Source organism: Schistocerca americana, chromosome 6 (assembly GCF_021461395.2).
Source record: "Schistocerca americana isolate TAMUIC-IGC-003095 chromosome 6, iqSchAmer2.1, whole genome shotgun sequence".
NCBI classification, from domain to species: Eukaryota; Metazoa; Arthropoda; class Insecta; order Orthoptera; family Acrididae; genus Schistocerca; species Schistocerca americana.
Genome location: NC_060124.1, coordinates 329,672,634 through 329,816,812, shown reverse-complemented (window position 1 = coordinate 329,816,812; position 144,179 = coordinate 329,672,634).

The following is a 144,179-nucleotide window of genomic DNA, read 5'->3' as shown; positions in this document are numbered from 1 at the left end:
GGCACAACTTGACTAGTAGAAGGGATCGGTTGGTAGGACATGTCCTGAGGCATCAAGGGATCACCAATTTAGTATTTGAGGGCAGCGTGGAGGGTAAAGATCGTAGAGGGAGACCAAGAGATGAATACACTAAGCAGATTCAGAAGGATGTAGGTTGCAGTAGGTACTGGGAGATGAAGAAGTTTGGACAGGATAGATTAGCATGGAGAGCTGCATCAAACTAGTCTCAGGACTGAAGACCACAACAACAGCAACAACAACAAAACATGTGTATTCCAATTGTACAGTAAAAGTGTTATCAAGATAGCATAGTTTATTCGCACAATCATTTCATGTTCATTATTCCGTGACGCTCTGAGAATCCTGCATCAAGAGGATCGAAGCTAACAAGAAGAATTCGTGTGAGCAGAGGAGGAGTGATCCGGAACCAGTATTGTCATACCAGTCTCCATGCACAGTAGCGGTTACAAAAACGGATGTACGTAAATTTACGAATGTTAGATACCGAATATATGTATTCAGTATTGAAGGTCTGTTTATATTAGTGCCAGTTAAAGTTCATCCAGAATGTTAGTACTTTCCAATGCTTTTTTAATAATTCTTTCAAAATTTTCTTTTTAATTATTTAAGTAGCAAGAGCATTGTCGACTGAAGATGAGATTCCGGTTTTTTTAATTTCTTATATCTGTCATCATACAGCTACCAGCAGTCTGTTCTAATTCAGTACTGTAGCCACATTCATTCCCTGCTCTTGACTGACCTTACTGTCTTTCCGCGTTCAAACTGTTTTGTACCTAGACACTCCTTATTTTCTCTTTCTAATCGACACATATCATTGTCTATGCCCGATTTTCGACGGATGATTGTACTAAACCACCGCCTACATCTCAAGGTAACTATCCTGCATGTTATATACACCTGCCTAATATTGTGTAGGACCCCCGCGAGCACGCAAAACTGCAGCAGTACGACCTGGCATGGACTCGATTAATTTCTGACGTAGTGCTGGAGGGAACTGGCACCATGAATCCTGCAGGGCTGCCCATAAATCCGTAAGAGTGCGGGGGCGTGGAGATCTCTTCTGAACAGCTCGTTGCAAGGCATCCCAAACATTCTCAATAATATATATAAAGACAGTAACTGTTCTTGGAATAACAGATACTGTTGATGACTGTGCAGCTTTTCCCTGGAATAAATGATGACTAACGGAAACCCTCAGCTGCTGACAGGTGTTGTTGATATACCTCGATGTGGACAGCTGAAAATGTGTGCCCCGACCGGGACTCGAAACCAGGATCTCCTGCTTACCTGGCAGACGCTCTATCCATCTGAGCCACCGAGGACACAGATGAATAGCGCGACTGCAGGGACTTATCCCTTGCGAATGCGCACAGGTTGCCCAAACTCTTACGGGAATCGCCAAAGCGTGCGCGAGTAATGAGTAGATGGGCAAATGTCTATAAGGTACTTTACATATGTAGACTTGTGGACAGTTGGGAATGTGAGTCTCACGTGAAGCGTGCAAGGGGTTAAGTCCCTGCAGTCGCGCTATTCATCTGTGTCCTCGGTGGCTCAGATGGATAGAGCGTCTGCCATGTAAGCAGGAGATCCCGGGTTCGAGTCGCGGTCAGGCCACACATTTTCAGCTGTCCACGTCGAGGTATGTCAACAACACCTGTCGGCAGCTGAGGGTTTCCGTTAGTCATCATTTATGCTCAATAATGTTCATATCTGGGGAGTTTGGTGGCAAGCGAAGTGTTTAAACTCAGAAGAGTGTTCCTGGAGCCACTCTGTGGCAATTCTCGACGCGTGGGGTGTCGCATTGTCCTGTTGGAATTGCCCAAGTCCGCCGGAATGCACAATGGACATGAATGGATGCAGGTGATCACGCCCACACCAGCGTGAACAGTCGCCTGGTGATATTCAGGTTACATGGATTCATGAGTTTGTCTCCATACCCGTACACCTCCATCTGTTCAATACAATGTGAAACGAGACTCTTCCGACCAGGCGACATGTTTCCAGTCATCAACAATCCAATGTCGGTGTTGACAGGCCCAAACGAGGAGTAAAGCTTTGTGTCGTGCAGTTATCAAGGGCACATGAGTGGGACTCCGAAAGCCCATATCGACGATGTTTCGTTGAATGGTTCGCACTCTGACATTTGTTGATGGCCCAGCATTAAAATCGCGCAGCAATTTGCGGAAGGGCTGCACTTCTGTCACATTGAACGATTCTCTTCAGTTGTCGTTCGTCCCATTCTTGCAGGATTTTTTTCCGGCTACAGCGATGTCGGAGATTTGACGTTTTACTGGATTCCTGACATTCGCAGTACACTCGTGAAGTGGTCATAGGGGAAAATCCCCACATCATCGCTACATCAGAAACGGTGTGTCCCATCGCTCGCTTGCCAGCTATAGCACCACGTTCGAACTCACTTAAATCTCGATAACCTGCATTGTAGCAACAGTGACCGATCTAATAAGTTTGCCAGACACTTGTTGTGCCGCCCGCATCGCCGTATTCTGCCTGTTTTCATATCTCCGTCTTTGAATACGCATGTCTATACCAGTTTCTTTGGCGCTTCAGTATAGACATACAATGAAGACTGTGAACCATCATTTGACACTCAAGGATTTTTTATTAAACTAAATTACGACCCTGTAGACTTCAAAAGGGTGATGGAATAGTGACACTGTAATTTAATTTTGTGACATGGTGAGAATACGTATGTAATGAAAGTCAAAGTTAGCGCAAGTTCTACTGTTTATTATAAATTCTCACACAAATCGAGTTCAATAGTTGCACGGAAGTATAACACGAAAATTCTTAAGAACATCCTATTCACTGACAAATTACCACAAAAACATGGAATAGGTATGAATAAGTAAGGTTGGCGGCGATTCAGGACAATGAACCAATAAATAAGTTACTACATTATTAGCACACTGCTCCGTTTCCGCGATCTGACGACAGTGATTGCCAAATTCGAGTTAAGTTGTGGATGCTGGGAAGGGCTTCTTCCTCCTACTCATTAACACTATATACACTCCTGGAAATGGAAAACAGAACACATTGACACCGGTGTGTCAGACCCACCATACTTGCTCCGGACACTGCGAGAGGGCTGTACAAGCAATGATCACACGCACGGCACAGCGGACGCACCAGGAACCGCGGTGTTGGCCGTCGAATGGCGCTAGCTGCGCAGCATTTGTGCACCGCCGCCGTCAGTGTCAGCCAGTTTGCCGTGGCATACGGAGCTCCATCGCAGTCTTTAACACTGGTAGCATGCCGCGACAGCGTGGACGTGAACTGTATGTGCAGTTGACGGACTTTGAGCGAGGGCGTATAGTGGGCATGCTGGAGGCCGGGTGGACGTACCGCCGAATTGCTCAACACGTGGGGCGTGAGGTCTCCACAGTACATCGATGTTGTCGCCAGTGGTCTGCGGAAGGTGCACGTGCCCGTCGACCTGGGACCGGACCGCAGCGACGCACGGATGCACGCCAAGACCGTAGGATCCTACGCAGTGCCGTAGGGGACCGCACCGCCACTTCCCAGCAAATTAGGGACACTGTTGCTCCTGGGGTATCGACGAGGACCATTCGCAACCGTCTCCATGAAGCTGGGCTACGGTCCCGCACACCGTTAGGCCGTCTTCCGCTCACGCCCCAACATCGTGCAGCCCGCCTCCAGTGGTGTCGCGACAGGTGTGAATGGAGGGACGAATGGAGACGTGTCGTCTTCAGCGATGAGAGTCGCTTCTGCCTTGGTGCCAATGATGGTCGTATGCGTGTTTGGCGCCGTGCAGGTGAGCGCCACAATCAGGACTGCATACGACCGAGGCACACAGGGCCAACACCCGGCATCATGGTGTGGGGAGTGATCTCCTACACTGGCCGTACACCACTGGTGATCGTCGAGGGGACACTGAATAGTTCACGGTACATCCAAACCGTCATCGAACCCATCGTTCTACCATTCCTAGACCGGCAAGGGAACTTGCTGTTCCAACAGGACAATGCACGTCCGCATGTATCCCGTGCCACCCAACGTGCTCTAGAAGGTGTAAGTCAACTACCCTGGCCAGCAAGATCTCCGGATCTGTCCCCCATTGAGCATGTTTGGGACTGGATGAAGCGTCGTCTCACGCGGTCTGCACGTCCAGCACGAACGCTGGTCCAACTGAGGCGCCAGGTGGAAATGGCATGGCAAGCCGTTCCACAGGACTACATCCAGCATCTCTACGATCGTCTCCATGGGAGAATAGCAGCCTGCATTGCTGCGAAAGGTGGATATACACTGTACTAGTGCCGACATTGTGCATGCTCTGTTGCCTGTGTCCATGTGCCTGTGGTTCTGTCAGTGTGATCATGTGATGTATCTGACCCCAGGAATGTGTCAATAAAGTTTCCCCTTCCTGGGACAATGAATTCACGGTGTTCTTATTTCAATTTCCAGGAGTGTAGTTTACGCAGATTTACACTGAAGCCGATTGCAGATCTTACCACCTTTTTGAAATGTGTCATTGTGTTGTTTGCCAGTGCTGCTGTCATTGGCCGCTTTGTCGGACGATGCCTGTGAATCCTGAAAAGCTACCTCACGAAAACTTTACATCATGCTCCAGCTGGAGATGCGAAGTGCAATGACTACTTCGAGCAGAATTCGAAGTGATTTTCTCACTGGCAGCGGGTTCCGGAGGGGGTGAGTGGGCGGGACTTGTTCCGGGCGAAATCCTGCGCAAACGATTCCTGCGTCCAGTGTCACCTTTACAACCTGCGCGAAGTTAATTGTGCCCATCGGCCCGCTTTGATCTGCTGTCTGTCTATGAAACTGTTAGCCCAGCCAAACGTGTAATAAAACGCCTACAAGTACTTCATATATTGGCAATCACTATCGGCTAATCTTTAATACAAATAAAGAAATAAGCTATTTTCAAATCAGATTAATTCGATCTACGTATCACTCTATATAATTTGCATCTCAGATATCGATAATGTGAAAGTCGATGAAACCGCCGTTCTTCATATTTTCACAGTACCTCTGTTTCATCGCCATGTAAGGTAACACTCCACACCAGGCACTTCACCAAGCTGTTCCTCAGCTGGTTATCGAAGGGTCCACTGAAAATTTCCTTCTTTTGTTAAAGGTTTCCGTTACGATGACATCTTTGTTTTCATTTCTTATCATATCGGTACTTATTCTACATCGTAAATATGTAGGGACTTCAAAAAGTAAGTTATACGTTTCGTCCCACGATACGACCATTGCGCAACAAGGGGGCGCTTTTTCGGAGAAGAGGTATGTTTTGGATTTCCTGCAGAGACAATCCAGACAGTATTATATTGCAGTACGTGTAACAGGTGCATCACCGTGTGCGAACGAAATGGCGGGACAACTGGAAACGTACTCTAAAATTGAAGTACCAGGGTCAGTACGATTCTTGTGGGCGACATGTCTAAATTGCACACAGATTCACCGGCAATTGGTGGCAGCGTATGAACCAAATGCAATGTCGCATCCAGCTGTTCTACAATGGTGCCAACAATTAGACCAAGGCTGCACAGGCGTGGGTAATGTTAATTTTGAAGTCCAGATCGCGCAACACGTCATTTTCGACATTTGGACAAGCTGCAAGAACATCTAGGGGAAAGAGATTTTCCATTGACGAGAACGTTCATGCAGAGGTTCTTGAATGGCTCCGTCACCAAGAAGCGGATTTCTATCATCGAGGAATTGAACGACTGGAGAACGTTCCGATCATTGTTTGCAGCGACTTATATTGTATTGTATTGTATTGAACCGGGGATCTGAAAACAACGGAGAGGCTTCATTCCTGCCGTAGCCCTCAGAGGTTCACAACCCCACAACCGGCTAAAGCAGTCCACTCACCCCCCGCCGCCCCACACCGAACCCAGGGTGAACGTCTCACACTAGACGAGTGTAACCACAAATATTTGCGTGGTTGAGTAATGGTGGTGTACGCGCACGTAGAGACAGTGTTTGCACAGCAATCGCCGACACAGTGTAACTGAGGCGGAATAGGTAGAACCAGCCAACATTCGCCGAGGCAGATGGAAAACGGCCTTAAAAACCATCCTCAAACTGGCCAGCACACCGCACGTCGACACATCCGCCGAGCCGATTCGTGCCGGGGACCGGTACGCCTTCCCGCCCGGAAAGCAGTGCGTTAGACCGCACTGCTAACCGGGCGGGCTTTGCAGAGACTTAGTGACTATGCTGAAAAATATGTCATGTACAGGGTGTTAATTATTGAACTATATGAAAAGAAAACATAAATTACTTACGAACTACGGCGTGCACACACTTCATTTGACATGTAAACGTCACTACAGATATTCGGATTTAGGTTATGACATTTTCGATACGCGTGCCATCATTGGCGATGATGTGGCGCAGACGAATAGCGAAATTCTGCATGCCCCGTTGAAGTGTCGGAACATCCATGCTGTCACCGATCTCGTGAATGGCTGTTTTCACCTCAGCAGTGGTTTTGGGATTATTGCTGTACACCTTGTCGTTAATATAGCCCCACAAAAAGGAGTCGTATGTGTTCAGGTGAGGAGAATATGGCGGACAATCGAGGCCTATGCCAATGGACCAGATTGCTGTTCCCAAAGTGCTTCTCCAGGATATCAAATACTCTCTTGCTTCGATGGGTCGGGCTCCGTCTTGCATGAACCACATATTGTCGAAATCAGGGTCACTTTGTATAATGGGGACGCCATCATCTTCTAAAACCTTCTCATACCGCTCGGTACTCACCGTGCCACCAAGGAATATCACACCGATTATTCCGTGTCTGGACATTGCACACCACACAGTTCCCCCAATGCGCCAATTTTGCTTATTGACGAAGCCATCCAAATGAAACTTGTCTTCGTCGCTAAACCAAACCATACTAATTCCCAACATGCCCTGCGGTCAACCGTGCAGTTTGAACTTCCTAACTCAAACCGTTCAGAAGTTATCACGATTTTATTTCATATACACTACTGGCCATTAAAATTGCTACACCAAGAAGAAATGCAGATGATAAACGGGTATTCATTGGACAAATATATTATACTAGAACTGACATGTGATTACATTTTCAAGCAATTTGGGTGCATGGATCCTGAGAAATCAGTACCCAGAACAACCACCTCTGGCCGTAATAACGGCTTTGATACGCCTGGGCATTGAGTCAAACAGAGATTGGATGGCGTCACACTTCATCAAGAGTAAGCGACTGGCGTATTGTGACGAGCCAGTTGCTAGGTCACCATTGACCAGACGTTTTCAATTGGTGAGAGATCTGGAGAATGTGCTGGCCAGGGCAGCAGTCGAACATTTTCTGTATCCAGAAAGGGCCGTACAGGACCTGCAACATGCGGTCGTGCAGTATCCTGCGGAAATGTAAGGTTTTGCAGGTATCGAATAAAGGGTAGAGCCACGGGTCGTAACACATCTGAAATGTAACGTCCACTGTTGAAAGTGCCGTCAATGCGAACAAGAGGTGACCGAGACGTGTAACCAATGGCACCCCATACCATCACGCCGGGTGATACGCCAGTATGGCGCTGACGAATACACGCTTCCAATGTGCGTTCACCGCGATGTCGGCAAACACGGATTTGACCATCATGATGCTGTAAACAGAACCTGGATTCATCCGAAAAAATGACGTTTTGCTATTCGTGCACCCAGGTTCGTCGTTGAGTACACCATTGCTGGCGCTCCTGTCTGTGATGCAGCGTCAACGGTAACCGCAGCCATGGTCTCCGAGCTGATAGTCCATGCTGCTGCAAACGTCGTCGAACTGTTCGTGCAGATGGTTGTTGTCTTACAGACGTCCCCATCTGTTGTCTCAGGGATCGAGACGTGGCTGCACGATCCGTTACAGCCATGCGGTTAAGGTGCCTGTCGTCTCGGCTGCTAGTGTTACGAGGCCGTTGGGATCCAGCACGGCGTTCCGTATTACCCTCCTGAATCCACTGATTCCATATTCTGCTAACAGTCATTGGATCTCGACCAACGTGAGCAGCAATGTCGTGATACGATAAACACCAATCGCGATAGGCTGCAATCCAACCTTTATCAAAGTCGGAAACGTGATGGTACGCATTTTCCTCCTTACACGAGGCATCACAACAACGTACAACCAGGCAAGGCCGGTCAACTGCTGTTTGTGTATGAGAAATATGTTGGAAACTTTCCTCATGTCAGCACGTTGTAGGTGTCGCCACAGGCGTCAACCTTGTGTGAATGCTCTGAAAAGCTAATCATTTGCATATCACAGCGTCTTCTTCCTCTCAATTAAATTTCGCGTCATCTTCGTGGTGTAGCAATTTTAATGACCAGGAGTGTATGTTTTCAAATTTCGGGCCGCTAAGAGGTTTCAAGCCAGGTTTGCTTTAGATACACACTGTAATGTTCGTGAGCGTTAGTTACCTTTGAAATTGGATGTGGTAAGTTGATGTTAGTCAAGAATGCCTTTAAGGCGACAAAGACGCCATTACCAACACCCCCACTGAGTTTGAATGTGACATGTAACAGGGCTACGAGAAGCTGAATGTTTCTTCTGTGATACAGCAGGGAGACTTGGGAGGAATGTAGCGAATATACATGATTGCTGGCCGTGGTGGTCAGGAGAAAGATGGTCGCAAGATCTAGCTCTAGACGGCAACGTGGCGCTACCGAGAGGGAAGACCATCGTGTTCGGCATACGGCTCTGGCGCATCGTACTGCATCTGCAGCAGCAGTATGAGCAGTAGTTGGCACCACGGTGACACGACGAACTGTTAATAACCGTTTACTTCAAGGACGGCTCCGAGCCATTCGCCCTGTAGCGTGCATCCCACTGACCCCAAACCACTACCATTCGCGAGTTCAGTGGTGTCAAGTGAGAGCTCACTGGAAGGCAGGGTGTGTTTTCCGAAGAAATCATGTTCTTTCTCGGTGTCTGCGATGGCCATGTGCCGTGTGCCGTGTGCTGTGTTAGACACACTGGTCTGGGGTGCAGTATCATATGACAGCAGCAGCACTCACGTGGTTATCTCACGCACCCTCATTACAGATTTGTACGTCAGTCTGGTAATTGGACCTACTGTGCTGCTATTCATGTACAGTGTTCCAGGGAGTGTTTTCCAACAGGATAACGCTCGTCCATATTGCTGTTGTAACCCAAAGTTCTCTGCAGAGTGTAGAATGTTTCCTTGGTCTGTTCGATCACTAGATCTGTTTCGAATCGAGAATATATCGGTCATCATCGGACGAAAACTCCGACGCCATCCACGACCAGCATTAACCGTCCCTGTATTGACCGATCAAGTGCAGCAGGCAAGCAACTCCACCCCACAAACTGATATCCGGCTCATGTACAATACAATGAATGCACGTTTGTGTGCTTACATTCAACATTCTGGCGGTTAGACCGGTTGTTTATGTACCAGCATTTCAGATTTGCAATGGCTTATGTTGCGCTTTCATCAAGATGCGATCTTGCAATATTAATCACTTATATATGTTACCTAGACAAATGTATGACTGAAATTTCAGTACTTTATATTAATTAGATTTTGGTACTGTAATTTTTTTCGTCTGTGTATGATTGTCATGACCTGCCAAGTTTGAACGGAAAATACAACCTGTAATTTGAAATGCTGTGAACAGCATGTAGACTACTTATGAGAGCTCTAAATCACCGTGTGGCTAATTCACCGAAGAGTTCAAAAAAGGTAATTACAGCTGTATGTATACACTCCTGGAAATGGAAAAAAGAACACATTGACACCGGTGTGTCAGACCCACCATACTTGCTCCGGACACTGCGAGAGGGCTGTACAAGCAGTGATCACACGCACGGCACAGCGGACACACCAGGAACCGCGGTGTTGGCCGTCGAATGGCGCTAGCTGCGCAGCACTTGTGCACCGCCGCCGTCAGTGTCAGCCAGTTTGCCGTGGCATACGGAGCTCCATCGCAGTCTTTAACACTGGTAGCATGCCGCGACAGCGTGGACGTGAACCGTATGTGCAGTTGACGGACTTTGAGCGAGGGCGTATAGTGGGCATGCGGGAGGCCGGGTGGACGTACCGCCGAATTGCTCAACACGTGGGGCGTGAGGTCTCCACAGTACATCGATGTTGTCGCCAGTGGTCGGCGGAAGGTGCACGTGCCCGTCGACCTGGGACCGGACCGCAGCGACGCACGGATGCACGCCAAGACCGTAGGATCCTACGCAGTGCCGTAGGGGACCGCACCGCCACTTCCCAGCAAATTAGGGACACTGTTGCTCCTGGGGTATCGGCGAGGACCATTCGCAACCGTCTCCATGAAGCTGGGCTACGGTCCCGCACACCGTTAGGCCGTCTTCCGCTCACGCCCCAACATCGTGCAGCCCGCCTCCAGTGGTGTCGCGACAGGCGTGAATGGAGGGACGAATGGAGACGTGTCGTCTTCAGCGATGAGAGTCGCTTCTGCCTTGGTGCCAATGATGGTCGTATGCGTGTTTGGCGTCGTGCAGGTGAGCGCCACAATCAGGACTGCATACGACCGAGGCACACAGGGCCAACACCCGGCATCATGGTGTGGGGAGCGATCTCCTACACTGGCCGTACACCACTGGTGATCGTCGAGGGGACACTGAATAGTGCACGGTACATCCAAACCGTCATCGAACCCATCGTTCTACCATTCCTAGACCGGCAAGGGAACTTGCTGTTCCAACAGGACAATGCACGTCCGCATGTATCCCGTGCCACCCAACGTGTTCTAGAAGGTGTAAGTCAACTACCCTGGCCAGCAAGATCTCCGGATCTGTCCCCCATTGAGCATGTTTGGGACTGGATGAAGCGTCGTCTCACGCGGTCTGCAAGTCCAGCACGAACGCTGGTCCAACTGAGGCGCCAGGTGGAAATGGCATGGCAAGCCGTTCCACAGGACTACATCCAGCATCTCTACGATCGTCTCCATGGGAGAATAGCAGCCTGCATTGCTGAGAAAGGTGGATATACACTGTACTAGTGCCGACATTGTGCATGCTCTGTTGCCTGTGTCTATGTGCCTGTGGTTCTGTCAGTGTGATCATGTGATGTATCTGACCCCAGGAATGTGTCAATAAAGTTTCCCCTTCCTGGGACAATGAATTCACGGTGTTCTTATTTCAATTTCCAGGAGTGTAATTATGCAAGAATATATATACAGACGATTTGTTGAGCTGTCCGATGTATAATAACGGCGGTTAGATGATACCGAACGTAATAACATGTAGAATCTAGGAGTTTCACGCAAGTAACAAAATATATGATTCGTTTCCAGCACTTATAATCGATTCGAAGAAGCAGCATGTCCACTTTCTTAATTACGGATACACAACTCCTTATAGTAGGTTTATTCGCATACAGATGAGCGACACAAAACGCCGGTCGGTTTGTATTCAGTGTCTTCACAGCATTCGATCCGTTCCATTAAGCAATCTTGCATCAAAGACAAAAGGATTCTTCTTTCATATCACTTGAATATCGATCCTCAGTGACTCGACGTGCAAAATGTTATGCAAAATGCTTCATCAATATGCTATGGAGAACATATGTTATATTCATTAGTTTGACGATAGACGATAAATTCTCGAACCACGTCATGACTCGAGGAGGGAGGAAACTAGTTAAAAATCTTTTACTTGTACGAAGGTAAACTTCACAGGAATAAAAAACGGGTTTCGATCTTCGTTTCAGGTACTGATTTACGACGGCGGCTTTGTAGTGTCCCATAGAACGCTGGTATAATGTATTTTGAATTACGTAATACATTGATTTTAAATCTGGCTTAGGAAGATAACGATTAACTGTAAAACGTATAGGAGTAATGAAACAGAGGAACCAGAAATTTTGCGTAGTTTAAGTGTTGTGAAACTGGAACATTCTGAATGAAAACGTTTTTCTACTCACGTAATTTGCGTAATTTGGTATATCAGAAAAAAGTGAGGAATCTGAGCTCCAAAATCTTATGCTTTAACGTGGCGTCCCCCTACATGCATTGGACAAAAATATTGAACCTCCGCCAGAAATGTATACTTGAACATAAATGCAGATGTTAGTCAAGCTTGTAGGTTGCACTGTTGCAGTCGATTATGAACGGAATTTGCTCAATGTCCTCTGCACATTGTAAGTGTCATTCGTGCTCAAAACAGTGTTCCGTGTAGTTGTGAGTGCATTATGTCGGTGCTAACTGAATTCGAACATGGGCAAGTTGGTATGGGGCGTGCCTCCGTAACCAAGGCAGACGAGGTGTTAGGTGTTTCAAGAGAAACGGCTCCGAAGATTTATATCACATACAGTGGAAATGGAAAAACATCATCCTCTAACTCACAACGCGGGCGGAAGTGTGTGCAGAGTGATCGTAAAGGACTGTCATTGAAACGGATTGCGGCGACTAATGAGCGGGCGACCGCCGTAAAACTAGTTGTGGCACTGAATGTCACATTCTATCTTAGAAGCTAGATTAAGGAAAGGCAAACCTACGTTTCTAGCATTTGTAGACTTAGAGAAAGCTTTTGACAATGTTGACTGGAATACTCTCTTTCAAATTCTAAAGATGGCAGGGGTAAAATACAGGGAACGAAAGGCTATTTACAATTTGTACAGAAATCAGATGGCAGTTATAAGAGTCGAGGGGCATTAAAGGGAGGCAGCAGTTGGGAAGGGAGTGAGGCAGGGTTGTAGCCTATGCTTGTTGCTATTCAATCTGAATATTGCGCAAGCAGTAAAGAAAACAAAAGAAAAATTCGGAGTAGGAATTAAAATCCACGGAGAAGAAATAAAAACTTCGAGGTTCGCCGCTGACATTGTAATTCTGTCAGAGACAGCTAAGGACTTGGAAGAGCAGCTGAACGGAATTGACAGTGTCTTGAAAGGAGGGTATAAGATGAACATCAACAAAAGCAAAACGAGGATAATGGAATGTAGTCGAATGAAGTCGGGTGATGCTGAGAGAATTAGATTAGGAAATGAGACACTTAAAGTAGTGAAGGAATTTTGCTATTTGGGGAGCAAAATAACTGACGATGGTCGAAGTAGAGAGGATATAAAATGTAGACTGGCAATGACAAGGAAAGCGTTTCTGAAGAAGATAAATTTGTTAACATCGAGTATAGATTTAAGTGTCAGGAAGTCGTTTCTGAAAGTATTTGTATGGAGTGTAGCCATGTATCGTAGTGAAACATGGGCGATAAATAGTTTGGACAAGAAGAGAATAGAAGCTTTCGAAATGTGGTGCTACAGAAGAATGTTGAAGTTTAGATGGGTAGATCACATGACTAATGAGGAGGTACTGAATAGGATTGAGGAGAAGAGAAGTTTGTGGCACAACTTGACTAGAAGAAGGGATCGGTTGGTAGGACATGTTCTGAGGCATCAAGGGATTACCAATTTGGTATTGGAGGGCAGCGTGGAGGGTAAAAATTGTAGAGGGAGACCAAGAGATGAGTACACGAAGCAGATTCAGAAGGATGTAGGTTGCAGTTGGTACTGGGAGATGAAGAAGCTTGCACAGGATAGAGTAGCATGGAGAGCTGCATCAAACCAGTCTCAGGACTGAAGACCACAACAACAACAACATGTCACATTCGTGAACCTAGTCAGCACCAAAACAACGCAAATGGAACTCCATAAGTGGGAACTTGCAGGCCGAGCTTGAATTCCAAAATCAGTCATCGGTGTTGCAAATTTCCGTAACGGGACAACGCGGTTCTAACGCTTCAGAACCTGGACTGTGAGGCAGAGGAAGAATATTAGTTGGTCGGATGAGTCTTGTTTCAAGTATTTTCAAACATATGGCGTAGTTTGTGTCTCAAGAGTGAGACATAGTGGCAGTTCGGTGATTATTTTGGCAACCATATCTAGTGGTATGCCGTGGACTCCATGGTTACTTTGCAAGGTCGCTTCCTGCTAGGGACTATGTGACCGTTTTGGCTGATCACGTGTGTCCTGTGGTATAATGTTTGTTGCCTTATGGTGATACAGAGTTCCAAGACGACAGAGCCCCTGTTCATACAGCTCGCATCGTCCAGGGCTGGTTTTGTAAGCACGAGGATGATTTGTCACATCTCCCCTGGCCACCAGTCACCAGATTTCACTATTATTGAGACTTTGTGGTCTGATTTGGAGAGAGAGGTGCATGATCGCTATCTACCTCCATCATTGGTATCTGTCCGCCCCGATAGCTGAATGGACAGCGTGACGGACTGCCATACTAAGGGGCGCGGGTTCGATTCTCGGCTGATTCGGGGATTTTCTTCGCTCACGGACTGGGTGTTGTGTTGTCTTCATCATTATTTCATCCCCATCCGGCGTGCAGGTTGCCCAATGTGGCGTCGAATGTAGTAAGACCTGCACCAAGGCGGCCGGGCCTGCCCGTAAGGGGCCTCCCGGCCAATGACGCCAAATGCTCATTTCCATTTCGATTGGTACCTGAGCTTGCCACAATTTTGCAGGAAGAATGGTGTAAGATTCCCTTGATAAACATACAGGACATGTACTTATCCATTTCGAGACGACTGGAACCATTTTTGAATGTCAATTGTTTCCTCACACCGTATGAGGCATGGTAATGTCTTGTATTTGCTGTTCCCGTATTTTTGTCCACCCCGTGTATATCCGCGATGTTCAAGACAGGATCATGCATCGGTGGGTATAGCAGTGACGGACAATAAGCTGCGGCTGTTAAAAGCAAGCAATCGTCTTTAACGTATCCGCTTCCTGGCACTGAAACGAAATGAAATCCTTTTCTGTATGAACTGTAATGTCAAAGGGCACACAGTCTTGGGCGATTCAGCAACAGATTGAGGCACACCTTGGTTTCATAACCCTGCGCTCACTAAAAAAGAAGTTGTAGTTGAAGTTGTAATTATTAACAGACTTAGAGCTTATTACGTGAACACTAGTAAAACGAACCTTACTTACACTTACAGGATTAGGCTATTAGCCTGCTCCTGCTGTTCATGGATCGACCGACGCGTTTTATTCCAGTTGGATGGTATATAATGCAAGCTTCGGAATTTTATTGTCCCCTATGCTAAAATTGTGGTTTTCACGTAAATATACTTAATTAATGCCTTGCCTTTACATTGCGTTTTTTGTCTTTTAGCGAGTATCCTATCATTAATGAGCAACCGCATTTCAGACGACTGTATTTTGTTTTGATGATTTGTTTTATTCACTTGTGACTCGCAGACATACATCATTGTTAGCACAGCCATACTCCTATAAAATTAGAGTCTCTTCTCTCACTTTACTCTTATATCCGCCGAATTGTTCCACACACATATAGTTAAACTGATGAATCAGAGATTGAAAATACTTCTTCAGTTGTAAATTTCTTTTATTATGACGACCGGTTTCGGGCTCTCATAGGCCCATCCTCAGGTGTCACACTCACAATAGAAAGAGAAATATTTTTCACACGCCGCAACACAAATAAAAAACAAAAAAATCATAAAAATGTTTTAAAAAATGTTTAAAAAATATTTCGAAGCCGCCGGTAGGGCTAGGTGCTGTGAAACCTATGTCAATGCGAAAGCGACACCAGACAGCACTACGGACGACTGCCTGGGTAGGGAGATACACGAATAGTAGCGGGACACTTAACACTGTGCTGTGGCCCCCGAGTGCCGGGGTGGACCTTTACTAGGTGCGGTTTACTGCCTATGAGCGCAGAACAGGGAGTAGCGAATGCGAACGAGGTAGCAAATTCGTAAACCAGAGTGGGAAAAGTGCCGCCATCTATTAACGGAGAGAAGAACGCGGGGCCATTAGCCCGGCCGTTCACAATTTGAATTAGTAGTTTGCATTTAAAATGAAGAAAAAAACAAAAAATTACATAAAAAATTCACGAAATAAGTTACAAGTGCATTATGCGTAATAAAGGAGCATATAGAACAGATCGGTGCAGAACTGTGGTAAAACTGAGAGGAAGCTGCGATATAAGATTATTACATAAACCGTAAAGCGCAATGAAACTTTTCTTATACATGAGTGGCAACAAGTTTTAAATTTAGAGAGGATATATAAGTGGCAACGTGGAACAACGCGCCACAGTCATCAGTTAAAAAACATACACATGTGCGACTCCTATTTACAAGCTCTCGCTACTGATCAATGGGGAAAGCAGCGAAATCTTGCAGTCTATGCTGTCAGAAAGTAATATGCCAATTAATTGCTCGCAGCAATAGCACTAAAACGACACGCTGAAAGTGGGGTAAATTTAAGACCTGCTAACCAACAGTCGACAACTAATCGAGGCTTACACGAGATAAGACCTGAGACGCAGTTTACATCACGAAAGACAGGTAATTTTTTTTGGATTAGTGAGGGCACAGACAATGCCACAGTACCGTAATGCGCCATAGTCATAGGATAAAATGAAAAACATGCAAACTTTTATTAAGAGAGGTCAATTTTATAGCTATGTAAAATGAACTTGGTGGACCTTGCGGAACTTGATGAACCTTGTTTTTTCACTTTGTCATCATCACTGAAAGATAAATGACAGACAAGACAAGTGAAGCTCGAGACTTGTTCTACTGGTTAATCGTCAATTATTATCTTGGCTCTAATTGAGTATTTTCCTTACCATGCCTTAACTATGGTTTTCGTCCTAGATGTATCAAAATTATAATTCGAAATAAATTCGCTGAATGCGAATATCTTGGCATCAGCTGCAGATATACTACATATTAGGGACATACGAAAATTTATGCCAGATTGGGATTCAAACCCAGATTTCACACTTCCCGTTTCTTTTCTGTGCAAAAGAGGAAAACAGATGGCTCAAATGACACCTCTCTATTACAAAAGACATAAAAAGTCTCCTGCAGAAACACTTTAGCTAAACATGAGAAGATCTTCAGTCACTGCAGCTTTATAAAACAATAACACACTTGATTATTTGCGGACCGTTTTTCTTTTTATTGTGTGAATATCTAAGTGAACTTTAACTTTCAGTGGGGGATATACCATTTTGTATCCTGCTCAGTTTTCTGATGTTCTTCTTGATATTTTATAATCCAACTTACGTTGAAATGCTTTCTTTTACATCTATAAAGAAAAGTAATTACAGCGACACTTTATTTTTATTTAATTCCTTTTTTCACAAGGTTTAGAAATTTAGAAAGAGTACGCTTTTACAAAAAAGCGCAAAATTATACAAAAATGCAACAAAAAAAGTCAATCACAAAGTAACAAAAAATGATTCATTATGACTCAGTTTTTACAAAACATGGAACGTAAGCATTAAACCTATAAGCAAGTGACTATGAAAGACAAACGTTTGTGACCATCATTGTTTTCTTTCTAGATGTTTTTCATCAGTATTGAAAAATACGCTTTCAGTGTCTTGGCTGGTTTCGATTCAAGATACATCAGTTTTTGAATTTTCCGCCACTTGAAACTTAGGATTCTGCACAGTTTTCATAGTTAGGAAAAATAATGTGACTATCACGCAGGCTGGACCAGTATCCCACGGTCCACCATCTTGGATTCTCTACTTAGCACAAGTTATCTGACAACCATTAAGGCTGGCCGAGTATCCTCTGTCGCCATCTTGAATTGCTATCTTGGACTGTGATGTCAAACTGATTGGCCCAGTGTCACAGGGTTCCCCATCTTTAATGATCAACCAATAGGATAATTGCCAATCTTTTGTTTTTGAATTTACAGCCATTTTACAGCTAGGTCAGGTGGCATACTTCCATAGTAAAGTCTTAGGAGTTTTTTTTAAATTTTCTTCCAATTTTTTGAATTTCCAACCATTTTATACATATGGCGATTAGCCTTTGTGAGAGGCGTGGGGGCGTTGGAGAAATGTGACAACAATGCATGACATCATCGATGACATGACATGGGGAGGGGTGGAAATCTGGCAGTAATGCAGAATTGTCCTCGACACCGCTGCCTATATTACTTGCTCTCAACCCATGAGATACTGCAGAAAGGTTTGGAATTCAATTAAAAAAAACGGCATTTATTCTGATGATAAAGAACCTTACACCACAACCTCTCCTGCCCTTGCTGGGTACATACATATTGATGGTGAAAACTATCTTCCAACCATGAGGATTCGGGCCGGCCACTGTGGTAGAGCGGTTCTAGGCGCTTCAGTCCGGAACCACGCGGCTGCTACGGTCACAGGTTCGAATCCTGCCTCGGGCATGGATGTGTGTGATGTCCTTAGGTTAGTAGGTAAGTAGTTCTAAGTCTAGGGGACTGATGACCTCAGATGTTAAGCCCCATAGTGCTTAGGGCCATTTGAACCATAAGGATTCGAATATGTTATCTCTGAGCCAAGCGCTACTGATCACACCTTCGTCCCACCAAACATGCAACTCCAAGCTTAGGAAGAATGTATGTGCATGCCTGCACAAATCTCCTTAGTCTTCTCACAGTTTAAGCATGCTTGTGCAAGTATCAGTTTGTGCTTCGAAGACGTGGAGGTCGGACGAGACGATTAGCTCGTTTTGGCCGGCTTTGCTTTTATCACTGTGTGCTTATAGAGTATCGCTTCAGCTGTGCGACTGGATTCGTGATTTCATGTCATATAGGTCGCTGTTCATAGTAACGACGGGAGGTCGTCGAGTGAAATAGAACTTATGTCTAGGGCTCTCCAAGGAAATGTTGTAGTTTATCTGTTGTTCTTCGTCTAAGGTCTGATTCTGTAATGATGTTACAAATTTTCATGGACGATGAAGAATGGTAAATGTATGAATTTGAGGCAATAGCCGCCGCCGCGGAGACGATAGAACCGAAAGTTATAAGAGGAAATCATTCTGATACCTCTGACAGTGGCATACATGTACCAGTACTGTTGTTGCTAAGATTCTAGAGCAGGCAACTTTCAGAGGTGGCAACATGGAACCAATATACATCATCTCCAAAATGCGTACCCTGAGCTACGTGCACTTGCTCAAGAGATGTGTCTCACTGTAGCGAAGATGAACAAGTGATCATGCTCTTAAGATATGCGTTTCAGAGTCCATGTTTACAAATTTTTTTTCTTTCCTTGTTTGGGTCCATACTGCCACCTCTTATAGTTCACCACACTATAGTCTTAGCAACTGGTACATGTACTCCACTTTCAGAGGCATCATAATGATTTTCGCTTATAACTCTCGACTCTGTTGTTCCCGCAGCAGAGTCCCTTACCTCAAATTGATACATTTACCCTCCTCCATCATCCCGGAAAGTCTGTAACAAAATCAAGGAATCACCCTGTATCCTCTACTTGGGCCTAAAGTCTTTTTAATTTCGCTTACACGATAAATAATATAAATCTCATGGTTGTCGATTCAACTAAATACCGGATTTACAGTTAGGAACAGCTTAAATCTTAAATAGGAACCATCCCATGGAAAGCTTTGTGGGAAGGCGAATCAAAGACTGCATTTTAATGGCAGGCCGTTTAGAAGACGCGCTGTGTAATCCTTAGCAGGTAGGATTGAGGACATTGGAAAAATTCAAAGAAGGGCAGCTCGTTTTGTAATTTCGCGAAATAGGGGAGAGAGTGTCACGGAAATGATACGCGAGTTGGGGCGGCAGTCATTAAAAAAAGGCGTTTTTCGTCGCCAACTTTCTCCTTTAACGTGAAAATATTTTGTTGACTTCCACTACAGAGGAAGAAATGACCATCGTGATAAAATAGGAGTCAGAACTCGAGCGGATATATGTAGGCGTTATTTTTTCCCACGTGCTCTCCCAGAGTGTAATGGTAGAGAAATAGTCTGAAAGTCGTTCTGTGAACCCTTTGCCAAGCAGCTAAGTGTGAACTGCATAGTAGTGAAGTAGATGTCGATGGAGATGTGAAGTGAAAAACAGAGGAAACGTGTTATGTGGCGTAAGCATAGTAACTGATGAAAGGAAAAAAAACCTCACTGTTAAGTTGCTCAGTGAGTTCAAGATACATCTACTTCACTGATATAATTATTAGAATGAAGAAATATATGTAAACCACCTACTACTCACAACACCTTTGATTACGAAGAATACGAACAAGAGAAAAGATATGGACGCCACAAGCATCTGTGATGTGATATGCGCTGATGATACACGAGTATAAATTTGTATTTCGTCATCGTTTCCCATTCCAAATTAATAAACACCTTCCTTTTTTAATTTTCCTTGCTTTATTTCGTACTGGGAGCATGTATCTTTACAATAACTACGTGTTGGTCTGTGACAGATCATTTGTTTTGCATTTTTTTAACAATATAACATACGCAAATATCTCTTTGCTATACCGTGATAGGCTTTCAATTTGAGACTCACGAAACTAGGTTAATTTTTGTGGTGTCACCGCCAGACACCACACTTGCTAGGTGGTAGCCTTTAAATCGACCGCGGTCCGTTAGTATACGTCGGACCCGCGTGTCGCCACTATCAGGGATTGCAGACCGAGCGCCGCCACACGGCAGGTCTAGTCTAGAGAGACTCCCTAGCACTCGCCCCAGTTGTACAGCCGACTTTGCTAGCGATGGTTCACTGTCTACATATGCTCTCATTTGCAGAGACGACTGTTTAGCATAGCCTTCAGCTACGTAGTTTGCTACGACCCAGCAAGGCGCCATATTCAGTTACTATAATAATATTGCGAATTATGTACCGTCAAGAGCGACATTCATCATTAATGGATTAAAGTTAAGTATCAAACTAATTATGTCCGCTTTCTGAATTCTCATTCCTTGTCATGTTGCAGACCTCACGTCAGTATAGTTCTTCCCTCCACACGCCAGCCTGCGTGAGCTAAAACTCGTGCATTTCGGCCTCCATTCGTAACGCGGTGTTGGCTCTTCTGCTAACACAAATATTTTCATATACATGAATAAACTTTTTCACCAGTTTGAGATTGATTTCCGTTAGACCGCTAGATATGATGTTGCGAAGAAGATTGCCTCATAAGTGCTTATACGACGGGACTTCAAAAAGTATGCTGCACGTTATCATGGCAGGCCAAGCCACTGTTGTTTAAATGCTCCACTACACTGTAAAGCGACACAGATGTCTAACACTATTTTTCAAAATAATGACCAAGTCTCTGCAAACAGCGGTCGAAACATTCTACCAATCGTTCAGTTACTCATCGATAGAATCACGCTACTTGGTTGGGGAGCTGTTAGAGAATAGCTTTATGAAGACCTCATCGTCGGGAAATCTCTCCCCCCTTCAAATGTTCTCTCAGCTTGCCGTGAGGAAGTAAATCGCATGGTACAAGATCTGCTGGGTATGGCCTTATCTGTGCGGCCTTCGGCAAATTGTTGGTACCATCTCAGTTCGGCTGGACGCGACGTTATGATTGGTCCATTACACCGCCAGGATTTCACGACGGATCTACACACAGTTTAGTCTTTTTTTCCGCAAGAGTCGTACCGTCCTGCGTACTGAAACTATAGAGTACGTTCCCAGTTGCTGCGATGCGCCTGCTATCTGTACTTCATCAGAACCCTGTGTGCAGGAAGGTGAACATACGCTCTCTTCTCACAATCCGCCAGTCTCGTTGCGCAATGGTCTTAGCGTGGGACATGTGTAACTCCCTATGTAGAAGCCTGCACATCGTCGGCACACACTCTCAAGCACGTAGAACTTGGTATACTTGTACAAGCTTGAATAACTGAAAGTGGAAAAAGTCTCGAGCAGGTTGAAGAATACGAATGCTTGGGTGAAATTACGATACAGACGGTCAAGCATTCTGGCACAAAGTGCCTGATAATATTTACTTGTCGAGCTGGGTGCGTGCCATCCCTTAGCGACCTCTGCTATGGCGGCGAGTGGAGCGACCAGTTACGCAGCGGTGCCCTCAGTTGTCGGTCTGTTTAAAGCAAGGTGCGCTCCGTGTGTTGCCCTTCCTGTCAGCTGCGGCTTCAGGCTGGGGTACCGCTGCGCCGCCAGGAAGTCCGAAACCAAACACGGCCGGGCTAAGAGCGCACTGCCCGCTTTGGCTTACAACACCGCTACGTGCGGTCAGTGTCTACGTACTGCAACGCCCTTGAAATGTCGCACGGCAGAATGACGTGAACTACTAACACCCAACTAGGGTTACCATATTTCCAAATGAGGTATTACAAACAATCATTATATGAACGGCAACGGTTTACTTTTTTACAAACACGTATTTCTTAATTCCTCGAACCATCTTAACTCTTTCTTGGATTTGACGTTATCATAGTATTGAGAACAAGTACGATCTATATAGTTATAACTGACGAGCAACAAATTCTGTACACATTGTGCAGGAAGTCTATTTCTTTCATCAGTCAAATGTATATTTGATAAGGAAAACATCGTTCAGACAGCTGATCTGTGGGCTAGGATCACAAAAAATTATAGCACTGTTTTCAAAAGTTCTGAATATCCTCCTCCAGAACTATTGTTCATGAAATCAAACTACGGATCAGATATAGTTTTCTCTAATAATGTTCATCGTGTTTCCGACCTGTCGGCCTTTGTGGCGGAGCGGTTCTAGGCGCTTCAGTCCGGAACCGCGCTGTTGCTACGGTCGCAGGTTCGAAACCTGCCTCGGGCAGGATGTCCTTAGCTTAGTTAGGTTTAAGTGGTTCTAAGTCTAGGGGACTGATGGCCTCAGATGTTAAGTCCCATAGTGCTTAGAACCATGACAGCTCAGATCGGAAACAAAAAAATGGTTCAAATCGCTCTAAGCACTAATGGACTTAACAACTGAGGTCATCAGTCCCTTAGAACTACTTAAACCTAACTAACCTAAGGACATCACACACATCTATGCCCGAGGCAGGATTCGAACCTGCGATCGTAGCAGCAGCGCAGTTCCAGACTGAAGCGCCTAGAGCCGCTTGGCCACAGCGGGCAGCTACAGAACTATTGTTAATGAAATCAAACTATGGATCAGATATAGTTTCTCTAATGATGTTGATTGTGTTTCTGATCTGAGCTGTTCACTTTGGCACATTTTATGCGAATTACTTCATCAGTCTTAAGATACGAGTATATTAGAAACTTTTCTACAATCACAGCAGCAAATATAAATTACAACGCCACGACCACAACCGACTCGATGCGCTGTACGCTACTCTAGAGAAGCGAAGCTGAAAACAGGACAGTCGGCAATCACCTGAAGTGTTGCTAGCCTGCTTTTATCCCTCTCATTTTATGCCCAATTTCAATTAAAGTCCGCCTGATCGCACTTGTCATCACAGACCAACAGCTTGATGTGGAAGTGCTAACACGTTCTTTTTACCAGGTTCTAGCCAAAAGTGTTTGCTTAACATACTCGTAGACTACGAGTCTGTGTTAATTTCAATAAAATGCTTGGTGTGTGTACGTATCTCGTTGGTTTCGACGACTTTTCTCCATTCATTCGAAGTTGATTGAGATGCATAACATTAATCGCTTCACTGCAGAAGTCCAGGACTCAATGTGAAAAGCCGATGATATTAACGAAATTACACCAACATATAGTCTGTATTTGTGTTAATGTTTGCATTGTTCCAGAATATTCGCACTGCTTCCACTCTACTGTCACCGTACTGCCACCACCCGAGCTCTTAGGGTCGCTGTTTACATAGTCTGTTAACACTACAACTTCTTTGAAATCATTCTTCAATAAAGTCACATTAATTGAGTTACAGCTAATATCAGTTGTTTCATAAGAAACTGGAGCTACAGTTTTGAAGATAATAAATGACTGATTATAACAAATGTGATTTCTAAAATTGCTTTTCAGATTTAGTATCGAAATTCTCCTTGAGAAATGTGATTAACAATACTTGATACAAAATAATCAATATCGAGGTCATTACAATAGGAATTCTGATGTTAACATATTGTGGCGTACTTTACATAAATAGATTCTGAGGTTCAAATTTTATATAATAATCTCGTTTTGAGCAAGTGATCGAAATAATAGTTTGTTTATGATAGAGAGTTGTAGAACGCGTAATTACAGAAGTAATTACAGCGCATCTGATTTGAGTTTTTATAGAAACATAATCTCTTGAGAGCGAACATAACTTTCAGTGCATCAGTTAGCCAGAAATCTACCCAAAACATTAATTTTCACATTTTATGATATAATAGAATTTTGCAGTTAATTTCCCATTTAATGACTAAACTGTTTTTGATGTTGCTGAGCAACATTCATACAATAATTTTTAAATGAACAGAGTGCCATTTGACTGTATTGTCGTTTATTTAATTACGATCTAGGTTGCGGTCTTTTATGCCATTTTCAAGAGATCAAGTTTATGTCATTAACACACATTGCAGGACATCAGGCTCAAAATTGTCCACAATTTAAGAAAAATATTGGTTCCCAGGAAATGCCATTTCGTAAAATATGATGATTTTACGTATGGCATTTCATGGGGAGCCAATATTTTTCTTAAATTATGGACAATTTTGAGCTTCAAGTCCTGCAATATATGTTAATGACGTAAACTCAATCACTTTAAAATGAGAAAAAGGCAGAAACCTTGGTCGTAATTAAAGAACAACAATACAGTTAAATGGCGATGTCTTCATTTAAAAAAAAATGAATAAACTCATTGTAATGCTGATTGCCTGATAGTTACACAAATGAAATAGTTTTCCAGTAAATTTCGTAAAACTGATGATTACAATAAGATACTTTTCCGCTAATCAGAGATTCCTGTTAATTGTATTTAAATGAGATTTACTTGACTAAATGGGTGTGTTTCATTTTATATATTTCGTATACAACGCTACTTGATACAATACAGAGCACCAAAGTTGTATTTTAATATTTGCTATATTGTGAAATGTGTATCGTATAGTTCGTAAGAATATGGTAGCGAATAATTCATGTAAGAGTCACCATAGTATGTCCTATCACAAAGTTCAAAAATCTTTTTTCTTTGCTGTTATATAAATTTGCAACTGGGGTTGAAATAGAACATCAAAAATAGGGTGAAATCCGGACAAACCAGGTGATCTGTTAACCGTACCCCAGCGGATGCCCGACGATGTCGGCGTTCAGGACACTGAGCACTGAATTTGCTGAGTTGAAATTAGTGACATCCATACTAACTCGATGGAGAACACCGGTGTTGGAATATGGAACTTACGCGTGTCTGCATCGTATGCCATGCTGAGGTTCTGCAAAAAGTTTAGATCAGTTTCTGATGAAGCTATTTACTTACTCCTGGTTATAAACGTTGAGTTATTGACTGAGACTATCTGGAGCACGAAAGTGTCAGATCACCACATTACTTCATAAGAAGACGCCCACATAACCAGAGTCGTTCTTTTCCTTCGCATAAGCTATAAACTTAACAATCTCGCTTGTGCTTCTGGCCCTGAAAATTGTAACAGGAAATTAAATGCTCTAGAAACATTTTGTGCGCTTGTGGACATCCCATAGGAAATTGACACACACTGACAACGCTGTTCTCAAAATCCATTGTTTGTCACCTTGTACATGTATCTCTGCTACGTAGTACCTAGAAGTGCAGATAATATTCCTGAACACCTGATCTATATCACTAAACTGCTAAACTCGTCCACGGCACCTGGTCATCGTTGCAGCTTGGCTGTCTAACGGAGCCCAGCACAACAAAAGGTTGGCTATCAGTATTTCACATAATGATGGAGTGAAATTAAAAAATTAAAATACTGTCATAATCTACTCATTAAAAGCTATAATTTTATGTTAAGTAGTTAAAACGATAAGACATGAATTATAGTTAGCAACTGTGTTTATATCTTGAGATAGCATAGTCGCCACACTCAAATACATAAACTTTATCGTCTAGTACTTGAGAACGAGAGCATTTAGCGACTTTCAACAAATTATACACATAATTTTAAGGAACGTTTCCCCGCTAACACCTCCCACAAAATATTGAAAGGAAGAAAGTTTATCGCTTACTACATTTTCGTTTTTCATGCAGTAAAAATTCAGTATCAGTAACTGCGTTTTACATTATTACTTCTTTACTGCTATCTCTATACGCAACAGATTTTTCAGACAGTATCCACATACACCATTGAATGTACCTGCAAAATTATATCATTGTGCAATACATTGTTAGGGAAATATGACATCATAAGCACCGAGGTGTATAGAACACAAGCTTTGTTTAAAATGCAGCGCATATTACGCAGACCATACTGATCCAGTCTTTGATGATGAGAGAACTTAGCGATTTCCAACAAACATCACATCGTTCCTAAACTTTCTCTTTTTTACATGCTTGACATCAAACATTTGACACATTATTCCATTTGTAAAATAACCAGAAGTTTGAAGCCGTTTTATGCAAGAAAGTTCGAGTTTTTAAAGAAAAAATGAAAAGATCGTATGGCATTGCTGGTCGGGAGGCCCCATCGGGGAAATTCGGCCGCCAAGTGCGAGTCTTGTTTCAGTCGACACCACATTGGGGGACTCGCGAGCCAGTGATGAGGATGGAATAATGATGAGGACAACACAACACCCAGTCCACGAGCGGAGAAAATCTCCAACCCGGCCGGGAATCGAACCCGGGCCCGCTGCAGGGGAAGCAAGCACGTTACCATCCAGTTAAGCAGGCGGACAGTTTTTTAAGGAATTTGGGATTTACTGGTATTTAATATTGTACTGGGAGAAATACATTGTTTATTTTACAGTACATATCTCTGTGACACTAACCGGGAACGTAAATGCCACTTCTTAATATAAATTTATTTTTAGTGAAAATGTGACCTGAATAATATATTCACGGCATTCTTGAATTCCGCCTTGCCCAGCATTTCACGACAACGCGAACTGTGCGCTCCTGTCGCGCCAGAGTCTATGGATGTAAGGCAGCTGGAAGTACCAATATGGAACTGGAGCGGCAACTTGGAACCATCGCTAGGCCACTGTGCGCAGCGGCTGACAAGTCTTGGTGCCTCATCACAACCTTGGATGGAGTGCTAATGTGTCTTTTTCTGCATCGTCTTAGCTGGCCCCAGGAGCTGCCACTGTGAATACATTTCGGAGTACGAAGATTCTGATTTCTGGGATGAGATTGGCCTCATCTTCTGATAGCTAGTGCTAGGCGATCGTGCGAGGCAGCTGACAAGTTGTGGGGCGTCATCATATTGTATCTCCCGGCGACACAGTTACCCACCCGACAGTAGAGTATCTCATTTTGCCACAGCTTCGGCCCCCCAAAGACACTTGTTCTGGAGGTCAAACGAAGACAATCGGCAGCAACACGCAAATACGACGGGTTGTTAACAACCGAGCCTCCAGCAGGTGGCTCAGTACCGTGTGGCGCAAGTCTCGCCGCAGCACTACCTCGCTTCCGTGAGTCACATGCCTTCGACAGTATCCTTCTGCCTGCCGCATTTTAAGTGCCCACCTGTCCGCTCTGCAGTTTAGTTCCGACTTTACGCCAAACGCGCCTAATTATTCTTAAATCAGAGTTCTTCCGCCGTGTGGACTCAATGCTCCAGGCTCTAATCCGGCCACACCTAGCGGCCCATCGCTGACCACACCTAGCGATCAATCGATCGGAATCCACTGTAGCTCATCACTTTCCGGGACTTCGTCTTTGACTTACATCCGAGCTCACTGACTCATGGGACACTATCACCATGGATTTGATCCACCTACACTCATGATCATAAATTAAGGATAACTGCAGAATGTGTAGCATAGGCACATGGACACGACACAGATCTGTAAGTCCACGGTATTGGTGATAAGTTGAGAAAACTGCCCCGAAACACATGTGCTACAAAACGCCACTGTTTCCTGCGCATGTACTCCGACATCAATATGGGATATGATCACCATGCAAACGTACACAGGCCGCACAACGGGTTGGCATATTCTGGATCAAGTGGTCGAGTAGCTGCTGGGATATAGCTTCCCATTCTTGCACCAGTGCCTGTCGGAGCTCCTGAAGTGTCGTAGGGGTTTGAAGACGTGCAGCGATACATCGACCGAGAGCATCCCAGACGTGCTCGATGGGGTTTAGGTCTGGAGAACAGGCAGGCCACTCCATTCGCCCGATATCTTCTGTTTCAAGGTACTCCTCCACGATGGCAGCTCGGTGGCGCTGTGCGTTATCATCCATCAGGAGGAAGGTGGGATCCACTGCACCCCTGAAAAGGCGGACATACTGGTGCAAAATGACGTCCCGATACACCTGACCTGTTACAGTTCCTCTGTCAAAGGCATGCAGGAGTGTACGTGCACTAATCATAATCCCACCCCACACTATCAAACCACGACCTCCACACAGGTCCCTTTCAAGGACATTAAGGGGTTGGTATGTGGTTCCTGGTTCACGCCAGATGAAAACCCGGAGAGAATCACTGTTCAGACTATACCTGGACTCGTCAGTGAATATAACCTGGTACCACTGTTCCAATGACCATGTACTATGTTCTCGACACCACGCTTTAAGCCTCTCCTGTGACCAACGGTCAGTGGAATGCACCTTCCAGGTCTCCGGGCGAATAAACCAAGTCTGTTCAGTCGTCTGTAGACTGTGTGTCTGGAGACAACTGTTCCAGTGGCTGCGGTAAGGTCCTGAGCAAGGTTACCTGCAGTACTCCGTGTCCGTCTGCGGGCACTGATGGTGAGATATCGGTCTTCTTGTGGTGTTGTACACTGCGAACGTTCCCTACTGTAGCGCCTGGACACGTTTCCTGTCTACTGGAATCGTTGCCATAATCTTGAGGTCACACGGAGGGCCCGTGCTACGACCTGCTGTGTTTGACCGGCCTCCAGTCGCCCTAGTATTCTACCCCTCATAACGTCATCAATATGTGTTCTTTGAGTCATTTTCAGCACACAGTCACCATTACCACGTCTGAAAACATCTGCACACTTACTCGCTGCACCGTACTCTGACGTGCATCAACACGCCTCTGCGTATGTGGACTGCTGCCAGCGCCACCGTGCGACGACCGCAGGTCAAATGCACCGCATCGTCATTCCCCAAGGTGATTTAAATACGCAAATCACGCACAAGAGTGTTGTTTCACCATGTATTAGCATTATCCCTAATTTATGAGCATGAGTGTATAAACAATCCCATGCAATGTCAGTGACAGTCTACTTGGACATTCCAATGCAACGTCAGCTGTTAGCTATGACATTCCAGTGTTTCAGTGATTAAGTAGCAGAGTGAACTGAGTAGTGCAGCCTCACGCTCCAAGAAACAATATTTTGTTGCCTAGGATCAATAGAATTCCGTTGTCATTGTCTACCTGGGCACATCAGTCGTAGAGTGTTGTTTCCCTTGGTCTCGAACACCTACTCGCTAGGACCATGCTTTGACGTGAATGGTGAACTTGTGTGGCATCGGTAGGACCGGCCCCGGGAGTGTGGGTTCTGTACTATTCGCTGAGATGGAGGACGGATGGCTCTGTCACGAACAGCTATGAGCTACGGCTACGGGTGGCGAAAGCTAACACGCCCCAGGAGGAATCTCAGGAATGCTACCCGTAGTCAGAGGTGATAGTGTGGCAGTGTAGTGGGGCAGTGTGGCTGAAGGTGATCAACACTGGATGTGGTTTGCTGTTAATGTGAGGCATCGTTTGGCTGGAACAGCAGACAGCGTTTGCCCTCGTACGTCCAGAGGATAGGGCAGCTGGTAGCCACGAAGTATTAGCTGAAGAGAGGTTCCCCATTACGACGGTTGGAAGGCCGTGTGTAGAAGTGACTTGCGCGTTTTTTGTGATAACTGTTGAGTCTGTGTTGACATTCGTGAACTGTCAAGGTTGAGTTGATGAAACACGGCAATGTTGCTGTTGAGCCTGTAACTTGTGGAGCTGTGCCTTGTATAATTGTACTTTCGTAAAACATGACGAAGGAGCTTTGACGCCTGAATATTGTGAAGCATTGAGTTATCTGAGGAACTGTATCTTAGTGATAAGCTTTTAATGACTGAAGTTGCCTTTCTGTGTCACTTGGTATCTGATGTATGTTTGGTTTATGTGTCATTGTAGACTGTGTATGTGTGTCTACGCTGTCTGTCTAGTGTTCCCTTAAGGTGTTGGTCATATATTGCTACGCTGTGATATCTTGTTGACAAGTGTGTGTCTTGTAGGCCCACTTTTGTGAAATTGATCTCAGTGGGGTGAAATATCTACATTGAATGGTATGTATTAGGTTAAGGTTCTATGATTGCGTATTCATTGGTGCCCCCTTAAAGGTGTCATTGTTATCGCGGAGCGAGATTTTATTTTACTGACTTTTATCTTATTATATCAGGTATGTGAGTAATGTAAGTAACTAAGCGCTAATTCCTCAGTTGTGCTTTATTATGCATGCGCTCTGATTACTGTATGGTGCTTATTGTTAATAAAAATAAGCGTCGCTTGCACTACCCTCATTCCCACCGAAATCCTGCGCCAGGAGTATTTGGTCACTTGTTTTGTAACATGTATCATCGGTACAAACATGTCTCACTAACTATGTAAATTTTGTTTAAGTTACGTCGGCAGTGGTGACGATATTTCGTTTTACGAATTCCACACATTCAAATGTGTGTCTAATAGAACTTAATTTATTGATTTCTGCTGTATTTCACTGCATTGTTTAGCGCTACAACGGAATATATGGGCAAAGCACAAATGAAAGAAAGCAGAATCAGTTTTCTGCTCAATCTAGCAATCTGCAGATAACACTTGAGTTCTTAAATGATACAACAGAACTGTGACTAGTTTTGAAACGGTACATTTTTGTCTTCTCCATAAATCCGAATCATCGAATGTGACAAGGCTCATCTGGGCGCAGAATCGGTAACTAATGCATTTGCGTTCGACTGACGATATTTCGCGACCGCCATGCTGTAGTTCCACCGAAAGAAAGACAGAGAATTTTTGTCTGGCACGCTCAGAGAGCTGCAGCTCGATATCCGTATAGGTAGAATCACTAGTTGAATTTGAAAAATGGTCCAACTGAGTCTGAGCACTATGGGATTTAACATCTGAGGTCATCAGTCCCCTAGAACTTAGAACTACTTAAACCTAACTAACCTAAGGACATCACACAATGCATGCCCGAGGCAGGATTCGAACCTGCGATCGTAGCGGTCGCGCTGTTCCAGACTGAAGCAACTAGAACCACTCGGTCACATCAGCCGGCCTGTTGAATTTGAAGCACTGAAATGGAATGAATGCATCAGTGGAGGTTAAATCATTGAAGGCTTAGGAACATGAAATTAACCATTCAGAAATGCTGAACCTGTGGTGTTATGAGTGTGTTCTGACAAATGAGAATGTGTGCCCAGCCCGGAGTCGAAACCGGATTTCCTGCATTGCATGAGCAGTCGCCTTCATCCTTTTTCTTCTATGTCCTCACAGCTATGTTCCATTAATCCACAAAACAACAGTGGCCGACATGACAATTTCCGTACAGAAATATTAAGTTCTGTAACCATAAAAACAAAAAACATTTAAAGACGAGTAAAAAAAAATTAAAGATGAAACACGAAGAAAATAGTAATTGCTGCGGAAGTTGACTTATGGAGACACATAATATCTGTTGCTCTGGATGTGTTCATATTAAGAATGGATTAGGAATTTATTTCTTGCCCAAGAAATTTCTTGGAGTGTTATAAAAATTCTTCTCCTTCAGAATTGAAGAGGCGCAAAAGAAATTTAGGTAGTAGATTCGTCTTCCTGACGTGACTTAAATTGCTCGACTGTGTTTTTTTTTTATCACCTTAAAGAAGTGCCTCAAGACGGGTCCCAAAACCTTCCTTAGGTTTTAGTTGTTAGAGCTACTTATCTAACCTTCAACATTATTCTGTAGTACAACATTTCAGAAGTTGCTATTATCTTCTTGTCTGAAATGTTAATCGTCCACGTTTCACTGCCGGACAAGGCTACACTCCAGAAAAATGCCTTCAGAAAAGACTTCCTAATACTTAAATTTGTGTTAGATCTTAACGAATTCATCGTTTTCAGAAATGCTTTTTCTTGCTATTCACAGTTGGCGTTTTATGTCCTTTCTACTTTGGTCACCGTAAGTTGGTTAGCTGCCCGGATAGCAAAACACATGACTACTTTCTAATCACGAATCCCCTCAGTATCGCCCTGATTTAATTCGATTACATTCCATTACAAATGTTTTACTTTCGGTGATAGAATATATCCTCCCTTCAAGACATTATTCATTCCGTTCAACTACTCCTACTGGTCCTTTGTCTTCACTGTAAAACCACAATGGCACCAACAAACCTCAAAATTTTTATTTGTTCTCTCTGAACTTTAAATCCTTTTCCAAATTTCTCCTACTGAATCTTGTTTATGGAAACTTTTATTCTGCGCACGAAATTTTGAAGTAGTTGACGTAAGGCTTGTCTTTCACGTGTTATATATGCTGAGTCTCCATTGATCTTTAAATGTTTCCCTTTCACCTCTGAATCAACAAAATGGCAACGAAATGACGAACACGATTTTTAGGTTCCAAGAGCCACATCTCACAGTAACTAAGATGGAATGGGGCGAAGATTATGGCGAAAAGAACGCAATACAGTAATACCTAGTAATGTACCTAAAAAAAGTTGTCAGAATCTATGAGGGTAAAAAAACAAGAGTCTGACTTTACAATGAAAGTGTAACAGCAGTTATTACCTGAAGTATTGCACCCAAAACAAACGGCCACAAGGAAGAATTGCGATCACTTTAAGACTAGTGACACTACTGCACAACAGAGCGTAACCTCTTTCGGCGAAGGTCAGTACCAAACGAAACCGAGACTCTCTAGCAACAATTTCGCACGAGAGAAGCCAGTAGCAACACTTTTCACCAACACTGGTCACTGCTGAAGGAGACAGTTTATTTGAGTTACTTGACCTGAGAAATTGCTCACTCTTTTGGGATAGTACAAGGAAAAAAACAAAAATAAGTGGGATTTTTGAGATGTGTCTGGCTACTGCTGCAGACTTCTCAGCATGTGCGTGGACTGCTGCAATTTGATCTCTGCTGGTAGCCTACAACGCAGGGGACTGCCGACTCGATCACATTTAGCGCTGTATTTCTGCAGGTAAAACAGAGGAAAGATTACGATCTAGTTCTCATTGATGGAGAGGTCATTAGTATGAAAGTGGAATCACGGAGCGGATAATCGAAACTGGATATTCCTTTGATATAGGGAAACCACGGGCTACGTACTCTGTTGAAGTCTCGTGTGTCCTAACCATTATACCACCTCGCTCGATCGTATAGCAGAGATTTGTGTATTCTGTGTCTATTTTCCTGGAAGCATTTCTTGTGATTCATTATGTTAAATCCAGCCTAGTCGTCAAATGCTGGGTGTCTAGGAAACCTCCTTTCTCGGATAGCTGGGCAACATTCAAACAAATCGTATTAATGAATTTCATTACAAAATGAAAAAATACAATACTTAACTATGTGCTACACAGATGTGTCGCAAGCAAAGGGCGACAACCAAAATAAGAAATCTCTTCAGTACAATAATTTACAAGTCCGTGTCACATTGACATTAGAAGCAAGTGATTAGAGTTGACGCTTCTATCCGTGTTGCTAATCTTGAAGCTGCTGTAGAACTGAGCGCGTATGTCCTCTTCGTCTAGGGACCACTGCTGTCGCGTTGTCGTCCTGAAGAGGGGTCGGTCAGTGTGCTATTGCCTGACCTCTTCTCACAGCCATCTCTTCTCCATCGTTCCCGATTGGTGTGTCGGCGCTTGACTTTACGCCGTAACACGTTACATCTTCTGACAATCGAAAACCGTCTCTTTCTGTAATTATTAACGCTAGGACGTTAGAGGCCTGAGATGTTTATTTCGTGTTATTGTAATCTACTTAAAAACTCAGGGGTTTACACTATGTGATCCGAAGTATCCGGACATCTATTAGTAGACATAAATATAGGTGTTTCCTCCCTTCGCTTCTAAGACGACTTGAACACCGTTGGAGACACTATCAATGAGGTGTCTGAATGTCTATGGAGGAATGGCAACCCATTCGTCCTCAAACAATGTAGTGATGTTGGCCGCTGGGGTCTGGAGCAAAGCCGACGTTCCAACCCATCCCAAAGGCGTTCCACTGGATTCGGGTTGGGACTCTATGCGGTATGTGTATTTCGTAAACGCTATTGTTTACAAACCATTGCCTCACAGATGCTGCTTCATGACATGATACTTTATCATACTGGTACAAACGATCATTACATCCGAATTGTGTGTGAGGCGTCTTGTCACGGTCCGTGAGGCTCCCCCCGTCGGAGGTTCGAGTCCTCCCTTGGGCATGGATGTGTGTGTTGTCCATAGCGTAAGTTGGTTGAAGTTAGATTAAGTAGTGTGTAGGCTTAGAGACCGATGACCTCAGCAGTTTGGTCCCATAAGACCTTAACACAAATTTTCAAATTTCCGAAGCGTTCCTCTTCCCTATTTAGAACACAAATCTATAAAATGTGTTCATGTCCTTCCGCTTTTAATGTTGTCTTAAGCGCAGTAAAGAGGCCATATTCTAATCAAGAAAAACATCTCCATACTGTAACACCACTTCCTCCGTACTTCACTGTTGACACTATACATTGTGATAGGTAATGTTCGCCAAACTCAAACCTTCCATCGGACTGCACAGGGCACAGGGTTAGTCATCACTCGAAAGCACTCGTTTCCAATCATACACTGTTAGTGGTGTTGCTCTTCACAGCGCCTCAAGCGTCACTTAGTACTGACTGCAGAAATTTTTGGCTTATGACAAGCCGCTCGACCTTTGTACCCCATTATTTCTAACTCTACACGCGCAACCATTGTACTAGATGGAGTACAAGTAGCACTTTGGCGCTCACTTGTGGTTCCTAGCGCTGATTTCAAGCGATTTTTACAACTACCCTCTGCAATGCTTGTCGGTCCCTGTTCATCAATAAATGAGATAATATTGGTCTTGGATTAGTTGTGGTTTGTTCCTTTGCGTTACCACTTTACGATCACATTGCAAACAGTCAGCTTTAGCAAGGTTGCAACGATCCAGAATGAAATTTCCACTCTGCAGCGGTGTGTGCGCTGATACGAATCTTCCTGACAGATTGAAACTGTGTCCCGGGCCGAAAGTCGAACTCGGCACCTTTGTCTTTCACGGGCAAGTGCTCTACCAACTGAGCTACCCAAGCACGACTCACGCCCCGTCCTCACAGCTTTAATTCCGCCAGTACCTCGTCTCCTACCTTCCAAACTTCACAGAAGCTCTCCTGCGAACCTTTCAGAACTAGCACTCCTGGAAGAAAGGATATTACGGAAACGTGGCTTTGCCACAGACTGGGGGATGTTTCCAGAATGAAATATTCACTCTGCAGCGGAGTATGCGCTGATATGAAACTTCCTGGCAGATTAAAACTGTGTGCCGGATCGAGATTCGAACTCGGGACCTTTACCTTTCGCCGGCAAGTGCTCTACCAGCTGGTGGAATTAGAACTGTGGGGACGGGTCGTGTGTCGTGTTTGGGTAGCTCAGTTGGTAGAGCACTTGCTGACGAAAGGCAAAGGTCCCGAGTTCGAGTCTCGGTCCGGCACACAGTTTTAATCTGCCAGGATATTTCACGTTGAAATGATGTTGACGGATTTGCTACACGGGTAATATGCAATGACATGTCAATGTTCTAAGGTACTGAGCTCGCCTGACGAATCCATTCTGCCGTTACTGCTTCCTTAACACAATACTCCCCGTCTCCTTTTACACAGACTGGTGCGCTTCTATTGACATCTAGAAGTTAATTCAGCATTACATAGTAGTGATTTTGATCAGATTAGGTACAGCAAAGCTTGTCAAGTGTGAATCTATTGTCAATTTTTCGCTGATTGTACATTAACTCTTGAGAAATTTTGGGACAAGGTACAATAAGCTGCATAGAATGAAATTATCGGAGGGGTCAATTTGCTCGTTTACATTTCCACGTCCTGACATGTTATCGGTACTGTATTCTTGCAAAGTTGTTTTTATTAGATGTCAATTAATTTAACCCTTCAGAATCCGAATTTTTTTCAGGGTGAAAGAAATTTTTCTTTATGCAGTAACGCTCTTAGGTGATTTTTAAATGACTTTAGATGCAAGATTTATACCAAATTATGTACCCATTTTCAAAACATACTTTATACACTTGGTTTCATTTTATGGACTAAATTTACTAATTAGGAAATATTCTCTATTGTTTTAAATAATAAAATGGTCATTGAATAATCACTGTGCAAATAAAAATAACAATATTCATTTATACACTGGAATCTAGCGAATCAACAACATCCGTGAATTCCGGTGGTCACGAGCTGTTACACACTGTAATTTGCCTTGATGATACTTTCATAGTGATGCCAAACAGCTGGCAGCACTTGCACGTGATGGAGAGGTTGAACATACACAAATGTGTACCTCAGTTTTCCACTGAGAAGAAAAGCTTGTGTTCAAATGGTTCAAATGGCTCTGAGCACTATGGGACTCAACTGCTGTGGTCATAAGTCCCCTAGAACTTAGAACTACTTAAACCTAACTAACCTAAGGACAGCACACAACACCCAGCCATCACGAGGCAGGGAAAATCCCTGACCCCGCCGGGAATCGAACCCGGGAACCCGGGAGTGGGAAGCGAGAACGCTACCGCACGACCACGAGATGCGGGCCAAAAGCTTGTGTTGCAGCTAAGATATAGTAGTAGAAGTTGTAGCCAGGGAGTATGAAAGGATTAAGTAAGTAAGTTACTTGGTTCCAAAGGAAGAGCACTGGTAAACACAAACAATTTAAAAATTTATCTTGTGTGATTTTGGTATCGTCGCCCTCTTCCTCACGAGTAACTGCCCCCACTGCTGCAGCACGGTCGCTCACACCGTGCGCAGTAATTTGTTTATACTTCACCAGATATTATAAAAAGTTACAGACACCGGGATACGTTTTATCCAAGTCGTCTCCATAGGGTGGATATTAAGGACGGTGCGTATTGCAGCGGTAAAGCTTTCCGAATAACAGACCTCAGTCACATCAGTCTGGTATGTAAAAAGTACCAGAGGGAGTAATAAGACTTATACGTTATCTCCGTATTTCAAATTTTATTATTACACATGGAAAGGTGTATAATATATCGACTGTTATATGATGCCTTCACTACTAGTTTGACTTTTCTTTTTGTTTCCTCTTGTGAAGTAGTGGATCTGATAGGCTACTAGAGAGTGATGATGATGTACTGATTTGTATAAGAAAACCATCGACGATGAAATCGGTATACACAAAATTTGAGACCTGTATTGTAACATTGCAACTGTAATTAACCCACTCTGATTGCAAAATTAATATATACTACTAAGCTATGGGATATGACTCTGTAGTATGAAACGGTACAGAAATACTGTTATTCTCTCATTTGTTAATAGTAGGAAATATAGCAATCGTTTTTCGAAGTCAAATTTTTAAATCAGAAGTTATGTAATTATTGCACTGAAATTCAATTATTCTCATGCAAAGAACCATGATGCCAATATAGTTCGTCAAACTATTAATTTAGAAGAATAAATTCGCAAAAATTAATGTAAATGTAAGAAAACTGAGTAATTATAAAGTACTACTTGTAAAATAAAAATAAAATTTTACGTATCAGCGTTGCAATCCATCACTGAAGTGTATTTTCTTTTTTTTTACGTTTTGGCACTAACTCTTATAAGCTGCGAGTCCCTAGAAAGCAGTTCTAGTGGCTCGTAATGTAAATAGCGAAAAGACGTAAAGATTTTTTTCATAGAAACTATAGCGTGAACATCGTAGTGTGCAGCTGGAAGATAGTGAAGAGGCTAACGAGCAGAATGGTAAGAATGTATTGAGAAGAATGCAAACAAAACGTAAATTTGAAGAAAATTAAACAAGTGATGATATTTTCTAATTATTCTCAAAGATTCTGAAAATTTAATTTACTTACGCCCAAGGAAATCCAGCGAACCTTAAGTTGCTGTACATGTATCAACTACGACAACTGTTGGAGAGAAGATACAGTAAGAGAAAATCAAATGTATTGCTTGTTCTCGAGCATTTTGTAGTGAGTGTTCGAATACTCAATACCATCTGAATAAAATGCAAATATAAATTTTAAGTTTAATTGTTAGGCCAGGTCAACTACACTCCAAGACAGAAAACGACGCACCACGAAGGAATTATACGAATGAGTCGGAAATCGGTGGATGTGATGGATATGTACAGACAAGCAAATGATTACAGTTTGAGAAAAATTGGATGATTTATTCAGGAGAAAGAGTTTCACAATTTCACCAAGCAGTTATTCGGCTTGGCGTTGATTGATAGAATTGTTGGATGTCCTCCTGAGGAATATCGTGCCAAACCGTGTCCAACCGGCACGCTACATCGTCAAAATCCCGAGATGGTTGGAGGGCTCTGGGTAGTGACCCGGCGAAGTCATTGCCCAAGACAGCATTTTTAAAAGCAAGAAGACAAGCAGTGAAAATCCTCGCCGCGCGAGGACAGGCATTATCTTGCTGAAATGTAAGCCCAGGATGGCTTGCCATAAAGGGCAACAAAACGGGGCGCAGAATATCGTCGATGTACCGTTGTCCTGCTATGAAAGGAAACGAAACCCAAGTTCACCACTCCTTTTTGTCGGGCCATATGGCGGGCAACAATTAGTTTCGTATCCCGCCATTGTCCGGAGATCTGCAGACACGTCTTCTTCCTGGAATCTCATTGACTGGAGCAGATTTGACTTCAATGATGAGTCCCGCTTCTAATAGGGCCGCGATGACAGCGAAGCGGTGTCTGGAGCCACCATGGACAGTGGTGCGATACCGATCTGACTATCCTTCGCCATACGATCCAACAACCTGAAATTATGGTCATGAGTACCATTTCTTTTTCATAGGAGGATCCATTTGGTTGTCATCGATGGCATCCCTACAAGACAGCGGTACTTCAACTATAGTATACGCAACTTTTTGTTGTCTTTTACGGTAAGTATCCTGGGGTTATAGTTCAGAAAGATAATGCCCCCTCGCGCACTGTGAGAGTATCTACTTGTTTTTGCTTGTCTTCGTGCTTACCAAACCCAAACTTAGCCAGAATGGTCGCATGATCTCTCCCCACCTAAGAACGTTTGAAGTATTATGAGCAGGGTCCTCCAACTAGCTCGCCAATTGGACCGAATTTGGCACGATACCCCTCAGGAGGATATCGAACAGCTCTGTCAATCAATGCCAAGCGGAATAACTGCTTGCGTAAAGGCTAGAGGTGGGCCGACGCTTAATTGACTTGCTCAGTTTGCTCTTTCATCATCCAGTTTTTCTGAAATTGTAATAATCTTTTTTCTGTGCACGTATATCACATCTACCGATATCCAACCCATTGGATGATTCCTTCGTAGTGAGTCTCTTTTTTTTTTTTTTTTTTTTTTTTTTTTTTTTTTTTTACAGTGTAAATTAAGCACTCCATTCTATCTGCCAACCAAGAGGCAGTTCTTCTTAAGAACATCATGCACCGAATGTGTCATAGTCTAGCAAGGTTGGGGCACAGGGTGCTTAGCTTATCAGAACATCAAAGAGCGACGCCATCGGCGTGGGAGCTTCCTGGCCGTGTCCTTGCTCCTTTGCGCCGGCTGTAGACTTCACGCAGGTTTCGCAACGCAGAGCCCGCCGTTCCTGCACCAGCAGCGGCTGTCCAACAAGGCTGCGCCGCTTACTCTCCTTTCCCTGCACCCGCCGCTATGTCTCACCTGACGTCATCGTACCACCACAATAACAAAGCTCCACACGACCAACGCTTCTGGCTGTAATGCTCACAAATTTGCGTTGCAGCTAATATCTGGATACTACACTGCTGGCCATGAAACTTATGAAACGTCCCCTTAGAAAAATTAATGAATTACTGTGTTGATAAACCTCTTACGTTATTTGATTTCCAAAAACAGCTGAGCACAACTGAACGTACTCAGAAATTTCTCTCTTTACTTACTCTGATCAACACTAAACTGACACACAATATTTTTAGCGCAACGCAGTCTGACTTTCAATAATCCCTACAAAAGAATGGCCCTGACTAACAATAGCCTATACCTGTCATGGTTCACTTGCCTCAAAAAATCTTCGTTACTCGAACTACTGCAATACAGCGAGCGCCAATACTGCCAGCTAAATAAAAGATTCAAACTACTGAGGGCACTAACTACTGATAGGCATAGTTAGCAAATGAAAGATTTTGATACAGAACAAACAATGTATTTACCTTAATAGTGTTCAAAAGTCAGTTCATCATATCCAATATTACAAATTTACTCTTTCTGATGGACACACGTACAGAACGTCCCCTCTCAAAATTCTGCCATCTCTCTCCCCACATCCGCCACTGCTGGCGGCTCACCTCCAACTGCACAACGCTACGCGCTGTTCACATCCAACTGCCCAACACTACAATAGCGAATATTTCAATAATGCCAACCAGCCACAGACTGCACACAGCACAGTCACTGATTTTCATACAGAGCGCTACGTGGCGTTACCAACATAAAAACCTAAACAGCCTACTTAGACTTACAGTAGAAAAAATTTCAAATAGTGAAATTTTAAGTATTGCGCGTCTGTAGTGCAGTAGGAAGAAAGGTGATTTTTGTGATATACAGGGTAGGACTGTTGATAATCTTTTTAAAAAAATCGAGAATCCATTTAAAAAAGTATCGTTATTGGCCCGCGATGCATCGAAACGTTTTTTCAAATTTTCGACGCAAAAATATCGACGTACTGACCAAAATAAATAAATAAATAAATAAATAATAATATCGGCTGCATATTGTAAATACGCTACCAGTTTTAGAGCTGTAATTTAAGTATTGATACATTATTAGATATTCTGTAAAACAACAAGCTGGCAGCCTGCTTATCTCCCTTAGAGCAAGAACTGATAGGCAAACGATGCACATTCACGTTTGGTGACAGCCACTTTGCTGACAATGGTAACCGCACGTAAGTGGCACGGTAGAAGGTGTCCCACGGGTCCGTCGTTCGGTTTCGACGCTTATCGGATTTGTCGTAGTTTCAAAATTGCTTGGTTAAATTGAAGGCTACAGTTTCTTTTGGTGGCGCCGAATGCCGATTACGTCAGCATTTCCCCTCACATGTCTCCTCCCACCGCAAAGACCAATCTTGTCATTTAGATTTTTGTTCGTCAGTTTCAGCAACTGTTCTTCATGAGCCGCGTGGGTTTAGCCGAGCGGTCGAAGGCGCTGCAGCATGGACTGTGCGACTAGTTCCGGCGGAGAATCGAGTCCTCCCTCGGGCATTGGTGTGCGTATTTGTCCTTAGGATAATTTAGGTTAAGTAGTGTGTAAGCTTAGGGATTGATGACCTTAGCAGTTAAGTCCCATAAAATTTCACACACATTTGAACATTTTTTGTTTTTCAAGAATGCCGATGTGAAGAAACAGCACATGAGTTGCGCTAAAAAAAATTTTTTTTAACGCAACTGGTGTGATATTTCTTCACATCGGATATCTTGTTATTCCATTCTCGCCGTCACCCCCGCCCCTCTCCTCCAGAGCAATCAGACATCTTCTTTGTGGCCGGCCGCAGTGGCCGAACGGTTCTAGGCGCTTCAGTCTGAAACCGCGTGACCGCTACGGTCGCAGGTTCGAATCCTGCCTCGGGCATGGATGTGTGTGATGTCCTTAGGTTAGTTAGGTTTAAGTACACTCCTGGAAATTGAAATAAGAACACCGTGAATTCATTGTCCCAGGAAGGGGAAACTTTATTGACACAATCCTGGGGTCAGATACATCACATGATCACACTGACAGAACCACAGGCACATAGACACAGGCAACAGAGCATGCACAATGTCGGCACTAGTACAGTGTATATCCACCTCTCGCAGCAATGCAGACTGCTATTCTCCCATGGAGACGATCGTAGAGATGCTGGATGTAGTCCTGTGGAACGGCTTGCCATGCCATTTCCACCTGGCGCCTCAGTTGGACCAGCGTTCGTGCTGGACGTGCAGACCGCGTGAGACGACGCTTCATCCAGTCCCAAACATGCTCAATGGGGGACAGATACGGAGATCTTGCTGGCCAGGGTAGTTGACTTACACCTTCTAGAGCACGTTGGGTGGCACGGGATACATGCGGACGTGCATTGTCCTGTTGGAACAGGAAGTTCCCTTGCCGGTCTAGGAATGGTAGAACGATGGGTTCGATGACGGTTTGGATGTACCGTGCACTATTCAGTGTCCCCTCGACGATCACCAGTGGTCTACGGCCAGTGTAGGAGATCGCTCCCCACACCATGATGCCGGGTGTTGGCCCTGTGTGCCTCAGTCGTATGCAGTCCTGATTGTGGCGCTCACCTGCACGGCGCCAAACACGCATACGACCATCATTGGCTCCAAGGCAGAAGCGACTCTCATCGCTGAAGACGACACGTCTCCATTCGTCCCTCCATTCACGCCTGTCGCGACACCACTGGAGGCGGGCTGCACGATGTTGGGGCGTGAGCGGAAGTCGGCCTAACGGTGTGCGGGACCGTAGCCCAGCTTCATGGAGACGGTTGCGAATGGTCCTCGCCGATACCCCAGGAGCAACAGTGTCCCTAATTTGCTGGGAAGTGGCGGTGCGGTCCCCTACGGCACTGCGTAGGATCCTACGGTCTTGGTGTGCATCCGTGCGTCGCTGCGGTCCGGTCCCAGGTCGACGGGCACGTGCACCTTCCGCCGACCACTGGCGACAACATCGATGTACTGTGGAGACCTCACGCCCCACGTGTTGAGCAATTCGGCGGTACGTCCACCCGACCTCCCGCGTGCCCACTATACGCCCTCGCTCAAAGTCCGTCAACTGCACATACGGTTCACGTCCACGCTGTCGCGGCATGCTACCAGTGTTAAAGACTGCGATGGAGCTCCGTATGCCACGGCAAACTGGCTGACACTGACGGCGGCGGTGCTCAAATGCTGCGCAGCTAGCGCCATTCGACGGCCAACACCGCGCTTCCTGGTGTGTCCGCTGTGCCGTGCGTGTGATCATTGCTTGTACAGCCCTCTCGCAGTGTCCGGAGCAAGTATGGTGGGTCTGACACACCGGTGTCAATGTGTTCTTTTTTCCATTTTCAGGAGTGTAGTTCTAAGTTCTAGGGGACTGATGACCTCAGATGTTAAGTCCCATAGTGCTCAGAGCTATTTGAACCATTTTTGAACCATCTTCTTTGTGCCATCTATAGTTCCTTCACACAATCTAAAAGAAAGACTGGACGTGATGACTGCTCAAAAAATACTAAAACGTCTTCACACAGTGAAAATAAAATTATGTTCTCATACAATTTCAAAAGAACAACTTCAAATATTTATCGAAATTGGGAAAAAACTATAATATAAAATAAAAATTGTCGGCACTCGACAGACGAGTAATTCATTCCATGCTAATTTAAGTCAAAGCCAGAATTTATCAATTGTAGTGGCTGGTGAGTAGTGATGTGGCAGCCTGTCGACAAAAGATGACAAGATGTTTTCAGAGGCTGTGAAATGTGAAGAGCGTGCTGGGCTAAGCAGCAGCCGAAGACTCTTCTTGCTGAAGTAGGTCAGCACAGTAAGGGCAACATGTGTTCTTGCACCGACCAATAACCTCATGGAGACCTCGAAGGCACAGGCTTAACCCTTAACTGACCAGAAATGTAACACCTGCTGCCCAAATTTCCGACTTCGTGTTGTGTATCCAGCGGCACCCCACACCATCACGGCAAGTGGTGGACCCGTACGACGACGACGAAAGCAGTCTGGCCATGTTGCCTTGGTAGCCTCTACAACAGATATCCTGATTCTGTACGCAGAACGAGAAGAATCTGACAAGTCGATTTGGCCCCATTTCCTGACTAAGATCCGTGACATGGCTGTACGGTCTTGCACGGCCTTTGAACAATACGCCTGTCCTCTTGGGCGCTAGATGCGTGGGGCTGTGTAGATCCTGTGCAGTAATGTAAAAGGCCACGATCTCGCCGCTGTCGAAATCCGACGCGGGCTGGTAAAACTTTGTCTTCCTTACACGACACATAACACTGTCTTCTCACTAACGACTAATGCTCTGACGGGGGAAACATCGCAACACCGAAAAGGAGTTGTGCGATATAAACGAAAGTTGAAGGATTGTTTCTAGATCTGAAAGGTCTATTCCTATCTCGCCCCAGTCGCATAAGAGTAGCCGTAGCAGCGTCACTGTGAGGATGCAAATCAGGTGTGCTTTAAATACACGCTGTAACGGCCGTGAGCGTTAGTTACCTTTGAAATTGGACGTGGTGAGTTGATGTTAGAGAAGAATGCCCTTAAGGTGACAAAGGCGCCATATCAACAGCCCACTGATTTGAACGAAGTCGTGTAATAGGTCTACGAGAAGAGGAGCTGGATGTTTCTTCTGTGATATTGCACAATAACTTGCTGGATGTTTCTTCTGTGATACTGCAGAAAAACTTGGTAGGAATGTAGCCAATGTACATGATTGCTGGCCGTTGTGGTCCCGAAAACGATGGTGGCAAGAAAACCGGGCTCTAGACGACAACGTGGCACTACCGAGGGGAAGCCGATCGTGTTCGTAGTACGCCTCTGGTGCATCGTACTGCATCTGGAGCAGCAATTTGCGTAGCAGCTGGCACCACACTGACACAACAATCTGTTACAAATCGGTTAGGCCGGCTGGTGTGGCCGTGCGGTTCTAGGCGCTTCAGTTTGGAACCGCGTGACCGCTACGGTCGCAGGTTCGATTCCTGCCTCGGGCATGGATGTGTGTGGTGTCCTTAGGTTAGTTAAGTTTAAGTACTTCTAAGTTCTAGGTGACTGATGACCACAGATGTTAAGTCCCATAGTGCTCAGAGCCATTTGAACCATTTGAACAAATCGGTTACCTCAAGGACAGCTCCGCGCCAGAGGCCTTATCGCGTGGATTCCACCGACCTCAAACCACCGCCTTGTGCGACTTCAGTGGTGTCTAGCGAGAGCTCACTGGAGGGCAGGGTAGAGGTCTGTTGGGTTTTCTGATGAAAGCAGGCTGTACCTCGGTGTTAGCGATGGCCGTGTGCTGGTTAGAAGGAAGCCAGTTGAGGGCTTGCAACCAACCTGTCTCCGTGCTAGGCACACTGCACCTACACTACTGGCCATTAAAATTGCTACACCACGAAGATGACGTGCTACAGGGAATACAGGGAAGTCGACATGAAGCGTTCCAGACAAATCCGATATGTGAGGAAACCGAACGACGGACTCCTTCTTTTGTGCCACTTACGTGCAGTTACCATTGTCGCCAAACGTGAATGTGCGTCGTTTTCCTCCAATTCTTCCTCTAAGGCTTCTAGCTTGATGATGTACAGAATATATAACAATACACTACTGGCCATTAAAATTTCTACACCACGAAGATGACGTGCTACAGACGCGAAATTTAACCGTCAGAAAGAAGATGCTGTGATATGCAACTGATTAGCTTTTCAGAGCATTCACACAAGGTTGGCGCTGGTGGGACACCTACAACGTGCTGACATGAGGAAAGTTTCCAACCGATTTCTCATTCACAAACAGCAGTTGACCGGTTTTGCCTGGTGAAACGTTGTTGTGATGCCTCGTGTAAGGAGGAGAAATGCGTAGCATAACGTTTCCGACTTTGATAAAGGTCGGATTGTCGCCTATCGCGATTGCGGTTTATCGTATCGCGACATTGCTGCTCGCATTGGTCGAGATCCTATGACTGTTAGCAGAATATGGAATCGATGGGTTCAGGAGGGTAATACGGAACGCCGTGCTGGATCCCAACGGCCTCGTATCACTAGCAATCGAGATGGCAGGCACCTTATCCGCATGGCTGTAACGGATCGTGCAGTCACGTCTCGATCCCTGAGTCGAAAGATGGGGACGTTTGCAAGACAACAACCATCTGCACAAACAGTTCGACGACGTTTGCAGCAGCATGGACTATCAGCCCGGAGACCATGGCTGCGGTTACCATTGTCGCTGCATCACAGACAGGAGTGCCTGCGATGGTGTACTCAACGACGAACCGGGCTGCACGAATGGCAAAACGTCATTGTTTCGGATGAATCCAAGTTCTGTTTACAGCATTATGATGGTCGCATCCGTGTTTGGCGACATCGCGGTTAACGCACATTGGAAGCGTGTATTCGTTATCACCATACTGCCGTATCACCCGGCGTGATGGTATGGGGTGCCATTGGTTACACGTCTCGCTCACCTCTTGTTCGCATTGACGGCACTTTGAACAGTGGACGTTACATTTCAGATGTGTTACGACCCGTGGCTCTACCCTTCATTCGATCCCTGCGAAACTCTACATTTCAGCAGGATAATGCACGACCGCATGTTGCAGGTCCTGTACGGGCCTTTCTGGATACAGAAAATGTTCGACTGCTTCCCTGGCCAGCACATTCTCCAGATCTCTCACCAATTGAAAACGTCTGGTCAATGGTGGCCGAACAACTGTCTCGTCACAGTACGCCAGTCACTACTCTTGATGAACTGTGGTATCGTGTTGAAGCTGCATGGGCAGCTGTACCTGTACACGCCATCCAGGCTCCGTTTGATTCATTGTCCAGGCGTATCAAGGCCGTTATTACGGCCAGAGGTGGTTGTTCTGGGTACTGATTTCTCAGGATCTATACGCCCAAACTGCGTGAAAATGTAATCACATGTCAGTTACAGTATAATATATTTGTCCAATGAATACACGTTTATCATCTGCATTTCTTCTTGGCGTAGCAATTTTAATGACCAGTAGTGCACATCTGGTGTTATTTTGTGGGATGTGGCTTCGCATGACGTCAGGAGCACTCTCGTGCTTATCCCACGAACGCTGATTGCAAATTTGTACGTAAATCTGATGGTTCGACGTGATGAGCTGCCGTTCATAAACAGCATTTCACGGAGTGTTTTCAAACAACATATCGCTCGCCCGTGTACCACTGTAGTAACCCAGCATGTTGTATAGTGTCGACATGTTTCCTTGGCCTGTTCGGTCACCAGATCTGTCTCCAGTTGAGCCATATGGGACAGCATCGGACGGCAACTCCAGCGTCATGCACAGACAGCATTAACCGTCCCTGCATTGACCCAACAAGTGCAACAGGCATGGGACTCCATCCCACAAACTGACATTCCGCACCTGTGCAACACGTTTGCAACTCTGCCAGCTTGAATTCAACATTCTGGCGGCAACACCGGTTATTAATGTACGAGCGTTTCACATTTTCAATAGCTTATTTCGCTCTTACATTAACTTGTGATCTTGCTGTGTTAATCACTTAAATAAGAGTGTACCCCTGGTAGCTGAGTGGTCAGCGCGACGGACTGTCATACCAAACAGCCCGGGTTCGATTCCCGGCTGTGTCGGAGATTTTCTCCTCTCAGGCTCTGGATCTTATGTTGTCCTTATCATCATCATTTCATCCCTATCGACACCCAAGTCGCCGAAGTGGCGTCAGTTCGAAAGATTTGCACCAGGCGAACGGTCTACTCGACGGGAGGCCCTAGCCACACGGCATTTTTACTACTTAAATAAGTTACCTGGACAAATGTATTCGTGAAATTTCATTACTCTGCATTAAGAATTTTTTGGTGTTGCGTTCTTTACCGTCAGTGTATTCAAATGCGATTTCTGAATCAGAATATTTCCTCATATACGGAATGCAGATGGCGTCATTTTTGTCCACTCTTTTCTGTGGTGCTGAAACGCTTTTGTGCAGGATGTCCCAGAATTTTGAGGCAAACTTCGAGGGGTTGTGGAGGGTGTCTTGAGGAACAAATCGAGAACAGAAACTCGTGTGTGGATACGTCGTTCAATGACGCTACAGAGCGTCAAAGTTATAGGCGCCGGTGCCTGCCACAAGGACACGCCGTCGGCAGCAAACGTGACCTTGTACGGTGACGGTCTATGGGCACAACGTCTCACAATGTTGTTTGTCATTCAGTTATCACGATTGAATGCCACGATCGTTAGTGGAGAAGATGGAGCTAGCTGCTGGTTACGATACACTGTTGCCTAAGGGGATGACAGTTTCGGATACTGGTTTCTATCTGCATTTTATTTTTCTCCTGTGAATTGAAAAACATTGGACATCTTAGAAGGTTTCAGGAGTAAAATAGACTGCAGATGGAAACGTGTGTCCGAAACTGTCGTATTCTGAGGCAACGGAGCGTCACGCTCATAGGTGACAAGGCCTTCCTATGCAGCATATAGCTCCATCGTCTCCAATTACGATCGTGGCAATCAGTCGAGATCGCCGAATAACAAGCAGAATTGCGAGACGTTCCGCCTATAGTCCGTCAGAATACAAAGTCACTTCAGCTGCCGAAGGGGTGGTCTGTGGAAGGCGCTGGTTCGCCTATAACTTCGACGCTCCGTAAAGTCATTGGACGACGTTTTCGGACACGGGTTCCTATGCTCGATTTGTTTGTCAAAGCACCCTCTACAACCACACAAAGTTTGTCGATATATTTTTGAGACACCCTATATATCCATGCGTGTAATCATGCCAATTTGACGTTCTTGCATGCCACCTTCAAGGTGTTGGAAATTTGTGGTAAATCCCTTTGGGACCAAACTGCTAAGGTCATCAGTCCCTAGGCTTATACACTACTTAATCTAACTTGAACTAACTTAGGCTAAGGACAACACACACACACTCAAACCTCCGACGGGGGTAGCCGAGCGAACCGTGGCAAGGCGCCCTAGAACTTACGGCTACCCCGCGCGGAAAGGTGTGTTTGTGTGTGTGAGTGTGAGTGTGTGTGTGTGTGTGTGTGTGTGTGTGTGTTTGTGTGACATAATGAAGAGCGAACTTACTGATCTCACTGATGTTTCTATTGAGTTGCAGTGACAATGGTGTAATTCCAAGCTTTGCTAAAATTGTTTGTTTTGTTTATACCGACTATCCATATAACGTTGACGCATGTAAGGGAAAGAATTCGTTTAGTAGGCGTTAACTGGATTCTCCTTCCACGTAAATTTATTATCTGATTTTTAGAAGAAACAGCGGCGCAACAGACTGCAAGGCTTAATCGACTCTCGGACACCAGAGACACGGGAAGTTTCAACTCGACCATCCGTTCTCAATTTGCCGAGAAGCTGACTGCGTCCGTGCTAGAAAAAAAATCTTGAATTTGCTTCTGCACCTGTTTCTGTTAAACCGGGGTACTTTTTCATCGATTAGGCCTTTCACCCTCTTACACCAGATGCAACACAAGAAATTTGTCGATACGCTTACTGAATGTTGATGCATTACCGAAGAATAATCTTTCACCTACAGAGAGGAAATTTAGTAATAGCAAGATCAGAACCGACGGCTAATTTTAAAATCAGTGCTCATTTAATGGAAATTTTCTGTTGTTATCGTTACAGAAAACCATAGGCCCACCTTTTTCTTCGCAGTCCTACTTTTCTTCTTCCTTCAGACTGGTACGTAAAGGTTAATTTTATAGAAGGATACTGCTTCATTTGTGACGTAAATGACTCCAACGTTCTCTATTTTCATCCCTAACTTGTTGTATCTCTGTTATAAGAATAATTTGCACATAGATGGTGCTAAAATCAGCACAAAAATATGTTAAACTAAAATCAAATAACGAAACTAAATACACAAAGACTAGAGATATTGGAAACAATAAATATTAGCCCTGCTCACGCTCTTACGATTCAGAAAAATGTGGGGAAACCTCAATCTGGATGCCCAGAATGGATTTTGAGCCACTGTCCTCTTGGATATGAGTCCTGTGGCTTATAACAGGCCTGTCGCTGTGACCGAGCTGTTCTGGGCCTTTCAGTCAGGAACCGCGCTGCTGCTACGGTCGCAGGTTCGAATCCTGCCTCAAGCATGGATGTGTGTGATGTTTAAGTAGTTCTAAGTCTAGGGGACTGATGACCTCAGATGTTAAGCCCCATAGTGCTTAGAGCCATTTGAACCATTTTGAGCTTACAACTGCACCAGCTCGCTCTCACTTTTAGGAACGAAGCAAACAGTAATGGTCCACTTGTTTTAAAAGTTTCATAATGACAGCTGTAAGATTATTTCGAGTAAATGAAGTCTCCATGTCATTTATAATATTGCTCGGGTTTGAACTTAAAATTTGCTGCACACTTTGTATCCCTCTGTGGTCGCAGCAGCTGTCCACAGAACGTTCAGTACATACATTCACATACGCCAGCTGCCAAGAGAAGCCTATTTGGATACCGAAAATGAGAGTACAGGTGGAGGTATAAAACTGACTTTCTTTGTCTCCCTGGAAGGGCAAGAAATTTATAAAATACTAAGTGTACGATGGAGTACCCACAGTAGAAACTATAGTAAAAAAAGCGAAATTAAAATTTCGATGTTATACTTTAAACAAGGAGTTGAATGTAGGACTTGCATGGCGAATCATTACTGAATACCGAAATACGCACACTTACGCTAGACGCAATTGAGACACGTATAGCGCTTGTGGCGCGGTGCAGGACAGCTCGCATTTTAGTAACTGCACAGGCTCAACTTAGACCGTGCGAACTGGAACGCGACGCGATGGGGATGCGACACGCACCTGCGCCAGATCGCGCGGCGTTGTGGTTGTGGCACAGTTTCTCGTGCCGTGTGCCACGTTAGTAGTACACGAGGGGTGAGGCGGGGAACGGGAAAGCAGACCTGCCATGTGCTCACTTCGACATTGCGCATCTGGGCAATTGTAGTATTGGCCATCCGGAAAGTATAGCCTTACTGTATACTAAAGTTTATTGTCATTGAGTAGTGTTTCGTTTCTCGCCATGTAAACACTCCATATTTTTCGTTTGTATTTCATATTTTTCATTTGTTTCTATCTGTATAGTTTTTTTGTTTTGTTTTTTCTTTTGTCAAGAACAATGCACAGTTAAATAACTGGTGAGCTATTAGCCTCTGGGATTACATCTTCTGCTTCCACAGTGTTTTCAAATCGCAGGAAGAGACGATTCATCGTCAGGGTAGTGAATAAAGAAGTAAGAAATATTATGAAATCATATGATCAAGAAAAAAGGCAGGAAAGTAAAACAAGGTTATCTATATGCTGTACGATCCGTTAAAACATTCGAAATGGGGTAATTTCCACAGGTGTGACCCCTTTGTGTTCCTGGTAAAAAGTGTCCAAGTCCTGAAGCATTTAGTTTCATTGTGATTACTTGGATGTGGATATAATAAGAGGCATTATACCACATACATGCGGAAATAACATTTCCGTTGCAAGCTAGAAACAATGGAGAAACTCCCACGAATGACAACATTTTAATTGGCTCGTGGTGAAGAATTTGTGCAGAGTCGAGCATTAGACGGATAGTCTACAGATCCTTTTGGATTCCTGCCACCGGCTGTCTCAACTTTTCTACTTTGTGTCGATGCTGACTCCCACAGTAGTTGACACAACATACCATATTTCCGCAGCACCTACCACAGCGCTTGATATTTCAACGAATCGAAGGCTTTTTCAGAATCAGTGAATGCCAGGCATATTGTAGCCTGGAATTCTTTTCTTTGCTCTAAGATGAACCTGAGAGTACAAGTAAGATCAATAGCAATGCGTTGTGCTCGGAAATTTGTCTGTTATTTGGAAATTGATTTTCCAAGTGAATCTTTAATCTCACTTTAGGCGATTATAATGGAAAGCAATGCTAGTGACTCCCAGAGGTGAAATAAGCAACAAATGGCAGAAATAAGTCCTAGAGCCAACTGAGGATTGAGAATCCGACCTTTCGATTGCTCTCCAGAACTAACCCATCTCGCAACCCATCGAGCCATTCTTATCGATCTTGTAGGTTGCTAAATGCAGTGTATCTGTTTATATCCAGAGAGCTAATGCTCTGTCATTAGTGACGTCACCGAACGAGAAAACAGAGTCTTAGGACATTGTACTCGCATTTGGGAAGAAAGCGCTTCAATTCTCTGTTTGGGTATTCAGGTTTAGGCTTTCCATGATTTCACAAAAATGATTAAGGCAAATGTCGGGATCTTTCCTTTGAAAAGGACACAGCTGGTCTCTATCTACATCGTCTCCTAATCCCGGCCTCTACTTCATTTCTAATGACGTCGTCGTCGAGGGGCGTTAAATCTTAACCTCGCTACCTTCTTGTAGTGACATCATGTACGCAACATTAAACTAATCACGCTCATCCCGAGACGGCGAATTTTGTCGCAATGCAGCAATTTGTCTACATTACTAGCCTATTAGGCAACAAACAAGTACGCTAACTACTTCACTTCTGTTTAGGTGGGTGGCGATAGAGTACGACTCTGAAACGACAAAGAAAAAAGCTGAACCGTGTTCTGATTCCTCCTTTTCTTTAGGTGTCGGGTCACGAGTTCGTTACCTCCACTTTCCGTTCGGCAGTAGCCCATTATTTATTTTTACGAACCGCAGAAACCGTGGAAGATGCGGCCACTAGCTGCACGTGTTCTAATTGGCAGGGTCTCGCTTTGAGCGTCTGCGGAAACGCTGCTGTAACAAGCGTTGTAACGCTCTGTATCCGTTCCCTGTCTCTCACGTAGCTGGCTGCTGCGGACACCTGTTGAAGCACTCATCTTCTCACCCTTCCTTATTTTTTTTTTAACTTTGGTATCGCTGCCCTACGTAAGTTATTCTTTTGTTTTTATCTTACTCTTAGTGTCTTCAGTTGTTTCGCTTACCATTTTAGTTGTGTCTTATCACATCCCGTCGAAGCAATTAAGAACACTTTTTTTCTTAATATCGTCAACTTCACCCTTTCAGCTTTTCATTTTGCTTTCTTTTACCTGCAACATCTTTCGCTGATAGATTAACTAATATTGTTAAATAAATGCACCCTTCATTTCTATATATATAGCTTTCATTTTTAAGATGCTGAACTTATTACTTAATTTAATCTGGTAAACTGAGCATCATAATCTACATTTGTGAATTCCGATCTAATGGTTCTTTTCTTTACTGCTTTGTATCTATTTTTACTCTGAATCTTATTTGTCTATGATTACTTCGGGACCTCGATATAAATAATCCAGTCCATTTTGAAAGGAACAATGATGTACGTAAATACAAGCCAGGAGAAAAAAATAATATTCATTACTGCACATTAAGGTTGTCTTTAGCACAAAAACGGGTGCGCAATGCTGCAACTAAAATATTTGATGGGTTACCCAGAGATATAAAATATCTGACTGACAGCAAAATGAAATTTGAAAGCAAACAGAAAAAGTCTCTCTTTGACAACTCCTTGCATTCCGTAGAAGAATTTCTGTTACTGTAATGTATAAATGGTGCTGAGCAGGAGTTACTAACTCATATTTGCATACGAAAAACAATAATAATAATAATTTAAAAAGCTTATTAATGTTAAGCATGTAGTAGCCATATTTACAAATTAATTTGTGATGCGAATGAAAAATGACTCGTTCCACATCATTACGATTTATCTCGCAAATGATCCGTGGACGCGGACACTAAGTAACTAAAGCTACTGATTTAGGACTAGCACGTCTTGCACAATTTCTTTGTTGTTTGATAAATATCGTCATTTTTATTTTTAGACTCATTCCATTTCTCTTCTACTCCATTTCGTATTTTTTTTCTTCTTGCAGATTTTATTAAGGACAAAAGTCTTGTTCTTCTCTGCAAATTTCGTTGAGATGGTCTCCGCCATACCTCCCAGTAGTATTATGTAGTGGTATTTGGTGTTATTAATCAGCTTCTGTAACTCTTCCCAGAGGTCTTCTACCTTCTCATCAGAATATGAGTACACTGGGGTGTAGATTTGAAATCATGTCCGTAGATAACATTTGTTTATTTTGTAAACAATTCTTGCTAATTTGCCTGATACTTCAAAAATGAATAGCTCTGGTTTGATTTTCTTGTTTATAGTAAAGTCTGAGCGAGGGTATATCCCCACTCTGTTGTGAAATGAACATTCCGATTTTGATTTTCTTTGGTCTTCACTTTTTCGCCGCTCTTCACTTGAACATGCTACATCCCATTTGATCTCGCTTAGTTCCTCCCCCCATGAACCATGGACCTTGCCGTTGGTGGGGAGGCTTGCGTGCCTCAGCGATACAGATGGCCGTACCGTAGGTGCAACCACAACGGAGGGGTATCTGTTGAGAGGCCAGACAAACGTGTGGTTCCTAAGAGGGGCAGCAGCCTTTTCAGTAGTTGCAGGGGCGACAGTCTGGATGATTGACTGATCTGGCCTTGTAACATTAACCAAAACGGCCTTGCTGTGCTGGTACTGCGAACGGCTGAAAGCAAGGGGAAACTACAGCCGTAATTTTTCACGAGGACATGCAGCTTTACTGTATGATTAAATGATGATGGCGTCCTCTTGGGTAAAATATTCCGGAGGTAAAATAGTCCCCCATTCGGATCTCCGGGCGGGGACTACTGAAGAGGACGTCGTTATCAGGAGAAAGAAAACTGGCATTCTACGGATCGGAGCGTGGAATGTCAGATCCCTTAATCGGGTAGGTAGGTTAGAAAATTTAAAAAGGGAAATGGATAGGTTACAGTTAGATATAGTGGGAATTAGTGAAGTTCGTTGGAAGGAGGAACAAGACTTCTGGTCAGGTGATTACAGGGTTATAAATACAAAATCAAATAGGGGTAAAGCAGGAGTAGGTTTAATAATGAATAAAAATAGGAGTGCGGGTTAGCTACTACAAGCAGCATAGTGAACGCATTATTGTGGCCAAGATAGACACAAAGCCCAAGCCTACTACAGTAGTACAAGTTTATATGCCAACTAGCTCTGCAGATGATGAAGAAGTTGATGAAATGTATGACGAGATAAAAGAAATTATTCAGGTAGTGAAGGGAGACGAAAATTTAATAGTCATGGGTGACTGGAATTCGTCAGTAGGAAAAGGGAGAGAAGGAAACATAGTAGGTGAATATGGATTGGGGGAAGAAATGAAAGAGGAAGCCGCCTTGTAGAATTTTGCACAGAGCATAACTTAATCATAGCTAACACTTGGTTCAACAATCATGAAAGAAGGTTGTATACCTGGAAGAATCCTGGAGATACTAAAAGGTATCAGATAGATTACATAATGGTAAGACAGAGATTTAGGAACCAGGTTTTAAATTGTAAGACATTTCCAGGGGCAGATGTGGATTCTGACCACAATCTATTGGTTATGAACTGCAGATTGAAACTGAAGAAACTGCAAAAAGGCGGGAATTTAAGGAGATGGGACCTGGATAAATTGAAAGAACCAGAGGTCGTAGAGTGTTTCAGGGAGAGCATAAGGGAACAATTGACAGGAATGGGGGAAAGAAATACAGTAGAAGAAGAATGGGTAGCTCTGAGGGATGAAGTAGTGAAGGCAGCAGAGGATCAAGTAGGTAAAAAGACGAGGGCTAATAGAAATCCTTGGGTAACACAAGAAATATTGAATTTAATTGATGAAAGGAGAAAATATAAAAATGCAGTAAATGAAGCAGGCAAAAAGGAATACAAACGTCTCAAAAATGAGATCGATAGGAAGTGCAAAATGGCTAAGCAGGGATGGCTAGAGGACAAATGTAAGGATGTAGAGCCTTGTCTCACTAGGGGTAAGATAGATACTGCCTACGGGAAAATTAAAGAGACCTTTGGAGAGAAGAGAACCACTTGTATGAATATCAAGAGCTCAGATGGCAACCCAGTTCTAAGCAAAGAAGGGAATGCAGAAAGATGGATGGAGTATATAGAGGGTTTATACAAGGGCGATGTACTTGAGGACAATATAATGGAAACGGAAGAGGATGTAGATGAAGATGAAATGGGAGATAAGATACTGCGTGAAGAGTTTGACAGAGCACTGAAAGACCTGAGTCGAAACAAGGCCCCGGGAGTAGACAACATTCCATTAGAACTACTGATGGCCTTGGGAGAGCCAGTCATGACAAACTCTACCATCTGGTGAGCAAGATGTATGAGACAGGCGAAATACCCTCAGACTTCAAGAAGAATATAATAATTCCAATCCCAAAGAAAGCAGGTGTTGACAGATGTGAAAATTACCGAACTATCAGTTTAATAAGTCACAGCTGAAAAATACTAACGCGAATTCTTTACAGACGAATGGAAAAACTGGTAGAAGCCGACCTCGGCGAAGATCAGTTTGGATTCCGTAGAAATGTTGGAACACGTGAGGCAATACTAACCTTACGACTTATCTTAGAAGAAAGATTAAGAAAAGGCAAACCTACGTTTCTAGCATTTGTAGACTTAGAGAAAGCTTTTGACAACGTTAACTGGAATACTCTCTTTCAAATTCTGAAGGTGGCAGGGGTAAAATACAGGGAGCGAGAGGCTATTTACGATTTGTACGGAAGCCAGATGGCAGTTATAAGAGTCGAGGGGCATGAAAGGGAAGCAGTGGTTGGGAAAGGAGTGAGACAGGGTTGTAGCCTGTCCCCGATGTTATTCAATCTGTATATTGAGCAAGCAGTAAAGGAAACAAAAGAAAAATTCGGAGTAGGTATTAAAATTCATGGAGAAGAAATAAAAACTTTGAGGTTCGCCGATGACGTTGTAATTCTGTCAGAGACAGCAAAGGACTGGAAGAGCAGTTGAACGCAATGGACAGTGTCTTGAAAGGAGGATATAAGATGAACATCAACAAAAGCAAAACGAGGATAATGGAATGTAGTCAAATTAAATCGGGTGATGCTGAGGGGATTAGATTAGGAAATGAGACACTTAAAATAGTAAAGGAGTTTTGCTATTTAGGGAGTAAAATAACTGATGATGGTCGAAGTAGAGAGGATATAAAATGTAGACTGGCAATGGCAAGGAAAGCGTTTCTGAAGAAGAGAAATTTGTTAACCTCGAGTATAGATTTAAGTGTCAGGAAGTCGTTTCTGAAAGTATTTGTATGGAGTGTAGCCATGTATGGAAGTGAAACATGGACGATAACCAGTTTGGACAAGAAGAGAATAGGAGAATTCGAAATGTAGTGCTACAGAAGAATGCTGAAGATAAGGTGGATAGATCACGTAACTAATGAGGAGGTACTGAATAGGATTGGGGAGAAGAGAAGTTTGTGGCACAACTTGACAAGAAGAAGGGATCGGTTGGTAGGACATGTTTTGAGGCATCAAGGGATCACAAATTTAGCATTGGAGGGCAGCATGGAGGGTAAAAATCGTAGAGGGAGACCAAGAGATGAATACACTAAGCAGATTCAGAAGGATGTAGGTTGCAGTAGGTACTGGGAGATGAAGAAGCTTGCACAGGATAGAGTAGCATGGAGAGCTGCATCAAACCAGTCTCAGGACTGAAGACCACAACATCAACAACAGTTCCTCTTACAACTGCAGAAACCTAATTTCGAATGCGAGACCCACAATATATTAGCTCTAAACACAGAGCATCAGAAGCAGAACAGTTTCTAAGGTTTATGTTGTTATCTGTTCAGTAAACCTTCTACGGGCAGGGAAGCAGCTGAGCATGCCTCATTACCTGACACCGTTGTCTGAGTTACTGAAACCCACTGCTCTCAACAGTCTTTCACCCATACTGGAATACCAATGTCATAGTTGTCTTGTGGGGTCCGAAGAACTTGTAAAGACACGGGGATAGTACTGAAACTCGGCAGACCTACACTCACTGTAGTCTCGTCCCAACCGAAATGCCTCAGCTCGAAAGACTAAAAAAGAATAAAAATGGTTCAAAGTACAGGAATGTGTTTGTCCTACCACCCGTCAAAGTAATTTATCTGCAAACCTCTGCCTTTATGTACAAAGGGTGTTTCAAGTAGAGCTGTCATCAACCATGTTCCGGCGTAAAGTCAAGCTCCGGAACGCCAATCGGGAACGATAGAGCGGAGAAGGCTGTGAAGAAGGGGTCAGCCAAATGCACACTGACCTTCGACCATAGATACTAGTAGACTGGCCTTGCTGTGCAGAAGCTATAGGGCTGGTGTGGCTCCAACATAAACCACGTGACTGTTGGAAAAACGCCGCGGGATTTCAAATCAGCGGTCTGCCATCCTCTGTTTGTATCGTATTTTACCCACATTTCTCAATTGACTGCCAAACGCTTCCAACAAAAATTACTTTTTTATTTGCGAAAAATTATGTCACAACTACATTTGACCTGGGTTTGTTCACAGTACCATTTATAAAATCTAACAAATACATCGAGCGGCCCTCTGGTGGGCAGCGGGTCGGAATTACTATAAACTATCAATTAAAGTAAAATGTCGTTAAAATTCTTTTAAACAGTAATAGTGGTCTCGTATCAAAACTTTAAACATTGGATTCACCGCGTTTTGAGCTATAGTCACTTATAAACAAAAATGGGATATGGGAATTATGTCAACTATAGGTGCCAAGATTATCGACTTTAGAAGCAGGTCCATTTTAGAGTATCAATTTTAGGTGCACATCAAAGGTTCAGTTCCTATTATTTTTACAAACGTTTAAACTATCAGTTAAAAAATGATATTTTAGATGAAAGGTGAGACTTTGAAGTTTCAGAAACTAATTATGGAGCCTACATTTATTTAATAGTATTAGAAAGTAGAAAAAAATTCTCTTCATGTGTCGACTATAGGTGCTCTTACCTTATTATAATCTCACTTGTATATACAAAAAGGCGCGTATGTGCAGATGGCTTAAAGTTCTTCCGTTTCAGGGCCTGTATCCAAAGCTGCCTTCAGTTTTCATCCTTAGGGAACCTATGAGTAGGAACGAGAAACAGTTATACTTACTTCTGTAACCGAATTATCACAGATACTTTCCAAAATGTAATATGAGTCTGAATTTATAGGCATCACGTGATACTCTATTTCAAATGCATAAAACATATAAAAGTCACTTCAGCAGATTTCAATAAACGCATCTGCACTACATAGAAACACCTACACGTGAAATGTAATGCCATTTCCCCCGACAAACCGCTGAGTACAGCCATAAGCGCAACACGAAACAACCATGTTTTGCCAACTTTCACGTGACTTTAGCCCAGAGATGTTGGAGCCACGAAAATGACGTCAGGGCCAGTCTATTATATTTATGGTCGAAGACACTCACCGATCCCTCTCCAGTCCGCCGCTCGTGGTCTAGCGGTAGCGTTCTCGCTTCCCGAGCACGGGGTCCCGGGTTCGATTCCCGGCGGGGTCAGGGATTTTCACCTGCCTCGAGATGACTGGGTGTTTGTGTTGTCCTCATCATTTCATCATCATCCAGGAAAGTGGCGAAATTGGACTGAGCAACGATTGGATAATTGTGCGGGCGCTGATAACCACGCAGTTGAGCGCCCCACAAACCAAACATCATCATCATCATCATCACGATCCCTCTCCAGGACGACAACGCGATGGCAGCGCCCTCTACGTGAAGATGACATAAACACCGCGCCAACTGGTTGTGGCCCAGTTCTACGAATTCTGCAGAAGCGTCAGGATAGAAGCATCCACTGGATTACTTCACTTGTGCCGGAATCGTTATACTGAACGACATTGAGTATATTGTCTGTCGCCCATTGCTTGCGACACATCCATGTGCGAGGATTGGAACTTTTTAAATAGTGGTAGTATTTATTCACAACCGATACAAAAGAGTTGCATATTTGCACCTGTTACTGTCCTTCGAAGCAGTCACCAGCGTTGTGCAGAACCCGTTGCCAGCGATGTGGAAGGCGTAGTATACCGTTAGAAGAGCCTCAGAAAATTTCATTTTACCCCTCACGAGGTAGTTACCTGCAGGTTGGGAACAACTGTCCTAGCCCCATCCCTGATGTGAAACTTTCCTCGTCTCGCAATATTGAGCAGTATACACTCCTGGAAATTGAAATAAGAACACCGTGAATTCATTGTCCCAGGAAGGGGAAACTTTATTGACACATTCCTGGGGTCAGATACATCACATGATCACACTGACAGAACCACGGACACATAGACACAGGCAACAGAGCATGCACAATGTCGGCACTAGTACAGTGTATATCTACCTTTCGCAGCAATGCAGGCTGCTATTCTCCCATGGAGAGGATCGTAGAGATGCTGGATGTAGTCCTGTGGAACGGCTTGCCATGCCATTTCCACCTGGCGCCTCAGTTGGACCAGCGTTCGTGCTGGACGTGCAGACCGCGTGAGACGACGCTTCATCCAGTTCCAAACATGTTCAATGGGGGACAGATCCGGAGATCTTGCTGGCCAGGGTAGTTGACTTACACCTTCTAGAGCACGTTGGGTGGCACGGGATACATGCGGACGTGCATTGTCCTGTTGGAACAGCAAGTTCCCTTGCCGGTCTAGGAATGGTAGAACGATGGGTTCGATGACGGTTTGGATGTACCGTGCACTATTCAGTGTCCCCTCGACGATCACCAGTGGTGTACGGCCAGTGTAGGAGATCGCTCCCCACACCATGATGCCGGGTGTTGGCCCTGTGCGCCTCGGTCGTATGCAGTCCTGATTGTGGCGCTCACCTGCACGGCGCCAAACACGCATACGACCATCATTGGCACCAAGGCAGAAGCGACTCTCATCGCTGAAGACGACACGTCTCCATTCGTCCCTCCATTCACGCCTGTCGCGACGCCACTGGAGGCGGGCTGCACGATGTTGGGGCGTGAGCGGAAGACGGCCTAACGGTGTGCGGGACCGCAGTCCAGCTTCATGGAGACGGTTGCGAATGGTCCTCGCCGATACACCAGGAGCAACAGTGTCCCTAATTTGCTGGGAAGTGGCGGTGCGGTCCCCTACGGCACTACGTAGGATCCTACGGTCTTGGCGTGCATCCGTGCGTCGCTGCGGTCCGGTCCCAGGTCGACGGGCACGTGCACCTTCCGCCGACCACTGGCGACAACATCGATGTACTGTGGAGACCTCACGCCCCACGTGTTGAGCAATTCGGCGGTACGTCCACCCGGCCTCCCGCATGCCCACTATACGCCCTCGCTCAAAGTCCGTCAACTGCACATACGGTTCACGTCCACGCTGTCGCGGCATGCTACCAGTGTTAAAGACTGCGATGGAGCTCCGTATGCCACGGCAAACTGGCTGACACTGACGGCGGCGGTGCACAAATGCTGCGCAGCTAGCGCCATTCGACGGCCAACACCGCGGTTCCTGGTGTGTCCGCTGTGCCGTGCGTGTGATCATTGCTTGTACAGCCCTCTCGCAGTGTCCGGAGCAAGTATGGTGGGTCTGACACACCGGTGTCAATGTGTTCTTTTTTCCGTTTCCAGGAGTGTATTACAACATTTGACAAAACGATATGTTAATTGGGAAGCTACGTAAAATCACTATTCTACATTTTATTTATTGAATTCGAGCTACATAACAATATGTAAATTTGAAAAAAATATCAAACAAGTCAATTTGAATAGAAATAGAAATGGCGTCCTAATATGAAGCAGTCAGAGGAAACACTAAATATCGACCAATATACAGGGTAACAATTACTTAACTATATGAAAAAAGATAAATTACTTACAAACTGCGGCGTGCACACACTTTACTCAACATGTAAACGTCACTACAGATATTCGGATTTAGGTTATGACCTGTTCAATTTGCATGCCATTATTGGCAATGACGTGGCGCAGACGAACAGCGAAGTTCTGCCTGACCTGCTGGAGACTCGGAACATCGATGCTGACGATGACCTCACGAATGGCTGTTTTCAGCTCAGCAATGATCTTTGGGTTATTGCTGTACACCTTGTCTTTAATATAGCTCCGCAAAATGGAGTTGCATGTCTTCAGATCCGGACAATATAGAAGCCAATCGGGGCCCAAGCTGGTGGCCTCTAGATACCCCAGAGCCAGAACGCCGTCCCCAAACAGTGCTCCTTCAGGACATCACTCTCCTGCTTCGATGGGGTCGAGCTCTGTCTTTCATGAACCGTATCTTGTCGAAGTCAGGGTCACTTTGGACAACAGGGATGAAATCATCTTCCAAAACCTTCATGCACCGTTCGGTAGACACAGTGCCATCAAGGAATATCGCACCGATTATTTCGTGACTAGCCATTGCACACCACTCATCCACTCGTAGATGCTGAGGAGACTTCTAAATGCGGATTCTCAGCCCCCCAAATGAGCCAATTTTGATTACTGACGAACCCATCCAAATGAAAGAGGGCTCTGTCGCAAAACCATACCATAATGCGCATATTAATTCCCATCATGCCCCGCGGCCAACCGTGGAGTTTGAACGCCCTAACGCAGACCGTTAAAAAGTTGAGTCGATTTTATTTCATGTAGTTCAATAATTGTCACCCTGTAAGAGCAGGTAAACCCTAAAATAATAATTTTCTCATGATGATGCTCGAAGTAGAGAGGATATAAAATGTACACTGGCAATGGCAAGGAAAGCGTTTCTGAAGAAGAGAAATTTGTTAACATCGAGTATAGATTTAAATGTCAGGAAGTCGTTTCTGAAAGTATTTGTATGGAGTGTAGCCATGTATGGAAGTGAAACATGGACGATAAATAGTTTGGACAAGAAGAGAAAAGAAGCTTTCGAAATGTGGTGCTACAGAAGAATGCTGAAGATTAGATGGGTAGATCACATAACTAAGGAGGAGGTGTTAAATAGGATTGGGGAGAAGAGGAGTTTGTGGCACAACTTGACTAGAAGAAGGGATCGGTTGGTAGGACATGTTCTGAGGCATCAAGTGATCACCAATTTAGTATTGGAGGGCAGCGTGGAGGGTAAAAATCGTAGAGGGAGACCAAGATTCAGAAGGATGTAGGTTGCAGTAGGTACTGGGAGATGAAGAAGTTTGCACAGGATAGAGTAGCATGGAGAGCTGCATCAAACCAGTCTCAGGACTGAAGACCACAACAACAACAACCTTACTGCTTCTCCACATTTTTTGCGTTTATTGTTCAAAAGAAGTGCAGTGGGGAACGTAAATGCTCTTTTTTCAAGTTAACTTTCTTCGGAAGCCCAAGGATATCATTGCATGCACTGTGCCATTTTGCTACGTCCTCAGAGAAACGACCACAGCAGAATTTGCATTCAGTTTCTTCTTCTTCTTCAGATTGTACGTCTGAAGCATTGTCCTCAGTTAAATCTGTATCAGCTTACGAACGATTGGAATGTTGTTTTCTGCATTTTTCTCTTTCCCTTTTTCAAGAACAAATCTTTCACTTCTGTCTCCTTTTATTCAATTACATCTTTCATCCCTTTGAATTTTATCAAATGATCTCTGTGTGCGAGCGATGTTAACTGCTTAAAAGATTCGGAACGTGGTGATTTTACTACATCAGGTAGCTCTTGATGTGGTTTGCAGATTTTTGGAGCGCACCGTATACCAAAACACAATTTTCAAACTCCAGAAAAGAGCCATAAGAATAACCAAAATTACTAGTCGAGCTCATTGTATGGATCTGTTCAAAACATTGGGGATTTTAACTGCTCCAAGTAAATATATTTACCAGTCAGTTATACGCATCAGAAATAAAATTAGTAATTACTGCACAAACAGCTCTGTCCATGACCGTGCAACAAGAGATAGACTCAACTTACATTTGCCAAGAAAAAATTAACACAAAACTCAAAACAGCATTTTCTACCAAGGAATAAAATTGTACAATAAATTAAGAAAGGAGATTAAAGAAACTGCAAAAATACACTTATTTAAAAAGGCAGCTAAGAAGTACCTGTTATGCAATATATTTTATACATTGAAGGATTACTTAGATAAAACAGAGTAGGGATTTGATAAAGAATGTTATACAAATAAATAACAATAAAAATGATTATAAAACATCCAGCATTCCACATAACACCTTCACTTTATGTTTTTTCTTCTTTTTTCGTTTCTAGAAATACTTACCCCCCAAGCTATGCATAGCACAATACTAACACCTCTTCCTCTTTCTGAGCTCAACATCTCACTCATTATGGAGGGATGCTGACTCAGTTTTTCAGGATAACAAATGGGAAGTTGCGGTACAGAAATTGACCCAGAGATCAACAATGTGTGTTTGTGGGTGTAGTGAGTGAAGTGTTATGAAACAGTCTTTTTATAGTGTGTGCAGTGACTCATAGTGAGATTTGAGTGAACGGTGTGGCATTACATTATTTAATGAGTTATTTGTAAAAAAATTGTTGTATACCAAGAGTAAATCTAATGATTGTGTCTAACTAGAGGTCTGTAAATATATGGGTATACGAATTAGCTTATTTTAAATTGGTCTAAACTTGTAAATACTTTGACATGTCCTATATCCTTGTAAAAAGAGATCTACGGATGAATAAAGCTACTACTACTAGATGGACTCAGATTTGTTCTGTTGTTTCACCTTGCACGTCAAACTCGTGGTGTATTGCAAAGTGTCTCTAAGTGTCCGCCTGCTTAGCTGCGTGGTAACGTGTTTGCCTAATACGCAGGGGGCCTGGGTTTGATTCCCGGCGTGGATGGAGATTTTCTCCGCTCGTGGAGTGGATATTGTGTTGTCATCATCATCCTTTCATCATCATCACCGACACGCAAGTCACCCAATGTGGCGTCTCCTGAAATAAGACTTGCAACCCGGGGGCCGATCTTCCCCGCATGCCGCCTCCCGGACTACAATGCTACACTCTCATTTCCTTGTCTCCAAATATATGCCTGTTACGTGGCAAGAGTCCCGTTTCCCAGAGGCCCTTTCGACCATTTTCCATTGTTATTGGTCTCAACCAGGAAGCTCCAAATAAACTTGTAGTCAAAAATTAGGTTGCTGCTTGGTCGGGGTTATTTGCCCACTACGTCTCTATTTTTTTTTTGGGGGGGGGGGGGGGGTACTGCGTTTAAAACAGTCCCATGAATTTCAAGCAAGACGCTGAATATTATGCGTTAAAGAGGGTGATAAACAGATGATTTGGACACCGTTTTTTCTTGCCTTGTCTATCACACAAATGTGATATGATGCTCATCATATATTGGCAAAACAGCGTCATTACTAGATGCCTTCGCAATGTTCACAGAATTGTCAGATCGCTTAGTGAAAATATGAGTCTGAATCCAGTTACTATGGTGGCAAGATGAAGTTACCATAATATGAGGTACTGCGTCCTAATATGCAGTATTGTCGCTTATTACGATACGCATAGTATCACATAGTTTGAATAAGTCATCTTACGCTAGCTTCATATTTACGCTGCTCGATTTTGAAGAACAACTCATATAGCTAATGAAAGGGTATTTTGGGAGCAATATAATGATATGAATACTACTCAACATAAGATATTTGCCCTAAAAGCACAAATACTCAAAAAACTTGAAATTCAACACTTTTAAAATATTCACGTCCTTAATGGTCTTATCGTCGCTACTCTTCGCCTCAGGCTCTTTGAGAACCAAGTTCTAATAACTGCTAACAGAGCTGAGCACTTACTTTTGTCAGAATCTAGCTTTCTCATATTAGCGAACGCTCTCGTCTGTATTCAAAATCATTTTCAGTAATGACAGTATCCTTTGCATAAATTATAAATTTCAAATCAGAACACAAATATTTATTTTCTCAAATTAAATTGTAATTGCAGTAGGCCGAAGATTGGTGCATTGCGTCATCTGGCCACTGTAGTGTTATACTCGCAGACTTTACACATTACTAAGTTCTACTTTCCTAGAAAATAACTGGGAAACAAACCATACTTCTTTGTTGGAAACTTATGGTCTACGCTTGTCTTCTCAATTCGAACATCAAGCAGTTTCGTATATGCTTAACTCTTTTTGATCATTACACACATCCAACCGCATTTTAATAAGTATTGTATGACAGTATTTAAACGTCTTACTCAGATCCATTACACTGAATAGTTGAACTTATTTGTCCCAGCATACTTGTAATGCACTTTGAGACCAAACTTTTATGAGCCTTTCACCAAATAGTTATTCTCTCAGTGTCATCTTAATGATTTTATCTGCGACGTCTACTTTCACGATGTGCCTGATAATTCTGTGACTATTTTTATGCATACAGAGAAATCTTTCTCTTTGGCAACTTCATTTGGATCTGATTGATTACTAAACTAAGAGCGATAGTGCATTTTAGTATTCCCGCAAAAAGTGGAACAGGATTTCTGTTGAGCTTGACACATTTGGGTGCGTAATCTGGTAAAAAGCATATCACTGTCATTTCATTCGCACCAGCGAATTGAATAATTATTCAATTAGTTACGCTCTCATCACTTACTCCTCAACATAATAAGAATTTCTCACTCCTTTAAAACGAATTTCCTTAAAATAACTTGGATGAATTTTGTTTATAATTTTGTGAGTTTTGTCATATCCATAGTTTTTCTTAGCTCGTACTGCAACACTTCTGTTGCAGACTTCAGACAATATACACCAATGTTTTACTCTTGAAGAGAAGAGAAGCTACGTCGCCACAGGAGACTGTTGCCATCCACCACGAAGGAGAAATAAAAGGGACATAAAAAAATATTGACCTGATGGCAGAACCGAACGCTGGTTCAACGCGGCACGAACAGGCACTTTGACCAGGAGCTACTTGCACAACGAAAGCGAAACCTCCTTCAGGCCGCGTCTAATGTTGCCGGTCAAATCACTACAAATTTCGCGATCACTGTCGATATCTTATACTTCCTTATATAATGGTTAATGTTTCATTCTTATTAATTTCCAGCGTCGTGTATAGTATGTCTCGTTGGTATGATAATATGTTGCCGCTATAACGCAATATGGGCATTAAGGGGCCATAAGTGTTGCCACAAACTTTCACGACGCTGTATGCGCTGAGAATAACCGAAGTGGAACTTTGTCATTTTCCGTTCGAACGGTTTCGTTTTGTCGACTGTACAAGAAGCACGAGGGAACAATAAGACCGGAAGTCCAAGAATAAAGTACTTTGATAAAAAGGTCGTAAGACAGGGATACAGACTTTCGCCCCTACTGTTCAAACTATACATCGAAGAAGCAATGAATGAAATAAAAAAAGGTTCAAGAGCGGGATTAAAATTCAGGGTGAAGGGATATCAGTGATAAGATTCACTAATGATATTGCTATCCTGAGTGAAAGTGAAGAAGAATTACAAGATCTGTCTAGTGGAATCAAGAGTCTAATGAGTACACGATATGGACTGAGAGTAAACCGGAAAAAGACAAAAGTAATAAGAAGTAGCAGACATGAAAATAGCGAGAAACTGAACATCAGAAGTAGACGAAAGTAAAGAATTCTGCTACCATCGAAGCAAAATAATACACGACGCAAGGAGGAGTGTAATACTCATGCTTATACCATGCGGTTAGAAACTGTCCGAAAAGCTTGCAAGGATGTTGCAGGGTAGGAAGCGCTGAGAAATAATTGTTAAGAAAAAAAGTCTATACTTTGCGCCTTTTCAGAGTTAATTATCATTGAAGTTAGCCAATCAGGCCGTTGCCCACACAAATTCAAGTGGCCCGCCAGAGACGATGTCGCCAAACGTGTTGTGCTTTCGGTTTGCTAAAACAAGAGAGCGATACAAAAAATTGGACGTGGGACAGTGGTAAGGATCGAATCGTAGGTAAACGCTGTGCAGTCCCGTGCGCTATCATCTACGCTATGAAAACGATTGACACTGACTGCGTCTGGCACACCGCTTGAATTATGTGCGCAACTGCTTCATTGGCTAACGTCAATGCTAATTAACTCTGAAACGGTACAGCGTATCGATTTTTTTATTAACAGTTATTGCACAACACAGCCTACCCTGAAACACCCAAGGAGCTTTTCAGACTGTTTCTAACCACGCTATGTGGAGAGTCAAGTAGGTGCCCCAGCAGCGAGGAAGCTTATGAAAGCATATCAGATGTATGACTTAGGCATATAAAACGAAAGTTATACACCGGATAAAAGGGCTCAATCGCCCTTCAAGAGTCAATATAATTTTGTATTCAAAGAAGCTAACGAAGGGCTGGAATAGAATTTTGTTTCTTAAAAGTTGATGGTGGCGCAGTGTGCCTATGGTTTAGCGACAGTTCACTGTACTTCCCAGTACCCAGGAGACGAAGCCATTTGCTGAGAAAATGACACCTACGAATCAAGTCATAAACGCGTTATTTGATTCGTTCTTCATCTTTGAAGTCTCTCCTTCATGGTAGGTTTCTTGGTTCAAAATGGTTCAAATGGCTCTGACAAGGGAACCTCCCCATCGCACCTCCCTCAGATTCAGTAATAAGTTGGCACAGTGGACAGGCCTTGAAAAACTGAACACAGATCAATCGAGAAAACAGGAAGAAGCTGCGTGGAACTGTGAAAAAAATAAGCAAAATATACAAACTGAGTAGTCTATGTGGAAGATAGGCAACATCAAGAAAAGTGTGAGCTCAGGAGCCCCGTGGTTCCGTGGTTAGCGTGAGCAGCTGCGGAACGAGAGGTCCTTGGTTCAAGTCTTCCCTCGAGTGAAAAGTTCACTTTATTTTCGCAAAGTTATGATCTGTCCTTTCGTTCATTGACGCCTCTGTTCACTGTAATAAGTTTAGTGTCTGTGTTTTGCGACCGCACCGCAAAACCGTGCAATTAGTAGACGAAAGGACGTGCCTCTCCAATGGGAACCGAAAACATTTGATTGCAATGTCATAGGTCAACCGATTCCTCCACAGGAAAACACGTCTGATATATTCTGTACGACACTGGTGACGGCATGTGCGTCACGTGACAGGAATATGTTGTCGACCCAACTAACTTGTACACTTGGCGAATGGGTAAAAAGGTTCTTCTACCTTGCCCGATTTAGATTTTCTTGTGGATACATACTACGGCGCAGTTACCTCGTATCGGACGGACGGACGGGCAGATAATAATTGTCTGAAAAAATTAAACTTTTCACTCGAGGAAAGGCTTGAATCAAGGAGGACCTCCCGTGCCGCAGTTCCTCACGCTAACCACGCGACCACGGCGCTCCTGAGCTCACAATATCCTTGATGTTGCCTATCTTGCACGGGGATTACTCAGTTTGTATATTTTGCTTATTTTTTCGTAGTTCCACACAACTTCTTCCTGTTTTCTCGATTGATCTGTTTTCAGTTTTTCAAGGCCTATCCACTGTGCCAACTTATAACTAAATCTGAGGGGGGTGCGATGGGAAGGTTCCCTTGTGAGCACTAAACTTCTGAGGTCATCAGTCCCCTAGAACTTAGAACTATTCAAACCTAACTAACCTAAGGACATCACACACATCCATGCCTGAGGCAGGATTCGAACCTGCAACCGTAGCCGTCGCGCGGTTCCAGACTGTAGCGCCTAGAACCGCTCGGCCACTCCGGCCGGCTAGGTTTCTTGGAACCGATTTGTGAACAAGTATGAGTGAATGAATTGCCGAGTCTTTAGGGTACACCAGAGGATGTCGTTGAAACCGAGCACCTGAAAATAAAGAGCGGAGGCTTGGTCGAAATATTGCAATGGAAGTCTGAGCAATAAAATTAAATTTCTCCGAGACCACAGTTAGCACTGCGAATAACAGGCTTCCCTTTCTTCTCTAGAAGCCTGATTGAGAGCCAGGTGGTGCACGTAGTTAGTATCTACACAGCGAGTTTCATCCCTGCTATTTAAAGGCCTACTTGTTTTATAGCGGAGTGTAAATTAGCGCAGGAGAGCGAACAGCGGCAGTGTGGAGATGCCGACGGCCCAGATGCCGGCGGGGTGTGAAGCAGATACACGCCTGTCGACCGGAACGACAAAGAAAATGAGAAGCTGGCAACCAGGCACTTCCTGGCACAGGTGTCTGCCGAGCAGCCATCTGTGACTGCCGAGCGGAATCTCTTCTGTTAAGTAGTTCCCGTCGCCACGTACCGGGAAAGTAACGGCTTCACCTAAAATTATGGGTTATTAATGGAACGGAGCTAGCTAGCTCCCCGTCTCCACACAGAGGTAGCACAGAATCATAGGAGCAAATGGTACGAACACATCATTTTCGGAACTTCATTTTTGACTTATCACTACAGATGTCTGTTATTTTTTTCCTTGTACTATGTACGACCATGTGATTATTCTGCATCTCACACGTAATTCTTCGGCAGAGATTGCATAGTACTGCTTTCAGGTTATTTCTCTACCGCTCCACTCTCGAATAGGGGAAATCAGTACCTAAATATTTTCGTCCGAGCTCTGATTTCTTTTTACCGAGATAATATTTCTCCCAATAGAGGTGGCAGTCAAAAAGTATTTTGGCATTCGGGACAGAATTTGACTGACTGTTTGTGGAAAGATGTCATCTTTGTTTTGATGGTTGCCACGCCAACTCGCTAATCATATCCGTGATTCTCTCTCCCCTTTTTTCTTCACTTGCTTGAGAAATGTTTCCGTGTACCAAGCAGGCGACCATCCAGAGTTCGTCACAATGAATTGTGAAAGGCGTTGGTCGGAAATTAATTTATTGACGCGTTTCGATACATCGTCACCACACACAGTATTAAGTTCAACAGAAACCACACCAAAGAGGGAACGTAAGGTACTGAAAGTATAGTTCTCGTATATGTGGAGCCAGCCACCTTATGTGCCCACTTTGGTGTGGTTTGTTGTTGTACTTCATTGTATGTCTGGTGATGTATCGAAACAAGTTAATACACTACTGGCCATTAAAATTGCTACACCACGAAGATGACGTGCTACAGACGCGAAATTTAACCGACAGGAAGAAGATGCTGTGATATGCAAATGATTAGCTTTTCAGAGCATTCACACAAGGTTGGCGCCGGTGGTGACACCTACAACGTGCTGACATGAGGAACGTTTGCAACCGATTTCTCATACACAAACAGCAGTTGCCGGCGTTGTTGTGATGCCTCGCGTAAGGAGGAGAAATGCGTACCATCACGTTTCCGACTTTGATAAAGGTGGGATTGTAGCCTATCGCGATTGCGGTTTATCGTGTCGCGGCATTGCTGCACGCGTTGGTCGAGATCCAATGACTGTTAGCAGAATATGGAATCGGTGGGTTCAGGAGGGTAATACGGAACGCCGTGCTGGATCCCAACGGACTCGTATAACTAGCAGTCGAGATGGCAGGCACCTTATCCGCATGGCTGTAACAGATCGTACAGCCACGTCTCGATCCCTGAGTCAACAGATGGGGACGTTTGCAAGACAACAGCCATCTGCACGAACAGTTCGATGACGTTTGCAGCAGCATGGACTATCAGCTCGGAGACCATGGCTTCGGTTACCCTTGACGCTGCATCACAGACAGGAGCGCCTGCGATGGTGTTCAAATGGTTCAAATGGCTCTGAGCAATATGAGACTTAACATCTATGGTCATCAGTCCCCTAGAACTTAGAACTACCTAAACCTAACCAACCTAAGGACAGCACACAACACCCAGCCATGACGAGGCAGAGAAAATCCCTGACCCCGACGGGAATCGAACCCGCGAACACGGGCGTGGGAAGCGAGAACGCTACCGCACGACCACGAGATGCGGGCTGCGATGGTGTACTCAACGACGAACCTGTGTGCACGAATGTCAAAACGTCGTTTTTTCGGATGAATCCAGGTTCTGTTTACAGCATCATGTTGGTCGCATCCATGTTTAGCGACATTGCGGTGAACGCACATTGGAAGCGTGTATTCGCCATCGCCATACTGGCCTATCACCCGGCGTGATGGTATGCGGTGCTACTAGTTAAACATCTCGGTCACCTCTTGTTCGCATCGACGGCACTTTGAACAGTAGACGTTACATTTCAGATGTGTTACGACCCGTGGCTCTACCCTTCATTCGATCCCTGCGAAACCCTACATTTCAGCAGGATAATACACGACCGCATGTTGCAGGTCCTGTACGGGCCTTTATGGATACAGAAAATGATCGACTTGCTTCCCTGGCCAGCACATTCTCAGATATCTCACCAATTGAAAACGTCTGGTCAATGGTGGCCGAGCAACTGGCTCGTCACAATACGCCAGTCACTACTCTTGATGAACTGTGGTATCGTGTTAAAGCTGCATGGGCAGCTGTACCTGTACACGCCATCCAAGCTCTGTTTGACACAATGCCCAGGCGTATCGAGGCCGTTATTACGGCCAGATGTGGTTGTTCTGGGTACTGATTTCTCAGGATCTATGCAGCCAAATTGCGTGAAAAAGTAATCACATGTCAGTTCTAGTATAATATATTTGTCCAATTAATACCCGTATGTCATCTGCATTTCTTCTTGGTGTAGCAATTTTAATGGCCAGTAGTGTAAATTAACGCGATAAAGACTTTCCACATTTCATTGTGTACGATCTCTCTAAACAGTTCGTGATATGATAAATCCAGTTGCGCTTCTTTGAACATTTTCGATGACCTTCGTAAATCCTATCTGGCAAAGATCCCATGCGGCTTAGCAATACTCCAAAAAAGAATAAGCGTACTGTAGGCAGTCCCTTTGGTAGATTTCTTCCACTCTGCATTGCCGCCATACACCCTCCCACCCCCCCCAACCGTCCCCCCCCCCCCCCCCCCAAAAAAAAAAAAAAACGCAGTCTTTGCTTCGCCTTCCCTCGACATTTCTGTGTGTTAGTTCGAATTCACAGGTTGTTCGTAATTGTAATCCACAGGTATTAAGTCGAATCGGCAAGAATTAAAGTTGTTGTGTGATATGTGGTTTAATCAAAATTTACCGGTATTTTTTGTTACCCATGTGGAGTATTTAAATTTTTTATTGTGCATGGTCGATTGATGTTATTTTCACCATGCAGATATCTTTTCTAAATAATATTGTAAATCGTTTCGGTCTTATGAGGTCTTTACTAGATGTACGCTGGCATCCTCTGCAAACAGTCTAAGAGGGGGCAAATCATTTACATGGATTAACCACAGGCGTCTATAACGCTTTCTTGGAGAACACCAGGTATAACTTTGGTTTCTTTGGATGACGCCTCATTAATTACTATGAACTACGTGACCTTTCTGACAGGAAATGACGAATTCATTAACGCAGCAGAGGCGATACTCTATGCTGTTGTTAATGTGATCTTCAGTCCGAAGACTGGTTTGATGCGGCTCTCAGCATTAGAATTTTTCCCCGCACACTTACCTACAGTACCAAACTGACGCCGGCTGGTGTGGCCGAGCGGTTCTATGCGCTTCAGTCTGGAACCGCACGACCGCTACGGTCGCAGGTTCGAATCCTGCCTCGGGCATGGATGTGTGTGATGTCTTTAGGTTAGTTGGGTTTAAGTAGTTCTAAGTTGTAGGGGACTGATGACTTCAGATGTTAAGTCCCATAGTGCTCAGAGCCATTTTTTGAACCAAACTGACGATTCGTTAATGCCTTAAGATCTGTCCTGTCAGTTAACCTCCTCTTTTAGTCAAGTTGTGCCAAAATTTTTCCCCCAGTTGGATTCAGTACCCCTCCCATAGTTATTCGACCTACACATCTAATCTTCAGCATTATTCAGTAGCACCACATTTCCAGAGCTTCTATTATTTTCTTGTCTGAACTGTTTATCGTCAAAGTTTCACTTCCTTACAGGGCTACACCCTGGGCAAATATCTTCAGAAAAGACTGAACAAATTCTTCGTTTCCAAAAATGATTTGTTTTTTTCTGTCGACGGTCCTGGTTTTATATCCTCTCTATTTCGGCCATCATCATTAATTCTGCTACCTAGTTAGCAAAACTAATCTACTAATTTTAGCGCCTCGTTTCTTTCCCTCAGCATTGCCTGATTTAATTTGGATTCATTCCATTATTTTTGTTTTAATTTTGTTGCTCTTAGTCTTATAACTTCCAAGACGCTTTGCATTTTATTCAACTGCTCCCCTTAGTTTTTTTTCGCCTCTAACAGAATTGCTATGTCGTCCGCAAATCACAAAGTTTTTATTTTTTCTCGCTGAACTTTAATCCTCTTCCCAAATTTCTTCTTGGTTTAATATACTGTTTGGTCAATATTCTGATTGAATAACATCGAGGATAGGCTAGACACCTGTCCCACTTCCTTCTCAAGCACTGCTTCCCTTTCATGTCCTTCGAATTTTATAACTGCAGTCTGGTTTCTCTACAAGTTGAAAATTACCGTTCGTTCCCTGTATTTCATCCCTGCCACCTTTGTAATTTCAAAAAGTGTTCTTCAAAATGGCTCTGAGAACTATGGGACTTAACTCCTGAGGTCATCAGTCCCCTACAACTTAGAACTACTTAAACCTAACTAACCTAAGGACATCACACACATCCATGCTCGAGGCAGGATTCGAACCTGCGACCGTAGGGTCACGCGGTTTCAAACTGAAGCGGTTAGAACCGCACGGCCACACCGGCCGGCAAAAGTGTTCTTCAACCAACATTGTCAAAAGCTTCCTCTAAGTCTCCAAATACTATAAAGATACTTTTGCCTTTCGTTAATCTATTTTCTAAGATAAGTCGTAAGGTAAGTGTTGTCTTCGTGCTCCTACATTTCTCAGAAGCTGAAACTGATCTTCCGCGAGGTTTGTTCTATTAGTTTTTTCATTCTTCTGTAAGTAACTCGTGTCAGTATTCTGCAGCCATGACTTATTAAACTGATCGTTTGGTGACAGTCAAATCTGTCAGCACCTGCCTTCTTTGGAAATGGGATTATTACATTCTCATTGAAAGTCTGAGGGTATATCGCCTGTATCATATTTTACGAACCAGGTCGAATAGTTCTGTCATAGTTGGCTCTCCAAAGGCCCTCAGTAATTGTGAAGGAGCTTCGTCTACACCATGGGCCTTGTATCGATATATGTGTTTCAGTGCTCTGTCAAAATCTTCTCGCTGCATCATGTCTCCCACCGCATCTTCATTTATTTCCTCTTCCGTGTTTATGACATTACCTCTAAGTTAATCCCCCTTGTATAGGCCTTGCATACGCTGATCTAAAATGCGAGTAATTTTCCTGTGACGATCCATGTTTTCCAGCACCCGTTCCAAAGCCTTCTGAAAGTGCTGACGCGAAGCCGCACTTTACAAAAGCGCTGTAAGCGGGAAATGGTTAACGAAAATTCGTACACTGCTCTCCTCATTATGACTGGCTGGGAGGCCTAAATATTAAATAATTTCCTTGTGTTAGCCGTTTTCGCAGCAGATGTATATAAATTGCAATAGTTCACAAGAAAAACCTCTTTTGCAGGCTACATATTTATTTTTTATCTTATTTATGCTCCCAGACGAGTTTCGCCTTCGCAACAACTCTCTTGCTGTGGGTGTCCTGGAATACTGCATGATTTTTTTACTTGTCACAAATTGGTTATAGATTTCAAACTGCTCATAGAATTTTTTTTGTAATAAAACTGAAACGTACTTACAGATCAGCGTCTAATTCATCATCTGAAAACCAAGCAGCTTGCCCTCATTTGGAAAACCACTTGAAAGTCTCTGATTTTTGGTGTAGTCACTGTTTTTTTCGTAACACGACAGTTTAATTCCTTTTGCCTGTGTTAGGAGAGTTATTTGTTTCGTAAGTGTTGACACCTTCCCCATTTTTTGCTTTCATTTGTTCTTTCTTTGATATGTGTGTGTGTGTGTGTGTGTGTGTGTGTGTGTGTGTGTGTGTGTGTGTGTGTGCAGAATTTTTTATAAAATTGCGCAACGAATGTAGTCAAAACCCAGAACAAACATCCACACAAAAAGCAGACACAGTGACAGAACGACAACGACACAAGAATACGTGGCAACAAGAAAGAAGAGTCATGATGGCGCGCAATGAAATACAACCACAAACTCGCACATAAAATGACATACATTTTCGAAAGACAAGGCAAAAACATAGCATTCAAGACAGACAATTTTGTCCAAAAGTACATTTCAAAAACAACAAAAGACACAGTCAATTGTCGAAAGGCAGAAATATACACTCTAAGACAAAAAAGAAGACTCAACACGAATGAATTATCCAAATTGGACAGAAATGGGCAGACGTGATGAACATGTACAAACAAACAAATGAGAGCGGTTTCAGAAACTTTGGATGATTTATTCCAGAGAAAGACCGTCACATATTGAGCAAGTCAATATCGTGTTGGTCGACCTGTGACCCTTATCCAACCAGTTATTCGGTTTGGAATTGATTGGTAGAACAGTTATGTCTTCTTGAGGGATATAGTGCCAAAGTCTGTCCAAATTCCGCGTTATCTACATCTACATCTACATGGATACTGTGCCTGGCAGAGGGTTCATCGAATCACGTTCACAATTCTTTATTATTCCAATCTAGTATAGCGTGCGGAAAGAATGAACACCTATATCTTTCCGTACGAGCTCCGATTTCCCTTATTTTATCGTGGTGATCGTTCCGCCCTATGTAGGTCGGTGTCGACAAAATATTTTCGCATTCTAGGGAGAAAGTTGGTGGTTGGAATTTCGTGAGAAGATTCCGTCGCAACGAAAAACGCCTTTCTTTTAATGATTTGCAGCCCAAATCCTGTATCATTTCTGTGACACTCTCTCCCATATTTCGCGGTAATACAAAACGTGCTGCCTTTTTTTGAACTTTTTCGATGTAGTCCGTCAGTCCTACCTGGTAAGGATCCCACACCGCACAGCAGTATTCTAAGAGAGGACGGACAAGCGTAGTGTAGGCAGTCTCCTTAATAGATCTGTTACATTTTCTAAGTGTCCTGCCAATAAAACGCAGCCTTTGGTTAGCCTTCCCCACAACATTTTCTATGCTTTTCAATATAATTTGTTCGTAATTGTAATACCTGGGTATTTACTTGAATTCAAACTTTTAGATTAGACTGATTTATGGTGTAGCCGAAGTTTAACGAGTTCCTTTTAGTACTCATGCGGATGACCTCAAACTTTACGTTATTTAGAGTCAACTGCCACTTTTCGCAAAATTCAGATATTTTTTCTAAATCATTTTGCAGTTTGTTTTGATCTTCTGATGACTTTATTAGTCGATAAACGACAGCGTCATCTGCAAACAACCGAAGACGGCTGCTTAGATTGTCTCCCAAATCGTTTATATAGATAAGGAACAGCAAAGAGCCTATAACACTACCTTGGGGAACACCTGAAATCACTTCTGTTTTACTCGATGACTTTCCGTCAATTACTACGAACTGTGACCTCTCTGACAGGAAATCACAAATCCAGTCACATAACAGACGATATTCCATAAGCACGCAACTTTACTACGAGCGACTTGTGTGGTACAGTGTCAAAAGCCTTCCGGAATTCCAGGAATACGGAATCGATCTGAAATCCCTTGTCAATAGAACTCAGCACTTCATGTGAATAAAGAGCTAGTTGTGTTTCACAGGAACGATGTTTTCTAAACCCGTGTTGACTATGTGTCAATAGACCGTTTCCTTCGAGGTAATTCATAATGTTCGAACACAATATATGTTCTAAAATGTTGCTGCAGTCGACGTTAACGATATAGGCCTGTAATTTAGTAGATTACTCCTACTACCTTTCTTGAATATTGGTGTGACTTGTGCAGCTTTCCAGTCTTTGGGTACGAATGTTTCGTCGAGCGAACGGTTGTATATGATTGTTAAGTATGGAGCTAATGCATCAGCATACTCCGAGAGGAACCTAACTGATATACAGTCTGGACCAGAAGACTTGTTTTTATTAAGTGATTTCAGTTGCTTCACTACTCCGAGGATATTTACTTCTACGTTACTCATGTTGGCAGTTGTTCTCGATTCGAATTCTGAAATATTTACTTCGTCCTCTTTTGTGAAGGCATTTCGGAAGGCTGTGCTTAGTAAATCTGCTTTGGCAGCACTGTCTTCGATAGTATCTCCATTGTTATCGCGAAGAGAAGGCATTGATTGTTTCTTGCCGCTAACATACTTCACATACGACCAGAATCTCTTTGGATTTTCTGCCAGGTTCTTCGCAAACATTTGGGTTGTGCTTATATCCGGCTTTAGCCAGTTTTCAGTGCCTATAACGATTTGAGCATCAGTGCTTTCTATTAGCGCCGGCCGGGATGGCCGAGCGGTTCTAAGCGCTACAGTCTGGAACCGCGCGACCGCTACGGTCGCAGGTTCGAATCCTGCCTCGGGAATGGATGTGTGTGATCCTTAGGTAAGTTCTAGGGTACTGATGACCTTAGAAGTTAAGTCCCATAGTGCTCAGAGCCTTTTGAACCATTTGAACTTTCTATTAGCGCTTGGAGCTCTGGTACTTTCCCAACATAGCTACGACAATTTACAACTGTTATACCAATGGTTCCTGTATCTATGTTCTTCCTGTGTTCAGCCTGCACCCTTTGTGACTGAAGCCCATCTTACGTTTTCCCGAGATCCTCTAACCTAAAAAAACCACCCAGTCCACGCCACACAGCCCCTGCTATCCGTGTAGCCGCCTCCTGTGTATAGTGGACACCTGACCTATTCAGCGGAACCCGAAATCCAACCACCCTTTGGCGCAAGTCGCGGAATCTGAAGCCTACACGGTCGCAGAACCGTCTGAGCCTCTGATTCAGACCCGCAACTGGGCTCTGTACCAGAGGTCTGCAATCGGTCCTGTCGACTATGCTGCAAATGGTCTTGAAACCAAGACTGGCAGCCTTTACCACTTCTGTTAGCAGCTCGAGACCAGAAAGAATCTCTTCTGATCCAAAGCGACACACTTCATTGGTACCGACGTGAGCAACCACCTGCAGTTGGCTGCACCCTGTGCTCTTTATGGCGCCCTTGAGGACCCTTTCCACATCTGGAATGACTCCACCCGGTATGCACACGGAGTGCACATTTGTTTTCTTTCCCTTCTTATCAGCCAAATCCCTAAGTGGCCCCATGACGCGCCCAACGCTAGAGGTCCCAACTACCAATTATCCCACGCCCTGTGGCTGCCCGGATCTTGCTGGCTGAGTGGTTTCCTCTGAAACAGGACAGGCGACAGCGTCCGGCTCAGCGACAGTGTCAGCCACAGACAGCACCTTGAACTTGTTTGTCAGACAAACCGGGGAGGCCTTAGGTGCGGCCGCCTGGGAAGTCTGTCGCCGCCTGCTTCACCCCGGGGCGACCTCCCACTCGACCACGCGTGAGGGGTCAGCCTCAGTGCGAGCAGTAACCGGTGAGGACCGATCGGATGACTCTGACGTCGCTGGACGCTCGTTGGATCACCACGGCCAACCCACAACAGTGGTGCCCATCCACTGCAGCCTCAAGCTGTGTAACCGAAGCCATCACAGCCTGAAGCTGAGAGCGAAGTGTCACCAACTCGGCTCGCAACCGCACACAACGCTCATCAGTATGGGATCCGTAACAGGTCGGGTTGACGGAGGAGATAAAGAAGATCCAAAGAACGGCGCGATTCGTCACAGGGTTATTTGGTAAGCGTGATAGCGTTACGGAGACTCTGCAAGAGAGGCGCTCTACATCGCGGTGTAGCTTGCTGTCAAGGTTTCGAGAGGGTGCTTTTCTGGATGAGGTATCGAATATATTGCTTCCCCCTACTTATACCTCCCGAGGAGATCACGAATGTAAAATTAGAAAGATTCGAGGGCGCACGGAGGCTTTCCGGCAGTAGTTCTTCCCGCGAACCATACGCGACTGGAACAGGAAAGGGAGGTAATGACAATGGCACGTAAAGTGTCCTTCGCCACATACCGTTGGGTGGCTTGCGGAGTATAAATGTAGCTGTAGATGTAGAATCGCAGTCCCTGTCCATACCTAAGACCGTGGTAAACTAAACTATGCAGATAAACGGACTATCGGCACGCGCTGCGCAACTCTAATGTAGACCCTGACGAAAACGCACGAACTGTGTCTCGTAATACGCAGATATTCAAGAACCTAACTACCTAAGCTCTCAGGTGAAACTAAATAATTTGCCCTTGATAAATAACTTGTAATATATTACAGAATCGCTTTACTTTCTGACGCTAACGAAAACGCGAGAACTGTGGCTACTAGATTTTAAATTTACACTCAGAAACTAATTTATTGAAGCACACAGATGATATAATAAAATTCACTTCTGGTTAGGAACTCGTAAATGTCACAAAAGCGGTTTATTTTTCTGTTGCTGCGTCTGTCGAAGTCCGCTACTAGTGTCAAAGTTCCAAGATAAAGGGCCCTACACATAACGCTCCAAAATTTCTCAATTGGGGAGAGATCAGGCGTCTTTGTTGCCAAGGTGGGGTTGGAAAGTACGAAGACAAGCAGTAGAAACTCTCATCCTGTGGGGGCATTCGCAGTGGCCGAGCGGTTCTAGGCCCTTCAGCCTGGAACCGCGCAACCGCTACGGTCGCAGGTTCGAATCCTGTCTCGGGCATGGATGTGTGTGATGTCCTTAGGTTAGTTAGGTTTAAGTAGTTCTCAGTTCTAGGGGACTGATGGCCTCAGATGTTAAATCGCATAGTGCTCAGAGCCATTTGAACCATTTGCGGGCATTGCCTTGCTGAAACGTAACCTCAGGATGGCTAGCCATGAAGGGCAGCAAAACGGGGCGTAGAATATAGTCGATGTTCCGCCGTGCTGTAAGGATGCCGCGGATGACAACAAAAGGGGTCCTGCTATGAAATAAAATGGCGCCCCAGACCGTCACTCCTTGTTGTCGAGCCATATACCGGGGGACAGTCCGGTTGGTATCCAGTTACTGTCCACGGCGTCCCCAGACACGTCTTCGCTGGTCATCGGGCCCCGTTCGAAACGGGTCTCATCACTGAAGACAATGCTACTCCAGTCGATGAGATCCCATCCCGAATGTGCCCAACGCCACTGCAAGCGAAAATGGTTCAAATGGCTCTAAGCACTATGGGACTTAATATCTGAGGTCAACAGTCCCCTAGACTTAGAACTACTAAAACCTAACTAACCTAAGAACATCGCACACATCCATGCCCGAGGCAGGATTCGAACCTGCGACCGTAGCAGGAGCGCGGTTCCGGACTGAAGCACCTAGAACCGCTCGGTCACAGCTGCCGGTCCACTGCGAGCGAGCTTGTTGGAGTACAGAGGTCAGTTGCAATCGGCGCTAGGGGCCCCTTTCTGTGAGTCGCCTATTACTGATTCTTGTGCTCACTGAAGTACCAGTTGCATGTCGGATCGATGATAATAATGTATCCGGGACTCTGTATGTCTCTCCGACGACTGCTCCGTCCTCTCGTTCTGTCGTCTCTCTAGTTTACCGCTTTCTTTTTGATACTGTGTTCGGCGATGGCTCGCTCATTGCTACCAACATCTTCCAATAGTGGCATCACCCCTATTCAAATGTCGATCGATTCGCCCATAACTCCAACCTGATTCTACAAGCCCAGCTGCACGTCCTCTCTAAAATGCTGACATCTGCGTATGTTGTTCACGCGGCTGTCCGCGAGGCATTATTACTGTCCGATTAACTACACGGAATTAAATTGCAAGGAATTCGTGCCCTGGTATCGATATGTTTTCAGTATATTATCCTTGCCAGCTGCGCAGCGAAATTGCGCTGCAGCCTCATACATTCATCCACCGGCCTCAAAGCTTACAATTTTGCAGTTTCCGTCGATACAAGTGGAATATCAGTTCGTGACCAGTATTCACAATTCCCTCGTGATGCGTCTCTTTTTTGTTTTAGGGTGTATATTCGTTTCCGTGGAAATATGTGTGTGCTGTATTTATGTCGCTCATCCGTTGCTGATTTTCACGCAAATTCCCGGTTTTGTTGTTGCTAGAAACTGGTAGGGGCGGTTAGTGAACTGTTTAGCGGACTGTAATTTTTCAGTACATTGCTCGCATATCGATATCTTGGGGGCTACAGTGCTTTGTTTATTGACTTTGGAGTAGTCCTAAGAGAGGCTGGCGACCCTTAGAGAGATTATACATGTGTTGCAATACAGAGAATTAATCCGGACCCGCCAATAAACGTCATCGACTGAATTTACGAAGCAGTGCGTCGCGTAAATTGTCTTGTGCGCAACACATCGCCGAGAGTACGTGGATTCTGGCAGCAGGCGCTACTGTGATTCTGCTTACATCGCGGATCTCCGAGGTACGGGCGGAAGAAACGTCCAAGGGGATTACTTACATCCTATACCTACAGTGTTAAATTTGCAATGTTGATGCCCCTTTGTCTCAGAACCTTTGACAAATATAGACCTGAAATTTTTGAGAAATACAGTTTCACTCATTTTCAGATTACTGAATCAGAATCATTATACAGAGACAAAAAATATTTAGTTATGATTCTTATAATATTTATATTCCATTTTTTAATCCACTTTTCCTTCTGTAAGTAAAAAACCATTATAGGTAGAAATGTTGTAGTGGTTCTGTAGCAGCACTATACTAAGAGGTAACATAGTGTAAAATTAGATATACGCATCTGTAATAGTTCCTGAGGTAACGGATCAAGTATTTAAAAGAAAAGTCATTTTCAGGAAATCGTTTAAACGTCTCATTTGATATTAACTCACACATGGAGACATGCCAGCTCCTAGAAACAGCCGAACCCATAATCAGTATTATCTGGATCCTGTTCTTGATCATCCTGCAAACCTAAAAGCTTCTTTCTTTTCCTGCCTCTTGCTTCTTTAGCAGTTCATCTGCTGCATGCTGGGCTTTCATGATCCTAAGTCGATCCATTCGCTGGAAGGCTTGCAATAGTTTGGCTCCTGGAATAGTACCAAGTTGCTCTAGTAATCTAATCCTTCTCTAGTTATGATTATATTATCATTAAACGTTATCACAGCGTCACAAACACCCAAGCATAGAGTTTTCATTCCTACAGAGACATTTTTTGGTATGCGGGTCCAAATGGCATAATTGAAAGACTCATTCGGGTTTGCGTTCGACCATGTAGACATTTGGAAAGGTCAGGGTGAGATAACTCTCTATATATTGGTTTAATAGCTTCCAGCACTGCAAATGGTATGCTACTTTTGTGCCTAAATTGTTCCTCTGAACCCGCTGCCTGAGCTTTGTGGTACTTGCACCATGAATTAGCACCAGGTGGGCAAAGGCCATATATAAGTGTATCATCAGTGGATTATTTGTGGAATAATGTAGCCCACACTACTCTTTTCACCCCTTGTAGGCCATGTGTATTGTTTCTTGTTGCCATTACATAATATTGCTGGAGTTCATCAATGTTTTTGCCTGTAAGTCATCCTTTAACGTTTAGAGTCTCCACAAAACTCAAGTGCAATACCGCTACTCCGTTTACTCACTGCATCCAAACTCGTGAACATTATAATGAATTCAAGGAATAAATAGCTGAAAACCACAGCCTTCTAGAGTGAATAGTTCCAAAGCTATACTTAAGGAAGTCAGCGCAGAATGACTCGACTTTTTACACTTGCTCTACTAACTTTGAAATAATAAAATCTACACCTCCAATTGGAATAAATGGACAAATGATGCGTCAAATTATTCAGGAGAGAACAAATATTATTAAGAGATAATAATCGTGATATGTCAATTTTTGACCAATTTCACCATATTTACTCCCGTTAAAAGCGATGGGAAACATTCAAAAGAGAACTGCCCGAGCCGCCACGGGTGTGTATAGTAAACTGTGTTAAGCTGATTATTTTATTCGATGGATATATGACATTATGTTTATCTCAATCCGTTTTGGGTTGTGTTATTTTGAAATCGAATAGATTTTGTGTATACTTTTGACATACACTTGACTGAACCTAGTACAGGCGCGTACTGGGCTGTACCGAACTTATTCATAATTTTGACTGGTTTTGACTTCTTGTACTTCACTACAAGAATGTATAAGGACTCATGCGTATATTTTCAGTGCAGATGTGTCTATATTTAATTATTTTATGGCTTGATATGGATATCTGGTTCTGTTTTTAATACTCCTGACGAATTCGGGATGTAATTTAGTTTCTAGAAGCTGATGTTTTTATGTTACAAGTAATTGGCTGCAGTTGGACCTTTGATATCGGTCGTCGTGATTGTGCATGGGGGAAAATGTATGTATTATATAAAATCATTGCGTTCAGCACAGCCATATTTGACTGTTACATGCTACTTAACATACGACATGATGTTGTCTATTTCTTTGTACTTGTATTGTCTTTGGCTGGAGGATCTTTGGCTTAGTTTTGTCACCTCTTCGATTACACTTGTATGCTGGACTGTCAGTATTTCATTTGTTGTTGAATAGAGCCGTTGCTGTAGAATTGAATACGCATGTCAAATCTTTCTTACGTTTTTGACTTGATCATATTACCATTCATATTTAAAAACATGTTTGTCATGTTGTGCTACTGTAAACGTTTTTCGTAAGTATCTCACGTTTTCGATTGCTCTGTTTTGGTAGAAACTGTATTTTGTTTCTCTTCTGTATTGTTCGTACGTACAGCACTATGAAGACTGCCTATGACGGAAACCGTCATAACACTGTGTCATCATGCATTTTTCCAAGATGCTGTTAACAGTGATCTAAAAAAATGTTCAAGGTGAGGATGTCACAGACATGCTCGAAGAACTGCGGTGTGAGGCGTTACAAGAAATGAAATATGTATCGAGAAGAGCATTAATTCAAAGAACTCCAAGAGGACACGTTCCAAAACCAGCCAGAAAACATATACTTCCTCTACTTTAACCCTGATTTAATGAGCAAGACGCTATAGTTAGACAAATTTGGACTCTCACGGAAGGGTATCACCAACCCTTCTGCCCCCCCCCCCCCCCATACATCCGTGAACGGAATAAGAAAAGGGGCAAATGACACTGGCACACTACAGGGGATGGAAAAAAATATGGAAACACCAGAAAAACTACACATTACCAAGCCTAATACTGTGTGAGAACACTGCTGGCATTCCAACCAGTTTCCAGTCGTCTTACAATGGATAAATATAGGTACTCTATAATTTTCAAGGCAATCTTACACCATTATACCTGCAAAATAGTGACATGTCCACGTAATGATGATGGAAGTTGTTAGCGATCACGCACACTTATCTCCAAAACAGACCACGGAGGCTCAATAATATTGAGGACTGGAGACTGTCGTAGCCAGGGAAGATGCGACTATTCATCCTCGCTTTCAGAAAACCAATTGCGGACGATGCCAGCTGTCTTAACAGATGCCCTCTCGTCTTGAAACAGAGCATCACCACTGCCGAACAAACATTGCACCATAGGATGGGCGCGATCAGCCAAAATGCTCACTTAATCCTTGGCACTAATAGGACCTGGCTGAATAACCACGGGTCGCATGGAATACCACGGTTGTGTGCCCAAAGCATCATTGAAGACCCATCATATTTACTCTCGAGGCCTAAATTCGGCCAGAAGTCGTAAACAATATGCCACAAGCCTCATCCGGCCAAATGGTTTTCATCTTTTGCCTCATAGTCCAGGTTTTATGGCTTTGGCCCAATGTTGGCCTTTTACAGCCATGTGCATCACTGATGAGCGGTTTTGGGATTGCAGCGCGCCCTGGCATTCACTTTTTGTAGAGCTCCCTTCGTGTTAATTTTGGTACTGATAGGGTTCGCGAGTGCGCCACTCAGTTGTGGAGTGACTTCTGCAACTGTCGTTGCCTTATTTTTCGTCGTAATCTTCTTCAATGATCGTCTGTCACACTCATTCAACAGTCTTACGTCCGCCTTGTGACTTAGCGGGTGATGTTTTCCTGTTTTCCCCGTAAGCGATACATATCTTCGATATGATATCTCTCGAAACACCACACTCTTCGGCTTCCTTGGTTTCGGAAGAATCCACCATTCATGCACCAGCGCTCACAACTACACAGAACACTGTTCTGACCATGACTGTCATTTGCAACATATTGAGATCGTTGCACAGGTGCCATTCTTGGTCAAATACAACAGCGCAAGCTGCGGGATTGGCTAGCATCTACATTTATGTTTGAACATCCATTTATCACGGTGTTTCTGTAGTTTTGTCCAACCTTTGCAAATACCCTCTTCCGCACACCGCACAACGTACATTGCAGAGTGCAGATGTAGGCGTGTAAAACATTCTGGGACCTACTATCTAGATAACAGTGATGATATGAACGATATTTAGGCAAGATACACTGGTGAACCGTAACATTAAGACTACTGTGTACCGCGAGATTGAATGCCGCTGGTGGAGTTGCGGGCAGCACGTGACCCAATGAGGAAAGCATATAAGGGAAGCAGAGACGTTTGGGGAATCATTCCAGCGCAATACGGACCGTAAACGGGGAACAGCATTGACATAAGCGACTTTGACAAAGGAAAGTTTGTTACGGTGAGGCGCCTCGGAGCGAGCGTCTTTGAAACGGCGAAACTGGGCGCCTATTATTCGCATACTACTGTCAAATACATCTATGGAAAGTGATTGAAAGACGGTGGAACGACGAGTAGGCTGGCGAAAAGGTGTTGGACGTTCACGCGTCATCACGGGACGTATCCTGTAAAGCAGAATATGCGATATGACGACAGGGTGCTGTGTTAGTGCAGTCACAACAGTTTCAGAGCACACCGTTCAGTGCACATTGCTGAAGATGGAGCTCCGCAAGTGATGACTCATACTGCAAGATGCTACTCCAGAGGAGTGTAAAATGAATGTGTGCAACAGAAAATAATAAACGCTAAAATGATGATTTGGCCCTGTCTGACTATCCCCTGAAGCAGATCTTAGGATCTCTTCATTCTCTTATTATATATAAATTACAATCTAAACATAAATGTATGACGAAGGCGTTGTTGTTCAATATATTTATCATAGATTAAAATCAACCCTTTAAGTACAATTGTCTATATTTCCTAATTAAATTATTAATCAATTGTCCAACTCTGCTACTTATGACTGCGCGATCTAATATCAATAACGCGAAATGAGTGACATCATCTATGTACTAAACACTAGAAGACACTACTTTCAAAGATGATCTACAGTGGTGTAGAAACTCAGTGGAAATAAACTAACGTGATCACAGCTGTTTAGCTTTATAGCCCTAATAAACCGAAGCAAAGTGCGATATCACCGTACGTACTGCGTCTGGTGCGTCGGCGTGCTGGTTCTCGTACACGTCTGCATCGATGGAAGAACTCCAGCCACAAAATAAAGCTCTTTCAAACACAAGGACGGCAGAAGGCGGTCCTCTGACTACTATATTCTAATACTGTCTTCTCCTCTCTGTGTTCTACAGACGAGAAACGCGAACTCCCCGCCACAAGGACGGAGTTCAGAAAACGTCTCAACGTGAGTATAGGCAGAAGAAGTGCTCTCAATTACTGAACGCTGCGTACTCAGCGACGACTTCCAACCCGGAGGTGAAGTCCAGAATCGTATAGGTACGTAACAGCACTGTACCTAACCGTTCTAACTGTAAACTCTCCTGAGAGCAAAGACAGCAAGTCCGTCTGTATCAACAACGCTGATACCAAGCGACCGTCACACACGGGCGCTCACAACGGACGACTACGTATCTCCACCGCTGGCTTCCCAGCAGGACTTGGTTCTCCGCTCTCGTAATTCCGAAAACGAAACATATTCTCACAACCACGGAATATTCTCCCTCTCTACAGATTCTTCCGAACACCGACCAACCATATTTTAGTCTTTTGTCGTCCAGCGCGGAAAGTTTGCGAGGAAAAACCTATACTCGTGCAATGGTACGCTTCTGACAAGGGAACCTCCCCATCGCACCCCCTCACATTTAGTTATAAGATGGCACAGTGGATAGGCCTTGAAAAACTGAACACAGATCAAACGAGAAAACAGGAAGAAGTTGTGTGGAACTATGAAAAAATAAGCAAAATATGCAAACTGAATAGCCCATGCTCAAGATAGGCAACATCAAGGAAAGTGTGAACTCAGGAGCGCCGTGTGGTCCCGTGCGTAGCGTGAGCAACTGCGGTACGGAAGGTCCTGGGTACAAGTCTTCCCTCGAGTGAAAATTTTACTTTCTTTATTTTCGCAAAGTTATGATCTGTCCGTTCGTTCATTGACGTCTCTGTTCACTGTAATAAGTTTAGTGTCTGTGTTTTGCGACCGCACCGCAGTACTGTGCGATTAGTAGACGAAAGGACGTGCCTCTCCAATGGGAACCGAAAACATTTGATCGCAAGGTCATAGGTCAACCGATTCCTCCACAGGAAAACACGTCTGATATATTCTATACGACACTGGCGACGGCATGTGCGTCACATGACAGGAATATGTTGTCGACCCACCTAACTTATACACTTGGCGAATGGGTAAAAAGATTCTTCTACCTTGCCCGATTTAGGTTTTCTTGTGGATGTGATAGTCACTCCCAAAAAAGTGATGAAAACATAAGAGTTTGTCATGTAAACCAGAAATAAAAAATTAAAATTTTCACACGAGGGAAGGCTTGAAGCAAAGACCTCTCGGCCGGCCGAAGTGGCCGTGCGGTTAAAGGCGCTGCAGTCTGGAACCGCGAGACCGCTACGGTCGCAGGTTCGAATCCTGCCGCGGGCATGGATGTTTGTGATGTCCTTAGGTTAGTTAGGTTTAACTAGTTCTAAGTTCTAGGGGACTAATGACCTCAGCAGTTGAGTCCCATAGTGCAAATAAAAAAAAAAAAAAAAAAAAAGACCTCTCGTTCAGCAGCTGCTCACGCAAACCACGGGACCACGGCGCTCCTTTGACCACATTTGCCTTGATATTGCCTATCTTGCACATGGACTACTCAGTTTGTATATTTTGCTTTTTTTTTCATAGTTCCACACAACTTCTTCCTGTTTTCTCGATCGATCTGTGTTCAGTTTTTCAAGGCCTATCCACTGTGCCAAATTATAACTAAATCTGACGGGGCTGCGATGGGGAGGTTCCCTTGTGAGTAAAAATCCGCGTAAATAACCCAGCCTGCGTGATTTTCAAGGTGACGCTTCCTCGTTCCTTTCAGCTGCGTCCAAGATTTTCGTAGTTTCCGTAATCTTTCCCGTCCGACTACAAAACCGCCCAGTCGCGACTTATTGCGCTCCAGCGCTCAGGTGTCCCAACGTCCGTCTTGCTACTTCCTGTGGCTAAGCAGGACCAACACTCCTGTGTGGGCCTTCCACCCAGGGCTTGAGTTCCACCTGCCGTTTCATTTCCACTGCCGTTCCAATCTCTACTAGTATAGGCAATCATTCATTACGCCGTTCTGATAATAAAGACACTCCGTCACCTTTCACGCAATAAGCGATAACAATTATTTACAAGGCGTACGTGACAGTATCAGTCTCCTTTATATATTCATATATACGATGTACAACTTGTCACATGGTACCTAATTGTGTTTGTAGTTCATGGAAAAGTATATGGATGAGTGCTTGTAAGGTGCGAAATTATAGCCATCTTACAATACATGTTCCCATCTTGACCCAACGGAATCGTCAATTAAGATTAGAGCGGGTTCCGGGTCAATGAGATATCCATGCGTGAATGGAAACGTCTCGTCTGGAATCACATGTCTTGTTCAGATACGCCATCGTGCTAGCGAACAGCTGATCATAACATGGACCGCGTTACGGTCGCAGGCTGGTGGGTGTAGCACTATATTATGGGGCACACTCGTCTGGGATTCCATAGGACCCGTGCCGGTAATCGAAGGCACCGTGGCAGCTGTGGACCACCTGCATAGCCTCTTGCCTGATGTCTTCCCCTACGACAATGGCATCTCCCAGCAGGATATCCTCTATGTTGCAAGGCCAAAATCGTGCGACAGTGGGTTGAGTAACGTGATGCCTTCACCACCAAATTCGCATGATCTGAATTCGATGGAACGCATTAGGACGCTATTGTGTACCATCTTCGAGCTCACAAACCACTAGCCAGTAACTTAAGGTATTGTGTGACTGTTGCAGACATCTGGTGCCACGTAGCTCCAAAAACCTGCGAAGGACTTTTTCAATTAACAGGACGAAGAATCGCTGCTGAATTGCTTTTCAAAGCTGAATCAACACACTGTTATGCAGCCGTTCATAATGTTTTCGACTAGTGGTGTATGTTTTAGGTTATTTCCGATTTTTTTTTTCTTTATTGAATTTCAATTGCTCCCTCCCCAGAGGGGCGCAGGGGGGGGGGGGGGGGCTGGCAGCAGCGCAATATGCTGCTCTGCAGCCTACAGAAGAGTTAAAAATATAAACAATTTATTTTATTCAATCGTATGTCTAGGGCCCCTGTCGGGCAGGCCGATCGCCGGGTGCCGGTCTTTCAATGTGACGCCACTTCGGCGACCTGCAGTCGGTGAGGATGAAAGAATGATGATGAGGACAGCACAATATCCAGTCCCTAGGGGGAGAAGTTTCCCCGACCCAGCCGGGAATCGAACCCGGGCCCAGACGATTGGCAATCCGTCCCGCTGACATTTTTTTTTATTCCACAAGAACAGTAACAAAAATGGCTGGCTTACAATGAAATGACATAAATAAGGTGACAGATCAGCTACCGGAGGCGGACATGAAAACAATAAAAACAGGCGATAAAACGGTGACTGTTTAAAACTGGAACATGGCGAAAAGTTGCGAAGTGAAAATATAAAGGGCTGGTTAAAATACATAGTAATTGGACAGGCACAATTAAAAAACACGGTGACAGTCTGGTTTCTGCTCGCAAGAGTTAAAAAAAAGAAAGCCCGCACACACACCTAGCGACAGTATGGTGTCTCTTCGCAACACTTAAGAAGGGGACGCACAACACTGAACACTCACGTAAACACTGAACTATAGAGAGACACGAGGGCATATGAGGGGGGGGGGGGGGGGGGAGGCGGTTATTTCCGACAGAAGGTTCACGTTTTGAAGACATTGAAGGTGTGAAATTTTTCGAGTACGGCGCGCTCTTTGTGATTCGGTAGCTGGATGTGCCTGCCGCGTCATCCGCAGTAGTTTTCGGACAGAGCTGCCGAAGCAGTCCCCCTGCTGCACCAGCGCCCTGCGACAGTTCAAGGTCCTCGGCCGGCAGCCGGCCGGGAGACCGGTTCTGCAGAATAGGCCGCCGCCTCCCGTGCCATCTCCGGCGCTGCAGCGAAGGTTCGCCGCTGTATCTCCTGCGCTTACACCTTGCCATCGTCAGAAATTTATCCGGGGGCAAAAGGCGGCGCCAAGAGAGAAGTTCTTAAAGCGCCATTTTAAATATAACTGACTAGCTGCAGTGCCCGGCGTTGCTCGAGCTGTTTAACTTCTGTCACACAAAGTGATTGGCCCTGTGCCTTGTTGAAACTCATACCGAGTGCAAGCCGCATGGGAAACTGCAGTCGCTCTAAATCGAAGGGCATATTTGAATCAATGAGTGTCAACGGAATGCGACAAATAACTACTTCTTCATCTGCATGAAAAAATGGTTAGTTGCGCCAGCTGTTGTTACATTTTGCAGTGAGTATCTCATTGTGTTTTTGGAGAATGCCTCTTCTATTGTTTCAGCTCGGTTTTCACTGTTTCAAATAGAGCTGTGTCAGAACACGACTCGAACTCTTCAAACAGTCTACGTCATAGTTCTGGAAATGTCGGGTTCTATTCGATCTGGTGACTTGTTTTGATACTACATCCACGACCTGGCTTAGCGTTTGTATGGCACAGTGCATTTTGACAATAAAAATAACTGCGAAACAAGGACTAAAATATGCTCTAGGGTATCTGTAATATGTAACAACGGCAGCTAAGCAATAAATAAGAATTTGCAATCATGTTTCTGTCAATTTGTCGAGCTTTCGCTCGTGCAGCGGTCTAGTGACGTAGATGGTACTGTATCCAAGACGTTGTAATTTATTTTCTTGATAGGAATTGCAGCCAGTTTCCGACAATTTTTTTTTAGTTTGTTAGGCATTTAATGTTTCATTTCTTTTTCAAATTGTTTCATCTGACTATAGAAATTCGAAGTAAATCGGCCATGATCTTGGAAGTAAATGGGTCAAGTACTTTTCGGGATGTGTGGTAACAATATTTGATCTCTGTATATCTTACATAAACATTTATATTTATTTATATATGTATATTAAAAGAATATATAGGCTATGTCCGCCCAAATGTTCGTCTGAGGATCGTGTAGAAAGTTGAAGTAAACCGACCAATAAGTTTTACAGACTTTTGGTAATAACCTTTACCTTTTCTGTGTTATATATATAAATGTTTCAAGTCAGATTACGAAATCTTATCTAGACAGTGACCTTTCTCTTCTCTTGAAGGTAAAGTGTGCAAAATTTCATCAAACTCGGAATAAACTTATGGATTTGTTTGAATTACAAACAAACACACAGACACCACTATTCTGTACATATATAGATTTCATAATTTTGCCCGCCTTAGAAAATAAAATACTCAAACAGTTAAAATAGGACAACACACAAAACAAGGTTTACACGACGCAGAGACATGCGGCGCAAACTAGTGACAGGAAGGCCATCTGAACACAAAGTTAAATAAAAATAAATTTGCCAAATCACGAAAACGGTGTGACAAATGCTAAACAAGAGAGAGAAAGTGTTTGAGTCAGTGATCTGGAATGATATTCTGTTATATTAAATCCCTTCTTTACCCAGAGAAAGATGGTTCAAATGGCTCTAAGTACTATGTCACTTAACTTCTGAGTTCATCAGTCCCCTAGAACTTAGAACTACTTAAACCTAACTAACATAAGGACTTCACACACATCAATGTCCGAGGCAGGATTCGAACCTGCGACCGTAGCGGTCGCGCAGTTCCAGACTGTAGCCCCTAGAAACGCTCGACCATCTCGGCCGGCTACCCAGAGAAAACGAGCAATAAGCTTAGAAATATAGCTATAAGTTTTTACAAAAGATGTTTTATCCATACATCAATAATACTAAGTTGATACCGAAATTTAAGAATTATGCAAAAAGCAAGTTTGAGATTTCACTTATTATAGCCTAAACAGTTACGAAATTATTTAAACAATGCCATCCTCAGCTGCAGGATATCTTTCTTGTTATCAGATGTAAAGACCGTAAATTCCGAGGAAAATATATTACTCTTAATTTTCGAAACAAGTGGTACACATTAGGAATCCGGTTCCATAACTTGTGTAAACTATACCATCCTTACAAACTACCTGTCTGAGTTTCTGGATATATGCAAATCAAAGTTCATGAAAGTGTTCCGTACATTTTTCTTCACCTATTGCACATCAATGAGGACCACTTCACTTGGGATCTGTGGAAGGTACAATCGCATATTTGTTTTCTTTTGAAAGTGCATATTGTGTGTTCTTGTTTTCCTGACATGTTCTACATTCTGGAGCATCTATTCACTACGGATCTGTCGAAACGAAAACTACGTCTAATCCAGTCTTTAGTTCCTATTTGGAAGCATTACAATGTATAAGGGACGGTCAAAAGAAAAAGAGACAGATGGGAAAAATGTAAGTAAGCTGTTTATTATTTCTAAAATAATCGCCATTGGTGTTAATAAATTTAACCCACTGTGAGACAACACGGTCAATGCCTTCATGTAAAAAGCTTTGCGGTTTCCCAAGAAACCGCGATTGGGCCCAGGCGTGCGTGATTATACCCAGGCGGGCCTACATATTGTCAGCGTTGTTCCGATCATGCGCAGAAGTCTCGCTGAGAAGCCCTTCCACGCCCTCCGTACAGTTCCCATCTCTCCCCATGCAATTTCCATATACACTACTGGAAATTGAAATAAGAACACCGTGAATTCATTGTCCCAGGAAGGGGAAACTTTATTGACACATTCCTAGGGTCAGATACATCACATGATCACACTGACAGAACCACAGGCACATAGACACAGGCAACAGAGCATGCACAATGTCGGCACTAGTACAGTGTATATCCACCTTTCGCAGCAATGCAGGCTGCAATTCTCCCATGGAGACGATCGTAGAGATGCTGGATGTAGTCCTGTGGAACGGCTTGCCATGCCATATCCACCTGGCGCCTCAGTTGGACCAGCGTTCGTGCTGGACGTGCAGACCGCGTGAGACGACGCTTCATCCAGTCCCAAACATGCTCGATGGGGGACAGATCCGGAGATCTTGCTGGCCAGGGTAGTTGACTTACACCTTCTAGAGCACGTTGGGTGGCACGGGATACATGCGGACGTGCATTGTCCTGTTGGAACAGCAAGTTCCCTTGCCGGTCTAGGAATGGTAGAACGATGGGTTCGATGACGGTTTGGATGTACCGTGCACTATTCAGTGTCCCCTCGACGATCACCAGTGGTGTACGGCCAGTGTAGGAGATCGCTCCCCACAGCATGATGCCGGGTGTTGGCCCTGTGTGCCTCGGTCGTATGCAGTCCTGATTGTGGCGCTCACCTGCACGGCGCCAAACACGCATACGACCATCATTGGCACCATGGCAGAAGCGACTCTCATCGCTGAAGACGACACGTCTCCATTCGTCCCTCCATTCACGCCTGTCGCGACACCACTGGAGGCGGGCTACACGATGTTGGGGCGTGAGCGGAAGACGGCCTAACGGTGTGCGGGACCGTAGCCCAGCTTCATGGAGACGGTTGCGAATGGTCCTCGCCGATACCCCAGGAGCAACAGTGTCCCTAATTTGCTGGGAAGTGGCGGTGCGGTCCCCTACGGCACTGCGTAGGATCCTACGGTCTTGGCGTGCATCCGTGCGTCGCTGCGGTCCGGTCCCAGGTCGACGGGCACGTGCACCTTCCGCCGACCACTGGCGACAACATCGATGTACTGTGGAGACCTCACGCCCCACGTGTTGAGCAATTCGGCGGTACGTCCACCCGGCCTCCCGCATGCCCACTATACGCCCTCGCTCAAAGTCCGTCAACTGCACATACGGTTCACGTCCACGCTGTCGCCGCATGCTACCAGTGTTAAAGACTGCGATGGAGCTCCGTATGCCACGGCAAACTGGCTGACACTGACGGCGGCGGTGCGCAAATGCTGCGCAGCTAGCGCCATTCGACGGCCAACACCGCGGTTCCTGGTGTGTCCGCTGTGCCGTGCGTGTGATCATTGCTTGTACAGCCCTCTCGCAGTGTCCGGAGCAAGTATGGTGGGTCTGACACACCGGTGTCAATGTGTTCTTTTTTCCATTTCCAGGAGTGTATTTGGGACACTGAAGAAAGATGTAAGAGGTTGTAGATTTCCTTCGGAGGAGGATGTGCAAACCAGTGTACAAACATGGTTCTGTAGGAAACCGCATACGAAAAAAAAAAAAAAAAAAAAAACCGCATACATTTTCCATGAAGGCTCTGACTATCTTGCCTCGAAGTGGGATAAATTTATTAACAGTTATAATGATTAATTTTAAAATAATACACAGTTTACTTACTTTTTTCCATCTGTCTTCTTTTCATTTGACTGCGCCTTTTGCAAAGTTGATCCAGTGATTAAGTGCCGTCTGGGTACTAAAAAGGATTAGCAGTTTGTTTTGATTTGTATTTTATTACAGAAAATCTACACACCTTAAACTGCTGTTCAGCATATTCATCATGCGAATTAAGACATGTGTTACAGCTTGGCACTGATTGCAACAGACCTGCTTCATAAAATTCGGTCACCTGCGACGTGAACCGGTTTTGGACGTTTACCTTGATCTCATCACCAACTGCAAAGTGCTGGCCGGCAAAACATTTCATGGGATGAGAGAACAGATGTAAGTCTGGTGGAGTTAGGTGCAGACTGTAACGAGGGTGCCAGAATTGTTCGCAGCAAAATGAATCAAGCAGTATCGTCGTTACGCGTGCGGTATGCGGTCGCGTAGTCATGCACGAACCGAGTACGACAAGGCTGTAGTCCACGCCCTTTGTTCCCTATCGCGCGTCGTTAACTTTTTCAATGACTCACAGGAAGCTGTAGCGTTGATTGTTGCGCCTCATTCCACCCAGTCCACTAACTAAATTGCCTGACACTCACAAAACATGGTGCACATGATTCTTCTTGAAGAAAGAGGTGGCTTTGGTTTCTTGGGTTTTGGAGAACCAGTATGCCGCCATTCCAGTGGTTATTGTTTCAGATGTCTCACAACAAATCCATCTCTCATCGTCTGTGACAACCCTTTCCAAAAAATCATTTCCTTCGAACGCATAACACAGCAAAATTTCTTAGGCTGCTCCCATGCATTTCCGTTCCTGAATATGAGTTAGTGTTTTTGGTAGCCATCGCGCACACAACTTTTTGTAGTGCAAATGTGCAGTCACAGTTTCGCGCAGTACGCTTTGTGCGGATGCAGCGCACCAATTCTTCGGTGTCAACGACGGGCGCACATACCGCTCCTCGACTTGGACATATTCCCTTCCTTCGATAAACATCCTAATCCACTATGACATTTAAACTTCACTCATGACAGTTCTGTCGGTAAATTTCACCTATGTGACGACTCATTTCCCAAGGTCGAACTTTTCTCGCATACAGAAACTTGAAAACGGCTGTTATAGCACAGCTGGAGGGACACTCGGTTGTTTTATATAGCTACCATAACCGACAAACGGTGACTTCAGACGTTAGTGTAATGAAATAAATGGCAAGGCTATTCCGTTCTCGCTTTAATGATGTAACTGCTCATGTGCGACTATTTCGCGCGGGTCATAAACGCAAACAGTACTCACTTTGTGGTTCAGTTTTGTAAATTTTTCTCACCTTTCTCTGCCCCTGCATACTTAGCATGAGACCATATTTTGTATTTCATACAGCTGATCATTACTTTCATTCGATGTTCATCGCACAACTCTCTGTACCATTCCACAGTTTTACGAATAAGTTTCTGTGGTGTCTTCCCCACATAGTCTCTAAAACACTTCCTTCAGACAGTTCGAGTTGTAGTTCTTGTTTACTTCCCCTTTGCTCCACTCAGCTTCTTTCCTTCATCTCAATGGCACTTTGGCTAGGCCGTGGAAGTTTTGTTTGGAGCCTCTATCATTCCTTTTGGTTAAGGTATTTCTTTGAGGGACACGTTCAGCCTATTTTTCGCCTGCTGTGGCTTCTCCTGCACTGAAATTATGGGACAATCCGTTTCCCTCTGCAGCGTCGAACGCAAGTTTTCTTAGGTCTGACATGTTTCAACCGAACATAATCTTTTAAAACGTAAAAATATATTGTACCACTTCGTTTTCATCTCCGTTGGAAAACAGTTTACTATGAACCAAAATATTTATATCCCAGTTTGCATATTCGTTTTTATTTGGATCATGCCTCTTAATTGTTGGCATAGACACATTTTATATGAGTGTACATTCATTTAATCTATAATCCATATTTGGATATACTGTTACAGCTAAATGCAATTTATCTGTGCCCCACATTCCATATCGCCTTTCGTTGCCATACTGCAGTAGAAATAAAATGGTTCAAATGGCATCTGAGGTCATCAGTCCCCTACACTTAGAACTACTTAAACCTAACTGACCTAAGGACATCACACACATCCATGCCCGAGGCAGGATTCGAACCTGCGACCGTAGCAGCAGCGCGGTGCCGGACTGAAGCGCCTAGAATCGCTCGGCCACAGCGGCCGGCAGTAGAAATAATTATTTAATTAATAACTTAGGATAAAGAACACGTTAGTAAGTTCTCCACATTATTTCTACACCGTATTTTGCAGTAATAATGTTAAAACATATTTTTGAAGCTCACCATACGATCAAGTTTCTCAAATTGTGCTGGTACAAAATCAGTAACTTATAGCTGTACACTGAAGGTAAAGTCACCATTTCCTCTGTCAATTTCCTACAAACGAACCACAATGAATATAAATTCATGAGTGTCTGAAAACTAGGAATATTTCACGTATATTCACCCATAAATAAAACGTTATACTGCCACTTACTTTATAACAACAATTCTCTTGGCCACGTTCACAAAAATTTAGATGAAAACTACAACAAAATCAAAGCTCTCGTCAGACTATTTGTTCCTCAACCCACAGAGCTCAGAGTTGAAAACATATCTCCAAGAAGCACTTAGTTCACGTTGACCTCACTGAATGTCGAGTAGTACAGGAGGAACGAATTTTATAGTAATGGTACAAATTAGGACCTGGCGTAATACAGGGTGTTCTAGAAGGAATGTTCAATATTCAGTAGACATAACAAGAATCATAGTTCGAAACAAATAAGTCTACTAAACATGGACTCTAAAACGCGTATCGTAAGAGCTATGATCACTTGTTCAATAGAAGAGCTGTGTTTAACAATAGCGAAGATGAACACGTGCTCATAGCTCGTAAGGGATGCACTTTGGAGCCCATGTTTGGCAGACTCTTTTACTTCGAATGATGGACCCTGCCATATCCCTGAATATTAACCATTCCTCCTAGGACGCCATGTATAGACAACTCTCTCCTAAATCAGATTGGTTAGTTGGTTTGGGGGGAGGGACCCAACAGCGCTATCATGGGTCCCATCGGTTTATGGAATGATCTGGAAGGAAGTCGGTCGTGCCCTTCCAAAGGAAGCATCCCTGCATTTGTCCGAAGCGATTTAGGGAAGTCATGGAAAATCTTATTCTGGACGGCCGGATGTGGATTTGAACCGTTGTCCTCCCGAATGCGAGTCCATTGCGCTAACCACTGCACCTCAATCAAAACTGAGGACAATATTTTAGGTGTCATCAAAAATATCCACGATAAAATGTCATTCACTAACACTCCTCTAAGTGAAGAAGTACGAATTAAGTTAGGATATTCAATTGGATGCTGTCCTCAATATTTTAATTATCAAACTTCACGTCTAATATGTTAATGCATAGATTTTCCTATGTACTATTTTTGGGTGGTGACTGGCATTTTTTAATGAGAGGTAATGTGTCCGCAAATATGGTTTTTGAATGTTCGTGTAAAATATAACCCGGGCACAGCATTCGACTAGATGAATGTTGGAAACCTCTGAACACGAAAAACTGGCCAGTAGAACCGACTGTGAGCAACCTAGAAGTGAGCGAAACAAACCCGTGTCTTCAGCTTGCTACGCTGTTGTTCGACAATACTAAATGGGCAGAGAAGGTCATCACTCCATTACTGCTGGGTCTGCTGTGTTGTTCCCCATAGAGTTCGAGAAGGCCTCGTTTCGACCTTGAAATTTCACTTGTGCTTTTCTTCCTTGTAGCGCGTAGTTTGTGTTTTCTTTTTGGATCAGTAGATAAAAGGAATATGAGTACTTCTGTGGTACAAAATTTCATGTTCTTCAGGGAACACTACAGTTCCTCTGCCGTGTACAACTGAAGGGATTATCAGCAAACTGCCACGTTTTTTTGTGAACGGACAAAAGGTTAAGATACTACTGATGTCAATTTGTACAAATGGAGCGGTAGGTGGTGGAAGGGCTTCAGCGATGTCGTCTCCAATATATACGGTACAGAAGAATGGAAAAGAAATTTGAGGATTTGTTAGATGACGAAGAATTTGGATTTAGGGAAGCTATAGGCACCGTATGGACATTAAAACATTGCCACATGAATTATGAATCTACTAAAAGCATTCGACAATGTAGAATGGTGCAAGGTGTTTGAAATTCTCAGGAAACTAGGTGTAAGCTATAGAGAGAGACAGGCAGTTTACAATATGTACAAGAACTATGAGCGAAAAGTAAGAATGGAAGATCAATAACGAAGTTGTTGGGCCAGAAATGGTATTAGACAGGGATGTAGTCTTTCACCCCTGCTGTTCTGTCTGAATAGCGAATAATCAATGACGGAAATAAAAGAAAGATTCAAGAATGGAATAAAAATTCAGGGTGAAACGATATCAATGCCAACGATAACTGATGCCATTGCTGTCCTTACTGAAAGTGAAGAAGAATTACCGGATCTGTTGAATGGAATGGCCTAATGAGCAGACACTATGAACTAAGAGTAAACCGAAAAAATATGCAAGTAATGAGAAATAGCAGAAATGAGATTAGCGATAAATTTAATATAAAAATTGAGGACCACGAAGTAGTCGAAGTGAAGGAGTTCTGTTACCTTGGAACCGAGTAACATATGTCGGACAAATGCAGAACTTAAAAGGTAGACTAGCACAGACAAAGAGAACATTACTGGTCAATAGATGTCTATTAGTGTTAATCATAGGCTATAATCTGAAGAAACAATTTATGAGAATGTACATTTGCATCACGTCATTATACACTGGTGTCCAAAGTTAAAGCAACAAAGGGAAATTTTGCTAGGCTGCGTGTATTTTGCCACAAAGCAATATAAATAGGAGATAGTCAAGAGGAAGCAATGTAAAGAATACAGAACGTAAACAATTGCAAAATGCATAATGGTAGACAAAAATGTTCTTCGTTTTTTTCCAACTTAACTAACATGCACACTCGTTCCGACAACTGACTAATGTGCTCAGTATGAGGTATGATCACCTCTGGCAGCAATGCAGGCCTGATAACGACGCGGCATGCTGTGAATTATGTAATCAATCCCATGTTGAGGCAATAACGTCCGTTCTTCCAGAAGAGCTGCTCGCAAGTCTTGGAGAGTGGTTGATGATGCTGAGGTTGTGCATCCGATCTCCATAGCGCATCCCAAATGTTCTCTATGGGACTTAAATCGGGAAAGCAAGAAAGCCACGCCACATGTGCAATATCTTCCATTTCCCAGAAAACGCCAACCACCGTTCTCCATGAGGTCGAGCATTATCGTCCATCAGTACGAAGTCCGGGCCAACAGCATCTTACAAGAACGGCACATGAGGTCCCAAGATCTCGTCATGATACCTGATAGCAGTTAAACGTTGCCGACTCATCCGTACCCTTTCCTGAAGAGGTGCTTATGTGATAAACGTAGTCCCTGACCACAACATTAGGGATCCTCCGCGGTACTGATCTCTTTCCACAAATTTTGCATCCCGAAGTCGTGTTCCACGTTCCCTCCAGATGCGAATCCGTTGAGAATCACTCTCCAGGCCAAATCGGGACTCATCTGTGAAAAGAACATTGGCTAACTATTTGACTGTCCTGGTGATATGTTGTCCACTCTAGACATTGCCTTCTGTGAAGACGTGTCACACATACAGGTGGTCTCGGACACAAAAGGTCACTCTGCCGAAGCCTTCTGTACACCGTTTGCCGCAATACAACACGTACAGTGGCTTCTGCGAGGTCATATGCCAATTCCCGTGTGGGACTAAGGCGGTACTGAATTTACACTGCCTTGACAGCGGCTGTCGGTTTTCACTAGTACCCAACAAGGTACAGTCGTCCAGTTCGCACTGTATTTTAGCAGCCACAGAACGTTGTCAAGTGACTCACACAACTGGCGCATTAAGTCACCCGATAAAAGGAGCGTGTTTACCCGCAGAAATAGCGAGTGATTTCGACGATTCAACCCGGAATTTGCGGAGGCGATTTGTCGACTGTTTACAAGAGAAGCTACATTATACTGAATCAAGTCGAAGCGTCTTGGAAATAACAAAGAATCTCAGAACCCATGTCTCTCTTTGTGAATCTGAACATAAACTCATTAACACATGCCGGATGAAAATGAATCACTTCAAATCGATGGAACGAATCTCCAAGATCTTTGATTCGAAATGTACCTCTGTGCACGATTGTCAAAAATTATCTGGTGGCGGTGAGCATACAATCAGGTGACAGAAGCACCTTCAGAATAGCTGTTGTGACTTGGTGAAATGAAATGATAGCACGGCACTGATGGCGGGGAGTCTCCACCTGGGGAAGTTCGACCGCCGAGTTGCAAGGCGTTTCATTTAACGCCACATTGGGCGACTGGCGTGTCGATGACGATTAAATGATGAGGACAATACAAAACCCAGTCCCTGAGCGGAAAACGTCTCCGACTCGGCTGGGAATCGAACCCTAGCCCACTGCGTGGTGGTCAGACAGGTTGACCACTCGACTAAGGGGGCGGACGGTGACTTGGTGATTTTCTAAGACGAGAAAGAGACAACTGCTGCCAATTATCGAATGAACAGCGTGATGTATACTGAGGTGACGAAAGTCATGGGACAGCGACATGCACTTATACAAATGGCAGTAGTTTCGTCTACACAAAGTATAAAAGGGCAGTGCATGGCGGAATTCATTTGTACTCAGGTGGTTCGTGTAGAAAGGTTTCCGACGTGATTATGGCCATACGACACAAATTAACAGGTTTTGAACGCGGAATGGTAGTTGGAGTTAGACCAATGGGACATTCCATTTCGGAGATCGTTAGGAATTTCAATATTCCGAGATTCACAACGTCGAGTGTGCCGAGAATACCACATTTCAAGCATTACCGGTACATCTCACCATCACCTCTCACCGCAGACAATGTAGTGGCTGACGTCCCTCAGTTAACGACCAAGAGCAGCGGCGTTTGTGTAGAGCTGTCAGTGCTAATAGACAAGTAACAGTCGACGAACGTACCCGTTAGGACAGTGTGGCCAAACGTGTCGTTAATGGGCTATGGCAGCAGATGAACGATGCGAGTGCCTTAAGCTAACAGCACGATATCGCCTGCAGCGCCTCCCCTGGGTTCGTGACCATATCGGTTGGACACTAGACGACCGCAAAACCGTGGCCTCGTCAGATGGTTCCCGATTTCAGTTGCTAAGAACCAATGGTAGAGTTCGCGTGTGGTGCAGACCCTGCGAAGCCATGGACGCATGTTGTCAACAAGGCAATGTGCAAGCTGGTGGTGGCTCCATAATGGTGTGGGCTGTGTTTACATGAAACGGACTGGGTCCTCCGGTCCAACTGAACCGAATCCTGTACCGACAACACTTTCGCTTCCAGAATGAGATTTTCACTCTGCAGCGGAGTGTGCGCTGATATGAAACTTCCTGGCAGATTAAAACTGTGTGCCCGACCGAGACTCGAACTGATATGAAACTTCCTAGCAGATTTAAACTGTGTGCCCGACCGAGACTCGAACTCGGGACCTTTGCCTTCCGCGGGCAAGTGCTCTGCTATCTGAGCTACCGAAGCACGACTCACGCCCGCTACTCCCAGCTTTACTTCTGCCAGCACCTCGTCTGCTACCTTCCAAACTTTACAGAAGCTCTCCTGCGAACCTTGCAGAACTAGCACTCCTGAAAGAAAGGATATTGCGGAGACATGGTTTAGCCACAGCCTGGGGGATGTTTCCAGAATGAGATTTTCACTCTGCAGCGGAGTGTGCGCTGATATGAAACTTCCTGGCAGATTAAAACTGTGTGCCCGACCGAGACTCAACTGATATGAAACTTCCTGGCAGATTAAAACTGTGTGCCCGAGCGAGACTCGAACTCGGGACCTTTGCCTTCCGCGGGCAAGTGCTCTACTATCTGAGCTACCGAAGCACGACTCACGCCCGCTACTCCCAGCTTTACTTCTGCCAGTACCTCGTCTCCTACCTTCCAAACTTTACAGAAGCTCTCCTGCGAACCTTGCAGAACTAGCACTCCTGAAAGAAAGGATATTGCGGAGACATGGCTTAGCCACAGCCTGGGGGATGTTTCCAGAATGAGATTTTCACTCTGCAGCGGAGTGTGCGCTGATATGAAACTTCCTGGCAGATTAAAACTGTGTGCCCGACCGAGACTCGAACAGTTTTAATCTGCCATGAAGTTTCAACACTTTCGCTGTTATGGACGGCGCCGGCCGATGTGGCCGAGCGGTTCTAGGCGCTTCAGTCTGGAACCGCGGGACCGCTACGTTCGCAAGTTCGAATCCTGCCTCGGGCATGGATGTGTGTGATGTCCTTAGGTTAGTTAGGTTTAAGTAGTTCTAAGTTATAGGGGACTGATGATCTCAGATGTTAAGTCCCATAGTGCTCAGAGCCATTTGAACCATTTGTTATGGACGGCCATTTGCAGGGAAGTTTCAACGACTTGTTGAGTCCATGCCGCGTCGAGCTGCTGCAATATGCTGGGCAAAAGGAAGTCCGACAATACATTGGGAAGTATCCCACGACTTTCCTCACCTCGTTCTATACAGTAAACTGATGACGAGCATCTGGTTTTAAGCGACACAATAATAAATGAGAGCTGCTGTCACAATATGGTGGTTCTTACGTGACGAGTCAAGTAAGTTTGAATTCATCAGACTTCTGACAGGTTTGATGTGCCCCGCCACGAATTCGTCTCCTGTGGAAACTTCTTCATCTCAAAATAGTACTTGCAACGTCCTCAAATATTTGTTCGATATATTTCACTCTCTGTCTTCCCCTACAGTTTTTACCACCTAAAGCGGCCTCGAATGCCATGCATCACGTGTTCTGTCATACTGTACTTGCTTCTTTTCATTGATTCCCACATGCTCCTCTCCTCGCCGATTCTGTGTAGAACAACTTCGTTTCTTATCTCATCAGTCAAATGGTTCAAATGGCTCTGAGCACTATGCGACTTAACTTCTGAGGTCATCAGTCGCCTACAACTTAGAACTAATTAAACCGAACTAATCTAAGGACATCACACACATCCATGCCCGAGGCAGGATTCGAACCTGCGACCGTAGCGGTCGCTCGGTTCCAGACTGTAGCGCCTAGAACCGCACGGCCACTCTGGCCGGCTCTCATCAGTCTATCCAATTTTTAGCATCCTTCTGAAACCACACGACTCAATCGCTTCTATACTATTCGCTTCCGGTTTTCCCACAGTGCCGGCCGTTATGGCCGAGTGGTTGTAGGCGCTACAGTCTGGAACCGCGCGACTGCTACGGTCGCAGGTTTGAATCCTGCCTCGGGCATGGATGTGTATGATGTCCTTAGGTTAGTTAGGTTTAAGTAGTTCTAGGGGACTGATGACCTCAGCAGCTAAGTCCCATAGTGCTCAGAGCCATTTGAACCATTTTTTCCCACAGTCAGTGATTTACTTCCACGCAGTGCTATGCTTCAAACTTACATTCTCAAGATATTTCTACCTCAAATTAACGTTGATGTTAGATATTAATAGACTTCTTTTGACCAGGAATGTCTTGTTTACCTGTGGTAATCTGTAATTTTCGGGATCCTTCGTCCCCTAATCGTCACGGAATACATAAACAAAACAATATCAAGAGTAGCAAAGGGTCTAACACAGCGCTTCGGAAGACTCGATAGCTTTCCTATCTCACCGTTCGCATGTGCCGGTTCGTACACACGTAAATTTAGCGACAGTAGAGAGCCGCTGTTTATTGTGCAGAACGCCGTGGAATGACGAAAAAGGGTAAGAAGACTCTTGATACAATGAAGAGAAAGATGCGCAGATGACTAAGTGAGAAATAAAATTTTCGTCAAAGATTTGGCGTCTCTTGAATTGAGAGAAAAACTCGACTCCTACGGTATGGTTATTTAATGTGTAGACAGGACAAATCTGTAGTAAAACAACTCTCGAATTTGACTCAGGTGACTCACGGCCACTTGGGAGATCCACAAACGGATAATCCGACAACATCACGATGTTGGTTTGAACCGGAAGATGTCAGTAATCGAGCGAAATGTTTGAAAAGCTTGTAGCGAAACCGTGGAAATGCTTAGAAATAGCCTGTAAAGCTTCTACGGAGGTTGTAGGTTGTGTTTAATAATAAATGTTAAGAAAAAAATCTGTGTGTTTCACCGTTTCCGAGTTAATTAGCGTTGAAGTTAGTCAATCAGGTCCCCCAGAGACGGTGTCGCCAAACCTGTCCTTCGTTTGGTTCCCTAACACCGAACAAGTGATCGATACAAAAACTGGATATGGGACGGTAGTAGAGGTCGAGCCCGAACCAAAAACTGAGAAGTTTCGTGCGCTATCATCTACGCCATGAGAATTACTGACATTAATTGTATCTGGTGGGCTGCTTGAATTTGCGTGCGCAACGGTCTGATTGGCTAACTCAAAACCCTAATTAATTCAGAAACGGCGCAAAGTATCGAATTTTTTCTCAACAATTACAATCTACACTACAACACCCTTTCAAGCTTCTCAGACTGTTTATGAGCACCCTGTATAATGGGCGACCATACGTTTAGAAGGTCGTACAGTCCAGAATCGCTACGCCAGTCAGGCGAAATCGCCGTGAGCATTGAGGCAATAATCTCACTGCCACACCAGGTGGTAAAACACAATATCCTGCTGCACATACTCGTCCGAGCGGAATCGTCGACTGTTCAAAGTTTTTTTTAAGGCACTGAAGGCGTGATACTTGCACGGGAAGAGATCAGGACTATAGGGCAGGAGCTCGAGTGTCTCCCTCTTGAGTCGGCGTAACTTCTGCGTTACGACGTTTGTGATGTTGGGATGTGTGTTGTCGTGAAACAGCAGCTCCCGTTGTCGAATCGTCTCCCAACAGTGGTTTCCGACAGGCATGATGCTCCATATACACTCATCGTTCACCGATGGATGTCTACCAGTGTTTGTTTTCGGCAGCCAAGAAAAGAGCATCAGCACGTTGGTCCCATTTGGACGCCTTTGGTAATAACGTCGCTATACGAGGTGCGACAGTAAAGTAATGAGACTGTTGTGAAAAAAATGTTGCTTACCGTTTTAGTCAACTTTAGTGTTGTCCCCTTCAAAGTAGTTCCCTTCTGATTGCAAACACTTTTTCCAGCGCTTCTGCCATTGACGGTAACATTTCAGGAACTCATCTTCTGTGATGTCCTCCAAGACCATCGTCACAGGTTTTTGGACCTCTTGTGTTGTTTGAAAATGGTGTTCCTTGACCGCTGTTTTGAATCTTGGAAACAGAAAAAAGTCCACCGAGTGATGAATAAGGCGGCTGTGGTAGTACTGAAATTTGTTTTGAGGTTAAAAATTGCTGTACTAGCAGATCAGTATGGGACGGCGCATTATCGTGATGCAGAATCCAATTATCAGCAATGTTGGCACGGACATGAAGAACTCTTTTACAAAGTCTTTCTACAATTTCTTTGTAGCAATATTGGTTAACTGTTTGTCCAGGAGGCATCCAATCTTTATGTACAATTCCCTTGGAATCAGAGAAGCACACAAGCATGCATTTCACTTTTGACTTTGACATGCGACCTTTTTTTGGTCTGGGCGATCCCTTTGAGCACCATTGCGAACTCTGGAGTTTTGTCTCTGGATCTAACTAAAAAAACCAACTTTCATCACCAGTGATAACACGGCTCAACAATTCTGGATTGATTTCCGTTTGCTATAACAGATCGGCTGCCACATTTGGTGTGAGATTTTTGGGGACCATTTTTGCACAAATCTTTCTCATACCAAGATCTTCAGTTATTATTAGATAAACCGTTTCTCGATTGATGTTCAGTTCTTCTGCAATCATTTTCAGGGGTAATCTTCGATCAGATCGTACGAGTTCACGCACCCCGGCGAAGTTGACATCTGTCGGTGAGGTTGATGGTCGTGTACTGCGGTCTTCATCTTCAACACTCGTTCTGCCTTCACTAAAGATATTATGCCAACGAAAAACTTGAGCTCTTGACATAACCTCCTCTCCAAAAGTCTTCTGAAGCTTACCGTAAGTTGTTGTCGCGCTTTCAGTCAATTTAACGCAAAAAGAAATGGCATACTGTTGCGCAATATTATGCGGTTCCATTTCCGTGACGAGAGACACAATCACATGTTAACTTATTACAGCACAACTCACGACTGAGCAGTTGCATCGATGTGCCACTTGGTCTAGAAGCAGATTATAGACCAAGGTCAAAGATATTGTGCCTACGCAAGTTTGCAGGGTTGCCACATCTTACAAAGAAAATCAGTCTCATTACTTTATTGTCGCACCTCGTATTTCACGTTTCCGCATTTACACGCGTGTGAGAAAGTCTCAAACGCCACACCAATCCCTTGCTTAGATGTCAGTGCTTATATACCGGCTCCGGAGTCGCGTTACTCTGTATACATGCTGCAGCAACGCCCTGAAAAGGGAACTTTTTGGTCAGCCCTTACACAGAGGTTACAAAATGTCGTGAGATAGCGGTAGGGACAAATATAGATGGAAGTAGTGTCACGTACACGAGGTATAAAGACAGTGAGTGCATTGACGGAGCTGTCATTTGTACTCAGGTGATTCATGTGGAAAAGTGTGTGACGTGATTACGGCCACACGACGGGTATTAGAAGACTTTGAAAGCGGATGGCAGTTGGAGCAACATGTATGGGACATTCCGTTTCGGAAATCGTTAGGGAATTCACTATTCCGAGATCCACAGTGTCAAGAAGTGCCGAAAATACCGCATTTCAGCATTATCGCACACTACGGACCACGCAGTGGTCGACAGCCTTCATTTAACGTAGAGTTGGTAGTGCTAAAAGACAAGCAACACTGTGTGAAATAACAGCAGAAATCAATGTGGGACGTACGACGAACGTATTTCTTAGTTCAGTGCGGCGAAATTTGGTGTTAATGGGCTATGGCAGCATGCGACTGACGCTGGTGCCTTTGCTAACATGACGTGCAGCGCCTCTCCGCAGCTTGTGACCATATCGGACCCTGGACGTTTGGTGAACAGTGGCCTGGTCATATGAGTCCCGATTTCAGTTGTTAGTCCTGATGGTAGAATTCAAGTGTAACGCAGACCCCACGAAGCCATGGATACAAGTTGTAAACAAAGCACTGTGGAAGCTGGTGGTGATCCCATAATGGTGTGGACTGTTGACTGTCTTTGTATGAAATGGACTGCGTTCTCTAGTCCACGTGAACTGTCTTGACTGTAAACGGTTATGTTCGGCTACTTGGAGAACATTCACAGCCATTCATGAACGTCATGTTCCCAATGACTGAATGTTTATGTATTACAATTTCCCATGTCACCAGGCCACAGTTGTTCGCTATTGGTTTGAAGAAAGGTTCTGATATTTCGAGAGATTGATTTGGACACCCAGATCACCCGATATGAATCCCCTCGAACATTTAAGGTATACAGGGTGGTCCATTGATCGTGACCAGGCCAAATATCTCACGAAATAAGCATCAAACGAAATTTGTCTAGCTTGAAGGGGGAAACCAGATGGCGCTATGGCTGGCCCGATAGATGGCGCTGCTATAGGTCAAACGGATATCAACTGCGCTTTTTCAAAAAGGAACCCCCATTTTTTATTACATATTCGTGTAGTACGTAAAGAGATATGAATGTTTTCGTTGGACAACTTTTTTCGCTTTGTGATAGATGGCGCTGTAATAGTCACAAACATATGGCTCACAATTTTAGACGAACAGTTGGTAACAGGTAGGTTTTTTAAATTAAAATACAGAACGTAGGTACGTTTGAACATTTTATTTCGTTTGTTCCAATGTGATACATGTACCTTTGTGAACTTATCATTTCTGATAACGCATGCTGCTACAGCGTGGTTACCTGTAAATACCACATCAAAATGATGTCCGTGAACCTCACTGCATTTGGCAATACGTGTAACGACATTCCTCTCAACAGCGAGTAGCTCGTCTTCCGTAATGTTCGCACTTGCATTGACAATGCGGTGACGCATCTTGTTACGCGTTGTCGGTGGATCACGATAGGAAATATCTTTCAACTTTCCCCACAGAAAGAAATCCAGGGATGTGAGATCTGGTGAACGTGCGGGCCATGGTACGGTGCTTCGACGACCAATCCACCTGTCATGAAATATGCTATTCAATACCGCTTCAACCGCACGCGAGCTATGTGCCGGACATCCATCATGTTGGAAGTACATCGCCATTCTGTCATGCAGTGAAACATCTTGTAGTAACATCGGTAGAACATTACGTAGGAAATCAACATACATTGGACCATTTAGATTGCCATCGATAAAATGGGGGCCAATTATCCTTCCTCCCATAATGCCGCTCCATACATTAACCTGCCAAGGTCGCTGATGTTCCATTTGTCGCAGCCATCGTGGATTTTCCGTTGCCCAGTAGTACATATTATGCCGCTTTACGTTACCGCTGTTGGTGAATAACGCTTCGTCGCTAAATAGAACGCGTGCAAAAAATCTGTCATAGTCCCGTAATTTCTCTTGTGCCCATCGGCAGAACTGTACACGACGTTCAAAGTCGTCGCCATGCAATTCCTGGTGCATAGAAATATGGTACGGGTGCAATCGATGTTGATGTAGCATTCTTAACACCGACGTTTTTGAGATTCCCGATTCTCGCGCAATTTGTCTGCTACCGATGTATGGATTAGCCACGACAGCAGCTAAAACATCTACTTGGGCATCATCATTTGTTGCAGGTCGTGGTTGACGTTTCACATGTGGCTGAACACTTCCTGTTTCCTTAAATAACGTAACTATCCGGCGATCGAAAAAATGGCTCTGAGAACTATGGGACTTACCATCTTAGGTCATCAGTCCCCTATAACTTAGAACTACTTAAACCTAACTAACCTAAGGACAGCACACACATCCATGCCCGAGGCGGGATTCGAACCTGCGACCGTAGCAGTCGCGCGGTTCCAGACTGAAGCGCCTAGAACCGCTCGGCCACCGCGGCCGGCTCCGGCGAACGGTCCAGACACTTGGATGATGTCGTCCAAGATACATAGCACACGCCCGTTGGGCATTTTGATCACAATAGCCATACATCAACACGATATCGACCTTTTCTGCAATTGGTAATCGGTCCATTTTAACACCGGTAATGTATCACGAAGCAAATACCGTCCGCTCTGGCGGAATGTTACGTGTTACCACGTACTTATACGTTTGTGACTATTACAGCGCCATCTGTCACAAAGCGAAAAAAGTGGTCCAACTAAAGCATTCATATTTCTTTACGTACTACACGAATATGTAATGAAAAATGGGGGCTTCTATTAAAAAAAAAAAAAAAACGCAGTTGATATCTGTTTGGCCTATGGCAGCGCCATCTAGCGGACCAACCATAGCGCCATCTGGCTTCCCCCTTCAAGCTAGACGAGTTTCGTTCTTTGTAGTTTTATCGTTTGATGCTTATTTCGTGAGATATTTGCCCGGTCACGATCAATGAACCACCCTGTATAATCGAGAGGCACAAAAACTTACACTGGCAACACTTCCGCAGTTATGGGCGGCTATAAAGGCAGTATGGCTCAGTATTTTTGCAGGAGACTTCCACTGATTTGTGGAACCATGCCACGTCGAACTCCTGCACTACCCCGTGAAAAGGAGTCCGATACGATATTAGGAGGTATCCCTTGACTTTTGTCGCCTCAGTGTATAGCAAAAAAGCGGCTTATATCGTGATAGACGGTAAGAAAGCCTAGAGAGACGCTGGAGCGCCTGTACAGTGGGCCGTGTAGGTCCACGACCCGAGCAGCGAGCGGCCGCCGCCTGTGTAACGGGCAGCGGCGGCGCTTTTCTCGCAGCCCGGCTTCTTGTTGGTCGCCTTGTCCGCTGACCGAGACCGAGGCGCAGCGGCTGCCTCGCGCCGACACGCTCCGCCCGCCAAGTGGTCTGCAGCCCCGGGGCTGATGTCCGATAGACGGTCCTCTCCAGCTATTCAGGCTCCTCTGCACTCGTGGCGCCTTGCCAGCTAGTCCTCTGCGCCTCTCTTCCGACCAGTGTTCCAGCGATTTTGTTCTGTCAGTAGGCTCTCCACGAATAGGCGGCGTATCACGGGGCGTCAAACCAAATGCGGTCGCAGACGTGAGTTCTTTTTGGTTAATGAGCCCTCAAAGTAGATCACTCCGCACTGTCTTGCCATCGCGATTTGTTACTACACGATTCTCCACAGTCAGTTGTCGGCTGCATCTCCCGCCAACCACATTGTTTTTCCTCCCGAAAATCGATAAGCCTGAAATAGTAGCATTAACTTCATTAGCGAATCTACGGAGAACCAAAAGCGTCAGTGCATTCTAAGGGGGTGACACACTAAAAAGAGCACATTATAAATGTTCCATTACCTCGTCGACAAAATTCATGCTCTTAAATTAAGGATAATTGCAGAACGTGGTGCCACACAACGTGGCACTACACAAAACTGGCGCTGATAGCATAGGCACATAGGGAACACACACCACACATATCTGTAAGTCCACAGTATTGGCGATAAGTTGAGAAAACTGTCCCGAAACACATGTGCTACGCCAGTGTTTCCTGCGTATGCACCCCGACATCAATATGGAATATGATCACCATGCACACGTACACAGGCCGCACAACTGGTTGGCATACTCTGGATCAGGTGGTCGAGCAGCTGCTGGGGTATAGCCTCCCATTCTTGCACCAGTGCCTGTCGGAGCTCCTAAAGTGTCGTCGGGGTTTGAAGACGCGCAGCGATACGTCGACCGATAACATCCCAGACGTGCTCGATGGGGTTTAGGTCTGGAGAACAGGCAGGCCACACCATTCGCCTGATATCTTCTGTTTCGAGGTACTCCTCCAATATGGTAGCTCGGTGGGGCCGCGCGTTATCATCTATCAGGAGGAGGGTGGAACCCACTGCACCCCTGAAAAGGCGGACATACTGGTGCAAATTGATGTCCCGATACACTTGACCTGCCACAGTTCCTCCGTCAAAGACATGCAGGAATGTACGTGTGCCATCATAATCCCACCCCACACCATCAGATCACAACCTCCACACAGGTCCCTTTCAAGGACATTAAGGGGTTTGGTATCTGGTTCCTGGTTCACGCCAGATGAAAACCCGGCGAGAATCACTTTTCAGACTATACCTGGACTCGTCCGTCAACATAACCTGCGACCACTGTTCCAATGACCATGTACTGTGTTCTTGACATCAGACTTTACGGCCTCTACTGTGACCCGAGGTCAATGGAATGCACCGTGCAGTTATCCAGGCGAATAAACCATGTCTGTTGTCTAGAGACAACTGTTCCAGTGGCTGCGGTAAGATTCCGAGCAAGGGTATCTGCAGTACACCGTGGCCGTCTGCGGGCACTGACGGTGAGATATCGGTCTTCTGGTGGTGTTGTACACTGTGGACGTACCGTGCTGTAGCGCCTGGACACGTTTCTTGCCTGCTGGAATCGTTGCTACAATCTTGAGATCACACTTTGTGGCACACGGAGGGCCCGTGCTACGACCTGCTGTGTTTGACCAGCCTCCAGCCGCCCTAGTATTCTACCCCAGTACGTATTCTTTGAGACATTTTCAACACACAGTGACCATTAGCACGTGTGAAAACGTCTGCACACTTACTCGCTGGAGCGTACTCTGACATGCACCAACACACCTCTGTGAACTGCTGCCAGCGCCACCGTGCGATGACTGCAGCTCAAATGCACCGCATGGTCACCTCGAGGTGATTTAAGCCCACAAACCGCCCACCAGAACGTTGTTTCACCATGTATCAGCATTATTCTTAATTTATGAGAGTGAGTGTATATTGCCGTATAAAGACAAGTCATTGTTTAATGATGGTACCAAATAGTACGGAAAATTCTGGACCGATTTGCTTCAAATTTTTACTTGATACTCTAATAAACTTTCTGACCGGCATAGGCTGCACATTTTTAATAGATATACATACAGGGTGGCTGTAATTGAAATTCTAGTTCTTTGTAGAAAAAGAACCAACGCTCAGAATAACGTCAAATTTGAACAGCATATTATTGATGCAGGAGGAATGTCATGGAACAAAAAAATTAACGAACATTTTGCCAACAGATGGCGCTGTAAGCATCTTAAGGTGAGTGCAGTCGGCTGCAAATGACGGATGAATCACAATACGGTTATGCTATTTTGTCTAAAAGTGACATAGTGAGATCGTGGTTGTGTACAATTAATGTAGGTTGATTCTTACAAAGAAGAAGACAGCAAGCAGCCACTATTAATACTGCTATTTATTTTAATAAATAGCGCCGTAACCGGTTTCGAACTGGCAAGTTCATCATCAGACGGCTGTTCACATAATTTGCAAGATACACTTTACATACTCTTCAGTTTTGGATTTTTATTCTTCCACCGTGGCGAAATATTCTTGGTGTGTTGGTGCCATCGAAAATTCCGCTCGATTTTGTTGCGAAGTTGCAGGATCGTATTTTTCAAATATTCCAAGATATACCTAGCACTTAACGTAATTTGTACATCACCATATTGTGTGAAGCACCACACACACACCCACACCAAAAAGTATTTGCCACTGCTTCCTCGAACGCTGAATATCAGTGATCACAACCGATTTGCCGATGCATTTTAAGCAACTTCAATTTACAATCAAGGTTTCATTTGTAAAAACAATAAACAAGTCTCAAGGTCGTGGAGGGAATAGGAGATGGGCACAGGGATGGGGGGAGGAAATGGACATCATACAGAGGCGAAGAAGGAGATGGACAACGTGATACAGGAGGAGGAGATGGAGAAAGATAAATGAGGGGGAGATGGATAGAGTATTTAGAGAAGAGGTCGTAAGATGATCGTCAAGTACAGCACTTTCGCGTTTTGTAAGCTGTATTCAAATATGTCGTCCACCCTGTTCAGCATGTATGTACAAAGCTGTCTTGCTTCGTATTGTTTCGGGGTTCGAATTTCAGTAGGTGCTGAAGTGTTTTCACGCTCGTGAATGCTTCGCAACATGGAAATCCGCGTTGTAGTATCACCACTCCATGTCCATGTCAGCTTTCACATTTCGTGTGGGGACTGATTAACGTTCTATGACCGTTCCTAGGATATCTGGCTGACTGGAAGCACAACAAATACTTAAGGAACATTTGCTTACTCTTTATTAATCTTTATGAGATTGGAATGTGAAAAGTTCTCGGCAATGCATGTCTATGGTGCACGTAGCAATAAAATTTGGGAATGGTAATGGTAATGAAATTGTTGGTCACCTAGCCAAAGAATCTTCTGCGCCAGGGGACTAAAATATCTAGTATGTATTACAAAAATGTTCTTCTTAGAAACATCGCAGGAGACTGACGACAGGACGCAAAAGTAAGAATTCAGAAATAATGCACCCAGTTGCTCCTCCGCGAAATATCATCCTCTTTCAATCTCAGGGGATCGAGCGACTGATGCAGTGGTAAGACGTTGGATCCGTGTTCGAGTGAACGTCCGTCCAAATCCCTGTTCGACGATCCAAATTAAGACTTTCCATGGTCTCATCAAATCCTGTATGGCAATTTCGGTTTGGTTCCTTCCCAAAGGACACGATCCGTTTCTGTCGCCAATCTGAACATTTGCTGCATCTCTAACGGCCTCGTAGCCGTTGTATTACTTATCGTTCAATCTCTAGGTGTCAGTCTTCTCTGAAATTAGCTACGGACGTTTTCAAAAAGATCAGTAGTTGCAGGACACAAATTATTTGTCTCGTGAAGAAAAGAACGCACAAACCATCTTAGCTTTTCAGGCATAGTGCTAGTTCTGCAAGGCCTGCAGGAGAGCTTCTGTGATGTCTGGAAGGTAAAAGACGAGGTACTGCCGGAATTGAAGCTGTGAGGAGGCATCGTCCGTCGTGCTTGGGTAGCTCAGACGGCAGAGCGCTTGCCCCCGAAAGGCAAAGGTTCCGAGTTAGAGTCTCAAAATGGTTCAAATGGCACTAAACACTATGGGACTTCACATCTGAAGTCATCAGTCCCCTAGACTTAGAACCACTTAAACCTACCTAACCTAAGGACATCACACACATCCATGCCCGAGGCACGATTCTAACCTGCGACCGTAGCAGCAACGCGGTTCCGGACTGAAGCGCCTAGAACCGCTCGGCCACAACGGCCGCCTGTTCGAGTCTCATTGCGGCACACAGTTCTAATCTGCCAGGAAGTTTCATACCAGGCCTAGGAGACATTACGTTATGGCTGTCTCCTTACACCAGTTACTGAAGCTCCATCACCAACCTTTGTGACGACTCTGTTAACAACACGAGATCACAGGAGTTAGAACACGCTATTCAGTTACACCGTCGCAGCAGGCTTTGAAACTTATTACTAAGACAATCTAGTCCAAGTGTGTAAACATTTAACGTAACAGCCGGCCGGAGCGGCCGTGCGGTTCTAGGTGCTACAGTCTGGAACGGAGCGACCGCTACGGTCGCAGGTTCGAATCCTGCCTCGGGCATGGATGTGTGTGATTTCCTTAGGTTAGTTAGGTTTAAGTAGTTCTAAGTTCTAGGGGACTGATGACCACAGATGTTAAGTCCCATAGTGCTCAGAGCCATTTGAACCATTTAACGTAACAATAATAATATCTACTGGAAGAATCAAATATTTATATTACTTATATGAATAAGCTAGAGGTACAGTTTAAAAAGTCCGCCTGCTTAGCTGCGTGGTAACGTGCTCGCCTCCCGTACCAGCGCGCCAGGGTTCGATTCTCGGCCGGGTTGGAGATTTTCTCCGCTCGTGGACTGGGTGTTGTGTTGTCCTCATCATCATTTCATCCTCATTACCGGCGCGCAACAAGACTTGCACTTGGCAGTCGAACTCCCCCGAATAGGGACCTCCCGGCCAACGATGCCATACGCTCGTTTTCTCTATGTAAGTAGGCTGTTTATGTTTTCTCTATGTAAGTAGGCTGTTTATGTTTTCTTATTGGCAACGTTACGTAGCACTCAATATGAAAATCACTGGCTGTGCTGTGTGCAGTCTGTCGCTAGTTTGCATTGTTGTAATACTCGCCATTGTAGTGTTAGGCAGCTGGCTGTGAACAGCACGTAGCGTTGCGCAGTTGGAGGTGAGCCGCCAGCAGTGGTGGATGTGGGGAGAGAGATGGCGGAGTTTTGAAATTTGTCATGAACTGCTATATTTATATATGATGATATCAAGGTAAATACATTGTTTGTTCTCTATTAATATCTTTCATTTGCTAACTATCCCTATCAGTAGTTAGTGCCTTCCATAGTTTGAATCTTTTATTTAGCTGGCAGTAGTGGCGCTCGCTGTATTGCAGTAGCTTGCGCAGCGAAGATTTTTGTGAGGTAAGTGATTTGTGAAAGGTATAGTTTAATGTTAGTCAGGGCCATTCTTTTGTAGGGAATTTTGAAAGTCAGATTGCGTTGCGCTAACAAAATATTGTGTGTCAGTTTAAGCACAGTCGTGTATAAATTGTTCAAAGGGGACGTTACATATGGCGACCCTGCCAGGATACCTCACTGGAATCTTCTGATTTTTCTTGTAGTTTGTGTAATTGGTGTAGCTATTGTTTATTGGTAGCACGTAATCATAGAGAGAATTTCCTTTGTAGTTGTAGTGTTTCATTGTTGTACAGTAAAACAGTTGTGGCATGCACGTAGATTTGCACCAAGTATTTCGCAGCTGCGCTGGCAATTAAGTAGACATTATTTCCATTGCTATGTTATTTTATTTTGCTCTTCAAATTGTGCTTTTCTGTGTTGTCGTGTGAAATACTGTGACAATAATGGCGTGTGAAAAACGTAATACTAGGCTCCAAAGTAAACTGAGAAATGACAGTGAAGACGAAAGCAGTGTGTTAGCGCCGCAGAGTAATGAATTAACTAATGTTCAAAGTAGTGATTTGGTAATTGCGCATAGGGAAATGGAGCGGGCGGCAAACAATGGTGTAGACAGTGAAACAGGTAGTGAACAGGGAAGCGTTATCGATCGATTGGTCGGCAACAGCTCGCCTCAGGAATCGGGAATGACAGAACACAATATTGCAAATACTGCAGACTCAGGTTTTGGGTTCTCACCGTTTTCTCAAATGAGTCAAGACACATTTTCCGCTTGTCAAAATGTGAATGTTGCCGGTGCAACTTCACTGCCGAAAAGCACTGAGGAACATGTTTCAGACACCAGTGCATTGTTATTACAATTAATGCAACAAATGGGACAAAAGCTTGAAAAGTTAGACACAATGGAACAACACCAGAGACAAACACAGCAACAGTTAGACACAGTGGAACAAAATCTCAAAAAGTTAGACACAGTGGAACAAAATCTTAAAAAGTTAGACACAATGGAACAACACCAGAGACAAACACAGCAACAGTTAGACGCAATGGAACAAAATCTTCAGAAGTTAGACACCACACTTGAACAAACACGCGAAGATTTAACTACTGAGTTACATAACATTGAATCGAAATGTCAAAAAGTCTGTAATGACGTAAAAACACAAATTTGTGAGCATTTTCAACCTATTTTTTCGCGGCATGAAAATGCATTACAGAATCACGAAGCAGCCATAAAAGAACTGCAAACCATTGTTCATGAAAATCATGAGACCTTGTGGGCTAAAATTGACTCAGTTGCATCTACCGATTCGGTTATGCAACTTGCAAGAACTCAGGAAAACTTAAAGGACACAGTAGATACCCTGAAAATTGGTTCAGAAAGACACATGGAGGAAATAAGTACACTATCGGAGAAAGTAGCCGAACTTTCGGATCAGGTCACTAACTTATCTACAAAGGTAGATGATGATCTGAATGACACAAGACCCGTAGCCTTCACTGACACAGAAGAGTATGAACAAATAAGAAAATTCAAACAAAATCAAAATCAAATCAATACACAGTACAAAAGAGAAATCCGGGAAGTACAAGATCAGTTGGCACAATTAGTACAAGAATTACGTATTTCAGAGGACACTCGCGCTCCAACACGGGAAGAGGGACTTAGAAACACGGAAAAGCCGCAAAATAATAACACAGGGCATTTCGGAAGTTATGAAAGAAATTGGCAATGTGCACCGAATTTTGAGATGGAACGGCCGACACGACCTAACAATGACCGATATGCGACTCGCCGACATGATGATTTTGACTATAAGCTGTTCATGACTACACGTAAATTCAAAACATTTAAGAATTCTGGCAACGACATTCATCCACAAGCATGGCTCCATCAATTCTCTCATTGTTTTCCTCCCAACTGGTCATTAGAGCACAGATTAGAATTTATGTGTGGCTACTTAGAGAATGAACCAGCTGTAAGAATGCGGTCGGTCATTCACGATTGCCACAGTGAAGGAGAGTTTTACCATGCCTTCCTCTCAGCATATTGGTCTCAAGCCACACAAGACCGTGTAAAACATAGCATCATAATGATGAAACGTTTCGAACAATCTGAATTTTCCAGTCTTATGAAATATTTTGAAGACATGTTGCACAAGAATCAGTACCTGTCAAACCCATACAGCCCCTCAGAACTTATCCGCATTTGCTTAATCAAACTGCCTGAACATTTACGACATATTATTTTGGCAAGACGTTGCAAAGACGATATTGAAGCATTTCAGGGACTCTTACAAGAATTAGAAATTGACACTGACAATCGCGGAACGCGAAACCAGGAACACAACAATTACAGGTCACATCCGTCGCAATTCCGCGATGAAAGAAGTAATAACTTAACACGACAAGGCTATTCTCACAACACAAATCGTGACCAAAGCAGACACCACCCGTATGACAATCACTGGCAGAGTAATAGTTACAGAGGAAGATCGCACTTCCGTAATTATGAATATGACAGAGATAACCATAGAAACAGACAATATGGAAACCAAAACAATTATTATCAAGGGAGACAAAATAACTTCAGACGCAACAGTTCAGCGCGCAGTTACGATTCCGGGAGAAATTCTCCACCACATGACCGACAAGAAAGAAACTACAGGAACTACCGACATGACGACAGACGATATGATCGTAACGACAGATCTGAATTGCATCAGAACTGGCGGGATTCGAACAGAGCAGGGCCTTCTCGTCAGAGCGAATTTCTAGAAGTTAGGTCTCCTAATCCCAATAACAACGCGCGCCAACAAAGAGACAGACAATGACTCACGCCGCAGGCACCCACGTGCGCCGGCTGGCTCAGAGAAAAATAACATAGACGCTAACCTTGTGAAAAATTCCAGTATTCTTTACCGACGTATACTGCATGATAATTGTGTTCAAGCTGAAATTCTGAGTACCTTGAAGAGTAAAAGATTGTACCACATTTCACATGTAAAACCGATTATTGAAAGGTAATCTGCTTTTTAACTTTGTCTTTGCCATAAAACTTTTCACTTCACATTTCTAGTATGCTTTGTCAGATTTAGAATCTGTTAACATGTAACAATGTTTGAAGTGAAATATCCAGTCAAGAACCAAGAGAACTTATTTAAACAGAAATTACGAATGCATTGTTATAATGAACAGACGACACAGTGTTGTCAATTGTACATTCTTGCTTGTTAGTTGCACGATTACGTAACGACTATCAGGCTTACATACTTAGGACACATACTGGTACTGCTAATGAGATTCTAATGCAACATCTTGGTTTACTTGAAAATACATTCTGGATTTAAAGTACTTTCTGTGAGATACCAGATGACACAGTGGTTAGTTTATGTGACAGCCACACGATTTTATCACGACGCTACTAATGAGTGACAATTTAAAATGCTGCTTTTGCGGTGTTTCTGTTTTATATCTGCACAGTTTTCTGAATTCTTCTGGGAAGAAAAACATGTTTTAGTAGTAACTTTTGTGGTATAGCTACAATGAGACTGCCTTTTCTGTAGCACAACAATACGTTACAGTACAGTACTTTCTTCATCACAACAATAAGCGTAATAACTAAGATATCTATACATAAAGCATTTCACTTTTGTTTATCATGAGGTAAGTACATTGACTTCTGCAGAACTTAGCTTTCGGAGGACGATAACTACGACACTTCCACAGAGATTATGTTGCGACAAGACGCACAGTTTAGCGCTACAGTACACGCATTTGAGTGATTAATCTTATACTTAAAACACTTATTTTTAAAGATTTTTGAATTACAAAGAAAGTTTTCCGTGATATATTTCATTCCATTGGTGTAATCTGTAACACCTGAGGGTATAATTACATTAATCCTCAGGGGGGTACACGCCTACTTTGTGTACCATGTGTCTGGCAAGCACAAGGAGCCCTAGCTAATATGGTATTTGCTTATACAACTTTACACTTCGGTACCATATTTCTCTAACACAGAATTACACAGCTATCTGATTATTTGACAGAGAAACAAACATTCTTTTTACTATGTCAGTGACAGATGTTTACGCAATTACAGAGTTGGATTACTTCACACTTATGAAATTGTATTTTGTTTGCACTTTGTGAACTGTTCATATTTTTTCGGAATCATTGTGATACTATGAGAGCTTTGAATGATGTATTTGGTATGAGATCATGATTTTTAAAGTATGTTTGAGGCAGCTGACACTTTTGACATGAGCAGAGAATTTTTTTAGGCTTAGAAATTATTGGAGGAAGTTACGACGATTTTGAGATTTGACTGAAGTGTTATGATATTTTTACAATGACGATGTGTATTATGCTACTGAGGTATGTTTATGATCAATAAGCTGATGCTATATGAGGAATTTGATTATGCTACGTATAGTTATGATGAAATATTGAAGAAGTGTCGACAAATATGTATATGTGTAATAAGGTAAGGAGTAATGAGTAGTGGTTAGGGACTCTGACTTGTGAAAAAGGATGTTGGAAAGCAAGAATCGTACTCTAAGAGTTATGAAATGGGTGTATATGCGTGAATGTATCACAATGCCGGCGAAAATTTTTTCGACACTGTTATATTTACAGGATTTTGTTTCTACAGATTTGTAACGCAAATTCTTGACCTGTGAAATTTTTTATATGAGACTGCCACTGTAGCGGAAACTGCTGTCATAAATATTTCAGTAAGGAAGGTAAGTGACCCTGACGTAATGCGTTGTGGGCACGCAGCTGTGTCAAACACCTGGAGAACAAGCCATTAGGGTGTGCCTTTCTGGAAGCACAGGTAGAGAAAAAAAAAGAAAAAAAGGCAGGCCTTATCCTCGCCATTGGCATTCCTTTAGAGAAAATATTGCAAATGCAACACCCTCTTTACTTCCATTAACCTTGCTATTGACATTCCTTTGTAGAAAGCATCGCAAATATTACACGCTCATTACCTGAAAACATATGATTACTCGTACTTTGTGCTAATTACTGCAATGCTTATGAATTGATGGGAAATATTCGTACATCTGCACACCTGATTATGACAAGTGTCTTTCTATGAGAATTGAGAGCTACTGACTTACAAAATGCCACATAGCTATTGAATGATGTTTTTATGCTTTGGTTTGCGTAATTGCTTATTTCATTTGATATCTGGTTTCCAGCTGTGTTGCAGCATTGCTTTTATAAAATGAAATGCATTTGCTAATGTGAACACTTTCTGTCAACAGATCTATTAAATAATTATTTTATGATCCACATTCTTTAAAAAAGGAGCACTTGGAAAGGAAAGAACAATAAGAAGGAACTAGTAACAGTAACACATAATTTTCTTTTCAAGTACATGGTAATATTTCTTTTTACAATCAGTTGTTGTGGTGCACCACTTTAATTACATAGATATTAAGATGTGAATATACATTTCCCTTATCTGCATTGTTGTTTTTACTGTAATATTTTTTCTGCTTGAGCTATGTCATGTTTAGGTATAAGTTACTGCTGTTCGCCAGGCGTAGTGTTACTGCATTTGACTTTGTGTTACTCTGCTAAGCCAATTTCACTACTGACTAATTTTTCTTGCTACTGTACATTGGCTCATATTAGTTGTAATGTTGCATTGCTTGGTAATTTAGATTTACTGTAGCTTGCTTTGCGATTTTCCATTTTTTTTATTGCTGTTTATATTAATTGTTTTATGTGCTGCTGCATTGCCTCGTCCCTTAGTTTAGCATCTGAGCTCAGTAGATTTAAGTTAGCTTAAGAGGCGGTAGACTATATAAGAAACTAACTATGATGAACTGGAAGAAGTGCATTGAGAATCTATAGGAAAATGGTTTGGCCAAATAAAAGAAGTAGTGTATAGTGGAGAAAAACTATTTTTGAAAGAGGATATGAACAGAATACAGAAAGCAGGCTTAGATAGGACTTTTTGGGAATAATGATGAATGAAGGGAGATCTCCAAGAAGTAAAGAAAGTTTTGTTTGTAAAATACTGCAGTACAACAAACCCTGTCCTTTCCTTTTGTGTTATCCCACTATATGTTTGTGTACCCTTGTGTATTTGTTTTCTTCCTGTCTCTGTGTAGTTTCATAGAATTTTTTTCTCTTTTAATATTAAGCTACATTCACTATGATGAGGAATACTGTTATCCTCAAATATAATTGGCATTAATAATATGTTATTTACTTTGTAAAGATGTTAGACATTATTCATTCTGTTTAAATGCTCATGTGTGAAGTTGATGTTTCAATAATTATTCTGATCTTCTATGTATGTACTCATGTCATAATTCCTGTAACACTGACGTATATGTCTATTTCTATTCTTTTGTAAAGCCCCTATTACTACAAATGTTATCTATATTGTTATGTTTTTAATGATGTATTGTGTACCTTTGTTATTGTATTCTCATGTTATAAAATTGTAATTGTTACCAGTTCTTCAAATTAAGTAACATTTCACTGCACACGTTTCTGTTGGTCATAGTACATGGACAATATGTGAGAAGTAGGGACTGATAGTGTTTGCACGTGTGTTAATGATTCAGCAAGGGACTGGATAACAGCATTGCTGGATCTAAGGACAATTCCAAAAACTTTGTGAGTGCACAAGTGGTGGTTTATGGACTTGCTATATTCTCCGCAAGACTCTTCAATGGTGAATGTGCACCTGCACAATCGCAACAGATGGCTGCTGGCCATCTCTACCAGGACTACAGTGGGTCTGCACCTCTGGTGGCCCACCAATACCATTATCTCTACAAGGACTACAGTGGGTCTACATCTTTGATGATCCATCAATACCATTATTTCTACAAGGACTGCAGTGGGTCTGCACCTCTGGTGGCCCACAAATATCGTAATCTCTACCAGGACTACGGTGGGTCTGCTCTGTGATGACCTACCTACCAATATTCATCAAAACTTCGACTGACTCTGCTGTGGATTTGCTCTGTTGTGACCCAATACTTGTCTGCATGTCGAGAGTCAGCACTGTCTTTCCGTTGGAAGGACAACACTACTTCTTCAAGATTGCATGGAAATCCACTACTTCCGTGTGCATTTTCTTCTACTGCTCAGACTTTGAGAAAAACACTATATTTTACCGTAATGAATGATCAGGACTGTCTTTATGGACTGTGACAAAATTTTAGCTTTTGACCAATGTTGTATCAATAAGTGTGTGCATTTGATTTCTTTGTTATTGTAATTATGAAATTTTTTTTTCAAATCTGTATTGGCCACTGCCCAATCCAATTTGTAAAAATTTTTGTGGGGAGCATGGGGGCTGTGTAAGTAGGCTGTTTATGTTTTCTCTATGTAAGTAGGCTGTTTATGTTTTCTCTATGTAAGTAGACTGTTTATGTTTTCTTATTGGCAACGTTACGTAGCACTCAATATGAAAATCACTGGCTGTGCTGTGTGCAGTCTGTCGCTAGTTTGCATTGTTGTAATACTCGCCATTGTAGTGTTAGGAAGCTGGCTGTGAACAGCGCGTAGCGTTGCGCAGTTGGAGGTGAGCCGCCAGCAGTGGTGGATGTGGGGAGAGAGATGGCGGAGTTTTGAAATTTGTCATGAACTGCTATATTTATATATGATGATATCAAGGTAAATACATTGTTTGTTCTCTATTAATATCTTTCATTTGCTAACTATCCCTATCAGTAGTTAGTGCCTTCCATAGTTTGAATCTTTTATTTAGCTGGCAGTAGTGGCGCTCGCTGTATTGCAGTAGCTTGAGCAGCGAAGATTTTTGTGAGGTAAGTGATTTGTGAAAGGTATAGTTTAATGTTAGTCAGGGCCATTCTTTTGTAGGGAATTTTGAAAGTCAGATTGCGTTGCGCTAACAAAATATTGTGTGTCAGTTTAAGCACAGTCGTGTATAAATTGTTCAAAGGGGACGTTACAATATAAATGAAGTGTCAGCTTGATGCATGTAATGGATAAATTGCACAGCTTTCTATAGAACTGTCACATGTATTACTTGCAAATGGTGAGAAAGGTAGCCGGCCGCTGTGGTCTAGCGGTTCTAGGCGCTCGGTCCGGAACCGCGCGACTGTTACGGTCGCAGGTTCGAATCCTGCCTCGGGCATGGATGTGTGTGGTGTCCTTAGGTTAGTTAGGTTTAAGTAGTTCTAAGTTCTAGGGGACTGATGACCACAGATGTTAAGTCGGATAGTGCTCAGAGCCATTTGAAGCCATTTGAGAAAGGTAAAGCAGCCTGAATGGTTAAATGGTTCAAATGGCTCTGAGCACTATGGGACTTAGAAGTTAAGTCCCCTAGAACTTAGAACTACTTAAACCTAACTAACCTAAGGACGTCACACAAATCCATGCCCGAGACAGGATTCGAACCTGCGACCGTAGCGGTCGAGCGGTTCCAGACTGTAGCGCCTAGAACCGCTCGGCCACTCCGGCCGGCAAAGCAGCCTGCAGATTTGCTTTACGCAGACCCTGGGTTTGACTTACCCCTTTAGTTTTAGCTGGACCTATAAAGAAGGAGAGAGTCGTGTGCACTATTGGCTGGAGACCTCGAATGGTAGGTTCAGCGGCCTAACCAGAGAGTGACAGTTGAGTCTTAAGTGTATCTGTTGAGTGCAAGTAACTGTAATGGTATGTGAGGTTTTATGTTCATTGTGTACGATGATGGGAGAAGGGAGAGGGTGACACTCTGACATTCCACTCCTTTTCACGTTAGTCAGACATCAGCAAAAACATCCTGTGAGTGCGTTAGCGTCACTAGAATCAGTGACTGGGGTTAGGAGTGGACCCTTATTCTAGGACAGAGCACATTGGTGTTTAGCTGTAAAATTGGTTTATTTCTATTTTGTTGTTAAAGAAGCACAAGAGTTTACATAGATTGTTACATGACAATTTCAAGACAGTTGTGAATATACAGCATTATGTCCTGTTTAACAGAGATAGTACTGAACACAACAATATCAAATTTAAATATAAGGTTCTCCACAAGATTTCTCTTACATCTACACAGTGAAGTTGGCCAATATTTCGACAAATCATCCAATTCCAGTTCTAATTTCGGTACTGTTTAGGATGACAATCAAGTCTACAGAGGATGGTTGGTTTTTATGACAAGATGAGCAAAAGATTACTCAAGGTTGCTCGAGTTCACATTAGATGCAAGCTGGTGAACCAACAGGTTTACGCCTCTGCCAGCAGCTTTTACCTTTAGCTGTGATGTGCTGTCAGCTGCATGGCTGCTCTCGCCCTCTGAAAATCCTATAAAAAGCAAATCAAAATCTTTGCTGATTTTATGAGCTGAAACTCCTATGTTTCTCGTTAGGCGAGAAAACATGCACTCATCTGTAGTATGGAAAATATGGTGATATACGTGTACATAGATGGAGCAGCATGTATACTTCAATGCCCTCTCAGTTCTTGCAAAAACAATTAACTACGTGGCTGTTTCGTTTCTCCACTATCGGAGCCCAACGACTGTTCAGCTAATTCCACGCTGAACGTCAGATAAAGTGAACGCAGTGTTCACACAAAATTCCTCTTTTGGCGTCGTACAGAGCGTGATGCGTCCTGTTCTACGCTTGACGCTGGTTCAGAGGAGAGTCCCTGAAGTTTTCGGTCTTTTGTCTTTCATAGTTGTCCCCCACCTGTGTCCTTTCGTGCTTCAGGTCACGGCTTTTCCAGACCAGTGGGAGCGTTCCTTTCATCTTGTGGAAACTACCTCTGCCAATCGTAAAGGGCCTACCTTTAAACTGCATCAAAATATCGCCCCCTTTTACTCCTTCCGCCCGCATCTCGTGGTCGTGCGGTAGCGTTCTCGCTTCCCACGCCCGGGTTCCCGGGTTCGATTCCCGGCGGGGTCAGGGATTTTCTCTACCTCGTGATGGCTGGGTGTTGTGTGCTGTCCTTAGGTTAGTTAGGTTTAAGTAGTTCTAAGTTCTAGGGGACTTATGACCACAGCAGTTGAGTCCCATAGTGCTCAGAGCCATTTTTACTCCTTCCAAGTTTGTTTCAGCCAATCGGTCATTTTGTGCCGGCTCCTGACGCCTACAAGTTACACACGAGTGTACCACAGGCACTTCACATGACCAGCTGTGTCGCAGTTATGTTTGTATCCATCTGGACATCCCCCAACACACTTTTCTAAAGAATTTCTCCGTCGCAAGCAGCGCTGCGCCACTACCTGCTCCACTCTGTGTATCGCCCGGCGCGTTCGTTTTCCCTCTCACCGCGGGTCACCAACCCATTTTAGAAGACTTCTGTTGTACGTGCGCCGTGATGGCGCAACTCGCTCCTGCCCCCAAACTGAAACGTTTCATCCAGCAGATTTTTTCACCTTTTGCTCCTTGAAATGCAGGATTTGGGTTCGGTATGTTAATACCATCAAATCGAGTGCTACCCCTTTGCATTACATGCTGTACATTTTGATAGGCAAATCTGCTCATTATTGTTGAAATATGTCAGGTGACTTATTCATCTATTTGTTATGATGTAGAAAATCTCATGAAAGGCGTAGAATTAATATTCTTTCAAGCTGCCACTTTAGAACACTTGGTAGAAAATCTCATGAAAGGCGTAGAATTTATATTCATTCAAGCTGCCACCTTACAACACTTGGTTTCGAAAATAGACTACTACTCTCGAAGTGCCAAGGAGGCTCACTGAGCTCGACTTTGACACTTACACATTTGTAGTATGACAGTTAGAAAATCAGTCACAGCCACTCAGATACATTGGAACATACCGTGCTGTATAAAATTCTTTGTTTCAGATGGCAAAAGAAATTAATCCAACGCTGGTCAGTGTTTGCATGCTTATTTTCAATAATTAAAAAGTGAGCAGTCCAAGATGGTTCACATGAAGGATGTCCTTGGACTGTGACCAGAGATGAAAACTTTACCAAATCATCTTCATTGCCTACAAGATTAACAATGATAACGCCTACATTAAGGCTCACTCCTTCGCGAGACCACACAGTAGTTTCAGTCAAAAAATTTTACACAGCTGTCATGCTCCAGTCAACTGTCTCCCTGTCTATCATAAAATACTACTCACTTCTTTAATCACACACGTTGTTTTATCAAAACTGCTCCTACCGTCACTCAAATGGACGTGTCCTCATCATAGGATCAAAATTATTCTGTAGATCAGAATAGCTTATGACTGAGGATGCATACCACTAGTTTGTCACAAAAGGCATACTGCTTAGCGGCTGCTTCTGAATCTGTGTCCAGACAAGTAGTCATCTTGCTCTTTCAATTTTGACTTTGATTCACATAGACCTTCAAATTATTATGTTTGTACTCGTACTTTGTATTGAACATTCTTAGCTTATCTGAGACACAAAATCGTTTGACCTTTCGACTGTCATTGGTCATAAAAGGATCAATCCAGCTGTCACTTTTTGTAGCATTACAAGTGTTGACATATCCCCGGCATGGGGACCAGCCGGTAGGAGGTAAGTTTGGTGATGCTTCTATCGTCTTTGAGATTCCAGTCTAACCTCACAAAACCTAGTAGAAAGATTTGTACCAATCACTATAAGTAGACGTAACAGGCACAAGCTAATATGTGCAGTAGATAATATCACATTGGACAGGCTCATGTACACAGTCATCAGTTTCCTGATTCACCATGGAACACCAATACCTTACACTCAATACCTTAAAACTCCCATTCGTATGTATTCATTTGCCCTGCACCTATTGACCCCCTGTCACATCTTTCAGTCTTTGGAAGATTTTTTTAATAATGGTTCACTAACGGTGTCTCTTATCTTTCGTTGCCCGCACTGTAGACAGCACTGTTGTTATCATCCATATCTTCCCAGATTTTTTAAAAATTTTTGTTTCAAAACATTCTTTTGCTACTGAATATTATGCCCTGGCAAACTAATTTTCTAGCGGAAATTGGTGTTAGCTGTTGTGATACACCTCCTACATTATGACGGATATGCACGCCGCTGCTCTGTTATACTCTCCGTCTGCTATCACGTCAACGAATGGTCTCTGGAGAAAAAGGAATATCAAGATTTAACGTTCCGTTGACATCGAGGTCGTTAGGGGCAGGATTCAAACATAGTCTTTGTCAAGGATGGGGATCAAAATCAGCCATGCCCTTTCAAAGAAACCGCCCCAAAATTTGCCTGGAGCGATTTATAAAAATTACGGAGAACCTAATCTGGATGGCCGGACGCTGATTTGATGCGAGTCAAGTGCGCTAATTACCACGACACCTCTGTCTGTGACCCGTCTGTCGACTCTCTGCTCCAAGTAGTCGACTACAATAGTTACATACTATCTCCGGGTTGTTCCCATTTTTATTCCAGTGCGCGAAATCTTGCATATGGCCAGGAACGTTTCCTTATTGGGAAACAACTTGCTTAACTGCACACGGTTCCTTGGGATAAAGCACTTGTTGAGAGACAAAAACTTGTTTATGTTTCACCAATACGGATTCGTGTTTATATTCTGGTGCCACACGTACTTCGGCGATAGAGATTCTAAGCTGAACATGATCGCAAGGATCTGCACAGCCTTTATTTCATCGCCACAACGTACAATTGAATAAACAGGTAAGTTTAATATTTTCTGTGTTTGGAGTTTTAAAGTACTACTCTTCCATATCACTTCTACGTCAGCTGTTGGCTCGGATAAACAGCATGAGCCCGCTATTTTGTACGTTTGTGCTTTCGGGATGATGACAGAATATATATGTGTTAAGCCAACGTCGTCACGGAAGTAGTGTGTGTGTGTGTGTGTGTGTGTGTGTGTGAAATCTTATGGGACTTAACTGCTAAGGTCATCAGTCCCATGGAAGTAGTAGCGTATTTTATTTGCCTCTCGGTCTTGAAATGAAGCGCGTAGTAATCTTCGCATCGAGGTAAACGGAAGATGACATGCAAATGGAAAGCTGATGATGCTGCCTTGTTTCACTGTCCGTCCTACTATTTGAAGGCTCGAGCCAAGCAGCCAAGGTAAGTGAATGGTGCTACGGACAAAACTACAACGTCACTGCTTTCAGCTACAGATTGGCTGGTAAAATTAATGTAATTGTAGCTCAGGTCCTTTTTTTTTACTCACCTTGTGACCTTCCCGGTTCATTTTTGCGCCATTAGTGGCATCTGCATGTAGCTGCACATTTCTCAGCAACAGCAGAGAGGTATAACTACATTCATGGCAACCCGGGGCAAGTCCTAATGCGAAACCTAGAGAGAGAATAAGGTAAGTATGGATAACAGATGAAATGATCAGTAAAATGGACGAAAGCAGGAAGGTGAAATATGGAAACACGGAAGAGGAGAAAAGAATTAAAATAAGTAATTTAAAAGGGAGGTAGGTCAAAACAGATGTAAGTGGATCGAGGATAAGTGTAATAACATCAAATATGAAGAGATTTCAGGTGTGACGTTACGTATAATGAGCGATGTGCTTAATGTGTGAGGATGAGGAAGGAAAGAATGTTATGGGGATAGAGACCGAAAGGAAGTCGGTATGATGATGAACGGCTTCCGAGAAATAAAGGAGAGAGAGGTGGACGAAATACATAAAGTGATAATACGACAGGGTGCGGGAAGGGGGTGGTAGAGGGGGTGGAGAACGACCTGCAACAGCACAACTTGAATTGGAAGTAGACCGTATAGCGAAAGAAGAAGAGAAGGGCTACAACATTCTAAAAGACTGAACTTAAGTAAGGAGATGAGGAAAAGGCCATAGAATTTGAAGAGCTGGCAACAATAGCATTAGAAAACTTTGATGCAGAAGGAAAGAAGGAGCTATTCGAATATGCAGGAAAATATGCAAGACGGGAGAGTGGCCAAACAAATTTTGGAATCGATCTTAGTACCCTGGAAAAGACAAAGAAGCACAAAAAAGTAGGAGGAACATAGGATTTTATTGAGAGAGGTGAATAGAAGGATGTACTGCAAGCTGAACAACATGATGGAACAAGAACAATATGGTTTCAGTAGAGGGCTAGACAAGATAGATATTAAGGGCTTACTACGAGTTCTAGGAGAGAGATACATTAAAAATAATAGGATGAATTCTGCTTTTTTATTTGGAAAAAGTTCTTGATAGGGTTGGATGGCATAGACTCACGCTTATCCAAAGGAAATACGTCATCGATTGCAGAGGAAAAAACTGATTGAGAAGTTATGCACTAAGTAAGAAGCCAGAGTCAGTTTGAAAACTAATGAAGGGAAAATTATTTTACCCATGTTGGATCTTGTGAACTCCGCGGCCGTTAACGAGTAACATGCACCCCAATATCAAGTTCACCACTGAACATCAGAGAGAAGAGGGTATCAATTTACTTGAACTTAGAATAAAAAAGCTGAATCAAAAGCATGTCTTTGAAACTCATAGAAAACCCACCATCACAGACGAAACTGTAAGTAATTCTTCATACTATCCTACACAGCACAAAATGGTTTATTTCAGATCCATGTTAAACCATATTGGGTAACTCAGGAAGAGTTGGACTATTTTTTCTCAGCATAGAACTTCTGTGTTTTGCAGATATTTTTTAAATTCTGGCAGGATATTCGTACAGAGTACCAGACAAACTGAAGTACAATATATTATTCAAGCACAGCCACAAGAGATATGATAAACTGAAAATCTACATGAACGATCCATTTCACCCATAAGTGTATAGGTAAGATGGATCAGTACATTGTGAGAGAGGGACCATATAAAAGTGGCTATAAATGAAGAAAAAGTCAATTAAAATTGCATATTTTTATTTGTAATACGTTTTAATGAATACAACATTATATTATTAAATATTTTATCTGTTTATTACAAATTTTAATTGAACACTGGCTTTTCTAATGAGTTAGTGGTATTGTTCAAGCTGTACCCTGTCTGTCTCTTACTACAGCAATTAGCTTATCACTAAATACTTAATAACACTTACATGACCATGGTGAACAAGAAAGGTTTTGAATCAAATCGTAATATTTGTGAGTTTCGTAACAGATTTCACCACAACCAACACATTCGCCTTCATCCCATTCATCAAAGTTATTTTTGTAATCTTCTACTATGTCTGCATCCCATCAACCCAGTGAGCTATTTGCAGTATTTTTCGTTTCCTCACTCTGTTTTCTACACTGGGATTTCCATTTGGTGATCTTCCTGTAAATTTTTTGTGTTTCCTTTCTGGGACTGCAACCACTTCAGACGGATTATTGCACATGCCTTGAAGCTACATTTATTAGTGCTCCATCTCTCCCACATTATAACAAGTGGAACATCGCTCCCAAAGAACACTGATTCATCTCTCTCCATTGTCTGGGAGTGATGGACCGCCCCGACTTCTGTCTACAAGCAGCGAATTCGGATGCCATTTAGGTTAGTTTCATGCGTACATCTCTGTCAAGCTCGCAATAAAGAACTGCGTCAGTATTGTACAAACTAAGCCTTAATACTAAACATATGTAACCGCAAGATAAAACTTCTCGGCTTTCCAAAACAGAGAATGCGATTTTTCTCTACAACTGACACGAAAATGACAGGAACACTTTTGTAACACTTTTATTCCCAGAAGAGCTTCATCGTAAGTTAAGTGGGAGCTGCTTTGTTGAGGCGCATTTGTCAGATACGTCACTGGTCCGTATCATCCAGTGGTCCAACTCCTCCGGACTTAATCCACGTAAAATTCCCGTAGTTCATCTGCCAAGGATAAAGAAAACAATATTAGCAAAACCGTAGCTAAAAATGAAGTTGACTGTCTATGCAATAAAATTAAAGTTAAAAAATCAGCTGCAGTAAATTCACAACCATCAGCAGGAAAGGAATTATATGCATGCATTCTCTTCCTAGGCACAATCTCACACCAAGCTGCCAGTCTTTTCCGAAGAACAGGAGCGCAAGTAAGTTTCCGCACCAATAACACTGTGCAACGTAACACTATGCACAGTGTCAAAATATCAGCTCAGGCCTTGAAAAATCAGGAATTTGCAAGATGGTTTGTAACAGTTGCTTCAGCTTTTATCTTGGACAGACTGACAGAGGCTTCAGTATAGATATCCTGAACACATGGATGCCTTTAGATTAAAAAATTTGAATAAAACTGCAATAGCCACTCACATAAATCAGTATGGACACTCTGTCTCTAACGTTAATGAAACTTACAGATATTACAAACTACTAACAAAGGCAAGAAAATGGACCTATTAAAGGAGCTAGAAATAAATATTTACACCCTCAGTACACCCCAGTATACGCTAAATGAACAGCTGGAGCTAGTCAATAAACAGTTTGCAAGTTATTTCCTTGGGCTGTTCACAGATATCAAATGTACATTGGATTCTTCACAGTCACAACTCTGCACGAAAAAAGAAAACCTGTTTAAGATATAGGGACGAAATTGTGTGAATGTAAACTCTCATGATGAATAAATGTGTTGCTCTCATCCAACATCCAATCTTTTAATTTTGTATTTCCTGCAACTAACATATATACATTAATATTAATCAAATGTGTATATGTATAATTTATAGTATGCATCAGTTGGCTTTAAAATATTTTTGCTGCCAGTTACATTAAAAAAATAAAATAAAACAGAGGACATACTAAAAACAATCTGTCCTGTTGTCTTTTAATAATAAGTTAACTCGTAGAGTGTAAACCTTTTCTGTTATTGACATGTTGCATTTTGCACATCCCACTCATCATCTGTTTCCATCCTTGGTCAGTGGGAAATGAATGATATCATTTGCATCTTTGTTTAATGATAATATTTGAATTGTAAACAAAACATGAAGTTCATAGCGCATGTGTAATGTTCAACGCTGATTTTAAGAATATAATGAAGCGTACCATACTAATTTACTTGTAATAAGTTTGCTGTTTGCAATTCAACGTATACATAGACTTAGAAACACGCATGGAGCACAACAAAACAAATCACCATCTATTGGAACTTATGTAAGTGAATACAACTATTTCAAGTTATATCTAAACACTTTAGAGTGCTTACGTTAATGAAACAACTTATGAACTGGCACTAAATATTCAAATATTCTTCGGCATTGTAGGAGCAGACGACATGCTGTTGATCAAGACATCAATTAAACTGAAAATATTAGCCATCTGAAGATGGGCATGGTAGCCCAAAACCGTTTATGGCAGTGAAATAAAACATTTAAATAATATTTCAGGGTGGTTGCGTCATTAACCAACTAAATGGAGCGGATATGAACGAAAGAGGAGTCAGGCAGGGGTTGCCTTTCATATAGTCTGTTTAACATCTACCTGGAAGAGATCATAGGACAGTGCAAGAATAAAACGAGAGGTGTATGCTGAGGCTGCAGATGACTGGAATGTAAACGTGTTGCTAACGAAAAAGCTTGCACAGGATAGAGTAGCATGGAGAGCTGCATCAAACCAGTCTCAGGACTGAAGACCACAACAACAACAACGACAGAGTAGTGGTGATGGAATCTAAGAGTTGCTTTGTGAAATGGTGGAAGACATAAACGCCAAATACGAAGAATTTGTGATGCAAATAAAGAAGAAAACTACCAAAAGCGTGAGACTGCAAGAAAAAGAAGAAAGCCTAAATCACAATGGATGGACAGAGAAAATTGCAAAATACTTGGGGAACGCTATAACGGAGGGCCTGAAACGTGTCGGAGATCTAATATCGAGAATAATGATGGTATGATGGAGGCACTGGATATGTGGATATGGAGTAAACTAAAGGGTGAAAGTTGAGGAGTGAAGGTGAGGATCGAGGAGGTGTTGGGAAGAGTTGGAGAGAACAGAAACCTATTAGACACCACATGGAAAAGGAATCAAAAGTGCTAAGCCACAGGTTGAGAATAAGGAAGTCAAGGGGTGGTAAAGGGAAAGGGAGGGATAGGAAGAAGATACTAGCTAACCGAAAGCGTCAAAGAGGAAAATGATAACAACGTGGAAGTAAAGAAGAAAGCACAGCCGCGCGGAGTGGCCATGTCACGGATTGCTCGGCCCCTCCTGCCGGAGGTTCGAGTCCTCCCTCGGGCATGGGTGTGTGTGTTGTTCTCAGCATAAGTTAGTATAAGTAGAGTGTAACTCGAGGGACCGATGAACTCAGTAGTTTGGTCCGTTATGAATTCACACACATTTGAACACATTTTTTTGAAGAAAGCACAAGACAGTGATAGTTGGGCAAGTAGCGTGCCTAACCTGCCACAGGGTGTAAATGATTGAAATGACTATTCGTCAGTACATCAATGTACATAAGAACTACTGCACAATACAATAATTTTAATAAAACAGAAAAATAATCAGTTATTATAAAAAATATGTGTACCTAGTAAGTTCTGCCTCCATAACCAAACGCTCTGCATTCCTGTCTGCTTCTCGGAAGATTCGGATTCAATTACGAGAATTTACAGGGATTTTTTCCTTCCTGGGAGGAGTGGAAAGGGGTCGACTGTGCTTCGTGATGCCAGCCAAGATACTGTTGAATGAATGAGAAACGCAGGCTCCAGAGTCTGGAAAGTTGACAGTGACCAGTAAAGCTGTGTGCTGATCTCATACCCATCTACACTGCATGTAAAAGACGCCAATGACTTGGGATGGTACAGAGGCCAGTCGGCTTCGTGCGGTCCTCTGTCTATTTTTTTAAATATTTATTTAAGTGGCAAGACAAAAATCATGCGCAGAGTAACGGATATTAAAATTAAATAACTAAAAGTGCAGTGCGACATCACAAAAAAGGTTCAATAACGCGTAAAAATTATTACGAGACGAAATATGTACGAAACGTTACTTAAAAAAAAAGACAATATTATGAACATACATGTTAAACTGCAAACAGCCAATGAAATTTGCACAGGTGAAGAGACACAGAAATACGACATGTAGTATTATCATCGTATTTTTCTTAAGTATTGCTTCCATCATTAACCGCAACGTCAGAATTTCCCCTCTGGTGTCGTTTACCTTTCTAAAACCAAACTGATCGTCACCTAACACACTCTCAATTTCCTTTTCCACTCTTCTGTATATTATACTTGTCAGCAACTTAAATGCATGTGCTGTTAAGCTGATTGTGCGATAATTCTAGCACTTGTCAGCTCTTGTCTTCGGAATTGTGTGGTTGATATTTTTCCGCAAGTCAGATGGTATGTCGAAAGACGCATGTATTCTTCATACTAACGTGAATAGTCGTTTTGTTGCCACTTCCCCCAATGATTTTAGAAATTCTGATGGAATTTTATATATTCTTTCTGCCTTATTTAAGCGTAAGTCCTCCGAAGCTCTCTTAAATTCTGATTCTAATACTGGATCCCCAATCCCTTCTAAAATGACTCCTGTTCTTCTTCTATCACATCAGACAAATCATCCCCCTCATAGAGGCCTTCAGCGTACTCTTTCCAACGATCCGCTCTCTCCTCTACGTTTAACGGTGGAATTCCCGTTACGCTCTTAATGTTAATGTTACCACCCTTGCTTTAAATATGTTCTTGAATTTCCTATATGCTGAGTCAGTCCTTCCGACAATCATTTCTTTTTCAATTTCTTCACATTTTTTTCGTCTTTGCTTCCCTGCACTTCCTATGTATTTCTTTCCTCACTAACTTGTATTCCTGGATTTCCCTTACCATTTTTGTACTTCCGCCTTTAATCGATTCTAACATTCTGCGTGGTGTCTGTTTGTTCTAAGTCGTGTCTCCCTACCGCTTTCGCGCAACGACGCTCTGAGCGTGTTTTTTAAGGAATTGATTAGTTTGAACCTGGGACCTGTTGCTGGTAAGGAGACGCCAGACCACACATGACATGTAGAGCTCAGAAGAATTCAGTGAGACTAGCGATGATATAATCAAATACTTAATGATTTCAGCATCAGCTCCACTGCGCGCCCTTTAAAAGAATCTTAATACTAACTAAATTTAGTGGAAGGGGTTCAAGGCTTTCCTATGTTTAGTTAGCTGGTAAAATAACGTCGGAAAAGTAGTTAAGTTTACCATTGGAAATTTTATTCTACTGACAAAACATTGTTTTTAAATTGCACTATTGATAAAAGGAAATATTTTAATACAGGATGATAAAAACCAACTGCGATCAATAAAAATGTGAATGAATATTCCCTGAATGGGTTTCCAAGTTCTACAATGGATCGAAGGATGACCTATGCCATATCACATCTATAATCTAGGTTTAAATTAAGTTTCACAAAAGAGAAAACTATCAAAATGGTCTACAGTGACCCTCAATTATTTTTAATTACTTATCTAACTTGTCATAAATTACAGTGGCTGATGTGGCTTCACAATAATTATATAACAGAAAAATCATCGCGTTTCAGATTTTTACTTCAGGTAGCAAATGTGAACACCATGAGATTTAATTGACGATCGACGCTAGTATTACGTAAAAAGGGGGTGTAACAGATGAGACTTCTGCAGTTCGGAGTGAAGCTTTATGTGCTGTTATGCGGCATTGCATGCGTTCATTACCTTGTCGTCGGTTAGGCAGCGTCAAGGGGCGGCGGGCGGCGCGGCTTCAAACAGCTCGCGGTCTCGGAAGCAACTGTCTCCTAACTTCTCCTTACTACAATTTACCGAAGTTGGTTTAAAAAAAGCTATCTGGCTGTGTTTTCAACTGACCAATCAGGGTCTCAATGGTAACCTTAAGGTCCGCCTACAAAATTCTGTCTATCCAATGAGAAACGTTATACTTTTTGTGGTGGGGGAATGTTTTCAACGTTTGCAACGTAACAGAGACGCGAAAAAGTCTCACGCTAAAACTTGCAGCTGGTGTGGCCCTTTTAGTGTTATCGTAAGATCTATACTGTTCTTCTGGAGGGCTCTATCTTTTAACATGGGCTGGAGGGCTCTATCTTTTAACATGGGCTGGGGGTGACATACTGCCAGATTTGCTATCATGTCAGGGTTTTCATGGAAGGTGTTGGATTTGCCTGACACCTTACATATCACCACCCTTCAAACTTAATTTTTGCACTGAAGTTAGGCAATGATTGAATCATTGTCTAAGTCAGTCAAAAATTATTCCTTTATCTAAATTTTGTTGCCTACTGTTCAGCCACGTTATTCTGGTTCTATGCTAGTTTGTATTACTAATTTATATTTTTATACTCTTCCACATTATTCTCAGAAATATGTTTATATTGACAAGAATAGAATATTTTTGTGCTATTATTATTATTAATTTTTAATTATTTTCCTTCTTTATTTAAGTGTGAAGTTTGTTTTTTAAGAAGTTTGTTATCGAAAGTGAGGAGTCTTTCTCCTCGATTTTCTTGCAAATATTTTTTTTTATAAATGCAGTAATTAAGTAAAATCTATTCCTAACACATTTTCTAAATATCATGTACAAGTAAAATGTTTTTGTTTCTAGACACTCATTTCAACATTGTTACACTAACAAATAAGAATTATTTCCTAGAACTGCTTTGACAAAGAAATATACATACACAAGTATTGAGATATTATCCTAACAACTGGTACAAATGTTAAAAAAGGGAAAACATCCAACAAGATAATTTTTTATTCTTTGTTTTTATAAGGAGAAAATAAGTAAAATATAGTTATTCTTTTATTTTTATGAGGAGAAAGTAAGTGGCATATAGTTTTAGTGTTTATTATGCCTTACTTTTGTTCTATATATACTGTTCATTTCAGAACTAATGACTTATTTTTATCGATAGTCTATTTTTTACTTAAGTCCATAGTCAATGACTGTTATTTTGTAGTTTATTAGCTGTCTGGGGTGCTTAACTTATTTAGTTTTTCACATGTTTCTTTTGCACAATCCCTACATCACATAATTTGATTTCACACAATCACACAATCCTATGAATGTTTATGCATGAGGCTGGCGAATGTTTTTGCATGAAGGTGATGGACTTGAGCAAGATGGATGTGGGCAAGTATTTGATGTACAGCTTCGTTCGTCGTTCCTTGTTGGCTTTGCAAGTGTGTGTTGCTGTTGTGGAGGTCTCATAATGGAATGGCGCTGTGAGTGCAGAATCTCGTGGTTTACTGGCTTTGTATGCGTGGAAGTCATCGTTACGTGTCGCTGAAAGCGGTCGTTTTTCGTTGAGATACTTCACAGACGACTAGTTTACAATAGAATAGGGATTTGGGAAGGTATGTCGTCTGTTCATCACCCATCTACTTTCTTGGTCTCAATCTTGCGAATCTTCAACTTCTGTTCTTCCTGCTTTTTCTCTGCTTCTTATTTGTTTCTTGGTTCTATGCTGGGCAGGATATGGGAATATTTATTGATAACTAGTCGCTTTGAAGTTCTCCTCTTAGTAACAATTTGATAAATTGTTTGGACGTGTCAGTTTTACTTTGTGGAAGTTTTCTTCAGTTTCGTGCATCAGCGTGCTATTTAATAGCAGTAGTGTGATTTTTACACATATTTTTTTGCCAGTGGTGGCTTGCCCAAGCGGTCTTCTCGTCGGGCCTTTTTTTTGTTCCCTCCACTGAGTTGGGGCGTCCCAGGGTTTACGAGCGGTGAAAGTCCAGTGTTTGCTTGTCTGTCCCTGCACCGCTCCCTTCAGCAGTAGATTTACAGGTGCCCTTTGTTGGTCTCACTGTCCTTTCCCTTCTCTCGACGCTTCTGCCTTGTAGGAATTGTGTCTTGCTAATTATGCCCTTTCCTTTTTTGATACTTCTCTGGTTCCAACTTGGGGGTCGTTGCATCCGGTTTTTTGCTGGAGTTTTTTACAATGGCTCTGAAAAAAGTTTTACTTATATTCATCTAACATACGTCTAGTACCTACACTGTATACGCCTTACAAATTTTGGCCCCCTTTCCATGTTACAATTCTAAGGTATTTTGAGTCTTAACTTCTACAAGAATCCTCAAATTCGTTTTTTATTTTTGTGTAGTGTCGTGGTGTATAGCATTTTAGTATTTCTTGCTGTTAGACCATCTACGCTTTATCCCTTCACCTTAATCTATGCTACTATTGGGGTAATTTTGGTTTTTTGTTTTTATTGAAACTGCTTTCTTTTCCCCACCTTCCTCTTTCTTCATTCTTCTTTCTCCTGACGATCTTATCTGCAACATAAACTTGAAATATTGTGCTAATTATTTACCAGTAATAAAATTAATCTTCAAACTTTTTGATATGGCTCACATGGTGAAGTCCTAAGGTTTTGCCTGTTTTTGGGTTCATTAGTTCCACAGCATTATCATGAGCAATTCGGCTAATTATGACAGGTCCTTTGTATGCAGCGTAAAACTTATGTGTTTCTGTTTGCTGGAGAGATGGTGTGTTTTTACAAATACTTTCTGGCCTACTGAGAATGTTCTTTTAATTGCTGTTCTATCTCCTCTTTCTTTTCTTTTAATGGCTGCCTTTCTGATGTTGGAGAGTGCTGTTGCTATGACTTGTTTGTGCTATCTATGTGGTACAATAGGAAATCTAACATTTTCTCTGGTTATGTTTGGGGTTTCAATATTTTTAAGTACAGTAACTGGAGGTAGTAGTGTAGTGCTATGTGGCATTTCATTTATTACTTCTTGAAAATCTTTAAGGTATATATCCCAAGTGTTGTGTCTTTTGCCTGCATATAATCGGCATAAAGTGCCTGTGTCCTCCATAGATCGTTCTGCTGGATTTACACTAGGTTTGTACTTAGATATGTAGATGGGTTTTATTTTGTGTTGTTTTAACGTGTTTTGCCATTGCACTGATTTCTATTGTGGGCCATTGTCCGAAATTATTCGTTACACTCGATCTACTTGTCTGAGAAAATCTTGTCTAAATGCTTTACTTACAGTAAGACCTGTTGCCCGTTTTAATGGTGCCAAGGTAACATATTTAGAAGTAAGTTCCAAAACAACAAATATGAAAATATATCCATTTTTTGTGCGTGGGAGGAGCCCCATCAAATCTGTTGCAGCTATTTGTTTTAATTTTTTAGGGATTATTGGAAACATAGGTGGTTTGGTTTGGAAAGTGACGTGTTTAGCCCTCATACAGTTTTTGCATTTGACTAATACTGTTCTAATTGTCTTTCCATATTAGGAAAATGGCTTGTTTGTTTTATTTTTAAAAAGCATTTCTTTGGTCCAAAGTGGCCATTACTTAAATGTGTATACCATATGTACTTATTAATTAGTTCATCTGGGATATAAATTAACCATTCATTCGTTGCAACATTTCATCTAAAAAATAAAACATTGTTTTTTCCGAGATAGTGCTGTCGAATGTCTGGAAAATCCTTACTTCTGCACTCGTGTTTGATTCCTAGTATTTCGGGATCATTGTCCTGTTCTTTGCCTATGTTTTTCATTGCTGTCGTAATGTAGTTTTCGAAAGGCACTTGTTTCATATAGTACATTGTAAACTGGTCTTCTGCTGCTTCCAAACCTATGTTATTGGATGCACCCTGTGGACATCGTGATAAAGCATCTGCTAACACATTCGCTGGTCCTGGTATGTGTGTAATAGTGAAATAAAATTCTTGTAGTATTAACATCCATCTGGCTAACCTCCCATGAGTTAGTTTGGCAGATAACAGAAATTCTAATGCTTTGTGGTCAGTGTATACTTTTGTTTTTCTTCCGAACAGGAAGTATCGAAAACGTTGGAAGCCCCATACAATGGCCAATGCTTCCAGATTCGCGACTGAATAGTTTTTCTCGCTTTTTGTGAGTACACGACCGGCAAATGCAATTGTCCTATACGATCTTAGCCCTTCCTGTTCGTATTCTTGGAATAAAACGACTCCTAAGCCTGTTTTCGCGCCTTCAGTGGCCATACAAAAATTTCGTGTTAGATCAGGATGTGCTAAAATCGGTGCTGTTGTTAGTGCGTTTTTCACTTTTAAAAATTCTTCATTGGCTTGTTGATCCCATACCCATGGCGTGTTTTTTCCAGTCAATGCACATAGGCGTGGTGTTGCGAGAGAGTCGATCCAAATAAATTTTTATAGAATCTGGTGAGACCTAGAAATCCTCAGAGTTTTCTTACTATATGGAGTACAGAATTCTTTGATTGCCATTAGTTTTTCTGGGTCGGGCATTACACCTTTCTCTGAAATTATGTGTCCTAGAAATTTGACCTCTCGCCTTCCATATTTGGATTTTGTTATATTTACTGTGACACCATGCTCTTTCATGATCTGTAAAAACTTATTTAATGTGTCGTTGTGATGTCCCCAAGAGGGTTCTGCTATAATCACATCATCAACATAACAAGTAATTTTTTGTAAAATTTCAGGACTAAGTATAGTATTAAATCCCCTAATAAACGCTGCTGATGATATGTTTAAACCAAATGGCAATCGTTTAAATTGGTAACATCTACCGAATACGATAAATGCTGTAAATTTTCTACATTCTGGGGCCAATTCAATTTGCCAGAAACTACTCTGTAAATCAATTGATGAAAATATCTTAGCACCGTGGAAGTTTTGTTTTCATTCCTCTAATTTTTCTGGGCGATCTGTCTCAGTGATTATGATTGTGTTGACCTGTCTGGAATCAAGCACTAACCTAATGCTCCCATCTCGTTTTTGTACAATATAGAGCGGGCTGTTATATGTGGAGGTAGCTTGTTCAATAATATCATCTAACATTTTAGATATCTCCTGGAATACTTCATTCCTGTAGCTTAATGGGATTGTATAGGGTGGCACTCTAAATGGTTTATGCTGTTTTACTTCAAACTTCTACTGAAAGTGTTTAATACTGCCAGTCTTAGGTAAAAATACCTCTGCTTTATCTCGTAAAATACCCTCTGATTCTCTTTTACTGTGTTCCGAAATACCTTGAACTTCTTGCAATTTGACGTCGATTTCTTTATGGACTTCTAACATGAGTTGAGTCGATTCCCCCTTTTGTGCATACCATTCTAATTCTTCATCCTCTTTATCTCGCATCATTCTTAATTGTTTGTTTATAACTGGTATTTCTTCTAATTTTAGCTTTTGCTCAAAGAGAAGTGTGACATTCCCGAATGTTACGCTACCTTTCCCCATATCTATTATCGCTCGTCGCTCATTTAAAAAATCTGCACCTATAATCAAATCTACAGTTAATTTAGGTTTAGGTTGGCTTCGACCTTTTGACCTTGGCATGAAAACCGAGCGAGGTGGTGCAGTGGTTAGCACACTGGACTCGCATTCGGGAGGACGACGGTTCAATCCCCTCTCCGGCCATCCTGATTTAGGTTTTCCGTGATTTCCCTACATCGTTTCAGGCAAATGCCGCGATGGTTCCTTTGAAAGGGCACGGCCGATTTCCTTTCCAATCCTTCCCTAAACCAAGCTTGCGCTCCGTCTCTAATGATCTCGTTGTCAACGGGACGTTAAACACTAGCCACCACCACCACCACCACCACCACCACCACCACCACCTTGGCATGAAAGAGTTAACCTTGTTTGTCTCGTAACTTCCACAGCATTGTTTCTAATAGGACCTCTTACTTTAATCTTACGTGTTTTCAAAACTGGCAATTCCTCATTGGCATTACTTTGCGTAAATACGAGTAAATTTTCTAAGATCGCGGTCAGTTCACTTCCGCTATCAATTACAATATTGACTGGGATATGCTTTGCCATGGCCTTCACAATTGGTTGAATCTGAAAGGGTTGGTTCTGTTCTTCTTCTTCTTGCATCAACGAATCCTCCACTGAATCATACATGAGTCTTTTCAGGAATTTCCCTTGTGAATTCGAACTTTCTGTAGGATAAGCTTCGACTGCTACTTCTCTCTCTTTTATTTCCTTTTCTCTATTTCCTCCTTCATTTACGCTTTCTTCAACATCCTCTACTTTTTCTTCATCCTAGTCTATCTTCTTCTTCTTCGTCGCTACTTCCACATAATCGCATTTAAATGCTCTAATTATAGCTTCATAACTTCCTTTATTATATACGTTGGGTTGTGTGCCCACTAGTAACTTATTTTCAACTTCTGTCAACTGCGCATTATCCTCATTGAATTCGCTTTTCCTGGTTTCCATCTCAAATAGCTCTGCAATACTCATTACTTCGTACTTTCCTCCTACATTCGTTGTGCATGCCTCTGGTAATTCATCTTCCTCGTCAGTATTCTCCCAATTAATTTCGCCCGAACACGATATTGTTATTTTCCTGTCTTCGTTTTCATCTGGTCCCTGCGGTTTTGTTTCTTCCTTCTTCTCTTCTCGTGATAAGGTATTTACTTCTCTGTTCAAGGTGCTGCAATTATCCTGGGTCGGTGCGTCATTCTCTTTGGCATGGGCGCTTAGCTGTCAATTCGAACGTTTTTCGTGGTTTGGTGGTCTTACCTCCACCTCTTCTATCTGTATTCTCTTTTCTTGCTCCGCTTGTTGATATTGGTTTCTTTGTTGATAATTTGTCGGTCTATTGGTTCTCCAATACCCGTTCCGGTTGTCATTGTTCCCTCTGTAATAGTTGTTGCCGTTCCTTGGTGAATTGTAGTTGTTGCCGTACTCTCTTCTAAATCCATAGCCGTTTTTTTTGTTGAAATCTGTTGTCGTTTCTTGGTGCGAAGTTATCACGTGGTTCGTAATTATTGTTTCTTCGTACTGTGTCTTGTGGATTCCACTGCTTTTTGCTTTCGTTTTCACGCGCGCTTCGTCTTTTTCTTGCGTCATCTTCCGAAAATATAAACTCTAGTTCCCTTAGAATTCCTTTACATGCTTCGATGTCATTGCCTCCGCGACTTACTAATGATTGCTGGTATTTCAATGGTAACTTCATCGCGCATTATTTAATCAACTCTCCGCCACTGTATGGTACATCTAAGCATTGATTTTTCTTTGCCATTACTTCGAAAAATTTCACGGGACTCTTCTCTCCTGAATTTTCAAAAT